The following is a 144,179-nucleotide window of genomic DNA, read 5'->3' as shown; positions in this document are numbered from 1 at the left end:
ATTTAAGCCATAATTATTTTTATTCATCTCTTCTATCATTTTAATAAGGTCATTCTCTGTTCCCTTCCAGATCAATATCAGGTCATCGATATATCTCTTAAAGAGCACAAGGTTTGCACCATAGCTACCCGATCCCAGAAACTCCTCTTCCCAGAAGCCCATAAATAGGTTCGCGTAGCTAGGTGCAAACCTTGTGCCCATAGCTGTTCCCTCTATTTGGAGATAAAATTTATCATCGAATGAAAAATAATTATTTTCAAGAATAAACTTTATGCTATTTAGAATAAAATCTCTATGTGTCGCTGGCATGTCTTTATCCTGTTTTAGGTAATGTTTGACTGCTTCAAGACCCTGTGTGTGGTTGATCACTGTATACAGTGATGTTACATCACATGTGACCATATACATGTCTTCTTCCCATTTTAAAGTGTTTAATATGTTTAATATCTGGGTGGAATCTCTTAGGTATGAATTTAATTTCACCACATATTTCTGCAGATAGCCTTCAACATATCTAGAAAGGTTTGATGATATAGAGTCGATCCCCGATATAATTGGCCTCCCAGGGGGATTGGTGAGGCTTTTATGAATTTTTGGTAGGAAGTAGAAGATCGGTATCCAGAAAAAACTTCTACTTAAAGAAGCAGAATTCATCTTTAAGTATAATACCCTATCACCAAAAGGATTGAACTCAGAACTAGATATATCGCCCTTTCTGTTAGATTAATACACTAGTTATATTTTCCTAAATCTTTAATAAATTAATTTTTTTCAAAAATTTTTATATTAAATTTTTTTTAAACCTTCACAAACACCCCCGGATCAGCACCCCAGCACTTTTTGCCCAAATAAAGTTTAAACACATAAAAACCTCACACAATAGTAAGTTTTGTGTAAAATAAAATTTCCCCCACATAAAATAATCCGTTAGATTTCTTACAATATATAAATAGCATAACACTAGCACGAATTATAAATAGATTTATAATGTACAAGTAGTATCACACAAGCACAAACTATAAATATAACCTACTCCTTTAACTAAAAAATTCCTTCCTGACATTTACCACTTTTGATTTATTAGTAATAATGTATCTATTATTATTACTTTTATTTTTATGTAGTTATATGATGTATGTAACAAATGACACTTTATGGAATTAGAAAGCCTTGTAAAAATTAAAAAATGTCCATAAGAAGGTGCGTCTAATAGTGCTGAAGAGAGTACATAGAAGAATTCCACCCTAAATAAAGAAGAAAACACATATGACAAAAATCAAGTTAAAACTCAACCAATAAGAAAAGGACTGTCCCTTTAAATGAAAGGTGCATAATGGTCTTAGGTCATTCTTGATAAAGCTCCTAAGGGAGTGAAACGCGTAGAAGTGAGAGGACCTTGCACCAGATTTCCACTACATTTTGACAACCCGGGTTGACCCTTTAAAGTTGGAACTGTTCCTGGTAACAGAACACCTGTCTGAACAAATATAACCTGCGTGCCTAAAGCACTAAGAGCAGGCTAACACAAGATAAGGGACTTGTCCTAAGGATCGCCAATATTGGCGACATCTATACCAAATTTGGAACTAACCGCTACAAGTGGTAACTACCTAAGAGTATCCCCGGAAAAGTGATTGACACCTGTGGGGCGGCTCCTGTGGACAACCGGGTGTGACGTCAGACGCCGGTTTCACAAGGCAAAGACAAGCCGCGGAAGAAACACAGCTCACCGCACGGCCTTAGGATACCAGAAAAAAGAGGTACGTTAACACTAGAAGATAACAAATATATGTGGGACGCTTGTACATATAAAAAAACGTTTTACTCTCTGGACTTAGACGCACTAAACAAGTTTCTCATAGCACCACAGTAAAGGAACTCCAGCTACTATATTTCTCCAAATGGAGAGGGACTTTCTTATATAAGAACACCACAGAGTTCACTCAATATTGTTTTTAGATACAAGGCTGCTACATTTTTTAACCTTTATTTCTCCAACATAGGTGTGTCCGGTCCACGGCGTCATCCTTACTTGTGGGATATTCTCTTCCCCAACAGGAAATGGCAAAGAGCCCAGCAAAGCTGGTCACATGATCCCTCCTAGGCTCCGCCTACCCCAGTCATTCTCTTTGCCGTTGTACAGGCAACATCTCCACGGAGATGGCTTAGAGTTTTTTAGTGTTTAACTGTAGTTTTTCATTATTCAATCAAGAGTTTGTTATTTTCAAATAGTGCTGGTACGTACTATTTACTCAGAAACAGAAAAGAGATGAAGAATTCTGTTTGTATGAGGAAAATGATTTTAGCAACCGTAACTAAAATCCATGGCTGTTCCACACAGGACTGTTGAGAGCAATTAACTTCAGTTGGGGGAACAGTTTGCAGTCTCTTGCTGCTTGAGGTATGACACATTCTAACAAGACGATGTAATGCTGGAAGCTGTCATTTTCCCTATGGGATCCGGTAAGCCATGTGTATTAAGATTGTAAATAAGGGCTTCACAAGGGCTTATTTAAACTGTAGACTTTTTTTGGGCTAAATCGATTGATATTAACACTTATTTAGCCTTGAGGAATCATTTATTCTGGGTATTTTGATTTAATAATATCGGCAGGCACTGTTTTAGACACCTTATTCTTTAGGGGCTTTCCCAAAGCATAGGCAGAGTCTCATTTTCGCGCCGGTGTTGCGCACTTGTTTTTGAGAGGCATGGCATGCAGTCGCATGTGAGAGGAGCTCTGATACTTATAAAAGACTTCTGAAGGCGTCATTTGGTATCGTATTCCCCTTTGGGTTTGGTTGGGTCTCAGCAAAGCAGATACCAGGGACTGTAAAGGGGTTTAAAGCTTAAAACGGCTCCGGTTCCGTTATTTTAAGGGTTAAAGCTTCCAAAATTGGTGTGCAATATTTTCAAGGCTTTAAGACGCTGTGGTGAAAATTTGGTGAATTTTGAACAATTCCTTCATGTTTTTTCGCAATTGCAGTAATAAAGTGTGTTCAGTTTAAAATTTAAAGTGACAGTAACGGTTTTATTTTAAAACGTTTTTTGTACTTTATGATCAAGTTTATGCCTGTTTAACATGTCTGAACTACCAGATAGACTGTGTTCTGAATGTGGGGAAGCCAGAATTCCTATTCATTTAAATAAATGTGATTTATGTGATAATGACAATGATGCCCAAGATGATTCCTCAAGTGAGGGGAGTAAGCATGGTACTGCATCATTCCCTCCTTCGTCTACACGAGTCTTGCCCACTCAGGAGGCCCCTAGTACATCTAGCGCGCCAATACTCCTTACTATGCAACAATTAACGGCTGTAATGGATAATTCTGTCAAAAACATTTTAGCCAAAATGAACCCTTGTCAGCGTAAGCGTGGCTGCTCTGTTTTAGTTACTGAAGAGCATGACGACGCTGATATTAATATCTCTGAAGGGCCCCTAACCCAATCTGAGGGGGCCAGGGAGGTTTTGTCTGAGGGAGAAATTACTGATTTAGGGAACATTTCTCAGCAGGCTGAATCTGATGTGATTACATTTAAATTTAAATTGGAACATCTCCGCATTTTGCTTAAGGAGGTATTATCCACTCTGGATGATTGTGAAAATTTAGTCATCCCAGAGAAACTATGTAAAATGGACAAGTTCCTAGAGGTGCCGGGGCTCCCAGAAGCTTTTCCTATACCTAAGCGGGTGGCGGACATTGTTAATAAAGAATGGGAAAGGCCCGGTATTCCTTTCGTCCCTCCCCCCATATTTAAAAAATTGTTTCCTATGGTCGACCCCAGAAAGGACTTATGGCAGTCAGTCCCCAAGGTCGAGGGAGCGGTTTCTACTTTAAACAAACGCACCACTATTCCCATAGAGGATAGTTGTGCTTTCAAAGATCCTATGGATAAAAAATTAGAAGGTTTGCTTAAAAAGATGTTTGTTCAGCAGGGTTACCTTCTACAACCCATTTCATGCATTGTCCCTGTCACTACAGCCGCATATTTCTGGTTTGATGAACTGCTTAAGGTGCTCGATAGTGACTCTCCTCCTTATGAGGAGATTATGGACAGAATCAATGCTCTCAAATTGGCTAATTCTTTCACTCTAGACGCCTCTTTGCAATTGGCTAAGTTAGCGGCTAAGAACTCTGGGTTTGCTATTGTGGCGCGCAGAGCGCTTTGGTTGAAATCTTGGTCGGCTGATGCGTCTTCCAAGAACAAGCTACTAAACATTCCTTTCAAGGGGAAAACGCTGTTTGGTCCTGACTTGAAAGAGATTATCTCTGATATCACTGGGGGTAAGGGCCACGCCCTTCCTCAGGATCGGCCCTTCAAGGCAAAAAATAGACCTAATTTTCGTCCCTTTCGTAAAAAACGGACCAGCCCAAGGTGCTACGTCCTCTAAGCAGAGGGTAATACTTCTCAGGCCAAGCCAGCTTGGAGACCAATGCAAGGCTGGAACAAGGGAAAGCAGGCCAAGAAACCTGCCACTGCTACCAAGACAGCATGAAATATTGGCCCCCGATCCGGGACCGGATCTGGTGGGGGGCAGACTCTCTCTCTTCGCTCAGGCTTGGGCAAGAGATGTTCTGGATCCTTGGGCGCTAGAAATAGTCTCCCAGGGTTATCTTCTGGAATTCAAGGGACTTCCCCCAAGGGGGAGGTTCCACAAGTCGCAGTTGTCTTCAGACCACATAAAAAGACAGGCGTTCTTACATTGTGTAGAAGACCTGTTAAAAATGGGAGTGATTCATCCTGTTCCATTAAGAGAACAAGGGATGGGGTTCTACTCCAATCTGTTCATAGTTCCCAAAAAAGAGGGAACGTTCAGACCAATCCTAGATCTCAAGATCTTAAACAAATTTCTCAAGGTTCCATCGTTCAAGATGGAAACCATTCGAACTATCCTTCCTTCCATCCAGGAAGGTCAATTTATGACCACGGTGGATTTAAAGGATGCGTATCTACATATTCCTATCCACAAGGAACATCATCGGTTCCTAAGGTTTGCATTCCTGGACAAACATTACCAGTTCGTGGCGCTTCCTTTCGGATTAGCCACTGCTCCAAGGATTTTCACAAAGGTACTAGGGTCCCTTCTAGCGGTGCTAAGACCAAGGGGCATTGCAGTAGTACCTTACCTGGACGACATTCTGATTCAAGCGTCGTCCCTTCCTCAAGCAAAGGCTCACACGGACATTGTCCTGGCCTTTCTCAGATCTCACGGCTGGAAAGTGAACGTGGAAAAGAGTTCTCTATTCCCGTCAACAAGGGTTCCCTTCTTGGGAACAATTATAGACTCCTTAGAAATGAGGATCTTTCTAACAGAGGCCAGAAAAACAAAGCTTCTGGAATCTTGTCGGATACTTCATTCCGTTCCTCTTCCTTCCATAGCTCAGTGCATGGAAGTGATCGGGTTGATGGTGGCGGCGATGGACATAGTTCCTTTTGCGCGCATTCATCTAAGACCATTACAACTGTGCATGCTCAGTCAGTGGAATGGGGACTATACAGACTTGTCTCCGAAGATACAAGTAAATCAGAGGACCAGAGACTCACTCCGTTGGTGGCTGTCCCTGGACAATCTGTCTCAAGGGATGATGTTCCACAGACCAGAGTGGGTCATTGTCACGACCGACGCCAGTCTGATAGGCTGGGGCGCGGTCTGGGGATCCCTGAAAGCTCAGGGTCTTTGGTCTCGGGAAGAATCTCTTCTACCGATAAATATTCTGGAACTGAGAGCGATATTCAATGCGCTCCAGGCCTGGCCCCAGCTGGCGAGGACCAGGTTCATACGGTTTCAATCAGACAACATGACGACTGTTGCGTACATCAACCATCAGGGGGGAACAAGGAGTTCCCTAGCGATGGAAGAAGTAACCAAAATTATTCTTTGGGCGGAGTCTCACTCCTGCCACCTGTCTGCTATCCACATCCCAGGAGTGGAAAATTGGGAAGCGGATTTTCTGAGTCGTCAGACATTGCATCCGGGGGAGTGGGAACTCCATCCGGAAATCTTTGCCCAAGTCACTCACCTGTGGGGCATTCCAGACATGGATCTGATGGCCTCTCGTCAGAACTTCAAAGTTCCTTGCTACGGGGCCAGATCCAGGGATCCCAAGGCGGCTCTAGTGGATGCACTAGTAGCACCTTGGACCTTCAAACTAGCTTATGTGTTCCCGCCATTTCCTCTCATCCCCAGGCTGATAGCCAGGATCAAGCAGGAGAGGGCGTCGGTGATCTTGATAGCTCCTGCGTGGCCACGCAGGACTTGGTATGTAGATCTGGTGAATATGTCATCGGCTCCACCTTGGAAGCTTCCTTTGAGACGAGACCTTCTTGTTCAGGGTCCGTTCGAACATCCGAATCTGGTTTCACTCCAGCTGACTGCTTGGAGATTGAACGCTTGATTTTATCGAAGCGAGGATTCTCAGATTCTGTGATCGATACTCTTGTTCAGGCCAGAAAGCCTGTGACTAGAAAGATTTACCACAAAATTTGGAAAAAATATATCTGTTGGTGTGAATCTAAAGGATTCCCTTGGGACAAGGTTAAGATTCCTAGGATTCTATCCTTCCTTCAAGAAGGATTGGAAAAAGGATTATCTGCAAGTTCCCTGAAGGGACAGATTTCTGCCTTGTCGGTATTACTTCACAAAAAGCTGGCAGCTGTGCCAGATGTTCAAGCCTTTGTTCAGGCTCTGGTTAGAATCAAGCCTGTTTACAAACCTTTGACTCCTCCTTGGAGTCTCAATTTAGTTCTTTCAGTTCTTCAGGGGGTTCCGTTTGAACCCTTACATTCCGTTGATATTAAGTTATTATCTTGGAAAGTTTTGTTTTTAGTTGCGATTTCTTCTGCTAGAAGAGTCTCAGAATTATCTGCTCTGCAGTGTTCTCCTCCTTATCTGGTGTTCCATGCAGATAAGGTGGTTTTACGTACTAAACCTGGTTTTCTTCCAAAAGTTGTTTCTAACAAAAACATTAACCAGGAGATTATCGTACCTTCTCTGTGTCCAAAACCAGTTTCAAAGAAGGAACGTTTGTTGCACAATTTGGATGTTGTTCGCGCTCTAAAATTCTATTTAGATGCTACAAAGGATTTTAGACAAACATCTTCCTTGTTTGTTGTTTATTCAGGTAAAAGGAGAGGTCAAAAAGCAACTTCTACCTCTCTCTCTTTTTGGATTAAAAGCATCATCAGATTGGCTTACGAGACTGCCGGACGGCAGCCTCCCGAAAGAATCACAGCTCATTCCACTAGGGCTGTGGCTTCCACATGGGCCTTCAAGAACGAGGCTTCTGTTGATCAGATATGTAGGGCAGCGACTTGGTCTTCACTGCACACTTTTACCAAATTTTACAAGTTTGATACTTTTGCTTCTTCTGAGGCTATTTTTGGGAGAAAGGTTTTGCAAGCCGTGGTGCCTTCCATTTAGGTGACCTGATTTGCTCACCCTTCATCCGTGTCCTAAAGCTTTGGTATTGGTTCCCACAAGTAAGGATGACGCCGTGGACCGGACACACCTATGTTGGAGAAAACAGAATTTATGTTTACCTGATAAATTTCTTTCTCCAACGGTGTGTCCGGTCCCACGGCCCGCCCTGGTTTTTTTAATCAGGTCTGATTTTTTATTTTCTTTAACTACAGTCACCACGGTACCATATGGTTTCTCCTATGCAAATATTCCTCCTTAACGTCGGTCGAATGACTGGGGTAGGCGGAGCCTAGGAGGGATCATGTGACCAGCTTTGCTGGGCTCTTTGCCATTTCCTGTTGGGGAAGAGAATATCCCACAAGTAAGGATGACGCCGTGGACCGGACACACCGTTGGAGAAAGAAATTTATCAGGTAAACATAAATTCTGTTTTTTAACATTGTTTAGATTGTCATAAAACTGATACATTTCTTATATCACACGGATTTTTTAAGATTGCACAACTTTGGTAATTTGTGATATGTTGGTTGGATCCCCAATATAATAGAGAGACGTCTCTAATAATTATTTTATATGTGTTTATATGGGAAATTTTAATCTTTATTAAAAATATTCAAAATGTATCCAGTGTGTTTAGAGTAAATAATTTCTTACACCCAATGCACCACTAATATTAATGCAATTATAGCAGATTAACACAAAACACTACCCCCTAAGATCTTCAGCTTTTAGCGCCCTTACTATCCACACTTTTCCAAGTTTATCACTGTTGCTTAGATTGAAGGATCTGAGCATACCCAGTAAGGTGTTTGATCTCCTCCCCCGACACTAGCGCACTATTTCACTCGCCCTTTCTAATACCGATTTGTTTCTCCCCTCATAGTTCTTTTGTTGGGAATACAGAGCTTGCATTTTGTGTGTTTTGTCAAGGTGTGAGGCTAGCAGTTGTCTGAGTTTTGTGATTTCGTCAAGTAAGTTCCTATTGACCGGGGAGTATTTGTAAGGTTAGAGAGGTTGTGTACTCTCGTTTGGCTTTATTAAGTTGGGCCTTGATGGCTATTAGCTCACCTCTATTAACACTCTTGTGTGTTTCCCAGAGGGTATGCGTTTGTCTCAGGCTGAGAGTTGTGGTCGAAATATTCTGTAAGGGAAGGCATCAGTTTGGGGGTCACGCCCGTTTCTGTCAGTAAGTGTTCGTCAAGCTTCCAAATAAAATCTCTGATAAGTTTAGAGGGCCAGGTCAATGTGCATATCATGTAGGCATGGTCGGACCATGTGATTGGGGAAATTGAAGCTGAGTTAAACAATGATAAACCTCCTACGTCAGTAAGCACGTAGTCAATTCTGGTATAAATCCCATGTGGGAATGAGTAGTATGTGTAATCTTTCGTTAGCGGGTGCAAAGTTCTCCATACATCCTGGACCACGATTTTCTCCAGAAGTGATTTGACTTTGGAGATCTGCGAGAGTGGTGTGGAGGAGTGTTGTGATGAACAGTCTAAACTGGGGTTGAGTGCTATATTCAGATCTCCACCTATTATGAGTGTGCCTTTCTGGTGGTCCAGTATTAAATTTTTTAATTTTTTTCATAAAGGAGTGTTGGGCGGTGTTGGGGGCATATATTAAGACCAAGGTTACAGGTCTTCTGTAAAGTAGGCCAGTTAGTAGGAGGTATCTGCCTTCTCTATCTCTAATTGTTTGTAAGGGCGTAAAGGGGACATTTTTCTTAACTAAGATTCCCACCCCATGCTTTTTGTTATTACAATGTGATGCCCAAAAACACGTGCCAAAGGTGCGTGTGAAAGTGGTGGGTTCTTTCCCCTTGCAAAAGTGGGTCTCCTGGAGGAAAACAAGGTCTGCCCTGTGTCTATGGAAATCTTTAGAGGCTGTCGTCCTTTTGGAGGGTATATTCAAGCCTTTTGCATTAACGGAGTATATGTTGATCTTGTTACCAGTACGGGATCGTGCTTCAGGGTTAGCCATTATCTGTATTTTGGGTGTAAAGTAAGCATCGTATAATTGATAAGATTTTCATTTGTAAGCCTAATGAAATGCGTGCCTGGGTGCAGGACGGACCGGGAGCGTCCATACATAGCCTAAACAACGGGCTATGCGGATTTAATTTAACAACAAAAAACACGAACATAACCTGGTAATAAAAAACATATAACAGTATAACAATGAAATTAGAAAAAAACGACATTAACAATCTGTTTAAGGGGGTAGCATATCTCAGCAAACACTGGGCTCCACAAAAAGAGCCTGGGGGGCTTGTGCATTATCATTGTTGGTTATACTCTTTATGCGGTTAGACATTTTAAAAGGGGCGCAAAACCACATTGGGTCCCCTGACTATCTGTTTCAACCTGGGATATTTGTTTGTACTCTTAAGTAGGGTTGGAGTTAAGGTACAAGTCAGTATTTCTAATCGAGTGTCTCGAGTTATCTGTATATAGTCAGGCTAGGTAAAGGGACTCTCTGCGATAGCATAAGGCATCAATGGGCAAGGGGGGGCTGCGCCGGCCCAGGTCCCTAGCGTATACTAGTGTGGCGCTCATGGTGCCTGGTTGAGTTTGAAAGGGTGTGTTAAATAGAGGAGTTGCGTTTGGCGTCCTCTAGCTATGTGAATATTTAGGGGAGGTATCTGAGCTCGTCTCAGAATTAACAGGTTGTCAGCTGTGATCTGGGTGAGGTTGTGTGGGATGTCAAGCGCTATAGCGGGATGGGACAGAATTATAAAACAAATTATTTGACTGTAACAGTATCAAATTCCCCAGTTCCCACCTCCCACCTGCATAGTGGGTATCTTATGTATCACAATTACTTACAAATATAGGGTATAATGAGGTAGCTTGGCACCTGCAATCCACACAGTACACAAAGGCCCTTCATGGACTAGCAGGCGCCCAGCAGTGAAAGGCATAGGGGAAGAAGGGGGAGGGGAAAATAAGAGGGAATAGGCATCACATAAACATTGACATTTACGGAACCATTGGACCTCGGTCAAGGCCAGTCCAGCACAAACCCCAAGTCCCAGCTCCTAATGGAGCAAACAACATTGCAGTATTATACTTATCAGCTCCAAGAAGTGATGTCCAGATATTTCTGCAATTGGCTTTTTGCATGGTGGTCAGGTGCCCACCACAATAGGCTGGTTTGGAGGGTTAGACCGAAGATAGCTCCAGCTTTTTCTTCTTGCTGACTTGAATCCATTGTGATCTTTGCGGCTTAGGGTCCGGCTGTCCGCTTCCGGAGGGTAGGTCAGGATCTTTAGGGGTTGGTTGAGGAAAGGGAATATTCAAACCTTTTGAAAAAGCTTCCAGATCATCAGGTTCCTTATAAACATGTGTCTTTCCATCTTGTTGGACTATGAGGCTAAAGGGAAATCCCCATCGGTATTTCACTCGCCTTTCTTGTAGAACTTGGGTGATGAAGCGTATTCCTCTTCTTCTTTCAATTGTTGATGGACTTATGTCCTGGAAAATTTGGATGCTGTAGGTCTGAAACTTAATCTCTCTCTGTAGGCGTACTTGTTTCCATATTTCCTCCTTTTCTAAGAAATGTGTAAACTTGACAATGATGTCCCTAGGTGGGTTAGGGGGTTTCGGCATGGGTCTCAGCGCCCTATGTGCGCGTTCCATTGACGAATCTGTGAGTTTGAGGGAGGGAACAATATACTCGAATAGCTGGAGCAAGTATGAGATGAGGGAGTCGTGAGTCGTTTCTTCAGGAACTCCTCTTATCCTCAGGTTTCTTCTGCGACCTCTATTATCGAGGTCTTCCACTTTGAGTTGAAGTGCTAGCAAAGTGAGGTCCTCTCTCACCAATTGATGATTAGAGTTAGACACCATGGGGTTAAGGGTGTCCTAGCCTTCTTCCAGGCATTCTATTCTTGTCCCAAGTTCACTGATATTCTTCTTTAGGGAGGACATCTCCGTTTTGATAAAGGATTTAAGATCTGCAAGATCAGATTTTGAGGGGAGTTGTGAGATGGTCCTCTGAATCAGGTTAAGCTGTTGTGACTGTGATGCAGAATCTGGTTCCAATGGTGTATGTGTATCTGCCAGTTGTGAGTCTTTAGCATTATCTAGGGTGTCATTCTCTGGTTTGTGGAAAAAAGAGGACATGGTGGCGGTAGATGTGGTGGAGGATTTCTTGTCCGCTTTAAGTTTCTGCCTAGATGCCATTGGAAAATTAAAGTTGTTCCCTTCCCCTCAATTAGGGTGGAAGACACTGAAGCCCTGTCAGCCCTTAGGTCTGGAGGTTAGCGTATCATCTGTTTGCTGGTTCAAGGTGAATTAAGTCCCACTGTTACCCGCTTGGGTCTGTGAAGGATCTAGGCCCTGGGGTGGCGCGCGGGCCTATGGCCTCCCTCCCTGAAGTGGCGTTGTGCAGATTGTGATTGTGTGTGCAACCGCTTTGGAGTTATTACCTTGGAGCCAACCTCTGGTGTCTGAAGGAGGTTTAAGTCTTGTGCCCCGAACAGGTCTCCGTGTGGGTCGAGAGGAGTGATGCGCGGCCTGGTTTACATGTGAGCACCGCTGCAGCGGGTTGTGAAGATAACGTCACGTGGGTTTCGTAATGGCGTGCGGCCGTATGCGGTGCCTCTCCCGGATGTCTGGCTTCGGGACGATTTTCACTGCCTCTCTCCACCGGCTGATGTGACTCCTGGCTGCCGAGGTATTTACCGGTCATGGGCCCATGCAAGGCACTTGAGGTTCTGGGCGCAGCCAGGCGGGTAAGTGTGGGTGCTACGTTGTGCGGTAAGGCACAGCTTTTTCCCTCCAGGCAGGGGTCCAAGATGTGGTAGCAGCCCGGTTCAAACGCCCATCGGATAGAGATTAGGCATAAGAGTCTCTAAGCAAGCGGCTGCCCGTCAGGTCTCCATAATGAGCCAGTGTGTGAGAATATGCTACGGAGCTATGTTAAAGTGCAGCCATGTTCCTGCACGGCTGCGCTACGCCCCTCCCATGTGTGTCATATAGATAACATTGTGCACACTCCCATGGAGTTATTTATGAGTCAGCACTGATTGGCTAAAATGCAAGTCTGTCAAAAGAACTGAAATAAGGGGCAATCTGCAGAGGCTTAGATAAAAGGTAATCACAGAGGTAAAAGGTATATTAATCTAACAGTGATGGTTATACCAAACTGGGGAATTTGTAATTAAGGGATTATCTATTTTGAACAATAGCAAGTAGACTGTCCGTTTTTGTATGGCTCCTTTTCATTTATATGGCTCTATTCTATTCAAACATTTTGCAGCGTGTATTTTGTATGTGGGGTTAGTGCGTGTCGGCTCTGTGAAATTACAACTGTCTGTGCTTGTCAGTTTGCCGTTTTTGGGTACAGCGGCTGATCATGATAGCGCCTGTAGGTTTTTCTGCTTTTTGGTGTTATGTTAGTGCCCTTTGGCCTTGTGGTTTTGTAATGCATTTTTGCTTGGAGGGCATAAGTTCAATGTTTGTAAGTGTTAATATTATGTCATCGGCATAAAGTGCACATTTGTGTTGTGGATTTTTACGCCTTCTATTTAGGAGTTTGCATGAATTTTGGAAGCTCATGCTTCAATCATGAAGCAAATAGGATTGGGAAAGGAGCAACCCTGATGGTACCAATTTTGTTCGGGAAGGGATCTGATAGTAAGCCGTTGACTTTCACTCTTGCTATTTGGTTATTAGGAGAAGATGCTTTCCTTAATATAAGGAGAGTCCACAGCTTCATTCCTTACTGTTGGGAAATACTAAACCTGGCCACCAGGAGGAGGCAAAGCCACCCCAGTCAAAGGCTTAAATACCTCTCCCACTTCCCCTATCCCCCAGTCATTCTTTGATTTTCATCACAGGAGGATGGCAGAGAAGTGTCAGAAGATGTCAGAGTTGTTCCTTAGGAGGGGTATCTGTTCATCGATATGGGAATGGAGTTTTAAGCAGTCTTGTCAGCTTCTCAGTGAGAGCATTGACGAAAGTTAGTCTGGAGATGCAGGAAGAGTCTTTCTGCGAACTCATCCAGACTGCCTGCTAACCGTTCTTTAAGCAATCAGTGTTGACGATTTAAACTGCCTGCTTTTCACTCAAGTCCATAGGGTCAATTTATTATTGTGCAAGCGGACATGATACAATGTAGCTTATCATGTCTGCTGCACATCGATAAATGCAGACGGCATACGCTGTTGGCATTTATCATTGCACCAGCAGTTCTTGTGAACTGCTTGTGCAATGCCACCCCCTGCAGATTTGCGGCCGCTAGCAGGGGTGTTAATCAACCCGATCGGGTTGATTTCTGTCCACTGCCTCAGAGCACGCGGACAGGTTATGGAGCAACGGTCTTAATTAACCTTAAATGTCAGGAGCTATGCTACAAGACTGTCACACTTGAGGGGCTGTGTTTCTGTTCCACAGCATGGGTTCTGGTAATTCAATCTTTACATATGTTGAAAACGCTGGAAGACAGGGTCACAGTGTGGCTCCTTTTATCTTAATAGAATCAGGGGTTAATATCTCCTGAGGGAGGTTATTGAACAGTGGGGCTTAAAGGACCAGTAAGCACAGTAGATTTGCATAATCAACAATTGCAAGATAACAAGACAATGCAATAGCACTTAGTCTGAACTTCAAATGAGCAGTAGATTTTTTTTCTGACAATTTTAAGTTATGTCTTTTTCCACTCCCCCTGTACCATGTGACAGCCATCATTCAATCACAAATGCATACACGTACCATGTGACAGCCATCAGCCATTCACAAATGCATACACACTTATTCTTGCACATGCTCAGTAGGAACTGGTGACTCATAAAGTTTAAATATAAAAAGACTGTGCACATTTAGTTAATGGAAGTAAATTGGAAAGTTATTTAAAATGGCATGCCCTATCTGAATAATGAAAGTTTAATTTTGATTGAGTGTCCCTCATGTGATGTTTTTGATTTTATATTGCTTTATGTGTGACATTTCATTTGGCTCATAGACTGTTTGTTAGATGGCTGGAACACAAAGGGTTTTACTTTTCACTTGCTTGTAGCTTGGCACGCTTTTTCTCATAGCAGGGACGTTCCTGCCTTCCGAACCACGTGACTGGGAGTGGTCACACTTTCATTTCCTCTTTCCTGACTGAGCTAGCTATCGGAGAGGACATTTCTTCTACAAGATATGACGAGTCCACGGATTTCATCCTTGTGGGATTTATCCTCCTGCTATATGTGAGATGTATAATATAGATCTAAATAAGAATAAATCTGTGTATGTGAGATGGATATTATATATATATATATAGATAACAATAAATCTGTGTATAAGTGAGATGTATAAAATAGATATAGATAAGAATAAATCTGTGTATTTGTGAGATGTATAATATAGGTAAGAATAAATCTGTGTATGTGAGATGGATATTATATATATAGATAACAATAAATCTGTGTATAAGTGAAATGTATAAAATAGATATAGATACGAATAAATCTGTGTATTTGTGAGATTTATAATATAGGTAAGAATAAATCTGTGTATATGTGAGATGTATAATACAAATATAAATGAGTAAATCAGTGTATATGAGAGATGTATAATACAGATATAAATAACAATAAATCTATGTATATGTGAGATGTATAATATAGATGTAAATAAGAATAAATCTGTGTATATGTGAGATGTATAATATAGATATAGAAAACAATAAATCTATGTATATGCGAGATTTATAATATAGATATAGATAAGAATACATCTGTGTATATGTGAGATGTATAATATAGATATAGATAACAATAAATCTGTGTATAAGTGAGATGTATAAAATAGATATAAATAACAATAAATCTATGTATATGTGAGATGTATAATATAGATATAAATAAGAATACATCTGTGTATATGTGAGATGTATAATATAGATATAAATAACAATAAATCTGTGCATATGTGAGATGTATAATATAGATATAAATAACAATAAATCTGTGCATATGTGAGATGTATAATATAGATATAGATAACAATAAATCTGTGTATAAGTGAGATGTATAAAATAGATATAAATAACAATAAATCTATGTATATGTGAGATGTATAATATAGATATAAATAAGAATAAATCTGTGTATATGTGAGATGTATAATATAGATATAAATAACAATAAATCTGTGCATATGTGAGATGTATAATATAGATATAAATAACAATAAATCTGTGCATATGTGAGATGTATAATATAGATATAAATAACAATAAATCTATGTATATGTGAGATGTATAATATAGATATAAATAACAATACATCTGTGTATATGTGAGATGTATAATATAGATATAAATAACAATAAATCTGTATATGTGAGATGTATAATATAGATATAAATAACAATAAATCTGTGCATATGTGAGATGTATAATATAGATATAAATAACAATAAATCTGTGCATATGTGAGATGTATAATATAGATATAAATAACAATAAATCTATGTATATCTGAGATGTATAATATAGATAAGAATAAATCTGTGTATATGTGAGATGTATAATATAGATATAGATAAGAATAAATCTATATGTGAGATGTATAATATAGATATAAATAACAATAAATCTGTGTATATGTGAGATGTATAATATAGATATAAATAACAATAAATCTGTGTATATGTAAGATGTATAATATAGATATAAATAACAATAAATCTATATGTGAGATGTATAATAAAGATATAAATAACAATAAATCTGTGTGTATGTGAGATGTATAATATAGATATAAAAAAGAATAAATCTGTGTATATGTGAGATGTATATTATAGATATAAATAACAATAACTCTGTGTATATGTGAGATGTATAATATAGATATAAATAACAATAAATCTATGTATATGTGAGATGTATAATATAGATATAAATAACAATAAATCTATGTATATGTCAGATGTATAATATAGATATAAATAAGAGTAAATCTGTGTATATGTGAGATGTATAATATAGATATAGATAACAATAAATCTGTGTATATGTGAGATGTATAGATATAAATAACAATAAATCTTTGTATGTGTGAGATGTAAAATATAGATATAAATAATAAATATGTGTATATGTGAGATGTATAATATAGATAAGAATAAATCTGTGTATATGTGAGATGTATAATATAGATATAAATAACAATAAATCTGTGTATATGTGAGATGTATAATATAGATATAAATAACAATAAATCTGTGTATATTTGAGATGTATAATATAGATATCGATAACAATAAATCTGTGTATGTGAGATGTATAATATAGATATAGATAACAATAAATCTGTGCATATGTGAGATGTATAATATAGATAACAATAAATCTGTGTATATGTGAGATGTATAATATAGATATAAATAACAATAAATCTGTGCATGTGAGAGATGTATAATATAGATATAAATAACAATAAATATGTGTATATGTGAGATGTATAATATAGATATAAATAACAATAAATCTGTGTATATGTGAGATGTATAATATAGATATAAATAACAATAATTCTGTGTATATGTGAGATGTAAAATATAGATATAAATAACAATAAATCTGTGTATATGTGAGATGTATAATATAGATATAGATAACAATAAATCTGTGTATATGTGAGATGTATAATATAGATATAGATAACAATAAATCTGTGTATATGTGAGATGTAGAATATAGATATAAATAACAATAAATCTATGTATATGTGAGATGTATAATATAGATATAAATAACAATAAATCTGTGTATATGTGAGATGTATAATATAGATATAAATAACAATAAATCTGTGTATATGTGATGTATAATATATAGATAAGAATAAATCTATGTATATGTGAGATGTATAATATAGATATAAATAACAATAATTCTGTGTATATGTGAGATGTATAATATAGATATAAATAAGAATAAATCTATGTATATGTGAGATGTATAATATAGATATAAATAACAATAATTCTGTGTATATGTGAGATGTATAATATAGATATAAATAACAATAATTCTGTGTATATGTGAGATGTATAATATAGATATAAATACGAATAAACCAGTGCATATGTGAGATGTATAATATAGATATAGATAAGAATAAATCTGTGTATATGTGAGATGTATAATATAGATATAAATAACAATAAATCTGTGTATATGTGAGATGTATAATATAGATATAAATAACAATAAATCTGTGTATATGTGAGATGTATAATATAGATATAGATAAGAATAAATCTATGTATATGTGAGATGTATAATATAGATATAAATAACAATAACTGTGCATATGTGAGATGTATAATATAGATATAAATAGCAATAACTGTGCATATGTCAAATGTATAATATAGATATAGATAACAATAAATCTGTGTATATGTGAGATGTATAATATAGATATAAATAACAATAAATCTATGTATATGTGATATGTATAATATAGATATAGATAACAATAAATCCGTGCATATGTGAGATGTATAATATAGATATAGATAACAATAAATCTGTGTATATGTGAGATGTATAATATAGATATAGATAACAATAAATCTGTGTATAAGTGAGATGTATAATATAGACATAAATAAGAGTAAATCTGTGTATATGTGAGATGTATAATATAGATATAAATAACAATAACTGTGCATATGTGAGATGTATAATATAGATATTGATAACAATAAATCTGTGTATATGTGAGATGTATAATATAGATATAAATACGAATAAATCTGTGTATATGTGAGATGTATAATATAGATATAAATACGAATAAATCTGTGTATATGTGAGATGTATAATATAGATATAGATACGAGTAAATCTGTATATGTGAGATGTATAATATAGATATAAATAACAATAAATCTATGTATATGTGAGATGTATAATATAGATATAAATAACAATAAATCTATGTATATGTCATATGTATAATATAGATATAAATAAGAGTAAATCTGTATATGTGAGATGTATAATATAGATATAGATAACAATAAATCTGTGTATATGTGAGATGTATAATATAGATATAAATAACAATAAATCTGTGTATATGTGAGATGTATAATATAGATATAGATAACAATAAATCTGTGTATATGTGAGATGTATAATATAGATATAAATAACAATAAATCTGTGTATATGTGAGATGTATAATATAGATATAGATAAGAATAAATCTGTGTATATGTGAGATGTATAATATAGATATAGATAACAATACATCTGTGTATATGTGAGATGTTATTTATATCTATATTATACATCTCACATATACACAGATTTATTGTTATCTATATCTATATCATACATCTCACATATACACAGATTTATTCTTATTTATACCTAAATTATACATAGATTTATTGTTATCTATATCTATATTATACATCTCACATATACAGATTTACTCGTATCTATATCTATATTATACATCTCACATATACAGATTTACTCGTATCTATATCTATATTATACATCTCACATATACAGATTTACTCGTATCTATATCTATATTATACATCTCACATATACACAGATTTATTGTTATTTATATCTATATTATACATCTCACATATACACAGATGTATTGTTATTTATATCTATATTATACATCTCACATATACACAGATGTATTGTTATTTATATCTATATTATACAATACATCTGTGTATATGTGAGATGTATAATATAGATATAAATAACAATACATCTGTGTATATGTGAGATGTATAATATAGATATAAATAACAATAAATCTGTGCATATGTGAGATGTATAATATAGATATAAATAACAATAAATCTGTGTATATGTGAGATGTATAATATAGATACGAGTAAATCTGTATATGTGAGATGTATAATATAGATATAGATACAAGTAAATCTGTATATGTGAGATGTATAATATAGATATAGATACGAGTAAATCTGTATATGTGAGATGTATAATATAGATATAGATAACAATAAATCTATGTATAATTTAGGTATAAATAAGAATAAATCTGTGTATATGTGAGATGTATGATATGGATATAGATAACAATAAATCTGTGTATATGTGAGATGTATAATATAGATATAAATAACAATAAATCTGTGCATATGTGAGATGTATAATATAGATATAAATAAGAATACATCTGTGTATATGTGAGATGTATAATATAGGTATAAATAAGAATAAATCTGTGTATATGTGAGATGTATATTATAGATATAAATAACAATAAATCTGTGTATATGTGAGATGTATAATATAGGTATAAATAAGAATAAATCTATGTATATGTGAGATGTAGAATATAGATATAGATAACAATAAATCTGCGTATATGTGAGATGTATGATATAGGTATAAATAACAATAAATCTATGTATACGTGAGATGTATAATATAGATATAAATAACAATAAATCTGTGTATATGTGAGATGTATAATATAGATATAAATAACAATAAATCTGTGTATATGTGAGATGTATAATATAGATATAAATAACAATAAATCTATGTATATGTGAGATGTATAATATAGATATAAATAACAATAAATCTGTGTATATGTGAGATGTATAATATAGGTATAAATAAGAATAAATCTGTGTATATGTGAGATGTATAATATAGGTATAAATAAGAATAAATCTGTGTATATGTGAGATGTATAATATAGATATAGATAACAATAAATCTGTGTATATGTGAGATGTATGATATAGATATAAATAACAATAAATCTGTGTATATGTGAGATGTATAATATAGATATAGATAACAATAACTCTGTGTATATGTGAGATGTATAATATAGATATAAATAAGAATAAATCTGTGTACAGGGAGTGCAGAATTATTAGGCAAGTTGTATTTTTGAGGATTAATTTTATTATTGAACAACAACCATGTTCTCAATGAACCCAAAAAACTCATTAATATCAAAGCTGAATAGTTTTGGAAGTAGTTTTTAGTTTGTTTTAGTTATAGCTATTTTAGGGGGATATCTGTGTGTGCAGGTGACTATTACTGTGCATAATTATTAGGCAACTTAACAAAAAACAAATATATACCCATTTCAATTATTTATTTTTACCAGTGAAACCAATATAACATCTCAACATTCACAAATATACATTTCTGACATTCAAAAACAAAACAAAAACAAATCAGTGACCAATATAGCCACCTTTCTTTGCAAGGACACTCAAAAGCCTGCCATCCATGGATTCTGTCAGTGTTTTGATCTGTTCACCATCAACATTGCGTGCAGCAGCAACCACAGCCTCCCAGACACTGTTCAGAGAGGTATACTGTTTTCCCTCCTTGTAAATCTCACATTTGATGATGGACCACAGGTTCTCAATGGGGTTCAGATCAGGTGAACAAGGAGGCCATGTCATTAGATTTTCTTCTTTTATACCCTTTCTTGCCAGCCACGCTGTGGAGTACTTGGACGCGTGTGATGGAGCATTGTCCTGCATGAAAATCATGTTTTTCTTGAAGGATGCAGACTTCTTCCTGTACCACTGCTTGAAGAAGGTGTCTTCCAGAAACTGGCATTCGGACTGGGAGTTGAGCTTGACTCCATCCTCAACCCGAAAAGGCCCCACAAGCTCATCTTTGATGATACCAGCCCAAACCAGTACTCCACCTCCACCTTGCTGGCGTCTGAGTCGGACTGGAGCTCTCTGCCCTTTACCAATCCAGCCACGGGCCCATCCATCTGGCCCATCAAGACTCACTCTCATTTCATCAGTCCATAAAACCTTAGAAAAATCAATCTTGAGATATTTCTTGGCCCAGTCTTGACGTTTCAGCTTGTGTGTCTTGTTCAGTGGTGGTCGTCTTTCAGCCTTTCTTACCTTGGCCATGTCTCTGAGTATTGCACACCTTGTGCTTTTGGGCACTCCAGTGATGTTGCAGCTCTGAAATATGGCCAAACTGGTGGCAAGTGGCATCTTGGCAGCTGCACGCTTGACTTTTCTCAATTCATGGGCAGTTATTTTGCGCCTTGGTTTTTCCACACGCTTCTTGCGACCCTGTTGACTATTTTGAATGAAACGCTTGATTGTTCGATGATCACACTTCAGAAGCTTTGCAATTTTAAGAGTGCTGCATCCCTCTGCAAGATATCTCACTATTTTTGACTTTTCTGAGCCTGTCAAGTCCTTCTTTTGACCCATTTTGCCAAAGGAAAGGAAGTTGCCTAATAATTATGCACACCTGATATAGGGTGTTTATGTAATTAGACCACACCCCTTCTCATTACAGAGATGCACATCACCTAATATGCTTAATTGGTAGTAGGCTTTCAAGCCTATACAGCTTGGAGTAAGACAACATGCATAAAGAGGATGATGTGGTAAAAATACTCATTTGCCTAATAATTCTGCACTCCCTGTATATGTGAGATGTATAATATAGATATAAATAACAATAAATCTGTGTATATGTGAGATGTATAATATAGATATAAATAACAATAAATCTGTGTATATGTGAGATGTATAATATAGATATAAATAACAATAAATCTGTGTATATGTGAGATGTATGATATAGATATAAATAACAATAAATCTGTGTATATGTGAGATGTATGATATAGATATAAATAACAATAAATCTGTGTATATGTGAGATGTATGATATAGATATAAATAACAATAAATCTGTGTATATGTGAGATGTATGATATAGATATAAATAACAATAACTGTGTATATGTGAGATGTATAATATAGATATAGATAACAATAAATCTGTGTATATGTGAGATGTATAATATAGATATAAATAAGAATAAATCTATGTATATGTGAGATGTATAATATAGATATAAATAAGAATACATCTGTGTATATGTGAGATGTATAATATAGATATAAATAACAATAAGTCTGTGTATATGTGAGATGTATAATATAGATATAAATAAGAATAAATCTATGTATATGTGAGATGTATAATATAGATATAAATAAGAATACATCTGTGTATATGTGAGATGTATGATATAGATATAAATAACAATAACTGTGTATATGTGAGATGTATAATATAGGTATAAATAAGAATACATCTGTGTATATGTGAGATGTATAATATAGATATAGATAACAATAAGTCTGTATATATGTGAGATGTATAATATAGATATAAATAACAATAAATCTGTGTATATGTGAGATGTATAATATAGATATAAATAAGAATAAATCTGTGTATATGTGAGATGTATAATATAGATATAAATAAGAATAAATCTGTGTATATGTGAGATGTATAATATAGATATAGATACGAGTAAATCTGCATATGTGAGATGTATAATATAGATATAAATAACAATAAATCTGTGTATATGTGAGATGTATGATATAGATATAACAATAAATCTGTGTATATGTGAGATGTATGATATAGATATAAATAACAATAACTGTGTATATGTGAGATGTATAATATAGATATAGATAACAATAAATCTGTGTATATGTGAGATGTATAATATAGATATAAATAAGAATAAATCTATGTATATGTGAGATGTATAATATAGATATAAATAAGAATACATCTGTGTATATGTGAGATGTATGATATAGATATAAATAACAATAACTGTATATGTGAGATGTATAATATAGGTATAAATAAGAATACATCTGTGTATATGTGAGATGTATAATATAGATATAGATAACAATAAGTCTGTATATATGTGAGATGTATAATATAGATATAAATAAGAATAAATCTGTGTATATGTGAGATGTATAATATAGATATAAATAAGAATAAATCTGTGTATATGTGAGATGTATAATATAGATATAAATACGAATAAATCTGTGTATATGTGAGATGTATAATATAGGTATAAATAAGAATACATCTGTGTATATGTGAGATGTATAATATAGATATAGATAACAATAAGTCTGTATATATGTGAGATGTATAATATAGATATAAATAAGAATAAATCTGTGTATATGTGAGATGTATAATATAGATATAAATAAGAATAAATCTGTGTATATGTGAGATGTATAATATAGGTATAAATAAGAATAAATCTGTGTATATGTGAGATGTATGATATAGATAAGGTGTATATCTTGAAACATATAAAATAAATTTGCAGACAATGAATACCCTGATGAACAAAAAGTCTGGAGAAGCAGCAACTTAAAAGCACAATTTTTTTTATTCGGTCTCATCTAATAACATGAACAGTTCACAGCTAACAAATGTGTCCTTTAGGGTTTAACAAAGCTTACGCGTTTCGGCAGTAGCGCCGTACTCATAGCGCTCTATCTTCCCTACTGCTAATGGGCTATTTAAAGAGGGTAAACACATTTCATTTGCCAAGGGGCACACATTAACATCTTGATTGTTGCTCTTAAAGATACATCACTGCAATAGCAGTTTAACCATTCATATCCCTGAAGTAATATACTTGTTCACATTAGATGTAACTGAAAGTACCTTGTTCTGTTAACATAGTGCACCTTATGCCACTAACATAGATGTCTTTTGTATTTAAGCCTTACATGGTGTGCATAAAGAATAACATCCTATTGCCATTTGTCCATTACATTTTAACACTCATACAGTTGCATTATAACATCAAATTAAAAGCATGAAATTGAAACATATAGTGTTATTTCTGAGTTATTACAAACTTGCATCTAGCCTTTTACTCCATTATTACTCCAGCAGTACTCCAACTATAAAGTGGGGGTATTAGGGAGAGATTGCCGCCAGCATATCACTCTCCATATTCTGCCCATAATTATTATTATTATTTCTGTAGGATAACAGCCTATAATTGTGTAAATCTGCAAAGAATGTGTGTCTACACAAAAAGGGTGGGCTTAGTGTCATACCCCTTCAATTCCCATATCCTATAGGGAGGGGGGACTCATTATTTCTATGTGCAATAATTCTCATGTTTGACCCTACACCCTTATACTTATGCAGAGATAAGTATTGAATCATACAAATCCTTTGATATTATAATTCTTTCTGAAGCAACAGCTCTAATAATCCTAATACCAAAAATAATTATCTATCTGGTCAGAGAACACTGTTAATCCTAAATTATTGCAATCTTGCACCTCATCTTTTTGTTCCATTATCACTGCAATATTACTCAGTGATGAGCCCATTAGATGTCACCCACAGCCATCAGTTAGATATGACTGTTAGAGTAATAAGGAGGAATTACTACCAGCATATCTATCTTGATACTTTATCCATACTTTTAATAGGTTGCCAACATATTGTTATACAAGTCTACAAAGAATTTGAAGATATTAGTACCTTTAAGAGCAACGATCAATTAAGATGTTAATGTGTACCCCTTGGCAAATGAAATGTGTTTACCCTCTTTAAATAGCCCATCAGCAGTAGGGAAGACAGAGCGCTATGAGTAGGGCGCTACTGCCGAAACGCGTAAGCTTTGTTAAAAGCTAAAGGGACCATTTGTTAGCTGTGAACTGTTCATGTTATTAGATGAAACGGAATAAAGAATTGTGCTTTTAAGTTGCTGCTTCTCCGGACTTCTTGTTCACAAGTACCTTGGTTGGAGCCATAGCAGCTCTAGAAGGTGGAATTTATTGTCATTGGAATTCCACCATTGGTTACCGGCTTATCACAGAGCGGATCTTTCATTGAATTTACCCCTGGAAGCCGGCCTACTTCTGCTTACGTCCCGTCATGTTATTAGATGGAACCGAATAAAGAATTGTGCTTTTAAGTTGCTGCTTCTCCGGACTTCTTGTTCACAAGTACCTTGGTTGGAGCCATAGCAGCTCTAGAAGGTGGACTTTATTCTCATTGGAATTCCACCATTGGTTACCTGCTTATCACAGAGCGGATCTTTCATTGAATTTACCCCTGGAAGCCGGCCTACTTCTGCTTACGTCCCGTCATGTTATTAGATGAAACCGAATAAAGAATTGTGCTTTTAAGTTGCTGCTTCTCCGGACTTCTTGTTCACAAGTACCTTGGTTGGAGCCATAGCAGCTCTAGAAGGTGGACTTTATTCTCATTGGAATTCCACCATTGGTTACCAGCTTATCACAGAGCGGATCTTTCATTGAATTTACCCCTGGAAGCCGGCCTACTTCTGCTTACGTCCCGTCATGTTATTAGATGAAACGGAATAAAGAATTGTGCTTTTAAGTTGCTCCTTCTCCGGACTTCTTGTTCACAAGTACCTTGGTTGGAGCCATAGCAGCTCTAGAAGGTGGACTTTATTGTCATTGGAATTCCACCATTGGTTACCTGCTTATCACAGAGCGGATCTTTCATTTACCCCTTACCCCCTGGAAGCCGGCCTACTTCTGCTTACGTCCCGTCATGTTATTAGATGAAACCGAATAAAGAATTGTGCTTTTAAGTTGCTGCTTCTCCGGACTTCTTGTTCACAAGTACCTTGGTTGGAGCCATAGCAGCTCTAGAAGGTGGACTTTATTGTCATTGGAATTCCACCATTGGTTACCAGCTTATCACAGAGCGGATCTTTCATTTACCCCTTACCCCTGGAAGCCGGCCTACTTCTGCTTACGTCCCGTCATGTTATTAGATGAAACCGAATAAAGAATTGTGCTTTTAAGTTGCTGCTTCTCCGGACTTCTTGTTCACAAGTACCTTGGTTGGAGCCATAGCAGCTCTAGAAGGTGGACTTTATTGTCATTGGAATTCCACCATTGGTTACCAGCTTATCACAGAGCGGATCTTTCATTTACCCCTTACCCCCTGGAAGCCGGCCTACTTCTGCTTACGTCCCGTCATGTTATTAGATGGAACCGAATAAAGAATTGTGCTTTTAAGTTGCTGCTTCTCCGGACTTCTTGTTCACAAGTACCTTGGTTGGAGTCCTAGCAGCTCTAGAAGGTGGACTTTATTGTCATTGGAATTCCGCCATTGGTTACCGGCTTATCACAGAGCGGATCTTTCATTTACCCCTTACCCCCTGGAAGCCGGCCTACTTCTGCTTACGTCCCGTCCTGTTATTAGATGAAACCGAATAAAGAATTGTGCTTTTAAGTTGCTCCTTCTCCGGATTCTTGTCACAAGTACTTTGGTTGGAGCCATAGCAGCTCTAGAAGGTGGACTTTATTGTCATTGGAATTCCACCATTGGTTACCGGCTTATCACAGAGCGGATCTTTCATTGAATTTACCCCTGGAAGCCGGCCTACTTCTGCTTACGTCCCGTCCTGTTATTAGATGAAACCGAATAAAGAATTGTGCTTTTAAGTTGCTGCTTCTCCGGACTTCTTGTCACAAGTACTTTGGTTGGAGCCATAGCAGCTCTAGAAGGTGGACTTTATTGTCATTGGAATTCCACCATTGGTTACCGGCTCATCACAGAGCGGATCTTTCATTTACCCCTGGAAGCCGGCCTACTTCTGCTTACGTCCCGTCCTGTTATTAGATGAAACCGAATAAAGAATTGTGCTTTTAAGTTGCTGCGTCTCCGGACTTCTTGTTCACAAGTACCTTGGTTGGAGCCATAGCAGCTCTAGAAGGTGGACTTTATTCTCATTGGAATTCCACCATTGGTTACCGGCTTATCACAGAGCGGATCTTTCATTTACCCCTTACCCCCTGGAAGCCGGCCTACTTCTGCTTACGTCCCGTCATGTTTGGAGCCAAGGAGTGTGGATGCATAGCGGTGTCCGAGCCGCTATTGAATCGAGCGGGAGGTTTGTGGGAGTGGTGTTACTCCAAGCCACTGACTACCGCAAAAGCCACCCAGAGCCAAGGAGAGGGGTCTCCCTAAAGGCGGGTTCACAGACAGATTTATAATGTGTGTAGTCAGTAATAGCTTAGCACGTGACAGATTTATAATGTGTGTAGTCAGTGATAGCACAGCACGTGACAGATTTATAATGTGTGTAGTCAGTGATAGCACAGCACGTGACAGATTTATAATGTGTGTAGTAAGTGATAGCACAGCACGTGACAGATTTATAATGTGTGTAGTAAGTGATAATAGCTTAGCACGTGACAGATTTATAATGTGTGTAGTCAGTAATAGCACAGCACGTGACAGATTTATAATGTGTGTAGTCAGTGATAGCACAGCACGTGACAGATTTATAATGTGTGTAGTCAGTGATAGCACAGCACGTGACAGATTTATAATGTGTGTAGTCAGTAATAGCTTAGCACGTGACAGATTTATAATGTGTGTAGTCAGTGATAGCACAGCACGTGACAGATTTATAATGTGTGTAGTCAGTGATAGCACAGCACGTGACAGATTTATAATGTGTGTAGTAAGTGATAGCACAGCACGTGACAGATTTATAATGTGTGTAGTAAGTGATAATAGCTTAGCACGTGACAGATTTATAATGTGTGTAGTCAGTAATAGCACAGCACGTGACAGATTTATAATGTGTGTAGTCAGTGATAGCACAGCACGTGACAGATTTATGTGTGTAGTCAGTGATAGCACAGCACGTGACAGATTTATGTGTGTAGTCAGTGATAGCACAGCACGTGACAGATTTATAATGTGTGTAGTCAGTGATAATAGCACAGCACGTGACAGATTTATAATGTGTGTAGTAAGTGATAGCACAGCACGTGACAGATTTATAATGTGTGTAGTAAGTGATAATAGCACAGCACGTGACAGATTTATAATGTGTGTAGTAAGTTATAATAGCACAGCACGTGACAGATTTAGAATGTGTGTAGTAAGTGATAGCACAGCACGTGACAGATTTAGAATGTGTGTAGTCAGTGATAATAGCACAGCACGTGACAGATTTATAATGTGTGTAGTCAGTGATAATAGCACAGCACGTGACAGATTTATAATGTGTGTAGTCAGTGATAATAGCACAGCATGTGACAGATTTATAATGTGTGTAGTCGGTGATAATAGCACAGCACGTGACAGATTTATAATGTGTGTAGTAAGTGATAATAGCACAGCACGTGACAGATTTATAATCTGTGTAGTCAGTAATAGCACAGCACGTGACAGATTTATAATGTGTGTAGTCAGTGATAGCACAGCACGTGACAGATTTATAATGTGTGTAGTCAGTGATAGCACAGCACGTGACAGATTTATAATGTGTGTAGTCAGTGATGATAGCACAGCACGTGACAGATTTATAATGTGTGTAGTCAGTAATAGCTTAGCACGTGACAGATTTATAATGTGTGTAGTAAGTGATAGCACAGCACGTGACAGATTTATGTGTGTAGTCAGTGATAATAGCACAGCACGTGACAGATTTATAATGTGTGTAGTCGGTGAAAATAGCACAGCACGTGACAGATTTATAATGTGTGTAGTAAGTGATAATAGCACAGCACGTGACAGATTTATAATGTGTGTAGTAAGTGATAGCACAGCACGTGACAGATTTATAATGTGTGTAGTCAGTAATAGCACAGCACGTGACAGATTTAGAATGTGTGTAGTCAGTGATAGCACAGCACGTGACAGATTTAGAATGTGTGTAGTCAGTGATAGCACAGCACGTGACAGATTTAGAATGTGTGTAGTCAGTGATAGCACAGCACGTGACAGATTTATAATGTGTGTAGTCAGTGATAGCACAGCACGTGACAGATTTATAATGTGTGTAGTCAGTGATAATAGCACAGCACGTGACAGATGTATAATGTGTGTAGTCAGTGATAATAGCACAGCATGTGACAGATTTTTAATCTGTGTATTAAGTGATAGCACAGCACGTGACAGATTTATATGTGTAGAAAGTGATAGCACAGCACGTGACAGATTTATAATGTGTGTAGTCAGTGATAGCACAGCATGTGACAGATTTATAATGTGTGTAGTCAGTGATAGCACAGCACGTGACAGATTTATAATGTGTGTAGTCAGTGATAATAGCACAGCACGTGACAGATTTATGTGTATAGTCAGTGATAATAGCACAGCACGTGACAGATTTATAATGTGTGTAGTAAGTGATAGCACAGCACGTGACAGATTTATGTGTGTAGTCAGTGATAATAGCACAGCACGTGACAGATTTATAATGTGTGTAGTCAGTGATAATAGCACAGCACGTGACAGATTTATAATGTGTGTAGTAAGTGATAGCACAGAACGTGACAGATTTATAATGTGTGTAGTAAGTGATAATAGCACAGCACGTGACAGATTTATAATGTGTGTAGTCAGTGATAATAGCACAGCACGTGACAGATTTATAATGTGTGTAGTCAGTGATAATAGCACAGCACGTGACAGATTTATAATGTGTGTAGTAAGTGATAGCACAGAACGTGACAGATTTATAATGTGTGTAGTCAGTGATAATAGCACAGCACGTGACAGATGTATAATGTGTGTAGTCAGTGATAGCACAGCACGTGACAGATTTATAATGTGTGTAGTCAGTGATAATAGCACAGCACGTGACAGATTTATAATGTGTGTAGTCAGTGATAATAGCACAGCACGTGACAGATTTATAATGTGTGTAGTAAGTGATAGCACAGCACGTGACAGATTTATGTGTGTAGTCAGTGATAATAGCACAGCACGTGACAGATTTATAATGTGTGTAGTCAGTGATAATAGCACAGCACGTGACAGATTTATAATGTGTGTAGTAAGTGATAGCACAGAACGTGACAGATTTATAATGTGTGTAGTCAGTGATAATAGCACAGCACGTGACAGATTTATAATGTGTGTAGTCAGTGATAATAGCACAGCACGTGACAGATTTATAATGTGTGTAGTCAGTGATAATAGCACAGCACGTGACAGATTTATAATGTGTGTAGTCAGTGATAGCACAGCACGTGACAGATTTATAATGTGTGTAGTAAGTGATAGCACAGCACGTGACAGATTTATAATGTGTGTAGTCAGTGATAATAGCACAGCACGTGACAGATTTATAATGTGTGTAGTCATTGATAACAGCACAGCACGTGACAGATTTATAATGTGTGAAGTCAGTGATAGCACAGCACGTGACAGATTTATAATGTGTGTAGTCAGTGATAGCACAGCACGTGACAGATTTATAATGTGTGTAGTAAGTGATAGCACAGCACGTGACAGATTTATAATGTGTGTAGTCAGTGATAATAGCACAGCACGTGACAGATTTATAATGTGTGTAGTCAGTGATAGCACAGCACGTGACAGATTTATAATGTGTGAAGTCAGTGATAGCACAGCACGTGACAGATTTATAATGTGTGAAGTCAGTGATAGCACAGAACGTGACAGATTTATAATGTGTGTAGTCAGTGATAGCACAGCACGTGACAGATTTATAATGTGTGTAGTCAGTGATAGCACAGCACGTGACAGATTTATAATGTGTGAAGTCAGTGATAGCACAGAACGTGACAGATTTATAATGTGTGTAGTAAGTGATAGCACAGCACGTGACAGATTTATAATGTGTGTAGTCAGTGGTGATAGCACAGCACGTGACAGATTTATAATGTGTGTAGTCAGTGATAATAGCACAGCACGTGACAGATTTATAATGTGTGTAGTCAGTGATAGCACAGCACATGACAGATTTATAATGTGTGTAGTTGGTGATAACTCAGCACGTGACAGATTTATAATGTGTGTAGTCAGTGATAGCACAGCACGTGACAGATTTATAATGTGTGTAGTTGGTGATAACTCAGCACGTGACAGATTTATAATCTGTGTAGTCAGTGATAATAGCACAGCACGTGACAGATTTATAATGTGTGTAGTCAGTGATAATAGCACAGCACGTGACAGATTTATAATGTGTGTAGTAAGTGATAGCACAGCACATGACAGATTTATAATGTGTGTAGTCAGTGATAGCACAGCACGTGACAGATTTATAATGTGTGTAGTCGGTGATAGCACAGCACATGACAGATTTATAATGTGTGTAGTCAGTGATAGCACAGCACATGACAGATTTATAATGTGTGTAGTTGGTGATAACTCAGCACGTGACAGATTTATAATGTGTGTAGTCAGTGATAGCACAGCACGTGACAGATTTATAATGTGTGTAGTTGGTGATAACTCAGCACGTGACAGATTTATAATCTGTGTAGTCAGTGATAATAGCACAGCACGTGACAGATTTATAATGTGTGTAGTCAGTGATAATAGCACAGCACGTGACAGATTTATAATGTGTGTAGTCAGTGATAATAGCACAGCACGTGACAGATTTATAATGTGTGTAGTCAGTGATAATAGCACAGCACGTGACAGATTTATAATGTGTGTAGTCAGTGATAATAGCACAGCACGTGACAGATTTATAATGTGTGTAGTCAGTGATAATAGCACAGCACGTGACAGATTTATAATGTGTGAAGTCAGTGATAGCACAGCACGTGACAGATTTATAATGTGTGTAGTCAGTGATAGCACAGCACGTGACAGATTTATAATGTGTGTAGTCATTGATAATAGCACAGCACGTGACAGATTTATAATGTGTGTAGTCAGTGATAACTCAGCACGTGACAGATTTATAATGTGTGTAGTCAGTGATAATAGCACAGCACGTGACAGATTTATAATGTGTGTAGTCAGTGATAGCACAGCACGTGACAGATTTATAATGTGTGTAGTCGGTGATAACTCAGCACGTGACAGATTTATAATGTGTGTAGTCAGTGATAATAGCGCAGCACGTGACAGATTTATAATGTGTGTAGTAAGTGATAGCACAGCACGTGACAGATTTATAATGTGTGTAGTCAGTGATAGCACAGCACGTGACAGATTTATAATGTGTGTAGTCATTGATAACAGCACAGCACGTGACAGATTTATAATGTGTGTAGTCAGTGATAGCACAGCACGTGACAGATTTATAATGTGTGTAGTCAGTGATAACAGCACAGCACGTGACAGATTTATAATGTGTGAAGTCAGTGATAATAGCACAGCACGTGACAGATTTATAATGTGTGTAGTCAGTGATAATAGCACAGCACGTGACAGATTTATAATGTGTGTAGTCAGTGATAACTCAGCACGTGACAGATTTATAATGTGTGTAGTCAGTGATAATAGCGCAGCACGTGACAGATTTATAATGTGTGTAGTAAGTGATAGCACAGCACGTGACAGATTTATAATGTGTGTAGTCAGTGATAGCACAGCACGTGACAGATTTATAATGTGTGTAGTCATTGATAACAGCACAGCACGTGACAGATTTATAATGTGTGTAGTCAGTGATAGCACAGCACGTGACAGATTTATAATGTGTGTAGTCAGTGATAACAGCACAGCACGTGACAGATTTATAATGTGTGAAGTCAGTGATAGCACAGCATGTGACAGATTTATAATGTGTATAGTCAGTGATAATAGCACAGCACGTGACAGATTTATTATGTGTAGTCGGTGATAATAGCACAGCACGTGACAGATTTATGTGTGTAGTCAGTGATAATAGCACAGCACGTGACAGATTTATGTGTGTAGTCGGTGATAGCACAGCACGTGCATTCTAATTAGAGCAGTCTGTCTCATTGTGTTTGCTGTGTACAGCTGTACCATCCTTATGACTTCAGTGATAATGCTACTAACTCACCCCATAATCACAGTCACTCCTCTATGGAAGAGCATATCTAGATAGATTTGGGAGTGTTTAGCACTATATGGCAGCAGTGTTATTGCAGAATGTATAGACAACGTGCACCACATGTTGCAGCCTTTTACCTGAAAGAAAACGTTTTGGTGTGTTGTGACATCACTGTGCCGCGCCAGCCAGTCATACACCTCATTTAATATGTGTTTATTCCAGTTGTTTCTTTTGTTTACATAACTTCACACGGCGTAGGGTGACATCACAAACCCTAGGAGCCAATTTAGTGAAAAAGAATTACCCATACGTTTTGGTTACCTTATTATACACGGCGTAGGGTGACGTCACAAACTTTAGGAGCCAATTCAGTGAAAAAGAATTACCCATACAACGTTTTGGTTACATTATACACAGCGTAGGGTGATGTCACAAACCTTGGGAGTCAGTTCAGTGTAGAAGAATTACCCATACAACGTTTTGGTTACATTATACACAGCGTAGGGTGATGTCACAAACCTTGGGAGTCAGTTCAGTGTAGAAGAATTACCCATACAACGTTTTGGTTACATTATTATACACAACATAGGGTGACATCACAAACCTTAGGAGCCAATTCAGTGAAAAAGAATCACACATAGGTTTTGGTTACATTATTATACACGACGTAGGGTGACATCACAAACCTTGGGAGTCAGTGAAGAAGAATTGGCCATACAACGTTTTGGATATACATTATTATACACAGCGTATGGTGATGTCACAAACCTTAGGAGCCAATTCAGTGAAAAAGAATTACCCATACAACGTTTTGGTTACATAATTTCACACCGCGTAGGGTGACGTCACAAACCCTAGGAGCCAATTCAGTGAAAAAGAATTACCCATACAACTTTTTGGTTACATTATTATACACGGCGTAGGGTGATGTCACAAACCTTAGGAGCCAATTCAGTGAAAAAGAATTACCCATACAACGTTTTGGTTACATGATTTCACACCGCGTAGGGTGACGTCACAAATCCTAGAACAGGGCTTGACAAACCCAGGTTGTCATTGGCTCCTAGAATTTTACTACTGGCTCCTACTTTTTTGTGTTATTTTTCATAGATATATTTACAAATACCACTGTCTGACTCCTAAAAATATGTCCGGCTCCTAAATATTCTTACTGGCTCCTAAATTTTAAACAGGTTTGTCGACCTCTGCCCTAGAAACCAATTCATTGAGAAAAAAAAATGATCGTCTATATTTAAAACCACCATTATCTTTCTAATGGTACTATGTAAACAAAGTATTAAAAAGGAGTTAACCTTTATCTGTAAGCAGTATTATGACGTAAATATTACCTAAATGACATAGATATTGTCCCCTATCCAAGTGTCCCATCTTACAGAATAAAATATACACACATTCTGAATCCTAAAATGTTCTGGTCCCAGGCAGTTTGTATAAAGGTTTTTGTTTGTACGTGTGTGTATAGTATTTACTGTGTGTGCAAACCTTTTGAAATGTAGTTCTTAATTACTGATATATACTGTGCATATATACCTTGTGAAGTGCTTAATTACTTATATATACTGTGCATATATACCTTGTGCAGTGCTTAATTACTGATATATACTGTGCATATATACCTTGTGCAGTGCTTAATTACTGATATATACTGTGCATATATACCTTGTGAAGTGCTTAATTACTTATATATACTGTGCATATATACCTTGTGCAGTGCTTAATTACTGATATATACTGTGCATATATGCCTTAAAGTGCTTAATTACTGATGTATACTGTGCATATATGCCTTGTGAAGTGCTTAATTACTGATATATACTGTGCATATATACCTTGTGCAGTGCTTAATTACTGATATATACTGTGCATATATACCTTGTGCAGTGCTTAATTACTGATATATACTGTGCATATATACCTTGTGCAGTGCTTAATTACTGATATATACTGTGCATATATACCTTGTGCGGTGCTTAATTACTGATATGCACTGTGCATATATACCTTGTGCAGTGCTTAATTACTGATATATAATGTGCATATATACCTTGTGCAGTGCTTAATAACTGATATATACTGTGCATATATACCTTGTGCAGTGCTTAATTACTGATATATACTGTGCATATATACCTTGTGCAGTGCTTAATTACTGATATATACTGTGCATATATACCTTGTGCAGTGCTTAATTACTGATATATACTGTGCATATATGCCTTGTGAAGTGCTTAATTACTGATATATACTGTGCATATATACCTTGTGCAGTGCTTAATTACTGATATATACTGTGCATATATGCATTGTGCAGTGCTTAATTACTGATATATACTGTGCATATATGCCTTGTGCAGTGCTTAATTACTGATATATACTGTGCATATATGCCTTGGGAAGTGCTTAATTACTGATGTATACTGTGCATATATACCTTTCGCAGTGCTTAATTACTGATATATACTGTGCATATATACCTTTCGCAGTGCTTAATTACTGATATATACTGTGCATATATACCTTTTGCAGTGCTTAATTACTGATATATACTGTGCATATATACCTTGTGCGGTGCTTAATTACTGATATATACTGTGCATATATACCTTGTGCGGTGCTTAATTACTGATATATACTGTGCATATATACCTTGTGCGGTGCTTAATTACTGATATATACTGGGCATATATACCTTGTGCGGTGCTTAATTACTGATATATACTGTGCATATATACCTTGTGCGGTGCTTAATTACTGATATATACTGTGCATATATATACCTTGTGCGGTGCTTAATTACTGATATATACTGTGCATATATACCTTGTGAAGTGCTTAATTACTTATATATACTGTGCATATATACCTTGTGCAGTGCTTAATTACTGATATATACTGTGCATATATGCCTTAAAGTGCTTAATTACTGATGTATACTGTGCATATATGCCTTGTGAAGTGCTTAATTACTGATATATACTGTGCATATATACCTTGTGCAGTGCTTAATTACTGATATATACTGTGCATATATACCTTGTGCAGTGCTTAATTACTGATATATACTGTGCATATATACCTTGTGCAGTGCTTAATTACTGATATATACTGTGCATATATACCTTGTGCGGTGCTTAATTACTGATATGCACTGTGCATATATACCTTGTGCAGTGCTTAATTACTGATATATAATGTGCATATATACCTTGTGCAGTGCTTAATAACTGATATATACTGTGCATATATACCTTGTGCAGTGCTTAATTACTGATATATACTGTGCATATATACCTTGTGCAGTGCTTAATTACTGATATATACTGTGCATATATACCTTGTGCAGTGCTTAATTACTGATATATACTGTGCATATATACCTTGTGCAGTGCTTAATTACTGATATATACTGTGCATATATGCCTTGTGAAGTGCTTAATTACTGATATATACTGTGCATATATACCTTGTGCAGTGCTTAATTACTGATATATACTGTGCATATATGCATTGTGCAGTGCTTAATTACTGATATATACTGTGCATATATGCCTTGTGCAGTGCTTAATTACTGATATATACTGTGCATATATGCCTTGGGAAGTGCTTAATTACTGATGTATACTGTGCATATATACCTTTCGCAGTGCTTAATTACTGATATATACTGTGCATATATACCTTTCGCAGTGCTTAATTACTGATATATACTGTGCATATATACCTTTTGCAGTGCTTAATTACTGATATATACTGTGCATATATACCTTGTGCGGTGCTTAATTACTGATATATACTGTGCATATATACCTTGTGCGGTGCTTAATTACTGATATATACTGTGCATATATACCTTGTGCGGTGCTTAATTACTGATATATACTGGGCATATATACCTTGTGCGGTGCTTAATTACTGATATATACTGTGCATATATACCTTGTGCGGTGCTTAATTACTGATATATACTGTGCATATATATACCTTGTGCGGTGCTTAATTACTGATATATACTGTGCATATATACCTTGTGAAGTGCTTAATTACTTATATATACTGTGCATATATACCTTGTGCAGTGCTTAATTACTGATATATACTGTGCATATATGCCTTAAAGTGCTTAATTACTGATGTATACTGTGCATATATGCCTTGTGAAGTGCTTAATTACTGATATATACTGTGCATATATACCTTGTGCAGTGCTTAATTACTGATATATACTGTGCATATATACCTTGTGCAGTGCTTAATTACTGATATATACTGTGCATATATACCTTGTGCAGTGCTTAATTACTGATATATACTGTGCATATATACCTTGTGCGGTGCTTAATTACTGATATGCACTGTGCATATATACCTTGTGCAGTGCTTAATTACTGATATATAATGTGCATATATACCTTGTGCAGTGCTTAATAACTGATATATACTGTGCATATATACCTTGTGCAGTGCTTAATTACTGATATATACTGTGCATATATACCTTGTGCAGTGCTTAATTACTGATATATACTGTGCATATATACCTTGTGCAGTGCTTAATTACTGATATATACTGTGCATATATGCCTTGTGAAGTGCTTAATTACTGATATATACTGTGCATATATACCTTGTGCAGTGCTTAATTACTGATATATACTGTGCATATATGCATTGTGCAGTGCTTAATTACTGATATATACTGTGCATATATGCCTTGTGCAGTGCTTAATTACTGATATATACTGTGCATATATGCCTTGGGAAGTGCTTAATTACTGATGTATACTGTGCATATATACCTTTCGCAGTGCTTAATTACTGATATATACTGTGCATATATACCTTTTGCAGTGCTTAATTACTGATATATACTGTGCATATATACCTTGTGCGGTGCTTAATTACTGATATATACTGTGCATATATACCTTGTGCGGTGCTTAATTACTGATATATACTGTGCATATATACCTTGTGCGGTGCTTAATTACTGATATATACTGGGCATATATACCTTGTGCGGTGCTTAATTACTGATATATACTGTGCATATATACCTTGTGCGGTGCTTAATTACTGATATATACTGTGCATATATATACCTTGTGCGGTGCTTAATTACTGATATATACTGTGCATATATACCTTGTGCGGTGCTTAATTACTGATATATACTGTGCATATATACCTTGTGCGGTGCTTAATTACTGATATATACTGTGCATATATACCTTGTGCGGTGCTTAATTACTGATATATACTGTGCATATATACCTTGTGCGGTGCTTAATTACTGATATATACTGTGCATATATACCTTGTGCGGTGCTTAATTACTGATATATACTGTGCATATATACCTTGTGCGGTGCTTAATTACTGATATATACTGGGCATATATACCTTGTGCGGTGCTAAATTACTGATATATACCGGGCATATATACCTTGTGCGGTGCTTAATTACTGATATATACTGTGCATATATACCTTGTGCGGTGCTTAATTACTGATATATACTGGGCATATATACCTTGTGCGGTGCTAAATTACTGATATATACTGGGCATATATACCTTGTGCGGTGCTTAATTACTGATATATACTGGGCATATATACCTTGTGCGGTGCTAAATTACTGATATATACCGGGCATATATACCTTGTGCGGTGCTTAATTACTGATATATACCGGGCATATATACCTTGTGCGGTGCTTAATTACTGATATATACTGTGCATATATACCTTGTGCGGTGCTTAATTACTGATATATACTGTGCATATATACCTTGTGCGGTGCTTAATTACTGATATATACTGTGCATATATACCTTGTGCGGTGCTTAATTACTGATATATACTGTGCATATATACCTTGTGCGGTGCTTAATTACTGATATATACTGGGCATATATACCTTGTGCGGTGCTTAATTACTGATATATACTGGGCATATATACCTTGTGCGGTGCTTAATTACTGATATATACTGTGCATATATACCTTGTGCGGTGCTTAATTACTGATATATACTGTGCATATATACCTTGTGCAGTGCTTAATTACTGATATATACTGGGCATATATACCTTGTGCAGTGCTTAATTACTGATATATACTGGGCATATATACCTTGTGCGGTGCTTAATTACTGATATATACTGGGCATATATACCTTGTGCAGTGCTTAATTACTGATATATACTGGGCATATATACCTTGTGCAGTGCTTAATTACTGATATATACTGGGCATATATACCTTGTGCAGTGCTTAATTACTGATATATACTGGGCATATATACCTTGTGCGGTGCTTAATTACTGATATATACTGGGCATATATACCTTGTGCAGTGCTTAATTACTGATATATGCTGTGCATATATACCTTGTGCGTTGCTTAATTACTGATATATACTGTGCATATATAGCTTGTGCGGTGCTTAATTACTGATATATACTGGGCATATATACCTTTTGCAGTGCTTAATTACTGATATATACTGTGCATATATAGCTTGTGCGGTGCTTAATTACTGATATATACTGGGCATATATACCTTTTGCAGTGCTTAATTACTGATATATACTGGGCATATATACCTTTTGCAGTGCTTAATTACTGATATATACTGGGCATATATATACACACACACACACACACACACACTATGGGCTCTATTATCAAGGTCTGGCGGACCTCGCTGAATACGGCGAGCAATACGCTCGTCGTATTCAGCATTGCACCAGCAGCTCACAAGAGCTGCTGGTGCAACGCCGCCCCCTGCAGACTCGCGGCTAATCGGCCGCCAGCAGGGAGGTGTTAATCAACCTGATCGTACTCAATCGGGTTGATTTCCGGCGATGTCTGTCCGCCTGCTCAGAGCAGGCAGACAGGTTATGAAGCAGCGGTCTTTGTGACCGCTGCTTCATAACTGCTGTTTCTGGCGAGCCTGCAGACTCGCAAGAAACACGGGCCGTCAAGCTCCTTTCGGAGCTTGATAAATATGGGCCTATATATCACCAGTGCCCCAAAGAAAAAGGGTTTTATCTTCTCTGTGTTCTAGACCGATAGAAATAAGCTTGTGCACTGTTTAAATGAGCAGTCAATACAGAAGATTTGCATAATAAACAAATGCATGATAAAAAGACAATGTCATAGCACTTAGGCCCATATTTATCAAGCTCCGTACGGTCTTCAGACTCTCCAGAAACAGCAGTTATGAAGCAGCGGTCACAAAGTCCGCTGCTCCATAACCTGTCCGCCTGCTCTGAGCAGGCGGACAGACATCGCCGAAATCAACCCGATCGGGTTGATTGACACCCCCTGCTGGTGGCCCATTGGCCGCGAGTCTGCAGGGGGCGGCGTTGCACCAGCAGCCCTTGTGAGCAGCTGGTGCAATGCTGAATACGGCGAGCGTATTGCTCGCCGTATTCAGCGAGGTCTGGCGGACCTGATCTGCACTGTCGGATCAGGTTCGCAAGACCTCTGATAAATAGAGGCCAAAGTCTGAACTTTAAATGAGTGGTAGTTATTTTTTTCTAACAAATTTCAAAGTTATGTTAAAGGGACAGTCAAGTCCACAAAAACCTTTCATGTTTCAAATAGGGCATGTCATTGTAAACAACTTTCCAATTTACTTGCATCACTAATTTTGCTTTGTTCTGTTGGTATTCTTAGTTGAAAGCTAAACCTAGGAAGGCTCATATGATTTCTAAGCCCTTGAAGGCCGCCTCTTATCACATGTTTTTATATTTGCTGTTCACAACAGTGGAGAGCTAGTTTATGAAAATCATATAGATATCATTGTGATCACGCCTAGGGATTGTTGCAGACACTGCACTAATTGGCTAAAATGAAAGTCAATAGATAATAAAGTCATGTGATCAGGGGGCTGTCAGAAGATACAAAGTAATCACAGAGGTAAAAAGTATATTAATATAACTGAGATAAGGAGCAATCTGCAGAGGGTTAGATACAGGGTAATCACAGAGGTTAAAAGTATATTAATATAACTGAGATAAGGAGCAATCTGCAGAGGGTTAGATACAGGGTAATCACATAGGTTAAAAGTATATTAATATAACTGAGATAAGGAGCAGTCTGCAGAGGCTTAGATACAAGGTAATCACAGAGGTTAAAAGTATATTAATATAACTGAGATAAGGAGCAATCTGCAGAGGGTTAGATACAGGGTAATCACAAAGGTAAAACGTATATTAATATAACTGAGATAAGGAGCAATCTGCAGAGGGTTAGATACAAGGTAATCACAGAGTTAAAAAGTATATTAATATATAAGGAGCAAACTACAGAGGCTTAGATACAAGGTAATCACAGAGGTAAAAATTATATTAATATAACTGAGATAAGGGTGCAGTGCGCAGAGGCTTAGATACAGGGTAATCACAGAGGTAAAAAGTATATTAATATAACTGAGATAAGGAGCGGTCTGCAGAGGCTTAGATACAGGGTAATCACAGAGGTAAAAAGTATATTAATATAACTGAGATGAGGAACAGTCTGCAGAGGCTTAGATACAGGGTAATCACAGAGGTAAAAAGTATATTAATATAACTGAGATAAGGAGCAGTCTGCAGAGGCTTAGATACAGGGTAATCACAGAGGTAAAAAGTATATTAATATAACTGAGATAAGGGGCAGTCTGCAGAGGCTTAGATACAAGGTAATCACAGAGGTAAAAAGTATATTAATATAACTGAGATAAGGGGCAGTCTGCAGAGGCTTAGATACGGAGTAATCACAGAGGTAAAAAGTATATTAATATAACTGAGATAAGGGGCAGTCTGTAGAGGCTTAGATACAAGGTAATCACAGAGGTAAAAAGTATATTAATATAACTGAGATAAGGAGCAGTCTGCAGAGGCTTAGATACAGGGTAATCACAGAGGTAAAAAGTATATTAATATAACTGAGATAAGGGGCAGTCTGTAGAGGCTTAGATACAGGGTAATCACAGAGGTAAAAAGTATATTAATATAACTGTGTTATGCAAAACTGGGGAAGGGGTAATAAAGGGATTATCTATTTTTTAAAACAACAAACATTCTGGTGTTGACTGTCCCTTTAATTTCCACTCCCCCTGTATCATGTGACAGTCATAATCCAATCACGAATGCATATAGATATATTCTGTAAATTCTTGCACATGTTCAGTAGGAGCTGCTACACAAAAAGTATAAATATAAAAAGACTGCACATTTTATTCTGTTAAATGGTTTGTTTCATTTCACAGCAGGATTGTGACTGACTTTATTAACTCTGACACTTTATTGTCCCTTTAAGTAATTTGTCACCAGATTGAGACTGGTTAATGTGCTTGGCAGTGATTCAGATTTGTGAAGCTGAAAGATTTCTCTAGTCATACTGGAAGCTGCTGGTGGAGGTGATTAGGTCCTGCAGGAAAGCTGTGGAAAGCTGCAGATGTCGATGCAACTGTGAGTAGGCATCCTCTGTAGCTGTGGGCTCTCCTTTCTTCCCGGTGCTTGCTGCCTGTGTGCATGGTAGCCTGTAAATCTTTTTTGGGGGAGGAGCAACATACTTAGATGGGAGCTTGTCTTGGCGGTGAGTCTTCTGGTGCCGAATAAGCCCAATTCGTTGCTTGAATCTGCGCCCACATTCTGTACATTCAAACTGCCTGAGGCCCTCATGATGTGACAGAGGAACTTCAGCAGAGTCATTGTGTTCTAAGCTAGTATGAAGATCATACTGCAAGGCATCTTCCTTAGGGTGGTGTTTTTTTTGGTGCTGGAGCAGGTTTTGCTTGCGTCTGAAGGTTTTGTCACACCTGAGGCAGATGAATGATGCTTGGTGGGCATGAAGTCTCTCGTGGACTTCTAGATTCAGTTTATATAAAAAGCTTTTGCAGCACATGGAGCAGGAGTAAGTCCTCTTTGGCCGAGGGGGGTCATTTTTCCTCAGCTCATCCAGAGTTTCCAAATCCTTATTCATACTGGTGGCACAATATTGATCCTCTTCAGCAAACTGAAGTACGCTACTATCTACACGACTCGTTTCCTCACATGGCTGCACAATAAATCGTCCCTCCCCAATGAATGCAAATTGGGAGTCAGTGGTCAACAGTGCTAGAGGGTAGACCCCCTCTTCCTGCAGTTCAGCAGATCCTTTGTCATTTCTGTCAGGTGAAGCTACCAACTCGCCCGTCATGGACTGCTTCACTTCACTCTCAGTGAAATAATCCTCGTCTGTCTCCTCTACTTTAATAATTCTCAGAAAATTGGTTTCTGTAAGAAGAAACAGAAGAGAATTACAGACAAAGGTCAGTTTATAGCAGAGGTTGTGTTATAACATAACTTTACTACCCAGAAAAATAATTGTTCTTTGCAATAAACCTGCTTGGGCTATTACAAATCTTTGCACTAGATTGATTTTAGTTGGAAATGTCACCCATGTTCCATAACAAAGAGAAACAGAGATGAAGCCTTTTGCTTTAACTAAAATTCTGAATCTGTGATAGTTGATATTGAAACTTGATATGCCATTTCCAGGGGTTGGTGACGGTGTGTGCATGGTGGCATTTTAAGAGGTTGATGACAGTCTGTGCTACTTGGCATTTCAGGGGCTTGGCAGGGTAGGTGCTAGGTGCCATTTCCAGGGGTTGGTGACGGTGTGTGCATGGTGGCATTTTAAGAGGTTGATGACAGTCTGTGCTACTTGGCATTTCAGGGGCTTGGCAGGGTAGGTGCTAGGTGCCATTTCCAGGGGTTGGTGACGGTGGGTGCATGGTGGCATTTTAAGAGGTTGATGACAGTCTGTGCTACTTGGCATTTCAGGGGCTTGGCAGGGTAGGTGCTAGGTGCCATTTCAAGGGGTTGGTGACGGTGGGTGCATGGTGGCATTTAAAGAGGTTGATGACAGTCAGTGCTACTTGGCATTTCAGGGGCTTGGCAGGGTAGGTGCTAGGTGCCATTTCAAGGGGTTGGTGACTGTGGGTGCATGGTGGCATTTTAAGAGGTTGATGACAGTCTGTGCTACTTGGCATTTCAGGGGCTTGGCAGGGTACGTGCTAGGTGCTATTTCAAGGGGTTGGTGACGGTGGGTGCATGGTGGCATTTAAAGAGGTTGATGACAGTCTGTGCTACTTGGCATTTCAGGGGCTTGGCAGGGTAGGTGCTAGGTGCCATTTCAAGGGGTTGGTGACGGTGGGTGCATGGTGGCATTTAAAGAGGTTGATGACAGTCTGTGCTACTTGGCATTTCAGGGGCTTGGCAGGGTAGGTGCTAGGTGCCATTTCAAGGGGTTGGTGACGGTGGGTGCATGGTGGCATTTAAAGAGGTTGATGACAGTCTGTGCTACTTAATAAGCAAACTTTAATTAGTAATTTAAATTTTAAAATACAGGCCTCTAAACCAAAATGTACCTAAAGTTAAACTAAGTCACAACTGTCCCCCTGTTTCCTGGCCGATAGCAGCTCCCTCGGCTTCAGGTGACAGGGACAACGGACTGCTAAAGTTAAAATCAAATCAACAAGATGCAACTAAGTGCACAAAAAATATATGAGCAGCAAACTAGTTTCGGCTATACTATCAGCCTTTCTCAATGCAATAGACAAACCGAGGCCCGGGTGCCACCCCTTTAAATAGCACTATGCAGGATTCATAAACCAATCATAGGTTGCTTAGGAAACACTCCTACTTCTGATCCAATCCCTATGTTTTTAGATGTTATTCAATACATTTGCATTGTTATTGGTTCATATGCAACATGTCACCCCTGTGATTAAATGTTTCTGTTGCGATCATATGTGTTGGATACTTTCAGATAGGTTCCTTATTCCCCGTATTGTGTGTCTCTATTCATAAGATCACAGATCATACGGTATGGTTATGGTTAATTGTGGCTTAGAAACACTTCCTTTCAAAAAGGTGCAGACATTATCAATTGTAGGATTAAAAGTCCTATTTTAAATAATCAATTCCGCTTATTATTTGGTAGATTCGTCTCTAAATAAGTTCTTTAAATGTGGCACGTAAGTAAGCAGATCCTATTGGTCTATCAGACACTCCCACTTTTTGGCGTTATCCAATACATATATAAAAAGGTGTGTATATATAGACAGAGCACTTGTTTAGCCGTGTATTTTGCAATGCCTCCATTTATTTGCGCTATATTGTTAAACATAATGTTATGGTTGCCAGCATGTTGCAATTAGATCTCTCAGCTGAAACGGACACTTGCGCGTGTTGTTAGGTGAAATTATCCCCTAGTTTAAACTGTTAGATGTGATGCAATTAGAGAGATCCTATTGGTCCAGTGGACACTCCCACCTCTAGCGTCATCCACTCAAAGTGCGAGGGTGTGCACACAGGCAAAGTGCCGACCCGCCCCATCTAGCAACAAACCAATTGGCACACGCATTGCTGTCCAATCATAATGTCATGACTACGGGTTAGCATCTCAATGTGCTATTTAAAGAGGTGGCACCCGGGCCTCGGTTTGTCTATTGCATTGAGAAAGGCTGATAGTATAGCCGAAAACTAGTTTGCCGCTCATATATTTTTTGTGCACTTAGTTGCATCTTGTTGATTTGATTTTAAATTTAGCAGTCCGTTGTCCCTGTCACCTGAAGCCGAGGGAGCTGCTATCGGTCAGGAAACAGGGGGACAGTTGTGACTTAGCTTAACTTTAGGTACGTTTTGGTTTAGAGGCCTGCTTGTTAAACCACCCTCTCTTTTGAGGTTATCTTACCTCTCCCTTTCTAATTTGTATATTCATTGGTGGGATAGCACCGGAAAACTTAACCGTTTCTATATATTCCAGTATACATACAACTAGTGCCAGTACTCTCCATTTTCTTTTTTATTAGTCTGTGCTACTTGGCATTTTAGGGGCTTGGCAGGGTAGGTGCTACGTGCCATTTCAAGCGGTTGGTGATGGTGGGTGCATGGTGGCATTTCTTTCCTAAGATTATGTGAGTCCACAGCTTCATCAATTACTGTTGGGAGTATCACTCCTGGCCAGCAGGAGAAGGCAAAGAGCACCACAGTCAAACTGTTAAGTATCACTTCCCTTCCCACAACCCCCAGTCATTCTCTTTGCCTTCGGTGCAAAGAGGAGGTGAAGTTTAGGTGTCTGAAGATTACACTTCAATAAAGATTTTATTATTTTGAAAGCCAGAGTAGGTTTGCTCTGATCTTTCCTTTCAAGTTTGGTTATAGCCGTACTCCACATTAGTCTCTTCAGTAGGGCAGTGGTGGCTTTAAAGCAGTTAGGAAAACGCAGCAAGGCCCACCTCACAAGTTCCTAACATATTTGCTGCCCATGGGGTAGAAAGCCAGAGTAGGTTTGCTCTGATCTTTTCTTTTTTTCTACAGGTCTCTGTGAGGAGTGGCTTCCTCTCATACCGGGTAGGTTATCCTCCTACCGGACGGCTAGATGCAGGAAAGTGCCATTTTTGTCTTCTAAGTATGGGAGGCTGTGAACTGTTAAGAGCCCTTCTTTTTCTTGGGACACAGTATATCCTAGCTAGGATGTTTATGATGGCAGTGTGCATTATTATTGTGAGATGGAAGAGAAACTGTTTCCTCTTTAGTGGTGAAAGGGGTTAATAGTTACATGAAGCTATTGTAAATATGCATATGTGTGATTGGTTTATATTTTTAAAGCTCTTGTGACTAGATTACTGATTTGTTTATGTGAACTCTGCTCTGGCAACCTTTTACAGGTCTAAATTAGCTATAGAATATTTTTCAATAGTCTCTACTGAATTCCCATAGTTGATCTGGAGACTACTAATTTAACAGAGTTCTTCTCACAAGAGGCTGTGGCTCCTAAACTTGACTCTAGTGAAGTTATTCAAGGGGCATCAATGCTAAAGTAAAACTCTGAGAAATAATAGCATTTCAATTTTAGCGGGACATTTTTTTAATTTAAGCTGCGCAAGTATGGCTTCGCCTTCCTGTCTCCGCCTCCTTCTTGTAGAATCGGAGCGGCACCATTTCTATCATTTTTCTGTGCGCTCACATGACCCTGGCTCCTTCACCAAATGAGAACAGAGTCGCGGGTAGGTATACAGGCTCGAACTGTTTGGAGACTGTATGTTTCCAGAGCCCACAATGTTCTTAGTACTTTGGTCATTACAGTAGATCGATAGCGATCTGTTAGGTGCTGGCTAATAGGAGCTTACACAAATGGCTGAGTCTCCCTGTTTAATTTATAAGATATATTGAATTATGTAGATACTTATTTTCTGTAAAATGCCCCAATATTGTCCATTTATAATGAGAGGAACTTTGTTTGTTTTGTTAATGACTGTTTTCAGGAGACCTCCTTGTACATTTTCTTAGTAAAGAATTTCCTTCACCTTAAGAAATTATTATTTTACTACAGGACAGTATTTTAGAACAGAGTTTTGTTCTTATGTATATTTAAATATTTCCTGTTTCTTTGCAGTCTATATACCCTTTAAAGTGACAGTGTTAATTCTTAAGTGTTTTTAATTTTAAAATTTTTGCAAACATAATTTACTAGCCTCATGTCTCTCTCAGGACGATGCTGTTTAGGAAATGCCCCAGCTTTCTCCTCAGAAGTCCCAAGCCCTTTTCTGGCGTCACATACAGTGCCTTACGGTTCCTCTCAATCTCCTAGAGGAGTTATTTTCTTGCAGAATTGTACACCGGTATCTTCTTGGTACCCTTTATGTTATCTGCTTTTCTTATACTTAAGGGAAATCGCAAAGGGATTATAGAGATCAGATAATAGGTTTCTGATCCACATTCTACTACTCAGGCTGCTCTCTTTCCTATGTTTAGTGAGCAGGATTCGCCGGTAGTTTGAGAGTGAAATCTCAGATTTGGACAGTATAATTCCTTCATCTGTTGCTGAGGGATAACCTTCAGATTTATGCCTGCATAGCTCGTGTATGGTTAAAGGAGGTTTTGGCTACTGTGGAGCGACTCCAATACGTTTGTCGTTGTCAACCCTACAAAATCTAGAAAAGTTGTGGAGAGTGGATTTTTCCTCTGAGTCCACGTTCTGGTGCTTCAGTAAAAGGGGTAAGACCTTGTTTGGTCCTGATCTGACAGGAATAGTTCTGATATATGGGTGGAAAAAGGGTTTTCTTTCATGTAATTAGCAAGAGTCCATGAGCTAGTGACGTATGGGATATACATTCCTACCAGGAGGGGCAAAGTTTCCAAACCTCAAAATGCCTATAAATACACCCCTCACCACACCCACAATTCAGTTTTACAAACTTTGCCTCCGATGGAGGTGGTGAAGTAAGTTTGTGCTAGATTCTACGTTGATATGCGCTCCGCAGCAAGTTGGAGCCCGGTTTTCCTCTCAGCGTGCAGTGAATGTCAGAGGGATGTGAGGAGAGTATTGCCTATTTGAATGCAGTGATCTCCTTCTACGGGGTCTATTTCATAGGTTCTCTGTTATCGGTCGTAGAGATTCATCTATTACCTCCCTTTTCAGATCGACGATATACTCTTATATATACCATTACCTCTGCTGATTCTCGTTTCAGTACTGGTTTGGCTTTCTACAAACATGTAGATGAGTGTCCTGGGGTAAGTAAATCTTATTTTCTGTGACACTCTAAGCTATGGTTGGGCACTTTGTTTATAAAGTTCTAAATATATGTATTCAAACATTTATTTGCCTTGACTCAGAATGTTCAACTTTCCTAATTTTTCAGACAGTCAGTTTCATATTTGGGATAATGCATTTTGAATTAATCATTTATTTCTTACCTTCAAAAATTTGACTCTTTTTTCCCTGTGGGCTGTTAGGCTCGCGGGGGCTGAAAATGCTTCATTTTATTGTGTCATTCTTGGCACGGACTTTTTTGGCGCAAAAATTCTTCCGTTTCCGGCGTCATACGTGTCGCCGGAAGTTGCATCATTTTTTTGACGTTATTTTGCGCCAAAGATGTCGGCGTTCCGGATGTGGCGTCATTTTTGGCGCCAAAAGCATTTAGGCGCCAAATAATGTGGGCGTCTGATTTGGCGCTAAAAAATATGGGCGTCGCTTTTGTCTCCACATTATTTAAGTCTCATTTTTTATTGCTTCTGGTTGCTAGAAGCTTGTTCTTTGGCATTTTTTCCCATTCCTGAAACTGTCATTTAAGGAATTTGATCAATTTTGCTTTATATGTTGTTTTTTCTCTTACATATTGCAAGATGTCTCACGTTGCATCTGAGTCAGAAGATACTACAGGAAAATCGCTGTCTAGTGCTGGATCTACCAAAGCTAAGTGTATCTGCTGTAAACTTTTGGTAGCTATTCCTCCAGCTGTTGTTTGTATTGATTGTCATGACAAACTTGTTAATGCAGATAATATTTCCTTTAGTAAAGTACCATTGCCTGTTGCAGTTCCTTCAACATCTAAGGTGCAGAATGTTCCTGATAACATAAGAGATTTTGTTTCTGAATCCATAAAGAAGGCTATGTCTGTTATTTCTCCTTCTAGTAAACGTAAAAAATCTTTTAAAACTTCTCTCCCTACAGATGAATTTTTAAATGAACATCATCATTCTGATTCTGATGACTCTTCTGGTTCAGAGGATTCTGTCTCAGAGGTTGATGCTGATAAATCTTCATATTTATTTAAAATGGAATTTATTTGTTCTTTACTTAAAGAAGTTCTAATTGCTTTAGAAATAGAGGATTCTGGTCCTCTTGATACTAATTCTAAACGTTTGGATAAGGTATTTAAATCTCCTGTGGTTATTCCAGAAGTTTTTCCTGTTCCTAATGCTATTTCTGCAGTAATTTCCAAAGAATGGGATAAATTGGGTAATTCATTTACTACTCCTAAACGTTTTAAGCAATTATATCCTGTGCCGTCTGACAGATTAGAATTTTGGGACAAAATCCCTAAAGTTGATGGGGCTATTTCTACCCTTGCTAAACGTACTACTATTCCTACGTCAGATGGTACTTCGTTTAAGGATCCTTTAGATAGGAAAATTGAATCCTTTCTAAGAAAAGCTTATCTGTGTTCAGGTAATCTTCTTAGACCTGCTATATCTTTGGCTGATGTTGCTGCAGCTTCAACTTTTTGGTTGGAAACTTTAGCGCAACAAGTAACACATCATGATTCTCATGATATTATTATTCTTCTTCAGCATGCTAATAATTTTATCTGTGATGCCATCTTTGATATTATCAGAGTTGATGTCAGGTTTATGTCTCTAGCTATTTTAGCTTGAAGAGCTTTATGGCTTAAGACTTGGAATGCTGATATGGCTTCTAAATCAACTCTACTTTCCATTTCTTTCCAGGGTAACAAATTTTCTTTCATGTAATTAGCAAGAGTCCATGAGCTAGTGACGTATGGGATATACATTCCTACCAGGAGGGGCAAAGTTTCCCAAACCTCAAAATGCCTATAAATACACCCCTCACCACACCCACAATTCAGTTTTACAAACTTTGCCTCCGATGGAGGTGGTGAAGTAAGTTTGTGCTAGATTCTACGTTGATATGCGCTCCGCAGCAAGTTGGAGCCCGGTTTTCCTCTCAGCGTGCAGTGAATGTCAGAGGGATGTGAGGAGAGTATTGCCTATTTGAATGCAGTGATCTCCTTCTAAGGGGTCTATTTCATAGGTTCTCTGTTATCGGTCGTAGAGATTCATCTCTTACCTCCCTTTTCAGATCGACGATATACTCTTATATATACCATTACCTCTGCTGATTCTCGTTTCAGTACTGGTTTGGCTATCTGCTATATGTAGATGAGTGTCCTGGGGTAAGTAAGTCTTATTTTCTGTGACACTCCTAGCTATGGTTGGGCACTTTGTTTATAAAGTTCTAAATATATGTATTCAAACATTTATTTGCCTTGACTCAGAATGTTCAACTTTCCTTATTTTCAGACAGTCAGTTTCATATTTGGGATAATGCATTTTAATTTAACATTTTTCTTACCTTAAAATTTGACTTTTTCCCTGTGGGCTGTTAGGCTCGCGGGGGCTGAAAATGCTTCATTTTATTGCGTCATTCTTGGCGCGGACTTTTTTGGCGCAAAAATTCTATTTCCGTTTCCGGCGTCATACGTGTCGCCGGAAGTTGCGTCATTTTTTGACGTTATTTTGCGCCAAAAATGTCGGCGTTCCGGATGTGGTGTCATTTTTGGCGCCAAAAAGCATTTAGGCGCCAAATAATGTGGGCGTTTTTATTTGGCGCGAAAAATATGGGCGTCACTTTTGTCTCCACATTATTTAAGTCTCATTTTTTATTGCTTCTGGTTGCTAGAAGCTTGTTCTTTGGCATTTTTTCCCATTCCTGAAACTGTCATTTAAGGAATTTGATCAATTTTTGCTTTATATATATGTTGTTTTTTCTCTTACATATTGCAAGATGTCTCACGTTGCATCTGAGTCAGAAGATACTACAGGAAAATCGCTGTCAAGTGCTGAATCTACCAAAGCTAAGTGTATCTGCTGTAAACTTTTGGTAGCTATTCCTCCAGCTGTTGTTTGTATTGATTGTCATGACAAACTTGTTAAAGCAGATAATATTTCCTTTAGTAAAGTACCATTGCCTGTTGCAGTTCCTTCAACATCTAAGGTGCAGAATGTTCCTGATAATATAAGAGATTTTGTTTCTGAATCCATAAAGAAGGCTATGTCTGTTATTTCTCCTTCTAGTAAACGTAAAAAATCTTTTAAAACTTCTCTCCCTACAGATGAATTTTTAACTGAACATCATCATTCTGATTCTGATGATTCCTCTGGTTCAGAGGATTCTGTCTCAGAGGTTGATGCTGATAAATCTTCATATTTATTTAAAATGGAATTTATTCGTTCTTTACTTAAAGAAGTACTAATTGCTTTAGAAATAGAGGATTCTGGTCCTCTTGATACTAATTCTAAACGTTTAGATAAGGTATTTAAAGCTCCTGTGGTTATTCCAGAAGTTTTTCCTGTTCCTAATGCTATTTCTGCAGTAATTTCCAAAGAATGGGATAATTTGGGTAATTCATTTACTCCTTCTAAACGTTTTAAGCAATTATATCCTGTGCCGTCTGACAGATTAGAATTTTGGGACAAGATCCCTAAAGTTGATGGGGCTATTTCTACCCTTGCTAAACGTACTACTATTCCTACGTCAGATGGTACTTCGTTTAAGGATCCTCTAGATAGGAAAATTGAGTCCTTTCTAAGAAAAGCTTATCTGTGTTCAGGTAATCTTCTTAGACCTGCTATATCTTTGGCTGATGTTGCTGCAGCTTCAACTTTTTGGTTGGAAACTTTAGCGCAACAAGTAACACATCGTGATTCTCATGATATTATTATTCTTCTTCAACATACTAATAATTTTATCTGTGATGCCATTTTTGATATTATCAGAGTTGATGTCAGGTTTATGTCTCTAGCTATTTTAGCTAGAAGAGCTTTATGGCTTAAAACTTGGAATGCTGATATGGCTTCTAAATCAACTTTACTTTCCATTTCTTTCCAGGGTAACAAATTATTTGGTTCTCAGTTGGATTCCATTATTTCAACTGTTACTGGTGGGAAAGGAACTTTTTTACCACAGGATAAAAAATCTAAAGGTAAAAACAGGGCTAATAATCGTTTTCGTTCCTTTCGTTTCAACAAAGAACAAAAGCCTGATCCTTCATCCTCAGGAGCAGTTTCAGTTTGGAGACCATCTCCAGTCTGGAATAAATCCAAGCCAGCTAGAAAGGCAAAGCCTGCTTCTAAGTCCACATGAAGGTGCGGCCCTCATTCCAGCTCAGCTGGTAGGGGGCAGGTTACGTTTTTTCAAGGAAATTTGGATCAATTCTGTTCACAATCTTTGGATTTAGAGCATTGTTTCAGAAGGGTACAGAATTGGTTTCAAGTTGAGACCTCCTGCAAAGAGATTTTTTCTTTCCCGTGTCCCAGTAAATCCAGTAAAAGCTCAAGCATTTCTGAAATGTGTTTCAGATCTAGAGTTGACTGGAGTAATTATGCCAGTTCCAGTTCCGGAACAGGGGATGGGGTTTTATTCAAATCTCTTCATTGTACCAAAGAAGGAGAATTCTTTCAGACCAGTTCTGGATCTAAAAATATTGAATCGTTATGTAAGGATACCAACGTTCAAGATGGTAACTGTAAGGACTATCTTACCTTTTGTTCAGCAAGGGAATTATATGTCCACAATAGATTTACAGGATGCATATCTGCATATTCCGATTCATTCAGATCATTATCAGTTCCTGAGATTCTCGTTTCTGGACAAGCATTACCAGTTTGTGGCTCTGCCGTTTGGCCTAGCTACAGCTCCAAGAATTTTTACAAAGGTTCTCGGTGCCCTGCTGTCTGTAATCAGAGAACAGGGTATTGTGGTATTTCCTTATTTGGACGATATCTTGGTACTTGCTCAGTCTTTACATTTAGCAGAATCTCATACGAATCGACTTGTGTTGTTTCTTCAAGATCATGGTTGGAGGATCAATTTACCAAAAAGTTCTTTGATTCCTCAGACAAGGGTAACCTTTCTGGGTTTCCAGATGGATTCAGTGTCCATGACTCTGTCTTTAACAGACAAGAGACGTCTAAAGTTGATTACAGCTTGTCGAAACCTTCAGTCACAATCATTCCCTTCGGTAGCCTTATGCATGGAAATTCTAGGTCTTATGACTGCTGCATCGGACGCGATCCCCTTTGCTCGTTTTCACATGCGACCTCTTCAGCTCTGTATGCTGAAGCAATGGTGCAAGGATTACACGAAGATATCTCAATTAATATCTTTAAAACCGATTGTTCGACACTCTCTAACATGGTGGACAGATCACCATCGTTTAATTCAGGGGGCTTCTTTTGTGCTTCCGACCTGGACTGTAATTTCAACAGATGCAAGTCTCACAGGTTGGGGAGCTGTGTGGGGATCTCTGACGGCACAAGGAGTTTGGGAATCTCAGGAGGTGAGATTACCGATCAATATTTTGGAACTCCGTGCAATTTTCAGAGCTCTTCAGTTTTGGCCTCTTCTGAAGAGAGAATCGTTCATTTGTTTTCAGACAGACAATGTCACAACTGTGGCATACATCAATCATCAAGGAGGGACTCACAGTCCTCTGGCTATGAAAGAAGTATCTCGAATTTTGGTTTGGGCGGAATCCAGCTCCTGTCTAATCTCTGCGGTTCATATCCCAGGTGTAGACAATTGGGAAGCGGATTATCTCAGTCGCCAAACATTGCATCCGGGCGAATGGTCTCTTCACCCAGAGGTATTTCTTCAGATTGTTCAAATGTGGGAACTTCCAGAAATAGATCTGATGGCGTCCCATCTAAACAAGAAACTTCCCAGGTATCTGTCCAGATCCCGGGATCCTCAGGCGGAGGCAGTGGATGCATTATCACTTCCTTGGAAGTATCATCCTGCCTATATCTTTCCGCCTCTAGTTCTTCTTCCAAGAGTAATCTCCAAGATTCTGAAGGAATGCTCGTTTGTTCTGCTGGTAGCTCCGGCATGGCCTCACAGGTTTTGGTATGCGGATCTTGTCCGGATGGCCTCTTGCCAACCGTGGACTCTTCCGTTAAGACCAGACCTTCTGTCACAAGGTCCTTTTTTCCATCAGGATCTGAAATCCTTAAATTTAAAGGTATGGAGATTGAACGCTTGATTCTTGGTCAAAGAGGTTTCTCTGACTCTGTGATTAATACTATGTTACAGGCTCGTAAATCTGTATCTCGAGAGATATATTATAGAGTCTGGAAGACTTATATTTCTTGGTGTCTTTCTCATCATTTTTCCTGGCATTCTTTTAGAATACCGAGAATTTTACAGTTCCTTCAGGATGGTTTAGATAAGGGTTTGTCCGCAAGTTCTTTGAAAGGACAAATCTCTGCTCTTTCTGTTCTTTTTCACAGAGAGATTGCTATTCTTCCTGATATTCATTGTTTTGTACAAGTTTTGGTTCGTATAAAACCTGTCATTAAGTCAATTTCTCCTCCTTGGAGTTTGAATCTGGTTCTGGGAGCTCTTCAAGCTCCTCCGTTTGAACCTATGCATTCATTGGACATTAAATTACTTTCTTGGAAAGTTTTGTTCCTTTTGGCCATCTCTTCTGCCAGAAGAGTTTCTGAATTATCTGCTCTTTCTTGTGAGTCTCCTTTTCTAATTTTTCATCAGGATAAGGCGGTGTTGCGAACTTCTTTTGAATTTTTACCTAAAGTTGTGAATTCCAACAACATTAGTAGAGAAATTGTGGTTCCTTCATTATGTCCTAATCCTAAGAATTCTAAGGAGAAATCGTTGCATTCTTTGGATGTTGTTAGAGCTTTGAAATATTATGTTGAAGCTACGAAATCTTTTCGTAAGACTTCTAGTCTATTTGTTATCTTTTCCGGTTCTAGAAAAGGCCAGAAAGCTTCTGCCATTTCTTTGGCATCTTGGTTGAAATCTTTAATTCATCTTGCCTATGTTGAGTCGGGTAAAACTCCGCCTCAGAGAATTACAGCTCATTCTACTAGGTCAGTTTCTACTTCCTGGGCGTTTAGGAATGAAGCTTCGGTTGACCAGATCTGCAAAGCAGCAACTTGGTCCTCTTTGCATACTTTTACTAAATTCTACCATTTTGATGTATTTTCTTCTTCTGAAGCAGTTTTTGGTAGAAAAGTACTTCAGGCAGCGGTTTCAGTTTGAATCTTCTGCTTATGTTTTTCGTTAAACTTTATTTTGGGTGTGGATTTTTTTCAGCAGGAATTGGCTGTCTTTATTTTATCCCTCCCTCTCTAGTGACTCTTGTGTGGAAAGATCCACATCTTGGGTAGTCATTATCCCATACGTCACTAGCTCATGGACTCTTGCTAATTACATGAAAGAAAACATAATTTATGTAAGAACTTACCTGATAAATTCATTTCTTTCATATTAGCAAGAGTCCATGAGGCCCGCCCTTTTTTGTGGTGGTTATGATTTTGTATAAAGCACAATTATTCCAATTCCTTATTTTATATGCTTTCGCACTTTTTTATCACCCCACTTCTTGGCTATTCGTTAAACTGAATTGTGGGTGTGGTGAGGGGTGTATTTATAGGCATTTTGAGGTTTGGGAAACTTTGCCCCTCCTGGTAGGAATGTATATCCCATACGTCACTAGCTCATGGACTCTTGCTAATATGAAAGAAATGAATTTATCAGGTAAGTTCTTACATAAATTGTTATTTGGTTCTCAGTTGGATTCTATTATTTCAACTGTTACTGGTGGGAAAGGAACTTTTTTACCACAGGATAAAAAATCTAAAGGTAAAAACAGGGCTAATAATCGTTTTCGTTCCTTTCGTTTCAACAAAGAACAAAAGTCTGATCCTTCATCCTCAGGAGCAGTTTCAGTTTGGAAACCATCTCCAATCTGGAATAAATCCAAGCCAGCCAGAAAGGCAAAGCCTGCTTCTAAGTCCACATGAAGGTGCGGCCCTCATTCCAGCTCAGCTGGTAGGGGGCAGGTTACGTTTTTTCAAAGAAATTTGGATCAATTCTGTTCACAATCTTTGGATTCAGAACATTGTTTCAGAAGGGTACAGAATTGGTTTCAAGATGAGACCTCCTGCAAAGAGATTTTTTCTTTCCCGTGTCCCAGTAAATCCAGTAAAAGCTCAAGCATTTCTGAATTGTGTTTCAGATCTAGAGTTGACTGGAGTAATTATGCCAGTTCCAGTTCAGGAACAGGGGATGGGGTTTTATTCAAATCTCTTCATTGTACCAAAGAAGGAGAATTCCTTCAGACCAGTTCTGGATCTAAAAATATTGAATCGTTATGTAAGGATACCAACGTTCAAGATGGTAACTGTAAGGACTATCTTGCCTTTTGTTCAGCAAGGGAATTATATGTCCACAATAGATTTACAGGATGCATATCTGCATATTCCGATTCATCCAGATCATTATCAGTTCCTGAGATTCTCTTTTCTGGACAAGCATTACCAGTTTGTGGCTCTGCCGTTTGGCCTAGCTACAGCTCCAAGAATTTTTACAAAGGTTCTCGGTGCCCTTCTGTCTGTAATCAGAGAACAGGGTATTGTGGTATTTCCTTATTTGGACGATATCTTGGTACTTGCTCAGTCTTTACATTTAGCAGAATTTCATACGAATCGTCTTGTGTTGTTTCTTCAAGATCATGGTTGAAGGATCAATTTACCAAAAAGTTCATTGATTCCTCAGACAAGGGTAACCTTTCTGGGTTTCCAGATAGATTCAGTGTCCATGACTCTGTCTTTAACAGACAAGAGACGTCTAAAACTGATTGCAGCTTGTCGAAACCTTCAGTCACAATCATTCCCTTCGGTAGCCTTATGCATGGAAATTCTAGGTCTTATGACTGCTGCATCGGACGCGATCCCCTTTGCTCGTTTTCACATGCGACCTCTTCAGCTCTGTATGCTGAATCAATGGTGCAAGGATTACACAAAGATATCTCAATTAATATCTTTAAAACCGATTGTTCGACACTCTCTAACGTGGTGGACAGATCACCATCGTTTAATTCAGGGGGCTTCTTTTGTGCTTCCGACCTGGACTGTAATTTCAACAGATGCAAGTCTCACAGGTTGGGGAGCTGTGTGGGGATCTCTGACGGCACAAGGAGTTTGGGAATCTCAGGAGGTGAGATTACCGATCAATATTTTGGAACTCCGTGCAATTTTCAGAGCTCTTCAGTTTTGGCCTCTTCTGAAGAGAGAATCGTTCATTTGTTTTCAGACAGACAATGTCACAACTGTGGCATACATCAATCATCAAGGAGGGACTCACAGTCCTCTGGCTATGAAAGAAGTATCTCAAATTTTGGTTTGGGCGGAATCCAGTTCCTGTCTAATCTCTGCGGTTCATATCCCAGGTGTAGACAATTGGGAAGCGGATTATCTCAGTCGCCAAACGTTGCATCCGGGCGAATGGTCTCTTCACCCAGAGGTATTTCTTCAGATTGTTCAAATGTGGGAACTTCCAGAAATAGATTTGATGGCGTCCCATCTAAACAAGAAACTTCCCAGGTATCTGTCCAGATCCCGGGATCCTCAGGCGGAAGCAGTGGATGCATTATCACTTCCTTGGCAGTATCATCCTGCCTATATCTTTCCGCCTCTAGTTCTTCTTCCAAGAGTAATCTCCAAGATTCTGAAGGAATGCTTGTTTGTTCTGCTGGTAGCTCCGGCATGGCCTCACAGGTTTTGGTATGCGGATCTTGTCCGGATGGCCTCTTGCCAACCGTGGACTCTTCCGTTAAGACCAGACCTTCTGTCACAAGGTCCTTTTTTCCATCAGGATCTGAAATCCTTAAATTTAAAGGTATGGAGATTGAACGCTTGATTCTTGGTCAAAGAGGTTTCTCTGACTCTGTGATTAATACTATGTTACAGGCTCGTAAATCTGTATCTAGAGAGATATATTATAGAGTCTGGAAGACTTATATTTCTTGGTGTATTTCTCATCATTTTTCTTGGCATTCTTTTAGAATACCGAGAATTTTACAGTTTCTTCAGGATGGTTTAGATAAAGGTTTGTCCGCAAGTTCCTTGAAAGGACAAATCTCTGCTCTTTCTGTTCTTTTTCACAGAAACATTGCTATTCTTCCTGATATTCATTGTTTTGTACAAGCTTTGGTTCGTATAAAACCTGTCATTAAGTCAATTTCTCCTCCTTGGAGTTTGAATTTGGTTCTGGGGGCTCTTCAAGCTCCTCCGTTTGAACCTATGCATTCATTGGACATTAAATTACTTTCTTGGAAAGTTTTGTTCCTTTTGGCCATCTCTTCTGCCAGAAGAGTTTCTGAATTATCTGCTCTTTCTTGTGAGTCTCCTTTTCTGATTTTTCATCAGGATAAGGCGGTGTTGCGAACTTCTTTTAAATTTTTACCTAAAGTTGTGAATTCCAACAACATTAGTAGAGAAATTGTGGTTCCTTCATTATGTCCTAATCCTAAGAATTCTAAGGAGAAATCGTTGCATTCTTTGGATGTTGTTAGAGCTTTGAAATATTATGTTGAAGCTACTAAATCTTTCCGAAAGACTTCTAGTCTATTTGTTATCTTTTCCGGTTCTAGAAAAGGCCAGAAAGCTTCTGCCATTTCTTTGGCATCTTGGTTGAAATCTTTAATTCATCTTGCCTATGTTGAGTCGGGTAAAACTCCGCCTCAGAGAATTACAGCTCATTCTACTAGGTCAGTTTCTACTTCCTGGGCGTTTAGGAATGAAGCTTTGGTTGATCAGATTTGCAAAGCAGCAACTTGGTCCTCTTTGCATACTTTTACTAAATTCTACCATTTTGATGTATTTTCTTCTTCTGAAGCAGTTTTTGGTAGAAAAGTACTTCAGGCAGCGGTTTCAGTTTGAATCTTCTGCTTATGTTTTTCGTTAAACTTTATTTTGGGTGTGGATTATTTTCAGCAGGAATTGGCTGTCTTTATTTTATCCCTCCCTCTCTAGTGACTCTTGTGTGGAAAGATCCACATCTTGGGTAATCATTATCCCATACGTCACTAGCTCATGGACTCTTGCTAATTACATGAAAGAAAACATAATTTATGTAAGAACTTACCTGATAAATTCATTTCTTTCATATTAGCAAGAGTCCATGAGGCCCGCCCTTTTTTTGTGGTGGTTATGATTTTGTATAAAGCACAATTATTCCAATTCCTTATTTTATATGCTTTCGCACTTTTTTATCACCCCACTTCTTGGCTATTCGTTAAACTGAATTGTGGGTGTGGTGAGGGGTGTATTTATAAGCATTTTGAGGTTTGGGAAACTTTGCCCCTCCTGGTAGGAATGTATATCCCATACGTCACTAGCTCATGGACTCTTGCTAATATGAAAGAAATGAATTTATCAGGTAAGTTCTTACATAAATTATGTTTTTTCTACCACAAGACAAGATGAATAGACCTAAAGGATTTTGTCCAATCCGGATTTGGGGGATTGAATCTCTCTGTCTTCAAACATGGATATGAGATGTCCCAGATGGGCTGTGGACATAGTACCTCAGGGTTACTACATAGTAGTTTCCCTCCCTGAGGCATGTCCCACCTCTCAATTTTATCTGCAGGTCAGATAACTATGAGGCATTTTTGTAGTGCGTTTTGGGACTTCTCTTCCCTGTGAATAGTTCCAGTTCCTGTACGGGAACAAGGTCTGAATTTTATTCATTCCCGAAAGAGGGAATTTTTCATCTTATAGTACACCTAAAGTGTCTCAACACGTTGTCATAGGGTACCATTTTTCAAATTGAAACCAGTGGTTCCATTCTTCTTTTGGTCTAGGAGGGTCATTTCATGGTGACCTTAGACCTGGGGGGCGTGTATTTTCAAGTTCCTGAGTTTTGCCTTTCTGTCTAATTCTTTCAGTTTGTGACTCTTCCTTTGGCCTTGCCATGGCTCTCAGAGGGGGCTATATTGAGCCATCTTTTCAACAAGCAAACTCTCAAACTCTCATTCAGAGATCTTGTTGTCTTCCTTCATTCCCTCAGATGGAAGTGAATCTAAAAATGAGTTCCATTGTTCCAGCTACAGGTGTAGTTTTTAGGGACCATATTAGTTTTTCCTATCACTGAAAATATTTTTGACAGAGGTCTGAAAATAGAGGATTCTTCCTCTTGCCTCTTTCGGCACTCTACTATTTGGCCCTTCAGTAGATCCATGTATGGAGGCAATTGATTTGATGGTTGCTTCATTGAACATCATCCCTTGCTCGATTCCAACTGAGAGTCTGCTGTTATGCATGTTCAGATAATGAACCAGTGATCTTGTGGCTCTATCTTGGAGGATAGATCTAGATCTGTCGACATGAGATTCTTCTCTGTGGATCAGGAAGGGGAATTAGTGGTAGAGCGCTTGCTTAACTTGCGAGAGGTAGCGGGATCATTGTCCGTATTCTCCAGTTTCTTTTTGGTTTTCTAAGTAGCATCTGTCTCTGGGCACATGCTTTCAGAGACCTTCCTGAGTAATAGTGACCAGGGTCGCTAGACTGTTGGGTTGGTGACTATGGACCTGGGAGGAGTCTGCTCTCCCCCTAACCATTTTGGAGTTAAGATCGATCTTCAATGCTTTCATGGCTTGGCCTCAGTTGTCTTAACTGTTTTTTCAGGTTCTAGATGAACAATTTCATCTCAGTGGTTACATTAACCACCTGGGAGGAACCTGGAGTTCCTTTGCCATGATTGGCGTGGATTGTTCGGTGGGCGGATGCTCACATTCGTTTTTTATCCTCTATTCAAATTTCAGGATACCGGGAGCAGACTTTTTGAGCAGTCAGAATTTTCATCTCAGGGAGTGGGCGCTTCTCTCAGAGGTGTTCTCCAGGTTAACCCTAAAATGGGGGGTGCTGGAGTTGGAAATGGCAGTATGCCAAGCTTCCAATTTGTATTAAAGGTCAAGGAATCAGTAGGCTGCTCTGTTAAATATATGAGTGAAAAAATATAGATAGGAGCGCTAAAAGCTAAAGGTGCTAAATGTATTGATGTGATATTTATTAGAAAAAGAAATAAACAAAATAGATGTATGTCTAAAGAAACATAGATTTATTCACATTAGGTGATATAAAATTGTAAAAACGGACGTCTCCGTAAATAAAAACAATTTCTACAATAAAGTTGCCATCATTTGATATAAGAAAAGACTTGCAATATAAAGTTCAGTCCAAATCCGCACTTAACTTTTAAATCGGGAGTTGGTTTGTTAGCAAGGCAGGGGCTTACCCAAACGAGTGCACAGTCAGTCTGCTCCGTGATTCGTTGTACGGCCGTAATGACGTCACTATTGGGGGCGCTGTCTTGAAAACACTTACTGATTGGTGTAAATGCGATGTTAGTAGGTTACACTGTTTCTTGGCTTCTTTTGCTCCAATGCAGCGTTAAAATGAAGAGAATGATCCTGCACTTAGTGCCAAATAACACGCAGGATAACCAATCCAAAAGTGTGGTATCAAGTGGTGTCCAGAGTTGACCCGTTACAGGTCTAGTGGCAAGTTGGAAATGGCTAACAGTGTTAGCAGGTAGCTTTGGTTTATCCCAAATCCAAGAACGTAGTAGGAGTAATGTCCAGAAATGACCCGTTACGGTCTAGTGGTAAAATCAGAAATGGCTAACAGTGTTAGCGGTATGGCTCACTTTTAAATGGCAAGTGTTAGCTTAGGTGTCGTTGCAGTACATCAACGCGTTTCTCCCTCTGCAGGGCTTTTTCAAGATGACTGGTCTGCAACAGGTGTATCTTCTTTTAATGGTGTAGCTTGCTTCCCATTGGTCAAATTTTACCTGGGAGATTGAAGCTAAGGCGGTCTTTGATTTTAAGGTAGTCATATTTTTAAAGGTGGTATTGGCAACAATAGGTTAAGGCAACTAATATATAAAAATATATATATATACATACAATCTTAGGGAGATTTACAATTGGTATTCCCACTCCCTAAAAAGGTTTCTTAATTAAAACAAAATATTTGTATATAGAACATAGAAAAAAGAGAGAAAAAAAAGAGTAACAGAGTCAGAAAAAAGAAAAGAATGCAAACAAGGGGGAGAGTCAAAAATTATATATAATAGGAGAGAGTATCAATAGAACCTGCTAAATAATATGGTGTCATGTTTATTTGTGCAGACTAATTTTTAGTCAAATAAAAAAGGAGAAATGTCTAACTCAGAGTTCAGACCGGCAGGGAACAAGGTGTTGTATTTATAAATCAATTCTGCTTCTTTGATTTTTAGAGTTTTCTCTATATTGCCTCCCCTCCAGTTTTGTTTCACCTGTATTATTCCCCAATAACTCAAATCTTTGGTATTTCCTTTGTGTATTGATTTGAAATGCTTATATAGGTTGGTGTCTACCATTCCTTTCTCAATGCATAATAAATGCTCCCTGATCCTATCTCTGATCATTCGTTTGGTCTCCCCAAAATATATCAGATTGCATGTGCACCTCAAAATGTAGATTACTCCTTTTGTGGTACATCTAATACAGTCCTTAATCGTAATTTCTTTATTTGATTTTGGGATATGTATTATTTTTCTCTTATCACTATGCTTGCAAGCCTTGCAAGAATAGCAGGGAAAAAAACCTGATATTGTCCCTCCTTGTAGATCTTTCTGTGTAAGGGTCAGTTTTTTAGTTGTTCTTGTACGTGTGCTAGGTGCAAGTAGTGTTTTGAAATTTCTAGTTTTTCTAAAAATCAGTCTTGGTTTCTGTGGGAGTGAGTCTCCAACTATAGGGTCAGCTTTTAATATGGGCCAGTGTTTGTTGAGAATTTTTCGCATAATTCTATGATCTTCATTGTATTCAGTTATGAATGGGACATTAATTATTTCAGAGTCATTATTGGTGGGTTTTTGTTTGTATGAGAGGAGGCTCTTTCTGTCTGTGTTCCTTGCTCTTACCACAGCTTTATTTATGACCTCATCATCATAGCCTCTATCTTTGAATTTATCAATCAGGGATTCTATTTGATTCTCAAAGTCTGAGATCCTGGAGCAGTTCTTCCTTACTCTTAAGCTTTGGCCCACTGGAATGTTATCTATCCATTGCTGAAGATGACAGCTTTGTGAATGAATAAAGTTGTTACAGTTTACCTCTTTGAAATGTGTCTTAGTCTCTAAATTGCTGTTTATTACCATTATTTCTAAATCTAGAAAAACTACCTTATCTTTACTATGGTTAAATGTAAAATTAAGCCCTTTGTCATTCGAATTTATATCAGAAAATAGTTTCAACAGCTCAGATTCGGACCCCTTCCATATAGATGACGTATTATTAATATGGAAGGGGTCCGAATCTGAGCTGTTGAAACTATTTTCTGATATAAATTCGAATGACAAAGGGCTTAATTTTACATTTAACCATAGTAAAGATAAGGTAGTTTTTCTAGATTTAGAAATAATGGTAATAAACAGCAATTTAGAGACTAAGACACATTTCAAAGAGGTAAACTGTAACAACTTTATTCATTCACAAAGCTGTCATCTTCAGCAATGGATAGATAACATTCCATTGGGCCAAAGCTTAAGAGTAAGGAAGAACTGCTCCAGGATCTCAGACTTTGAGAATCAAATAGAATCCCTGATTGATAAATTCAAAGATAGAGGCTATGATGATGAGGTCATAAATAAAGCTGTGGTAAGAGCAAGGAACACAGACAGAAAGAGCCTCCTCTCATACAAACAAAAACCCACCAATAATGACTCTGAAATAATTAATGTCCCATTCATAACTGAATACAATGAAGATCATAGAATTATGCAAAAAATTCTTAACAAACACTGGCCCATATTAAAAGCTGACCCTATAGTTGGAGACTCACTCCCACAGAAACCAAGACTGATTTTTAGAAAAACTAGAAATTTCAAAACACTACTTGCACCTAGCACACGTACAAGAACAACTAAAAAACTGACCCTTACACAGAAAGATCTACAAGGAGGGACAATATCAGGTTTTTTTCCCTGCTATTCTTGCAAGGCTTGCAAGCATAGTGATAAGAGAAAAATAATACATATCCCAAAATCAAATAAAGAAATTACGATTAAGGACTGTATTAGATGTACCACAAAAGGAGTAATCTACATTTTGAGGTGCACATGCAATCTGATATATTTTGGGGAGACCAAACGAATGATCAGAGATAGGATCAGGGAGCATTTATTATGCATTGAGAAAGGAATGGTAGACACCAACCTATATAAGCATTTCAAATCAATACACAAAGGAAATACCAAAGATTTGAGTTATTGGGGAATAATACAGGTGAAACAAAACTGGAGGGGAGGCAATATAGAGAAAACTCTAAAAATCAAAGAAGCAGAATTGATTTATAAATACAACACCTTGTTCCCTGCCGGTCTGAACTCTGAGTTAGACATTTCTCCTTTTTTATTTGACTAAAAATTAGTCTGCACAAATAAACATGACACCATATTATTTAGCAGGTTCTATTGATACTCTCTCCTATTATATATAATTTTTGACTCTCCCCCTTGTTTGCATTCTTTTCTTTTTTCTGACTCTGTTACTCTTTTTTTTCTCTCTTTTTTCTATGTTCTATATACAAATATTTTGTTTTAATTAAGAAACCTTTTTAGGGAGTGGGAATACCAATTGTAAATCTCCCTAAGATTGTATGTATATATATATATATATTTTTATATATTAGTTGCCTTAACCTATTGTTGCCAATACCACCTTTAAAAATATGACTACCTTAAAATCAAAGACCGCCTTAGCTTCAATCTCCCAGGTAAAATTTGACCAATGGGAAGCAAGCTACACCATTAAAAGAAGATACACCTGTTGCAGACCAGTCATCTTGAAAAAGCCCTGCAGAGGGAGAAACGCGTTGATGTACTGCAACTACACCTAAGCTAACACTTGCCATTTAAAAGTGAGCCATACCGCTAACACTGTTAGCCATTTCTGATTTTACCACTAGACCGTAACGGGTCATTTCTGGACATTACTCCTACTACGTTCTTGGATTTGGGATAAACCAAAGCTACCTGCTAACACTGTTAGCCATTTCCAACTTGCCACTAGACCTGTAACGGGTCAACTCTGGACACCACTTGATACCACACTTTTGGATTGGTTATCCTGCGTGCTATTTGGCACTAAGTGCAGGATCATTCTCTTCATTTTAACGCTGCATTGGAGCAAAAGAAGCCAAGAAACAGTGTAACCTACTAACATCGCATTTACACCAATCAGTAAGTGTTTTCAAGACAGCGCCCCCAATAGTGACGTCATTACGGCCGTACAACGAATCACGGAGCAGACTGACTGTGCACTCGTTTGGGTAAGCCCCTGCCTTGCTAACAAACCAACTCCCGATTTAAAAGTTAAGTGCGGATTTGGACTGAACTTTATATTGCAAGTCTTTTCTTATATCAAATGATGGCAACTTTATTGTAGAAATTGTTTTTATTTACGGAGACGTCCGTTTTTACAATTTTATATCACCTAATGTGAATAAATCTATGTTTCTTTAGACATACATCTATTTTGTTTATTTCTTTTTCTAATAAATATCACATCAATACATTTAGCACCTTTAGCTTTTAGCGCTCCTATCTATATTTTTTCACTCATATGTTCATTTCTGCTACCTAGTTGGGGACCCATAGGTATTTTTAGGAGTTTGGTGTATCTTCCTGCGCTCTCTAGTACTATTCTCATACTACTTGCTCTGTTAAATACCCTGGCGGTTCCTGGGAAATTCCGTCTGAGATCCTGTTCCTTAGGTTGTTCTCCTTCGACAGGTCATTGCTCGTTTGAGTGAGCATCGGTATTTGAATAGTTCCTGTCACAGGATATAGTATACTGACCTAGCAGAGATGTTATTCTTCCACCTTGGTGGTTTTTCTTGAGGAAGGACCTTCTAATTCAGGGTCCATTCTTTCATCCAATTTTTGTTTCTCTGAAATTTTCTGCTTGGAGTTTGAATGCTTAGTTCTGTCTATGCATGGTTTTTCTGTATCTGTCTTTGAGACCATGATTCAGGCTCGCTAGCCTGTTTCTGGTGACTTTTGCATAAGGTATGGTGTAAATTCCTGATTAGTGTGAATTCCATGACTACTCTTGGAAGTAAGGTCAGGATTCCTAGGGGTTTTGTCCTTTCTCCAGGAAGGACTGGAGGATGGTTGGTCAGTCAGTTCTCTGAAGTTTCAGATTTCTCCGTCATCTTTTTCTACACAAGTGTCTGGGGGCTGTGCCAGACGTGTGCTCTTTTTGCCAGACCCTGGTTAGTATCAGGCCTGTGTATAAGTCTGTTGATCCTCTTGGAGTTTTTACCTTGTTTTAAGGTTTTGCAGCAGACTCAGTTTGACCTATAGTTTTCCATAGATTTTTAAAAGATTTTATCTTGGAAGTTTCTCCTTTTTTGCTATATCTTCTGTTCGGAGAGTTTATGTACTCTCGACTTTGCAGTGTGATTCACTTTATCTTATTTCAGATAAAGCAGTTTTTTATTCTAAGTGGAAATATTGTTTGGGAATTTGTTGCGCCCTCTCTGTGTCTTCTTGCTTATATCTTGAGGAATGTGTGTGCTTAATTTTATTCTTCTGTTTTGTTTGTTTTCTCTGTACCAGAAAACTACTACTTCTCTTTTCTCTAGATGAGAAGTTTAATCTTTGCTTTTCAGACTACGGGGCTGCAGTCTCCTGAGAGAGCTATGCCTCATTACTCGAGGGCTGTCTATTTTCCTTGGGCTTTTAAAAATGAAGTTTCTGTGTAACAGATTTGCAAGGCGGCAACTTGGTCTTCCTTGCACACTTTTTCCAACTTTTATAAATTTGATATTTTTGCTTTGGCTGAGGATTTTTTCTTTTGGGAGCAAGGTTTTTCAAGCGATGGTGCCTTCTGTTTCGGTCTGCCTGTCTTGTCCCTCCCTTTTCATCGGTATCCTCTAGCTTGGGTATTGATTCCCAACAGTAATTGATGAAGCCGTGGACTCACCGTATCTTAGGAAAGAAAAGAAAATGTATGCTTTCCTGATAAATTTCTTTCTTTACGGATACGGTGAGTCCATGGCCCCACTCTTTATTTTAAGACAGTTGTTTTTGACTAAACCTCAGGTACCTTTTACACCTTGTGTTACTTTGTTTTTTCTCCATTTTCCTTAGGTCGAATGACTGGGGGTTGTGGGAAGGGAAGTGATACTTAACAGTTTGACTCTTCCTGCTGACCAGGAGTGATATTCCCAACAGTAATTGCTGAAGCCGTGGACTCACCATATCCGGAAATAAATTTATCAGGTAAGCATAAATTTTCTTTTTTACCTTTTAACGCCGTTAGGACGTTGTATTCCGTCCGAATTTTGTTGGGCTTTAGCGCTGAAGGACGGAATACAATGTCCTAAGTTCTTGGCATTCCTGAAGCCACTGGCGCTTCCCTGATGGGATTGCGGTCTGGAGGGCGTTCCTAGCATCATAGGGACGCCCCCCTGATGCAATCCCATCATCTGATGTAGACACGTTAACCCCAGCACGGAAGGGTTAAGAGGTTGATGACAGTCTGTGCTACTTGGCATTTCAGGAACTTGGCAGGGTAGGTGCTAGGTGCCATTTCAAGGGGTTGGTGATGGTGGGTGCATGGTGGCATTTTAAGAGGTTGAGGACAGTCTGTGCTACTTGGCATTTCAGGGGCTTGGCAGGGTACGTGCTAGGTGCCATTTCAAGGGGTTGGTGACGGTGGGTGCGCGGTGGCATTTTAAGAGGTTGATGACAGTCTGTGCTACTTGGCATTTCAGGAACTTGGCAGGGTAGGTGCTAGGTGCCATTTCAAGGGGTTGGTGACGGTGGGTGCATGGTGGCATTTTAAGAGGTTGATGACAGTCTGTGCTACTTGGCATTTCAGGAACTTGGCAGGGTACGTGCTAGGTGCTATTTCAAGGGGTTGGTGATGGTGGGTGCATGGTGGCATTTTAAGAGGTTGAGGACAGTCTGTGCTACTTGGCATTTCAGGAACTTGGCAGGGTAGGTGCTAGGTGCCATTTCAAGGGGTTGGTGACGGTGGGTGCGCGGTGGCATTTTAAGAGGTTGATGACAGTCTGTGCTACTTGGCATTTCAGGGACTTGGCAGGGTAGGTGCTATGTGCCATTTCAAGGGGTTCGTGATGGTGGATGCATGGTGGCATTTTAAGAGGTTGATGACAGTCTGTGCTACTTGGCATTTCAGGAACTTGGCAGGGTACGTGCTAGGTGCTATTTCAAGGGGTTGGTGATGGTGGGTGCATGGTGGCATTTTAAGAGGTTGAGGACAGTCTGTGCTACTTGGCATTTCAGGAACTTGGCAGGGTAGGTGCTAGGTGCCATTTCAAGGGGTTGGTGACGGTGGGTGCGCGGTGGCATTTTAAGAGGTTGATGACAGTCTGTGCTACTTGGCATTTCAGGGACTTGGCAGGGTAGGTGCTATGTGCCATTTCAAGGGGTTGGTGATGGTGGATGCATGGTGGCATTTTAAGAGGTTGATGACAGTCTGTGCTACTTGGCATTTCAGGGACTTGGCAGGGTAGGTGCTATGTGCCATTTCAAGGGGTTGGTGACGGTGGTTGCATGGTGGCATTTTAAGAGGTTGATGACAGTCTGTGCTACTTGGCATTTCAGGAACTTGGCAGGGTACGTGCTAGGTGCTATTTCAAGGGGTTGGTGACGGTGTGTGCATGGTGGAATTTTAAGAGGTTGATGACAGTCTGTGCTACTTGGCATTTCAGGAACTTGGCAGGGTACGTGCTAGGTGCTATTTCAAGGGGATGGTGACGGTGTGTGCATGGTGGCATTTTAAGAGGTTGATGACAGTCTGTGCTACTTGGCATTTCAGGGGCTTGGCAGGGTAGGTGCTAGGTGCCATTTCAAGGGGTTGGTGATGGTGGATGCATGGTGGCATTTTAAGAGGTTGATGACAGTCTGTGCTACTTGGCATTTCAGGGACTTGGCAGGGTACGTGCTAGGTGCCATTTCAAGGGGTTGGTGACGGTGGTTGCATGGTGGCATTTTAAGAGGTTGATGACAGTCTGTGCTACTTGGCATTTCAGGAACTTGGCAGGGTACGTGCTAGGTGCTATTTCAAGGGGTTGGTGACGGTGTGTGCATGGTGGCATTTTAAGAGGTTGATGACAGTCTGTGCTACTTGGCATTTCAGGGGCTTGGCAGGGTAGGTGCTAGGTACCATTTCAAGGAGTTGGTGAGGTGGTTTGCTAGTTGGCATTTCAAAGGGGTTGGCAAATAAAGTTAAACAGTTCCTTTCCTCTTCTTTACATTTTACTTTCATTACTCTTAGTAGATCTAGAACGAGGGTTATAGTCTTTTAAAATGAGATCAATTAGAGGAATGAAGAGTGCAGCAAGAGGTTATGATGTAGACAGGGGTTTACTCTTGGGGTTTTTTGACTAATGATGGATTTTCGAGACTCCTCCCAGAGCTGTGATTTCTGAACATGGTTTTAGGAACGTGAAACTGATTTTTTTTCCTTTCATGAATAAGATAGAGCACAGATACAAAACAACAACTTTCCAATTTACTTCTATTATCAGTTTTACTTCATTCTCTTTGTTGTGCTGAACACATCAATAAGCCAATAACATGTAATTTCTTTGCAGCCACCAATCAGCAGCTATCTCCTAAGCCTACCTAAATATGCTCTCAAACAAAGGATTCCCAGAGAACTAAGCAAGATAGATAATAGAAGTAAATTAGGAAGCTTTTTAAAATCGTATGCCCTCACTGTCCCCAGGTCTCTCTAACAAGCCAGATTTTCAGGATTACGTTGAATGAATGAGAGCAGGTAAAATAATCATGTTTACTGATCAGCTAATTATTTCAGCTCTTCTTCTGATATCCTTAAAATCTGGCCTGTTAGGGAGGCCTGATGATAGGTTTGAAAACCAGTGACCTAGCTGAATCATGAAGGAAAAAAATTGTATTTGATGTCCCTTTAAAGATGGAGGGGGGCACAATGTGAGGGGACTTAAAGTGAATGTAAATTTTGATGCTAAATTGCCCGGTTTTAAAAATTTGATTAAAAACAGGGGCACTTTAATTCATCAAAATTTACATTTCACTCTTGTGAACAAATCTTACCTTTTACTCTTGGCAGCAGCTCCACCCGTTGCAAAGCCTCTTCCTGGGTCTAAAATGAGGAATCCGGCTTCCTCCAATCACAGCTTCGAATCAGACTTTCATTCCCCTGGGGGGGAAGCCGTGATTGGAGGATGACCTATCAATCATTTCTGACATCAGAAATGGCTTGCGACGACCGGGGGACGCTGGAGGTGCTGTCAAGAATAAATGGTAAGTTTTTTTTTTCACAACAGGAGTGAAATGTAAATTTTGATGAATTAAAGTGCCCCTGTTTATAATCAAATGTTTAAAAACCGGGCACTTTAGCATCAAAATTGATATTCCCTTTCACTTTAACTCTGATATAAAAATAACGGCACTAACACAGTACAAAAAACTTAGGGCTAATATTATATATCTCCAAGAAACTCATTTTATATTGTCACATATACCTAAATATGGGTCTAGGGAGTACCCACCACACTTCCACGCAACCTCAAATACCAAAACAAGAGGTGTATCCATACTGATTCCCTCATCCCTACATTTTGTACACAGAGACACAATAAAAGATAAGGAAGGTTAATTTATAGTTGTACATGGTCACATCCAAGATACAGAGGTTTTACTATGCAACATATATGCACCAAATGAACAACAAGAGGGTTTTCTCTTGTAAAGGTGTATCCAGTCCACGGTTTCATCCATTACTTGTGGGATATTCTCCTTCCCAACAGGAAGCTGCAAGAGGACACCCACAGCAGAGCTGTCTATATATCTCCTCCCCTAACTGCCACCCCCAGTCATTCTCTTGCAGCTCTCGACAAGAAAGGAAGTATCAAGGTGACTTAGTGTAGTTTTTACCTTCAATCAAAAGTTTATTTCTCTTGTTAAGTGTATCCAGTCCACGGATCATCCATTACTTCTGGGATATTCTCCTTCCCAACAGGAAGTTGCAAGAGGATCACCCACAGCAGAGCTGCTATATAGCTCCTCCCCTCACTGCCATATCCAGTCATTCTCTTGCAACTCTCAACAAAGATGGAGGTAGTAAGAGGAGAGTGGTGTATTATAGTTAGTTTTTTAACTTCAATCAAAAGTTTGTTATTTTTAAATGGTACCGGAGTGTACTATTTTATCTCAGGCAGCATTATAAGAAGATTCTGCCTGCGGTTTCTATGATCTTAGCAGAAGTAACTAAGATCCACTGCCGTTCTCACATATTCTGAGGAGTGAGGTAACTTCAGAGGGGGAATGGCGTGCAGGTTATCCTGCAATAAGGTATGTGCAGTTAACATATTTCTAGGGATGGAATTTGCTAGAAAAATGCTGCTGATACCGGATTAATGTAAGTTAAGCCTAAATACAGTGATTTAATAGCGACTGGTATCAGGCTTATTACCAGAGATACATACTCTTATAAAAGTGCAATATAAAACGTTTGCTGGCATGTTTAATCGTTTTTATATATGCTTGGTGATAAAACTGATTGGGGCCTAGTTTTTTTCCACATGGCTGGCTTGATTTTTGCCTAGAAACAGTTTCCTGAGGCTTTCCACTGTTGTTATATGAGTGGGAGGGGCCTATTTTAGCGTTTTTCTGCACTGCTAAAATTACAGACAGAGACACTCAGCTTCCCTCTGCATGATACAGGACATCTCTGAAGGGCTCAAAAGGCTTCAAAAGTCGTGTTTGAGGAGGGTAACAACCACAGTAGACCTGTGGCAGTTGTGACTAGTTTTAAAAACCTTTTTTTTTTTTCCATTTATTATTCCGTTTTTGGTATTAAGGGGTTAATCATCCATTTGCAAGTGGGTGCAATGCTCTGCTAACTTGTTACATACACTGTAAAAAATTTGTTGGTGTAACTGCCTTTTTTCACTGTTATTTCAAATTTTGACAAAATTTGTTTTTCTTAAAGGCACAGTAACGTTTTTTATATTGCTTGTTAACTTCTAAAGTGTTTTCCAAGCTTGCTAGTCTCATTGCTAGTCTGTACAAACATGTCTGACACAGAGGATACTACTTGTTCATTATGTTTAAAAGCCATGGTGGAGCCCCATAGGAGAATGTGTACTAAATGTATTGATTTCACCTTAAACAGTAAAGATCAGTCCGCTCAAGGGACGCACGCTAATATGGCGCCAAGTACATCAGGGACGCCCATAGCGATTACTTTGCAGGACATGGCTGCGATCATGGATAATACCCTGTCAGCGGTATTAGCCAGATTGCCTGAATTAAGAGGCAAGCGCGATAGCTCTGGGGTAAGACGAGATACAGAGCGCGTAGATGCTGTAATAGCCATGTCTGATACTGCGTCACAATATGCAGAACCTGAGGACGGAGAGCTTCAGTCTGTGGGTAACATCTCTGACTCAGGGAAACCTGATTCTGAGATTTCTAATTTTAAATTTAAACTTGAGAACCTCCGTGTATTGCTTGGGGAGGTGTTAGCTGCTCTGAATGACTGTGACACAATTGCAGTGCCAGAGAAATTGTGTAGACTGGATAAATACTATGCAGTGCCGGTGTGTACTGATGTTTTTCCAATACCTAAAAGGTTTACAGAAATTATTAGTAAAGAGTGGGATAGACCCGGTGTGCCGTTTTCCCCCCCTCCTATATTTAGAAAAATGTTTCCCATAGACGCCACTACACGGGACTTATGGCAGACGGTCCCTAAGGTGGAGGGAGCAGTTTCTATTTTAGCAAAGCGTACCACCATCCCGGTTGAGGACAGTTGTGCTTTTTCAGATCCAATGGATAAAAAATTAGAGGGTTACCTTAAGAAAATGTTTATTCAACAAGGTTTTATTTTACAGCCCCTTGCATGCATTGCGCCTGTCACTGCTGCGGCGGCATTCTGGTTTGAAGAGCTAGCTAACTCATTTGTTTCTGATGCCATTGTTCATTTGACTAAACTAACGGCTAAGAATTCCGGATTCGCCATCCAGGCGCGTAGGGCGCTATGGCTTAAATCCTGGTCAGCTGACGTGACTTCAATGTCTAAATTACTCAACATTCCTTTCAAGGGGCAGACCTTATTCGGGCCTGGTTTGAAAGAAATTATTGCTGACATTACTGGAGGTAAGGGTCATACCCTTCCTCAGGACAGGGCCAAATCAAGGGCCAAACAGTCTAATTTTCGTGCCTTTCGAAATTTAAAGGCAGGTTCAGCATCAACTTCCTCTGCTTCAAAACAAGAGGGATCTTTTGCTCAATCCAAGCAGGCCTGGAAATCTAACCAGTCCTGGAACAAGGGCAAGCAGGCCAGAAAGCCTGCTGCTGCCTCCAAGACAGCATGAAGGAACGGCCCCCTATCCGGCAACGGATCTAGTAGGGTGCAGACTTTCTTTCTTCGCCCAGGCGTGGGCAAGAGATGTTCAGGATCCCTGGGCGTTGGAGATCATATCTCAGGGATATCTTCTGGACTTCAAAGCTTCTCCTCCACAGGGGAGATTTCACCTTTCAAGATTATCTGCAAACCAGATGAAGAAAGAGGCATTCCTACGCTGCGTGCAAGACCTCCTAGTAATGGGAGTGATCCATCCAGTTCCGCAGACGGAACAAGGACAGGGTTTTTATTCAAATCTGTTTGTGGTTCCCAAAAAAGAGGGAACCTTCAGACCAATTTTGGATCTAAAGATCTTAAACAAATTCCTCAGAGTTCCATCATTCAAGATGGAAACTATTCGAACCATCTTACCCATGATCCAAGAGGGTCAGTACATGACCACAGTGGACTTAAAGGATGCCTACCTTCACATTCCGATTCACAAGAATCATCATCGGTTCCTGAGATTTGCCTTTCTAGACAGGCATTACCAATTTGTAGCTCTTCCCTTCGGGTTGGCTACAGCCCCAAGAATATTTACAAAGGTTCTGGGCTCTCTTCTGGCGGTTCTAAGACCGCGAGGCATAGCGGTGACTCCTTATCTAGACGACATCCTGATACAGGCGTCAAGCTTTCAAATTGCCAAGTCTCATACAGAGATAGTTCTGGCATTTCTGAGGTTGCATGGGTGGAAAGTGAACGAAGAAAAGAGTTCTCTATCTCCTCTCACAAGGGATTCCTTCCTAGGGACTCTTATAGATTCTGTAGAAATGAAAATTTACCTGACGGAGTCCAGGTTATCAAAACTTCTAAATGCTTGCCGTGTTCTTCACTTCACTCCGCGCCCTGCGGTGGCTCAGTGCATGGAGGTAATCGGCTTAATGGTAGCGGCAATGGACATAGTGCCATTTGCGCTCCTGCATCTCAGACCGCTGCAATTATGCATGCTCAGTCAGTGGAATGGGGATTACACAGATTTGTCCCCTCTACTAAATCTGGATCAGGAAACCAGAGATTCTCTTCTCTGGTGGTTATCTCGGGTCCACCTGTCCAAGGGTATGACCTTTCGCAGACCAGATTGGACGATTGTAACAACAGATGCCAGCCTTCTAGGTTGGGGTGCAGTCTGGAACTCCCTGAAGGCTCAGGGATCGTGGACTCAGGAGGAGAAACTCCTCCCAATAAATATTCTGGAGTTAAGAGCAATATTCAATGCTCTTCTAGCTTGGCCTCGGTTAGCAACCCTGAGGTTCATCAGATTTCAGTCGGACAACATCACAACTGTGGCTTACATCAACCATCAAGGGGGAACGAGGAGTTCCCTAGCGATGTTAGAAGTCTCCAAGATAATTCGCTGGGCAGAGTCTCACTCTTGTCACCTATCCGCAATCCATATCCCAGGTGTAGAGAACTGGGAGGCGGATTTTCTAAGTCGTCAGACTTTTCATCCGGGGAAGTGGGAACTCCATCCGGAGGTGTTTGCTCAATTGGTTCATCGTTGGGGCAAACCAGAACTGGATCTCATGGCGTCTCGCCAGAACGCCAAGCTTCCTTGTTACGGATCCAGTTCCAGGGACCCAGAAGCGACGTTGATAGATGCTCTAGCAGCTCCTTGGTTCTTCAACCTGGCTTATGTGTTTCCACCGTTTCCTCTGCTCCCTCGACTGATTGCCAAAATCAGACAGGAGAGGGCATCGGTGATTCTAATAGCGCCTGCGTGGCCACGCAGGACCTGGTTTGCAGACCTAGTGGACATGTCATCCTTTCCACCATGGACTCTGCCTCTGAGACAAGACCTTCTCATACAAGGTCCTTTCAATCATCCGAATCTAGTTTCTCTGAGACTGACTGCATGGAGATTGAACGCTTGATTCTATCAAAGCGTGGCTTCTCCGAGTCAGTCATTGATACCTTAATACAGGCACGAAAGCCTGTCACCAGGAAAATCTATCACAAGATATGGCGTAAATATCTTCATTGGTGTGAATCCAAGAATTACTCATGGAGTAGGGTTAGGATTCCTAGGATATTGTCCTTCCTCCAAGAGGGTTTGGACACAGGATTATCAGCTAGTTCTTTAAAGGGACAGATTTCTGCTCTGTCTATTCTTTTACTCAAGCGTCTGGCAGAAGTTCCAGACGTTCAGGCATTTTGTCAGGCTTTAGTTAGAATTAAGCCTGTGTTTAAACCTGTTGCTCCTCCATGGAGCTTAAACTTGGTTCTTAAAGTTCTCCAAGGGGTTCCGTTTGAACCCCTTCATTCTATTGATATCAAACTTCTATCATGGAAAGTTCTTTTTCTGATGGCTATTTCCTCGGCTCGAAGAGTCTCTGAGTTATCTGCCTTACATTGTGATTCTCCTTATCTGATCTTTCATTCAGATAAAGTAGTTCTACGTACAAAACCTGGGTTTTTACCCAAGGTGGTTTCTAACAAGAATATCAATCAAGAGATTGTTGTTCCATTATTATGTCCTAATCCTTCTTCAAAGAAGGAACGTCTTTTGCATAATCTAGACGTAGTCCATGCCTTGAAGTTTTACTTACAAGCTACTAAAGATTTTCGTCAAACATCTAACCTGTTTGTTGTTTACTCTGGACAGAGGAGAGGTCAAAAGGCCTCGGCATCCTCTCTTTCTTTTTGGCTTCGGAGTATAATCCGTTTAGCCTATGAGACTGCTGGACAGCAGCCCCCTGAAAGGATTTCAGCTCATTCCACTAGAGCTGTGGCTTCCACCTGGGCCTTTAAAAATGAGGCTTCTGTTGAACAGATTTGCAAGGCTGCGACTTGGTCTTCGCTTCATACCTTTTCCAAATTTTCCAAATTTGATACTTTTGCTTCTTCGGAGGCTGTTTTTGGGAGAAAGGTTCTACAGGCAGTGGTTCCTTCCGTTTAAGTTCCTGCCTTGTCCCTCCCATGATCCGTGTACTTTAGCTTTGGTATTGGTATCCCACAAGTAATGGATGATCCGTGGACTGGATACACTTAACAAGAGCAAACATAATTTATGCTTACCTGATAAATTTATTTCTCTTGTAGTCTATCCAGTCCACGGCCCGCCCTGTCCTTTTAAGGCAGGTCTAAATTTTTATTAAACTACAGTCACCACTGCACACTATGGTTTCTCCTTTCTCGGCTTGTTTCGGTCGAATGACTGGATATGGCAGTGAGGGGAGGAGCTATATTGCAGCTCTGCTGTGGGTGATCCTCTTGCAACTTCCTGTTGGGAAGGAGAATATCCCACAAGTAATGGATGATCCGTGGACTGGATACACTACAAGAGAAATAAATTTATCAGGTAAGCATAAATTATGTTTTTTAAACGGTACCGGCGTTGTACTGTTTTACTCTCAGGCAGAAATTGGAAGAATTCTGCCTGAAGGTTGTTGATCTTAGCGGTTTGTAACTAAGGTCCATTGCTGTTCTCACACATAACTGAAGAGTATGGAAAGAAAACTTCAGTTGGGGGGACGGTCTGCAGATTGCCTGCTTTGAGGTATGTTCAGTATATTTTTTTCTAGAGAGATAAGGTCTAGAAAATGCTGACAGTGCCTGGTATATTTGAGGTAAGCCTGATACAGTGATTTAACAGCAACTGGGATCATGCTTGCAAAAAAGGGGTAATCATGTTAATACCTATATTACTTAGTGTAAAAACGTTTGCATGTTTTATAGTAAAAACGTTTTTTTATAGTAAAAACGTGATAAATCTTTATTTGGGGCCTCGTTTTCCACATGGCTGTTATTTTACTCCTAGGAGTAGTTTTTTAAGGCCCTCTGACTTTGAGTGCATGGTGGGAGGGGCCTATTTTTGCGCAGTTAATATACAGACTGAGACATCCAGCTTCCCTAAAGGAGTCCTCTGGCATCTAGGACCACTATAGAGGGTGTTTTTCCTGCAAAGATCGTGTTTAAGGGCAGGTAGGGCCACAGCAGAGCTGTGGCAGTGTGTTTAACTGTTTTTTTAACGGTTTTTCCGTTTTTCTAATCCGTTTTGGGGCCTAAGGAGTTAATCATCCATTTGCAAGTGGGTGCAATGCTGCTTTAGTCTCTTATACACACTGTAAAAATTTCGTAGAGTTTACTACTTTTTATCACTGTTTTGCAGTTTATGGGGTAGTTTTTTTTCTCTTAAAGGCACAGTACCGTTTTTGTTTAATTGCTTTTTCACATTTATTAAAGTGTTTTCCAAGCTTGCTGGTCTCATTACTAGTCTGTTAAACATGTCTGACATAGAGGAAACTCCTTGTTCATTATGTTTAGAAGCCATTGTGGAACCCCCTCTTAGAATGTGTGCCAAATGCACTGACCTTTATAAGTTATAAAGACCATATTATGGGTTTTAAGGATTTATCACCAGAGGTTTCTCAGACTGACAAAAGGGAGGTTAAACCACCTAGCTCTCCCAATGTGTCAGAACCTATATCTCCCACGCAAGAGACGCCAAGTACATATGGCACTTCCAATGCGTTTACCTTACAAGACATGGCGGCAGTTATGAATCATACCCTCACAGAGGTATTATCCAAACTGCCAGGGTTACAAGGAAAGCGAGACAGCTCTGGGGCTAGAACAAATACAGGGCTTTCTGACACTTTAGTAGCTATGTCTGATACACCCTCACAATGTACAGAAGCTGAAGCAGGAGAGCTATCTGTGGGTGACATTTCTGATTCAAGGAAGGCGTTACTTCAATCTGACTCTGAAATGACAGCATTTAAATTTAAGCTTGAACACCTCCGCTTGTTGCTCAGGGAGGTTTTAGCAACTCTGGATGACTGTGACACCATTGTAGTCCCAGAGAAATTGTGTAAAATGGACAAATACTTTGCACTGCCTGTTTACACTGATGTTTTTCCAATCCCTAAGAGGTTTTCAGAAATTATTACGAAGGAATGGGATAGACCAGGTGTACCGTTCTCTCCCCCTCCTGCGTTTAAAAAGATGTTTCCCATAGATGCCGCTACACGGGACTCGTGGCAGACGGTCCCTAAGGTGGAGGGAGCATTATCTACCCTAGCTAAGCGTACAACTATCCCCGTCGAGGACAGTGGTGCTTTCCTAGATCCAATGGATAAAAAATTAGAGGGTTTCCTTAAGAAAATCTTTATACAACAAGGTTTTATTCTCCAGCCTCTTGCATGCATTGCCCCAGTCACTGCTGCAGCGGCTTTCTGGTTCGAGTCTCTTGAAGAGGCTCTACAGGTGGAGACCCCGTTGGATGATATCCTAGACAGGCTTAAAGCTCTTTAGTTAGCCAATTCAATTATTTCTGACGCCGTTTTTCATTTAACTAAGCTAACGGCTAAGAATTCAGGTTTTGCCATTCAGGCGCGTAGGGCGCTATGGCTTAAATCCTGGTCAGCTGACGTTACTTCAAAGTCTAAGCTTCTCAACATCCCCTTCAAAGGGCAGACCTTATTTGGGCCTGGACTGAAGGAGATCATTTCTGATATTACTGGAGGGAAAGGCCACGCCCTTCCCCAGGATAGGTCCAACAAATTAAGGACCAAATAGACTAATTTTCGTTCCTTTCGGAACTTCAAGAGTGGCGCAGCTTCAACTTCCTCTACTGCAAAACAAGAAGGAATTTCTCTTGTAAGGTGTGTCCAGTCCACGGATCATCCATTACTTGTGGGATATTCTCCTTCCCAACAGGAAGTTGCAAGAGGATCACCCACAGCAGAGCTGCTATATAGCTCCTCCCCTAACTGCCATATCTAGTCATTCTCTTGCAACTCTCAACAAGCATGGAGGTAGTAAGAGGAAAGTGGTGAAATGTAGCTGTTATCGTGCTTCAATCAAAAGTTTGTTATTTTTAAATGGTACCGTAGTTGTACTATTTTGTCCCAGGCAGAAAAATAGAAGAATCTGCCTGTGATTTCTATGATCTTAGCAGGTTGTAACTAAGATCCATTGCTGTTCTCACACATGACTGAAGAGAGAGGTAACTTCAGCGGGGGAATGGCGTGCAGGTTATCCTGCTATGAGGTATGTGCAGTTAAGATTTTTTCTAGAAGATGTGAATGCTAGAAAATGCTGCTGATACCAAATTTATGTAAGGTAAGCCTGAATACAGTGATTTAATAGCGACTGGTATCATGCTTACTTTCTGAGGTAATACTCTTTTATATTTACAATATAAAACGTTTGCTGGCATGTTTAAACCTTTTTATATATACTTTGGTGATAAAACTTTATTGGGGCCTAGTTTTTTCCACATGGCTGGCTTAAATTTGCCTAGAAACAGTTTCCTGAGGCTTTTCACTGTTACTATGAGTGGGAGGGGCTTAATTTAGAGCTTTTTTGCGCAGTAACTTTTACAGACTGAGACATCCAGCTTCCTCCAGGAGCACAAGAGTTTCCTTCCTAGGGACTCTGATAGATTCTGTAGAAATGAAGATTTACCTGACGGAGACCAGGTTATCAAAACTTCCTGCCGTGTTCTTTATTCCATTCCTCGCCCTTCGGTGGCTCAGTGCATGGAAGTAATCGGCTTAATGGTAGCAGCAATGGACATAGTGCCGTTTGCACGCCTACATCTCAGACCGCTGCAACTCTGCATGCTCAGTCAGTGGAATGGGGATTAAACAGCGACAATGAGGTTCATCAGATTTCAGTCGGACAAAATCACGACTGTGGCTTACATCAACCATCAAGGGGGAACAAGGAGTTCCCTGGTAATGATAGAAGTCTCAAAGATAATTCACTGGGCAGAGATTCACTCTTGTCACCTATCAGCCATCCATATCCCAGGTGTAGAGAACTGGGAGGCGGATTTTTCATCCGGGGGAGTGGGAACTCCATCCGGAGGTGTTTGCACAATTGATTCATCGTTGGGGCAAACCAGAACTAGATCTCATGGCATCTCGCCAGAACGCCAAGCTTCCTTGTTACGGATCCAGGTCCAGGGATCCCAAGGCGATGCTGATAGATGCTCTAGCAGCGCCTTGGTCCTTCAACCTGGCTTATGTGTTTCCACCGTTTCCTCTGCTCCCTCGTCTGATTGACAAAATCAAGCAGGAGAGAGCATCGGTGATCTTGATAGCGCCTGCGTGGCCACGCAGGACTTGGTATGCAGATCTGGTGGACATGTCATTCTTTCCACCATGGACTCTGCCGTTGAGACAGGACCTTCTACTTCAAGGTCCTTTCAACCATCCAAATCTAATTTCTCTGAGGCTGACTGCCTGGAGATTGAACGCTTGATTTTATCAAAGCGTGGTTTCTCCGAGTCAGTCATTGATACCTTAATTCAGGCACGAAAGCCTGTCACCAGGAAAATCTATCATAAGATATGGCGTAAATATCTTTATTGGTGTGAATCCAAGGGCTACTCATGGAGTAAGGTCAGGATTCCCAAGATATTATCTTTTCTCCAAGAAGGATTGGAGAAAGGATTGTCAGCTAGTTCCTTAAAGGGACAGATTTCTGAGCTGTCTATTCTTTTGCACAAGCGTCTGGCGGATGTTCCAGATGTTCAGGCATTTTGTCAGGCTTTAGTTAGAATCAAGCCTGTGTTTAAACCTTTTGCTCCACCTTGGAGTTTAAATTTGGTTCTTAAAGTTCTTCAGGGGGTTCCGTTTGAACCTCTTCATTCCATAGATATCAAACTTTTATCTTGGAAAGTTCTTTTTTTGGTGGCTATTTCCTCGGCTCGTAGAGTTTCCGAGTTATCTGCCTTACAATGTGATTCTCCTTATCTGATCTTCCATGCAGATAAGGTAGTTCTGCGTACCAAACCTGGGTTTTTACCTAAGGTGGTATCTAATAAGAATATCAATCAGGAGATTGTTGTTCCATCATTGTGTCCTAATCCTTCTTCAAAGAAGGAACGTCTATTACACAATCTTGACGTGGTTCGTGCTTTAAAGTATTATTTACAAGCTACTAAAGATTTTCGTCAAACATCTGCTTTGTTTGTTGTCTATTCTGAACAGAGGAGAGGCCAAAAGGCTTCGGCAACCTCTCTTTCGTTTTGGCTAAGAAGTATAATCCGCTTAGCTTATGAGACTGCTGGCCAGCAGCCTCCTGAAAGGATTACAGCTCATTCTACTAGAGCTGTGGCTTCCACATGGGCCTTTAAAAATGAGGCTTCTGTTGAACAGATTTGTAAGGCGGCGACTTGGTCTTCGCTTCATACCTTTTCAAAATTCTATAAATTTGATACTTTTGCTTCTTCGGAGGCTATTTTTGGGAGAAAGGTTTTACAGGCAGTGGTACCTTCCATTTAAGTACCTGCCTTGTCCCTCCCTTCATCCGTGTACTTTAGCTTTGGTATTGGTATCCCACAAGTAATGGATGATCCGTGGACTGGATACACCTTACAAGAGAAAACATAATTTATGCTTACCTGATAAATTTATTTCTCTTGTGGTGTATCCAGTCCACAGCCCACCCTGTCATTTTAAGGCAGGTATTTTTTAATTTTAAACTACAGTCACCACTGCACCCTATGGTTTCTCCTTTCTCTGCTTGTTTTCGGTCGAATGACTGGATATGGCAGTTAGGGGAGGAGCTATATAGCAGCTCTGCTGTGGGTGATCCTCTTGCAACTTCCTGTTGAGAAGGAGAATATCCCACAAGTAATGGATGATCCGTGGACTGGATACACCACAAGAGAAATAAATTTATCAGGTAAGCATAAATTATGTTTTTTGCCCAGTCCAAGCAAGTCTGGAGACCTAATCAGGCTTGGAGCAAGGGAAAGCAGGCCAAAAAAACCTGCTGCTGCCTCTAAGACAGCATGAAGGAGTAGCCCCCGATCCGGGACCGGATCTAGTTGGGGGCAGACTTTCTCTCTTCGCCCAGGCTTGGGCATGAGACGTCCAGGATCTCTGGGCTCTGGAGATTGTTTCCCAGGGATATCTTCTGGATTTCAAAGCCTCATCCCCAAAAGGGAGATTTCATCTCTCACAATTATCTGCAAACCAGATAAAGAGAGAGGCATTCTTACGTTGTGTTCAAGCCCTTCTGGTCATGGGAGTGATCCACCCAGTTCCAAGGGAGGAACAGGGGCAAGGATTCTATTCAAATCTGTTTATAGTTCCCAAAAAAGAGGGGACCTTCAGACCAATCTTGGATCTCAAGATCCTAATCAAATTTCTCAGGGTCCCATCCTTCAAGATGGAGACTATTCTAACCATGCTACCTTTGATCCAGGAGGGTCAATATATGACTACCGTGGACTTAAAGGATGCTTATCTCCACATTCCGATACACAGAGATCATCATCGGTTTCTCAGGTTTGCCTTCCTAGACTGGCATTACCAGTTTGTGGCTCTTCCCTTCGGGTTAGCCACGGCACCAAGAATCTTTACGAAGGTTCTAGGGTCCCTACTGGCGGTTCTAAGGCCATGGGGCATAGCGGTGGCCCCTTACCTAGACGACATTCTGATACAGGCGTCGACTTTTCAAATCGCCAAGTCCCATACGGACATTGTTCTGGCCTTTCTGAGGTCTCACGGGTGGAAGGTGAACGAAGAAAAGAGTTCTCTCTCCCCTCTCACAAGAGTTTCCTTCCTAGGAACTCTGATAGATTCAGTAGAAATGAAGATTTTTCTGACAGAGGTCAGGTTGTCAAAGCTTCTAACTTCTTGCTGTGCTCTTTATTCCACTTCTCAGCCGTCAGTGGCTCAGTGTATGGAAGTAATCGGCTTATTGGTAGCGGCAATGGACATAGTTCCGTTTGCCCGCCTACATCTCAGACCACTGCAATTTTGCATGCTCAATCAGTGGAATGGGGATTACACAGTTTTGTCCCCTATGCTAAATCTGGATCAAGAGACCAGAGATTCTATTCTCTGGTGGCTATCTTGGGTCCATCTGTCCAGGGGAATGAGCTTCCGCAGGTCAGAATGGACTATAGTGACGACAGATGCCAGCCTTCTGGGCTGGGGCGCAGTCTGGAACTCCCTGAAGGCTCAGGGTTCGTGGACTCAGGAGGAAATCCTCCTTCCGATAAACATTCTGGCACTTAGAGCGATATTCAATGCTCTTGAGGCTTGGCCTCAGCTAGCTGCGGTCAGGTTCATCAGATTTCAGTCAGACAACATCACAACTGTAGCCTATATAAACCATCAGGGAGGTACAAAGAGCCCCCTGGCGATGTTGGAGGTTTCAAAGATAATTCTATGGGCAGAGTGTTCACTCTTGCCATCTCTCAGCTATCCATATCCCAGGAGTAGAGAACTGGGAGGCGGATTTTTTAAGTCGGCAGACTTTTCATCTGGGGGAGTGGGAACTCCATCTGGAGGTATTTGCCCAGTTGATTCATTTATGGGACAAACCAGAACTGGATCTCATGGCGTCTCGTCAGAACGCCAAGCTTCTTTGTTACGGGTCCAGGTCCAGGGATCCCAAGGCAGCGCTGATAGATGCTCTAGCAGCGCCCTGGTCCTTCAACCTGGCTTATGTGTTTCCACCGTTTCCTCTGCTCCATTGTCTGATTGCCAAGATCAAGCAGGAGAGAGCTTCTGTGATTTTGATAGCTTGGTATGCAGATCTGGTGGACATGTCATCCTTTCCACCATGGACTCTGCCGCTGAGACAGGACCTTCTACTTCAAGGTCCTTTCAAACATCCAAATCTAATTTCTCTGCTTCTGACTGCTTGGAGATTGAACGCTTGATTCTATCAAAGCGTGGTTTTTCCGAGTCGGTCATTGATACCTTAATTCAGGCTCGAAAGCCTGTCACCAGGAAAATCTATCATAAGATATGGTGTAAATATCTTCTTTGGTGTGAATCCAAAGGTTACTCATAAAGTAAAGTCAGGATTCCTAGAATCTTATCCTTTCTCCAGGAGGGATTGGAGAAAGGATTGTCTGCTAGTTCCTTAAAGGGACAGATTTCTGCTCTGTCTATTCTTTTGCACAAACGTCTGGCTGAGGTCCAGACGTTCAGACGTTTTGTCAGGCTTTAGTTAGAATTAAGCCTGTGTTTAAAACTGTTGCTCCGCCATGGAGTTTAAATTTAGTTCTTAAGGTTCTTCAAGGGGTTCCGTTTGAACCTCTGCATTCCATAGATATTAAACTTTTATCTTGGAAAGTTCTGTTTCTAGTAGCTATCTCCTCGGCTCTGAGAGTTTCGGAGTTATCTGCTTTACAGTGTGATTCCCCTTATCTAATTTTCCATTCAGATAAGGTAGTTTTGCGTACCAAACCTGGGTTTCTTCCTAAGGTAGTATCTAATAAGAACATCAATCAGGAGATTGTTGTTCCTTCATTATGTCCTAATCCTTCCTCAAAGAAAGAACGTCTTTTGCACAATCTTGATGTGGTTCATGCTTTAAAGTTTTATTTACAAGCTACAAAGGATTTTCATCAAACATCTGCTTTGTTTGTTGTCTACTCTGGACAGAGGAGAGGCCAAAAGGCTTCGGCAACTTCTTTCTTTTTTGCTAAGAAGTATTATACGCTTAGTTTATGAGACTGCTGGCCAGCAGCTTCCTGAAAGAATTACAGCTCATTCCACTAGAGCGGTAGCTTCCACATGGGCTTTTAAAAATGAGGCCTCTGTTGAACAGATTTGTAAGGCGGCGACTTGGTCTTCGCTTCATACTTTTTCTAAATTCTACAAATTCAATACTTTTGCTTCTTTGAAGGCTATTTTTGGGAGAAAGGTCTTACAGGCAGTGGTGCCTTCCGTTTTAAGGGCCTGCCTTGTCCCTCCCTTCATCCGTGTCCTAAAGCTTTGGTATTGGTATCCCACAAGTAATGGATGAACCCATGGACTGGATACACCTTTACAAGAGAAAACAAAATTTATGCTTACCTGATAAATTTATTTCTCTTGTGGTGTATCCAGTTCACGGCCCACTCTCTCATTTTAAGTCAGGTGTTTTTTCTTTTTAAACTACAGTCACCACTGCACCCTATAGTTTCTCCTTTTTTCTTGCTTGTCTTCGGTCGAATGACTGGGGGTGGCAGTTAGGAGAGGAGCTATATAGACAGCTCTGCTGTGGGTGTCCTCTTGCAGCTTCCTGTTGGGAAGGAGAATATCCCACAAGTAATGGATGAACCCGTGGACTGGATACACCACAAGAGAAATAAATTTATCAGGTAAGCATAAATTTTGGTTTTTTTAGACATATATCTAACTTGCTCACAAATTAAAACAAGAATTATCCTAGCAGGAGATTTTAATATAGATCTAGTGCCACTGAGAAAAACTACAACAACTGATATGACAAAGAAAAAAACACGACAAGAGTATAGCTAAAAAAAAAAATTCAATGAAATGCTATCGCCCCATGGTTTATAAGATGCATGGATGACACTATATGGTGACATGACAAACACTACACACTATTCATCAGCACATGACTGTTATACTAAGATTGACTATATATTTATCAGTCAAATATTGCATTCAACCTTACATTCGGCCACCATACATGCTTGTGTGTGGTCGGATCATTCTATCACACAACTTCAAATGAGTCCTATTTCAGAATCGGGAAGAATTAAAATGTGGTCATTTTGGGGGCGTGGCCAAGATTCGGCCATGACAAGTCGCAAAATAGGACGCTCTTGGTATCCTTATACTAATCTATTGAATATATATTTGATACCTTGACATCCAACCTTCAAATTATAAGATTCAGCTATCATACTATTAGATGTTCCCAAAGATGTCAATCTCATCTCATTGGAACCCCCGGAAGCTGATTTGCCCAACATTGAACTCAGACTGAGGCCTCTGCTCATGATCTCAAACCCCCCTAAGGTTACCTGGGCTAATCGGCTCTTACTCTGCCGAGGTGAATGACAACTCCATTATTCAAGATTTAAGCTCCCAGACCTGAAACTAAAAAGGATGGATATGGAGATTGTGGACGCACCCGTATGGATGCCTATTTCAGTACACTCCTTCACTGCATATCCCTAGACCGGGAAGATGTTGTAGTCACCCCAGAGTGCGATCTTAGGAATTCACCTATCTCCGTTACCTGCCCGCAGGAGACCCTTCCGCATCATTCCTTAAATGATGGCCCACCTAAAATGGCGGTGCGGCCTACCAGCGCAGACTCTCACAATGGCACCCTTCCTAGCCCAGTGTCCCGAACCAAGCCTCCAGACTAAAAAGAAGGGAGGCATTCTGCTCGAAAGAGCTGTGCAGGGATTTGAACCTGTGGCTCTGTGCTTACTACTCCTGTTTGCTTGTATGTTGAGCCACAACCAGTTCTAGCAGATTAGCTTCAAATGCAATAGCATGCAACTTAAAAGATCTGTTAAATGAGTATTTGTCTTACTTTTAATTACACCCGTGCAAAACACAGGTGCTCTCAATTTTGGATTTACTCAGAACCAATCCTGTGCAAAACCTCCCTATTTAAGGCTGGCTGTTAGGCTGCATATTGCCTTCACATTGTTTCTGTTTTGTCACAAGCCAGAACCTGTTTCCTGTACTTCAGTACATTTTTGGAGGAAGACTTCACCTTTGCACCTGTTTACAAGTTTGTTCCCTGCCTTGTGCAAATCCTGCACTTCAGTTATTACCAGGACAAAGACTTTGCCTTTAAACCTGCTACCTGTTTACAAGTTTGTTCCCTGCCTTGTGCAAATCCTGCACTTCAGTTATTACCAGGAGAAAGACTTTGGCATCTATTTATCAAAGCGTCGACTTTCTTGCATTTGCCGGCACCAATACGCTCGCCTAAGATCGCCTAACATCGCTGCCGCAGACCTGAATACTTTCTCCATAATTATCAAAAAAAGTTGTCAAAAAGCCGCGCACCAAGTACTGTGCAATGAGCAGCGGACTGTTAACTAACAGTCATCGATCTCGCTGCTCTTCGGCTTTTTTACAGCTTTCTTGGTAACCTGTCACTAAACACCCACACTATACTATACTGTTTACCCCCTATACCGCGGCTCCCGGACCCCGCCGCAACTAAATACAATTATTAACCCCTAAACCGCCGCTCCCGGAGCCCACCGCCACCTACATTATACTTAATAACCCGTAATCTTCCGCCCCCTACACCGCCGCAACCTACATTATATTTATTAACCCCTAATCTGCCCCCCGTACACCGCCGCCACCTACCTACATTTATTAACCCCTAATCTGCCGCCCCAACGTCGCTGACACTATATTAAGTTTATTAACCACTTAACCTAAGTCTAACCCTAACACCCCCTAACTTAAATATAATTTAAATATATCTAAATAAATATTCCTATCATTAACTACATGATTCCTATTTAAAACTAAATACTTACCTATAAAATAAACCCTAAGCTAGCTACAATATAACTAATAGTTACATTGTAGATAGCTTAGGGTTTATTTTTATTTTACAGGCAACTTTGCATTTATTTTAACTAGGTACAATAGTTATTAACTATTTAATAACTTCCTAGTTAAAATAAATACAAATATACCTAAAAAAATAAAAACCTAACCTATGTTACAATTACACCTAACACTACACTATAATTAAATTAATTCCCTAAAATAAATACAATTAAATACAATTAAAAAAATATCTAAAGTACAAAAAACAAACGCTAAATTACAGAAAATCATAAAATAATTACAAGATTTTTAAACTAATTACACCTAATCTAATCCCCCTAACAAAATAAAAAAGCCCCCCCAAAATAAAAAAGCCCTACCCTACACTAAATTACAAACAGCTCTTAAAAGGGCCTTTTTGCGGGGCATTGCCCCAAAGTAATCAGCTTTTACCTGTAAAAAAAAAAAAATTACAACCCCCCCAACATTAAAACCCACCACCCACACACCCAATCCCCCCCTTAAAAAGCCTAACACTAACCCCTTGAAGATCACCCTACCTTGAGAAGTCTTCACCCAACCGGGCCGAAGTCCTCCACGAAGCTGGCAGAAGTCTTCATCCAGACGGCATCTTTTATCTTCATCCATCCGGCGCGGAGCGGCTCTATCTTAAAGACATCCGACGCGGAGCATCCTCTTCTTTCGACGTCGTCTTGCTGAATGAATGACCCTTTAAATGACGTCATCCAAGATGGCGTCCCTTGAATTCCGATTGGCTGATAGAATTCTATCAGCCAATCGGAATTAAGGTAGGAAAAATCCTAATGGCTGATGCAATCAGCCAATAGGATTGAAGTTCAATCCTATTGGCTGATCCAATCAGCCAGTTGGATTGAGCTCGCATTCTATTGGCCGATTGGAACAGTCAATAGAATGCGAGCTCAATCCTATTGGTTGATTGCATCAGCCAATAGGATTTTTCTTACCTTAATTCCGATTGGCTGATAGAATTCTATCAGCCAATCGGAATTCAAGGGACGCCATCTTGGATGACGTCATTTAAAGGAACATTCATTCAGCAAGAAGACGTCAAAAGAAGAGGATGCTCCGCGTCAGATGTCTTGAAGATGGAGCCGCTTCGCGCCGGATGGATGAAGATAGAAGATGCCGCCTGGATGAAGACTTCTGCCAGTCTGGAGGACCACTTCTGCTGGCTTTGTGGAGGACTTCGGCCCGGTTGGGTGAAGACTTCTCAAGGTAGGGTGATCTTCAAGGGGTTAGTGTTAGGTTTTTTAAGGGGGGATTGGGTGGGTTTTAGAGTAGGGTTGGTTGTGTGGGTGGTGGGTTTTATTGTTGGGGGGATTGTAATTTTTTTTTTTTACAGGTAAAAGAGCTGATTACTTTGGGGCAATTCCTCGCAAAAGGCCCTTTTAAGGGCTATTTGTAATTTAGTGTAGGGTAGGGCTTTTTTTATTTTGGGGGGGGGGGTTATTTTGTTAGGGGGATTAGATTAGGTGTAATTAGTTTAAAAATCTTGCAATTATTTTATTATTTTTCTGTAATTTAGTGTTTGTTTTTTGTACTTTAGATTTTTTTTTTTATTGTATTTAGTTTAGGGAATTAATTTAATTATAGTGTAGTGTTAGGTGTAATTGTAACGTAGGTTAGGTTTTATTTTACAGGTATATTTGTATTTATTTTAACTAGGAAGTTATTAAATAGTTAATAACTATTTAATAACTATTGTACTTAGTTAAAATAAATACAAAGTTGCCTGTAAAATAAAAACAAACCCTAAGCTAACTACAATGTAACTATTAGTTATATTGTAGCTAGCTTAGGGTTTATTTTATAGGTAAGTATTTAGTTTTAAATAGGAATCATGTAGTTAATGATAAATATAATTTAAATATATCTAAATAAATATTCCTAAGTTAGGGGGTGTTAGGGTTAGGGTTAGGCTTAGGTTTAGTGGTTAATAAATTTAATATAGTATCGGCGACGTTGGGGGCGGCAGATTAGGGATTAATAAATGTAGGTAGGTGGTGGCGGTGTACGGGGGGGGCAGATTAGGTGTTAATAAATATAATGTAGGTGGCGGCTGTGTAGGAGGCGGAATATTAGGGGTTAATAAGTATAATGTAGGTGGCGGTGGGCTCTAGGAGCAGTGGTTTAGGGGTTAATAAGTTTATTTAGTTGCGGCGGGGTCCGGGAGCGGCGGGATAGGGGTTAATAACTTTTATTTAGGTGGCGTTGGCACGGCAGATTAGGGGTTAATAAGTATAAAGTAGGTGGCGGCAGTGTAGGGGGGCAGATTATGGGTGTTTAGACTCGGGGTACATGTTAGGGTGTTAGGTGTAAACATTCCCATAGGAATCAATGGGATATCGGGCAGGAGCGAACATAAGCTTTCGCTGCTTTCCGAATCCCATTGATTCCTATGGCATCCACCGCCTCCAGGGCGGCGGATTGAAAATCAGGTACGCTGGGCCGGAGTAGTGCCAAGCGTACCTGGTAGATATTTGATAACTTCCAAAAGTAGTCAGATTGTGCCGAACTTGCGTTCGGAACATCTGTAGTTATGTAAGCATCGATCTGTGTCTGACTGAGTCCAGCGGATCGTATGTTACGTCACCAAATTCTACTTTTGCCGGTTTGTAGGGTTTGATAACTAAGGCGAATCAGGCTTGCCACAAATACGCTGCGTAATTCCAGCGTATTTGCGGTTGACGGCTTGATAAATAGATGCCTTTACCTTTAAACCTATTTACAAGGTTGTTTCCTGCTTTGTGCTGCAATTCCTGCATTCAGTTATTACCAGGAGAAAGACTTTACCTTTAAACCTGTTTACAAGGTTGTTTCCTGCTTTGTGCAAATCCTGCACTTCAGTTATTACCAGGAGACTTTCCTTTTGAATCTGGATCTCTGCTTACTTGTTTTTTCCTTTCCATTCCTGGCATATGTGGACATAACATACCTGAATAGTATATATTTAAATTACCCTGCAAGAGTATTTTGTTATTTAAATAAATCTGATATCTTTTCAATCTTTATGGCTTCTACTAATCTTCATTTAAAGCAACTGTTCCAGACAATGAGGCTTTCACAAAATATCCTGAGACCGAACAAGACAGCCAGAGAGCTATCCTGATCCTATCCCTGACATCGCTGCTGTTGCCCCGGGCCTTGCTCCAAAGCGGTCGATCGGGGCGGGGCTTGAGGCTGACATTCGTTACCATATCTTCATCCAGCAACATATCCACCATCGCTCTCTATGGATCTGCTACTTTAACTCTAGTGCATGTAGTTTCAACAAGGTCCTCTGCTAACCCAGTGAAAATGGAAGGCTTCATTAGAGGAGTGGGTCACAGGACCGTATGTACCGCTTTCTTCCCTATAGCGAACGGATCAAGGTCTCCACACTTTACAACTTGCTGGCCCCTGGGCGAGTTCCTCTCTGATCTCCTTGGCAAGTATATGACAAGAACTGGTATCGGCTAAATCTCCAAATTGTGACTGGGAAATTGTACACTGCGTACACAATAGTCTTCACCTTGCTGGGGGCCGTGTAACACTTATTTCTGGTATTTTCTTTTCACCGTATACTACTACTAATGTTATTTGTACACTGCGTACACAATAGTCTTCACCTTGCTGAGGCTGTGTAACACTTATTTCTGGGTATTTTCTTTTCACCGTATACTACTACTAATGTTATTTGTACACTGTGTACACAATAGTCTTCACCTTGCTGAGGCTGTGTAACACTTATTTCTGGGTATTTTCTTTTCATTGTATACTACTACTAATGTTATTTGTACACTGCGTGCACAATAGTCTTCACCTTGCTGGGGGCCATGTAACACTTATTTCTGGGTATTTTCTTCTCACTGATCTCACTGTATACTACTACTTATATTATTTGTACACTGCGTACACAATAGTCTTCACCTTGCTGGGCCGTGTAGCACTTATCTCTGCGTATTTTCTTCTCACTGTATACTACTACTAATGTTATTTGTACACTGCGTGCACAATAGTTTTCACCTTGCTGGGAGCCGTGTAACACTTATTTCTGGGTATTTTCTTTTAATGGTATACTACTACTACTGTTATTTGTACACTGCGAACACAATAGTCTTCAGCTTGCTGGGGGCTGTGTAACATTTATTTCTGGTATTTTCTTTTCATCGTATACTAATGTTATTTGTACACTGGGTACACAATAATCTTCACCTTGCTGGGGGCTGTGTAACACTTATTTCTGGGTATTTTCTTTTCACCATATACTGCTACTAATGTTATTTGTACATTGCGTACACAATAGTCTTCACCTTGCTGGGAGCCGTGTAACACTTATTTCTGGGTATTTTCTTTTCACCGTATACTACTACTAATGTTATTTGTACACTGCGAACACAATAGTCTTCAGCTTGCTGGGGGCTGTGTAACACTTATTTCTGGTATTTTCTTTTCATCGTATACTAATGTTATTTGTACACTGCGTACACAATAGTCTTCACCTTGCTGAGGCTGTGTAACACTTATTTCTGGGTATTTTCTTTTCACCGTATACTACTACTAATGTTATTTGTACACTGCGTACACAATAGTCTTCACCTTGCTGGGAGCCGTGTAACACTTATTTCTGGGTATTTTCTTTTAATCGAATACTACTACTAATGTTATTTGTACACTTTGTACACAATAGTCTTCACCTTGCTGGGGGCTGTGTAACACTTATTTCTGGGTATTTTCTTTTTATCGTATACTACTACTACTGTTATTTTTACACTGCGTACACAGAAGTCTTCACCTTGCTGGGGGCTGTGTAACACTTATTTCTGAGTATTTTCTTTTCATTGTATACTAATGTTATTTGTACACTGCGTACACAATAGTCTTCACCTTGCTGGGGCCGTGTAACACTTACTTATTTCTGGGTATTTTCTTTTCAACAAACAAGATCTGATTAAATATTTACATGGGTTGGTCCACCAAAAGCAGCAATAGGAAAAAAGGAATGTGAAGATACTCACCATCACTTACCCTCACTTACCAGAAAGTGAAGAGCTCTTAATATAGATGTTGCGCATTTCTAAGGCGATCGTTGTGTTATCTTGTTGTCATGGCAACTATGTGAGTAGGAGGCAGCAGTGGGCAGGAGCTTACATCCGTAATATCCTTCATATACTCCAAAGCAGAGGGTTTATTGGGAGTTAGAATAACATTATTAAGTGAACGGTAGATGCTCAATTGTATCTAGTATAAGTAGAGTATTTTCATTAGTCTATTTATGTGACCGGACAATGGGTACATGTGGCAACCGAGTGCTGGCGACACTGTATTGGTCTGAAGCTAAAAGGCCAGATGTATCCTATGGGCATATACCCTGATGCTACCCTAGGGGGAAACGTGTCTGCTAAATGCCACATTTGACAATGGCAGTAGAGTTGCTAGGAAAGGCAGAATCTCTAATCATGCACCCAAGTGAAATGTACAAAGAAGATGGAGGGGGAGTTAGACATATCAAGGAAAAGCGGTCATCTTCATGATGGTTTTGTGTCATAGAGAAGCCACAGGAGGGGGAGGTATTTGTTCTTGTACCCGTGCATCACAACAAGCTGCGGACACAAGGGCTTGTCAATATAACAATAAATGGACTTTATGACACAACGTAACCCTACGTTATAATAGAAGACCGTAAATGGCAATATGATAAAAGTCGGTCAGTATGGAATGCCAGTCTTGGACATTTGAAGCCCACCAGTGGTAAATTGTGATAGCGGCGGCGGTGTGGGCTTGCAGTCTTTGTTCTCCTCAGGGAAACAAAGCATGAACAGATGTTGACAGCTTTGGTATAGAGGGTATCTTTTTGTGATTCAACGATAGGCAGCTCACTTTTTCCTCCTCATCTAGTCTCCAACTGATGTGAAGCAATGTGACTGATCCAACGACACAATAGAGAGTGGGCATTGTTTGTAAGGCCAATTGTGTCAGTGCTGCTGACAGCGTCACCATCCCTGACGTATATAAAGTGTCAAAATAAGTTCAGCACACTGCAACACAAACCACTGGGCCACTTGGTTAAAAAAGTTCAAAATTTATTGTTTCCATTAAAAACAATAAAGTATGCACTGAAGGAACACATATAAAACAAAGAGTATCTATAGTGAGCAGGAGAGGCTGAGACTCCAACGCAGATGCGTTTCATTCTCATGCGCACTCTTTTTGTGAAAGCTGTTGTAGATGCCCCACATACACAAAGCACTTAATTTGGGCCTTTACCCTCAGATGATGTATTAATCATCAGTTAAAAATGTCGGTTTGACATTTAGGAAGAATATTGTGGCCACAGATAGGAATGGAAAAAGGTTTAGTAACTGAGGAAGTCTAGAACTTGCCTAAGTAAAGTTATTTGCTGGCTAACCCAATAGCTCAGAAGCAAGTAGTTATAGTGAAATGCATTCCTTAGGAAGGCCGCTAATTTTAAAACCAGGGCCAGACCGCTAACAGTAGTAATAGGCTTCCTTCCACATTGAACTAGTTTCCATGATCTGTAGCAGCCATGATAGCTTTAGAAGCTGCCAGAATGAAAATATACAAGTTCCTCCCCATGAGATAGGGTAATCCATGAGATCTTCATCTGTAATATTGTAGCCTTAAACGTATGTCACTGAGCACTGTGGCACAGCCTAAATAAGGGCCTCATCTTGATTTTAAGATTTAATAAGTCAGCCTTTAAGGGGGGGGGTCAAATGCATAAAGTGTGAGCTACAATAGCATTTTGTGGCAAACAGCCTATGGATTAAAGTGTAACAAAGGCTGAAAACCCTGCCAGAGGTCACAGTATATGGATGTTACAAGCACCATAAAGTCTATTAGGTGAGATCTCTTACCCAGTAAGCTACTCACCAACTGTTGCCTGATGCTTTGTAAAAAAAACAAGGGGACACAAGCAGATGGCGCAAGGGGCCGCACTGAGCATGCATGATGACCACACCCTGTCCAGAGGTTTTGCTTCAGATAGATAAGTTAATTTCTTGTGGTCAGTAAGAATGAGCACTGGCACGCTAGTACCCTCGAGAAGATGCCTCCATTCCTTGAGTGCCAAAATTATGGCCAGTAATTCCCTGTCACCAATTTCATATTTGTACTCCGCTGGAGACAATTTCTTAGAGAAGAAACCACACGGATGCAAGGAACTGTCAGGAGTAGGATGTTGAGACAAGAGGGCACCTACTCCATTCTCAGACGCATCGACCTCAAGAACGAAAGGCAGGACAGGGTTAGGATGAGCCAGAACTGGATCGGCAGCAAAGGCAGTCTTAAGACTATCAAAGGCCTTAATGGCAGTAGGTGACCAATGGAGTGGATCATTCTCTTTACGGGTCATGTCTGTGATAGGTTTGATCATGGAAGAAAAGTTTTTAATAAACTTTCTATAGTAATTGGCGAACCCCAAAAAACATTGAATAGACCAAAGACCAACTGGGCGAGGCCACTGCAAAACTGCAGATAACTTGTCAGGATCCATGGAGAACCCTGCAACGGAGATAACATAATCTAGGAAGGTTACTTGAGTCTGATGGAACTCACATTTCTCGAGTTTACAAAACAGGCCGTTCTCACGTAATCTCTGAAGAACCCATGTAACATCAGACCGATAAGCCTCAAGTGTGGGTGAGTGTATGAGGATGTCGTCTAAGTACACCACAACACACTGTTGCAACATATCTCGTAGGACATCATTAATAAATTCCTGGAAAACAGCAGGAGCATTACATAGGCCAAAGGGCATTACAAGATACTCATAATGCCCGCTCCTGGTGTTAAATGCTGTTTTCCATTCGTGGCCCTCCTTGATCCTAACGAGATTGTACGCCCCTCTCAAATCAAGTTTATTAAAGACCGTAGCTCCCTTGAGGCAGTCATAGAGTTCTCTAATGAGCGGAATAGGGTAAGCATTCTTAATGGTAAAACGATTAAGACCCCTATAATCGATGCATGGTCTTAATTCGCCACCCTTTTTCTTCACAAAGAAGAAGCCAGCCCCTGCAGGAGAGCAGGATTTGCGGATGATCCCCTGCAACAGAGCATCGGCAACATACTCCTCCATAGCACAATTCTCTGCAACATACAGAGGGTAAACCCGGCCCCGAGAAGGAATGGCTCCGGGTTGCAGGTCTATGGCACAATCGTAAGACCGGTGAGGAGGCAACGTACCACCACGCACCTTGTCAAAAATGTCTAGGAACTCTCGGTACTCCTCTGGCAATTGAGATACTGAACACGTGCACAAGACTTTAACTGGTTTCAGAAGTGGAAATACATTACGGAGACCACGACATAATTTCGGACCTGCGCCAGTCAAGACTGGGATTGTGCTTTTGGAGCCAGGGATAACCCAGAATAACCGGAAAATGCAGAGAATTTACCACCTGGAACTGGAGGGTTTCAAAATGGAGAGCCCCAACAGCCATGGATAACGGAGAAGTTTCGTGAGTAACGAGTGCGGGCTGCAGGGGCCTGCCATCAATGGCCTCAATAGCAAGCGGAACGGACCGAGGCAAAACAGGAATGGAGTGCTTTGATACAAAAGCACTGTCAATGAAATAGCCCGGAGCACCGGAGTCAACAAGCCTGAGTGACTATGGAGGAGTCCACCCAGGAAAGGACAACCGTGACCAAAGGTTTCTCCTTTAGCGGTTCCGGGGACGAGGATAAACCACCAAAGGTCTGCCCCCGACAGGACCTTAGGTGTGAGCGTTTCCTGGCCGTGTAGGACAAGACTTCAAAAGGTGGCCCTGTAACCCACAATAGAGGCAGAGCCCCTCCCTCCTCCTAAAGGCCCTCTCCGCCGTGGAGAGACGAGTGAATCCCAACTGCATCGGCTCAGCAGGAATTGGTGACTCGGGACCAGGAGGCATGGGAGGAGAGGCAGGCATGGGTGGGAACGAACACGTAGGAGACAACGGAACAGGAGGCTTCCGCAAATGCTCCTTGAAAGAGGGCCACTCACTTAGTCTGATGTCAATTAGGATCAAAAAAGACACCAATGCCTCGAGATCTTCTGGTAAATCTCTGGCAGCAACTTAGTCTTTAATAGCATCAGGGAGCCCATGTAAGAAGGCGGCAACAAGGGCTTCATTGTTCCAACCTACCTCTGTGGCAAGTGTACGGAACTCAATGTCATACTGAGTAACAGATCTTGTACCTTGCTGAATGGACATGAGTCATTTAGCAGCAGAGGAGGAGCGAGTCTGAACATCAAATACCTTTCAAAAGGAGGCCACAAATTCAGGGTAATTTGAAATTACAGGTTTATTAGTCTCCCACAAGGGATTATCCCAAGCAAGAGCTGTGTCAGAGTAACGAGATGAGAAATCCCACCTTAGCGCTGTCAGAGGGAAACGCCTGAGGTAACATCTCAAAGTAAATGCCCACCTGGTTCAAAAACCCTCTGCACTGATTAGGATCGGCTCCATATCGCTGAGGTAGAGGTGCAGAACCGGACATGCTCCTGGTAGGACTAGGTGCAGCAGCGGAAACAGGAGCAGCCATAACTTACGGGACACTTTGATCCAAATGTGCAGTGCGAGTCAGCAGGGTTTGCAGGGCTAGTGCAAATTGATCAAAACGGTGATCCTGTTCATCCATCCTGGAAATTATGGCAGGTAAAGGTGGATTATTAGCACCATCAGGATTCATGGCCCTTGCGTAATGTCAGGGTACCAGGAATCAGACTGAGACGAGAAGTGCAAAAATAATCACACCTTTATTAATAGCAAAAAATAATAAAAAGTCTACAAGTCAAATAACAAGCCAGGAATCAAAACCAGAACTGGTAGTCAGACGAGCCGAGTCAGAGCCAAAGCAAATAGTCAGATGAGCCGAGTCAGGAGCCAAAGCGAGTAGTCAGACAAGCCGGAATCAGGAACAAGGAGAACAGCAGAGTCAGGAACAAGCCAGGGATCAGGAACCAGGAGGGATGTCAGACAGCCAGGAAATACACAGGAGCTCTCACAAACAGATCTGAGACAACGCAAGGGCAAAGCATACTGCACAGAGGCCCTTTTAAATAATAAGTGATGACATCACAATTCTGAGACTGCATCCTGTCTCACATGGATGATGTACACTAGTCTGGCCAAAAAAATGAAGTGCAGGAAATGAGCAGCATCACACAGTATGCACCAGAGTTAGCAAGAGAGGTGAGTAAAATTGGCTGCCAGCAGCACATGGCAAACAAGGCAGGGAAAAAACCCTGACACCTCCATGAAGACATCACGAAGCTGGTGGATGTTAGACACCTTGCGCTCCCCCACCTTCTGTTTGAGGATGCCCCACCGATGCTCAATAGGGTTTAGGTCTGGAGACATGCTTGGCCAGTCCATCACCATTACCCTCAGCTTCTTTAGCAAGGCAGTGGTTGTCTTGGAAGTGTGTTTGGGGTCGTTATCATGTTGGAATACTGCCCTGCAGCCCAGTCTCTGAAGTGGATCATTCTCTGCTTTAGTATGTCACAGTACATGTTGGCATTCATGGTTCCCTCAATGAACTGTAGCTCCCCAGTCCCGGCAGCACTCATGTAGGGCCAGACCATGACACTCCCACCACCATGCTTGACTGTAGGCAAGACACACTTGTCTTTGTACTCCTCACCTGGTTGCCGCCACACACGCTTGACACCATCTGAACCAAATAAGTTTATCTTGGTCTCATCGGACCACAGGACATGGTTCCAGTAATCCATGTCCTTAGTCTGCTTGTCTTCAGCAAACTGTTTGCGGGCTTTCTTGTGCATCATCTTTAGAAGAGGCTTCCTTCTGGGACGACAGTCATGCAGACCAATTTGATGGAGTGTACGGCGTATGGTCTGAGCACTGACAGGCTGACCCTCCACCCCTTCATCCTCTGCAGCAATGCTGGCAGCACTCTTACGTCTATTTCCCAAAGACAACCTCTGGATATGACGCTGAGCATGTGCACCCAACTTCTTTGGTCGACCATGGGAGGCCCGTTCTGAGTGGAACCTGTTCTGTGAAACTGCAGTATGGTCCTGCCCACCGTGCTGCAGCTCAGTTTCAGGGTCTTGGCAATCTTCTTATAGCCTAGGCCAACTTTATGTAGAGCAACAATTCTTTTTTTTTAGATCCTCAGAGTTCTTTGCCATGAGGTGCCATGTTGAACTTCCAGTGACCAATATGAGAGAGTGTGAGAGCGATAACACCCAATTTAACCCACCTGCTCCCCATTCACACCTGAGACCTTGTAACACTAACGAGTCACATGACACGGGAGAGGGAAAATGGCTAATTGGGCACAATTTGGACATTTCCAATTAGGGGTGTACTCACTTTTGTTGCCAACAGTTTAGACATTAATGGCTGTGTGTTGAGTTTTTTTGAGGGGACTGCAAATCTACACTGTTATACAGGCTGTACACTCACTACTTTACATTGTAGCAAAGTATAATTTCTTCAGTGTTGCCAAATGAAAAGATATAATAAAATATTTACAAACATGTGAGGGGTGTACTTACTTTTGTGAGATACTGTAATTCGGGGTGTTATTAAATTGCACAAATTGCCCCTGCAAAGTTGGTAACCACTATTATAGGCTCTATTTATCAATCATTTGGGGAATTCTCCTTTCTGTTCTCCTATCAGTTCTCCACAGCTCTCCTTAGGAGAGGCGCACATGTGCGCCCATTTTTATCATAAAAAAGTTGTTTTTTCTCCATGGGAGACCTGGGGAGAACTAATGATAAATTTCTCCAGTCGGATTAGTATCTTCTCCTTATTTATCACTAAAAATAAGCAACTATTCTCCATGTCAATCATATATAAACCAATAGAAATCTTTATACAGCCTTCCTAGTAGCTTTAACGCCCCTCTTCAGCAAACTTTCATATAAGAAAATAGATCTACATTTTCATTGTTTCAGTGCTTCAATTTTAGCTTTTTTATCTTATTTTTATGCCCCAATAGATATCATTTTTGTGCTCTTTTATAGATTATTTTGGCGCTCCATTATATATTTTTTTCACTCCATCATAAATTATTATTGCGCTGCAATAACTATTATTTATTGTGCTTTGTTATAGATAACTTTTGCACCTTGTAGAGCCCTTTGTTTGTGTGTAACTGCTTCTACAACTGGTAGAGAATAGATTTCTAATGCTGTTCTCCACTTTAGCTATGGAGAACTTTAAGGTAGGAACTTACAGGAGAACTTTCAGTCCTCCACAGGAGAATATCAATGATAAATTTGTAACTAGGAAAATTATGAGGAGAACTATATGAAATACGACTAAAAAGATCTAATTTTACCCTTTTTTGGAGAACATGTTCTGCAAGGAGAGTTAGAACAGAGTAGGAGAATTTTACAGTCGAACTTGCCCAATTTTAGGAGTATTTTTGAATGATAAATAAGAGAATTATTTCTCATGAGAACTTTTAGGAGAAAATATAGGAGAATTGAAATGATAAATAGAGCCCATTATATTGAGTTACATTAACAGAATGATATAGAGGTTTCAAAATGTTTGTGTCTAAACACATAAAACACTTTGCGGGTACACTACTGAAATAATAATAATAATATTTATAATAATAATAAGGATAATATTCACAACAGCTCTTTACATTATACCTGTTATGATTGGTATTTGTGTAAATGACACAAACTAGTGATACACTATTGCTGTAAATGAGCAATAGAAGAAAGCTGGTTACTGCGTGTAGTATTGTATGTATGTGAGAAGATGTATATTTGTTTAGTGAGTAAAACACAGCATGTGATATGACGCACATTTCCTCATTTCAATAACATCCGATCACAATGATTTACTATAAAGCAATGTATAGAATCACTCAGCTTAACCTCCTATAAAGAAAAAAACACTCACCTGTGAAGTCATCTGCACATGTCTCACCATCTGACTCATAAGCATCAGGATCTCTCTGCAGGGAAATGTGTTCCTCTCCACAATCTTTTATTATGAATTTAATGGTATCATCCTCAGTGCTCTGCCCAAACATTGCCTCTATATGTTGCTCTTTTGCACTCTCTTCGATTTTTTTCACTGCACTCTCACTAATTTGAGTTCCTTTTGTATTGTGGCTATGGAGCTCAGTCCCTGGGCTGACAGTAATTACAGATGTTCTTGTGCTCTTGTTAGTGTAGGCTCCCTCTAAACTCTGGTTAACAAAGCTCTCCTGTACACTTTCAGGGCTTCTTGATTCTCCTTGTCTAGGGCTAGTAAAACTTTTGTTGAGTAGCTCATGAGTTTGTGATTCACTTTTATTATGGCTATTGAAGCTCTCACTGGGTTGTCCATAAGTGTGAGATTCACCATGTCTGTGGCTATTGAAGCTCTCACTGGGTTGTCCGTGAGTGTGAGATTCACCATGTCTATGGCTATTGAAGCTCTCACTGGGTTGTCCATGAGTGTGAGATTCACCATGTCTGTGGATATTGAAGCTCTCACTGGGTTGTCCGTGAGTGTGAGATTCACCATGTCTATGGCTATTGAAGCTCTCACTGGGTTGTCCATGAGTGTGAGATTCACCATGTCTATGGCTATTGAAGCTCTCACTGGGTTGTCCATGAGTGTGAGATTCACTATGGCTATTGAAGCTCTCACTGGGTTGTCCATGAGTGTGAGATTCACCATGTCTATGGCTATTGAAGTTCTCACTAGGTTGCCCATGAGCTTCAGATTCTGCCAAACTGTGGACAGCAAAGCCCTTCCCTGTCCTTCCATAACGTTGGCTTATCAAACGGTCTGTATTATGTGTACTTTCTCCACAAATAAACATCTCCCCTATGTGTTTGTGAGTTATTTGTGGTTCCTCATGAGAATGGATAAGACAGGTGTGCTTGTGATTTTGGGTTACATCTTCTGTCCAACTAATGTAACTCTCATATGTTTGAGATTCCTCTTCTCTGGGGCTAAAAAAATACCCCTCTTCGCAGGTATAAATTGCAGATGAGATTTCATTACTGCATTGATTCTTTCTGTTGTCATAATCTTCCAGACTATTGAATTCACTGAAATCCACTACCGCGCCACCTTTTTCCAATATTCCAGGCTTTACCATTATGTAACCTGTATAACGAGAAGAAAATCCATTTAGTATGTACTTACACTACATATAACTAGCCAGAGGTTGTGACACGGTGTGTGTATAGTGCTCTAGCCTATGTGTGACCAGCCAGAAGTAATGACACAACCTTTGTATAGCACTCTACCTTATTGATAACAGCCGGAGATGGTGGCAGGGCCTGTATTTAGTGCTCTATCTACTGGCAAGCTGTACAGTTCGGGGCCAAGCAGACCTCTATAAATATAACCACGTTGGTCATCTGGGAGCCATATACTGAATAAGCGGCCATTATGTTGAGACACGTTGCACAACTCCATTAGCCCTTGGAAAACTTATTTTAGGTATATAATGCTCAGTAAGCATAGAAGTTGAAAAATAAATTATCCTTTTCATTGAGATAACCTTTGGCAACGTAACTGTAATCGCTACTGTTCTACTCCAACCCCAGCTCAGTCCTTTGTCCTAAATGTGATAACCAATAATAACTGATCTGATCATTCTTAAAAGGAGACCACAACACATAAGCCTGATGAGATGGCAACTTATAGACCATGTTGGTGAAAAGCAGGCCACAACATAAGCCTGATGAGATTGCAAACTATAGATCATGTTGGTGAAAAGCAGGCCACAACATAATCCTGAAGAGATGGCAAACTATAGACCATGTTGGTGAAAAGCAGGCCACAACATAAACCTGATGAGATGGCAAACTATAGACCATGTTGGTGAAAAGCAGGCCGCAACATAAGCCTGATGAAATGGCAACCTATAGATCATGTTGGTGAAAAGCAGGCCACACCATAAGCCTGATGAGATGGCAACTTATAGACCATGTTTGTGAAAAACGGGCCACAACATAAGCCTGATGAGATGGCAACTTATAGACCATGTTGGTGAAAAGCAGACCACAACATAAGCCTGATAAGATGGCAACGTATAGACCATGTTGGTGAAAAGCAGGCTACAACATAAGCCTGATGAGATGGCAGGCAACTTATAGACCACGTTGGTTAAAAGCAGGCCGCAACATAAGCCTGAGATGGCAACCTATAGACCATGTTGCTGAAAAGCAAGCTACAACATAAGCCTGATGAGATGGCAAATTATAGACCACGTTGGTTAAAAGCAGGCCACAACATAAGCCTGATGAGATGGCAACTTATAGACCATGTTGGTGAAAAGCAGGCTACAACATAAGCCTGATGAGATGGCAACGTATAGACCACGGTTAAAAGCAGGCCACAACATAAGCCTGATGAGATGGCAACTTATAGACCATGTTGGTGAAAAGCAGGCTACAACATAAGCCTGATGAGATGGCAACTTATAGACCATGTTAGTGAAAAGCAGGCCACAACATAAGCCTGATGAGATGGCAACGTATAGACCATGTTGGTAAAAAGCAGGCTACAACATAAGCCTGATGAGATGGCAACTTATAGACCATGTTGGTAAAAAGCAGGCTACAACATAATCCTGATGAGATGGCAACTTATAGACCATGTTGGTGAAAAGCAGGCTACAACATAAGCCTGATGAGATGGCAAATTATAGACCATATTGGTTAAAAGCAGGCCACAACATAAGCCTGATGAAATGGCAACTTATAGACCATGTTGGTGAAAAGCAGGCCACAACATAAGCCTGATGAGATGGCAACTTATAGACCATGTTGGTGAAAAGTAGGCCACAACATAAGCCTGACTGATGAGATGGCAACTTATAGACCATGTTGGTGAAATGCAGGCTACAACATAAGCCTGATGAGATGGCAACCTGTAGACCATGTTGGTGAAAAGCAGGCTACACCATAAGCCTGATGAGATGGCAACTTATAGACCATGTTGGTGGAAAGCAGGCTACAACATAAGCCAGATGAGATGGCAACTTATAGACCATGTTGGTGAAAAGCAGGCCACAACATAAGCCAGATGAGAAGGCAATATATAGACCATGTTGGTGAAAAGCAGGCCACAACATAAGCCTGATGAGATGGCAACTTATAGACCATATTGGTTAAAAGCAGGCTACAACATAAGCCTGATGAAATGGCAAATTATAGACCATGTTGGTGAAAAGCAGGCTACAACATAAGCCTGATGAGATGGCAACTTATAGACCATGTTGGTGAAAAGCAGGCCACAACATAAGCCTGATGAGATGGCAACTTATAGACAATGTTGGTGAAAAGCAGGCTACACCATAAGCCTGATGAGATGGCAACTTATAGACCATGTTGGTGGAAAGCAGGCTACAACATAAGCCAGATGAGATGGCAACTTATAGAATATGTTTGTGAAAAGCAGGCCACAACATAAGCCTGATGAGATGGCAACTTATAGACCATGTTGGTGAAAAACAGTCCACAACATAAGCCTGATGAGATGGCAACCTATAGACCATGTTGGTGAAATGCAGGCCACAACATAAGCCTGATGAGATGGCAACTTATAGACCATGTTGGTGAAAAGCAGGCTACAACATAAGCCTGACTGATGAGATCACAACTTATAGACCATGTTGGTGAAAAGCAGACCACAACATAAGCCTGACGAGATGGCAACTTATAGACCATGTTGGTGAAAAGCAGGCCACAACATAAGCCTGATGAGATGGCAACTTATAGACCATGTTGGTGAAAAGCAGGCTACAACATAAGCCAGATGAGATGGAAACTTATAGACCATGTTGGTGAAAAGCAGGCCACAACATAAGCCAGATGAGATGGCAACCTGTAGACCATGTTGGTGAAAAGCAGGCCACAACATAAGCCAGATGAGATGGCAACTTATAGACCATGTTGGTGAAAAGCAGGCCACAACATAAGCCAGATGAGATGGCAACCTGTAGACCATGTTGGTGAAAAGCAGGCCACAACATAAGCCTGACGAGATGGCAACTTATAGACCATGTTGGTGAAAAGCAGACCACAACATAAGCCTGATGAGATGGCAACTTATAGACCATGATGGTGAAAAGCAGGCTACAACATAACCTTGATGAGATGGCAACTTATAGACCATGTTGGTGAAAAGCAGGCCACAACATAAGCCGGATGAGATGGCAACTTATAGACCATGTTGGTGAAAAGCAGGCTACAACATAAGCCTGATGAGAAGATGGCAACTTATAGACCATGTTGGTGAAAAGCAGCCACAGCATAAGCCTGACTGATGAGATGGCAACTTATAGACCATGTTGGTGAAAAGCAGACCACAACATAAGCCTGATGAGATGGCAACTTATAGACCATGTTGGTGAAAAGCAGGCCACAACATAAGCCTGATGAGATGGCAACTTATAGACCATGTTGGTGAAAAGCAGGCCACAACATAAGCCAGATGAGATGGCAAATTATAGACCATGTTGGTGAAAAGCAGGCCGCAACATAACCCTGATGAGATGGCAACCTATAGACCATGTTGGTGAAAAGCAGGCCACAACATAAGCCTGATGAGATGGCAACCTATAGACCATGTTGGTGAAAAGCAGCCACAACATAAGCCTGATAAGATGGCAACTTATAGACCATGTTGGTGAAAAGCAGACCACAACATAAGCCTGATAAGATGGCAACTTATAGACCATGTTGGTGAAAAGCAGGCTACAACATAAGCCTGATGAGATGGCAAATTATAGACCATGTTGGTGAAAAGCAGGCCACAACATAAGCCTAACTGATGAGATGGCAACTTATAGACCATGTTGGTGAAAAGCAGGCTACAACATAAGCCTGATGAGATGGCAACTTATAGACCATGTTGGTGAAAAGCAGGCTACAACATAAGCCTGATGAGATGGCAACCTATAGACCATGTTGGTGAAAAGCAGGCTACAACATAAGCCTGATGAGATGGCAACGTATAGACCATGTTGGTAAAAAGCAGGCTACAACATAAGCCTGATGAGATGGCAAATTATAGACCATGTTGGTGAAAAGCAGGTTACAACATAAGCCTGATGAAATGGCAACCTATAGACCATGTTATTAAATTAAGGGGCAGTGGTGATAGAAAATACTCAAGCAAAAAGTAACATACTGGATATACCATTTAGACAGTCTGCATCTCAAAGGTCTAAACAGGGAGATAGATGTTTCTGTCTTTATGGTATTCGTGTAACAATATAACCATAAGATACCCTCTGTGAATCTTGCTAGTGATTGTTTGCTATTCATGTATATTAGAACATGTTTGACTATACTTATGTTTTTAAATGGTTAATGGCCATAGTTAACAGATGATTGTAATGGGCTATTTTGGCCACTAGATGGCGTATAATGATTACATGTACTATTTTAGTAACATCTGTGCTAATTAAACGTTAATGAGTTAGCCAATAGAAGGTAGGTGGAGATGAACTTATGTTTTATGCATGATTAAGGCCTGTGAGGCTGAAACGTTGCATGTTTTGCTCCTAATAAAGGAATAATCTTATGGATAATTCAGTGGTGCTGTGGAATCTTTTATCACCTTTGTTATCATTCTTAAAAGGACATTCTGGTCCAATTTTAAATACACAAACATATTTTCAATATACATGTATTGGCAAAAATGCTTCTAGTAAAAGTTATCACTGTTTTAGTGTTAGCACGTGCATGTGAACTAGATATTCTCAGTGCACCCGCATTTTAAATACTGCAGCTGCACAAAGTGCTAGTGGGGCTTGTATCATGTCAGCAATTAAAGAAATGAGTCATTAGCAGATGATTCAAGCACATAAGCTCTCTGAGAAAGTTTTGTGTTTAAAATGCTGGTGCACGGGGCACACATAAATATATTTTTGAAACAGCCATATCTTTTATTAGAAGCCTTTTCGCTAATACGTGTTTCTTTCATGTAAGTGGCAAGAGTCCATGAGCTAGTGACGTATGGGATATACATTCCTACCTGGAGGGGGCAAAGTTTCCCAAACCTCAGAATGCCTATAAATACACCCCTCACCTCACTCATACCTCAGTTTTACAGACTTTGCCTTTGTTGGAGGTGGTGAAGTAAGTTTGTGCTTGATTTCTTCAGTGAAAGGCGCTTCTAAGCAATCTGAAGCCCAATTCCTCTCACAGTACAGTGTTTGTCTGAGGGATGTGAGGGAGTATTGCCTGATGCTGCTATGTTGTCACCTATGGGAAATCTATTCTAAGGCTCTCTGTAAATCGGTCGTGGGGATTCATCTGCTGCCTCCCTTTACAGATCAACATTATACTCCTCTACCATTACCTCTGCTGATTTAGCGGTCTGCTATATACTCCTCTACCATTACCTCTGCTGATTTAGCGGTCTGCTATATACTCTTGTACCATTACCTCTGCTGATTTGTTTCAGTACTGGTTTAGCTGTCTGCTATATACTCTTGTACTATTGCCTCTGCTGATATGTTTCAGTACTGGTTTAGCTGTCTGCTATATACTCTTGTACCATTACCTCTGCTGATATGTTTCAGTACTGGTTTAGCTATCTGCTATATACTCTTGTACCATTACCTCTGCTGATATGTTTCAGTACTGGTTTAGCTGTCTGCTATATACTCTTGTACCATTACCTCTGCTGATATGTTTCAGTACTGGTTTAGCTGTCTGCTATATACACTTGTACCATTACCTCTGCTGATTTGTTTCAGTACTGGTTTAGCTGTCTGCTATATACTCTTGTACCATTACCTCTGCTGATACGTTTCACTACTGGTTTAGCTATCTGCTATATACTCTTGTACCATTACCTCTGCTGATACGTTTCACTACTGGTTTAGCTATCTGCTATATACTCTTGTACTATTGCCTCTGCTGATACGTTTCAGTACTGGTTTAGCTGTCTGCTATATACTCTTGTACCATTACCTCTGCTGATATGTTTCAGTACTGGTTTAGCTGTCTGCTATATACTCCTCTACCATTACCTCTGCTGATTTGTTTCAGTACTGGTTTAGCTGTCTGCTATATACTCTTGTACTATTGCCTCTGCTGATTTGTTTCAGTACTGGTTTAGCTGTCTGCTATATACTCTTGTACCATTACCTCTGCTGATATGTTTCAGTACTGGTTTAGCTGTCTGCTATATACTCTTGTACCATTACCTCTGCTGATTTGTTTCAGTACTGGTTTAGCTGTCTGCTATATACTCTTGTACTATTGCCTCTGCTGATACGTTTCAGTACTGGTTTAGCTGTCTGCTATATACTCTTGTACCATTACCTCTGCTGATATGTTTCAGTACTGGTTTAGCTGTCTGCTATATACTCTTGTACCATTACCTCTGCTGATATGTTTCAGTACTGGTTTAGCTGTCTGCTATATACTCTTGTACCATTACCTCTGCTGATATGTTTCAGTACTGGTTTAGCTGTCTGCTATATACTCTTGTACCATTACCTCTGCTGATATGTTTCAGTACTGGTTTAGCTGTCTGCTATATACTCTTGTACCATTACCTCTGCTGATATGTTTCAGTACTGGTTTAGCTGTCTGCTATATACTCTTGTACCATTACCTCTGCTGATATGTTTCAGTACTGGTTTAGCTGTCTGCTATATACTCTTGTACCATTACCTCTGCTGATACGTTTCAGTACTGGTTTAGCTGTCTGCTATATACTCTTGTACCATTACCTCTGCTGATATGTTTCAGTACTGGTTTAGCTGTCTGCTATATACTCTTGTACCATTACCTCTGCTGATATGTTTCAGTACTGGTTTAGCTGTCTGCTATATACTCCTCTACCATTACCTCTGCTGATATGTTTCACTACTGGTTTAGCTGTCTGCTATATACTCCTCTACCATTACCTCTGCTGATATGTTTCAGTACTGGTTTAGCTGTCTGCTATATACTCCTCTACCATTACCTCTGCTGATACGTTTCAGTACTGGTTTAGCTGTCTGCTATATACTCCTTTACCATTACCTCTGCTGATACGTTTCAGTACTGGTTTAGCTCTCTGCTATATACTCCTCTACCATTACCTCTGCTGATACGTTTCAGTACTGATTTAGCTGTCTGCTATATACTCTTGTACCATTACCTCTGCTGATATGTTTCAGTACTGATTTAGCTGTCTGCTATATACTCTTGTACCATTACCTCTGCTGATATGTTTCAGTACTGGTTTAGCTGTCTGCTATATACTCCTCTACCATTACCTCTGCTGATACGTTTCAGTACTGGTTTAGCTGTCTGCTATATACTCCTCTACCATTACCTCTGCTGATACGTTTCAGTACTGATTTAGCTGTCTGCTATATACTCTTGTACCATTACCTCTGCTGATACGTTTCAGTACTGATTTAGCTGTCTGCTATATACTCTTGTACCATTACCTCTGCTGATATGTTTCAGTACTGGTTTAGCTGTCTGCTATATACTCCTCTACCATTACCTCTGCTGATACGTTTCAGTACTGGTTTAGCTGTCTGCTATATACTCCTGTACCATTACCTCTGCTGATACGTTTCAGTACTGGTTTAGCTGTCTGCTATATACTCTTGTACCATTACCTCTGCTGATATGTTTCGGTACTGGTTTAGCTGTCTGCTATATACTCTTGTACCATTACCTCTGCTGATATGTTTCAGTACTGGTTTAGCTTTCTGCTATATACTCCTCTTCCATTACCTCTGCTGATACGTTTCAGTACTGGTTTAGCTGTCTGCTATATACTCTTGTACCATTACCTCTGCTGATATGTTTCAGTACTGGTTTAGCTGTCTGCTATATACTCTTGTACCATTACCTCTGCTGATATGTTTCAGTAATGATTTAGCTGTCTGCTATATACTCTTGTACCATTACCTCTGCTGATATGTTTCAGTACTAGTTTAGCTGTCTGCTATATACTCTTGTACCATTACCTCTGCTGATACGTTTCAGTACTGGTTTAGCTGTCTGCTATATACTCCTCTACCATGCCCAACATTGTCTATAAGTTGCCATCTCATCAGGCTTATGTTGTGGCCTGCTTTTCACCAACATGGTCTATAAGTTGCCATCTCATCAGGCTTATGTTGTAGCCTGCTTTTCACCAACATGGTCTATAATTTGCCATTTCATCAGGCTTATGTTGTAGCCTGCTTTTCACCAATATGGTCTATAAATTGCCATCTCATCAGGCTTATGTTGTGGCCTGCTTTTCACCAACATGGTCTATATATTGCCTTCTCATCTGGCTTATGTTGTGGCCTGCTTTTCACCAACATGGTCTATAAGTTGCCATCTCATCTGGCTTATGTTGTAGCCTGCTTTCCACCAACATGGTCTATAAGTTGCCATCTCATCAGGCTTATGGTGTAGCCTGCTTTTCACCAACATTGTCTATAAGTTGCCATCTCATCAGGCTTATGTTGTGGCCTGCTTTTCACCAACATGGTCTATAAGTTGCCATCTCATCAGGCTTATGTTGTAGCCTGCTTTTCACCAACATGGTCTATAATTTGCCATTTCATCAGGCTTATGTTGTAGCCTGCTTTTCACCAATATGGTCTATAAGTTGCCATCTCATCAGGCTTATGTTGTGGCCTGCTTTTCACCAACATGGTCTATATATTGCCTTCTCATCTGGCTTATGTTGTGGCCTGCTTTTCACCAACATGGTCTATAAGTTGCCATCTCATCTGGCTTATGTTGTAGCCTGCTTTCCACCAACATGGTCTATAAGTTGCCATCTCATCAGGCTTATGGTGTAGCCTGCTTTTCACCAACATGGTCTACAGGTTGCCATCTCATCAGGCTTATGTTGTAGCCTGCATTTCACCAACATGGTCTATAAGTTGCCATCTCATCAGGCTTATGTTGTAGCCTGCTTTTCACCAACATGGTCTATAAGTTGCCATCTCATCAGTTAGGCTTATGTTGTGGCCTGCTTTTCACCAACATGGTCTATAATTTGCCATCTCATCAGGCTTATGTTGTAGCCTGCTTTTCACCAACATGGTCTATAAGTTGCCATCTTATCAGGCTTATGTTGTGGTCTGCTTTTCACCAACATGGTCTATAAGTTGCCATCTTATCAGGCTTATGTTGTGGCTGCTTTTCACCAACATGGTCTATAGGTTGCCATCTCATCAGGCTTATGTTGTGGCCTGCTTTTCACCAACATGGTCTATAGGTTGCCATCTCATCAGGCTTATGTTGCGGCCTGCTTTTCACCAACATGGTCTATAATTTGCCATCTCATCTGGCTTATGTTGTGGCCTGCTTTTCACCAACATGGTCTATAAGTTGCCATCTCATCAGGCTTATGTTGTGGCCTGCTTTTGTCTGAGGAATCACAAATGAAACTCTTTTGTAAATTGATCCTCCAACCATGTCTTTGAAGAAACGGCACAAGTTGTTTCGTATGAGATTCTGCTAAATGAAAAGATTGAGCTAGTACCAAGATATTGTCCAAATAAGGAAACACAATACCCTGCTTTCTGATTAGAGATAGAAGGGCACGAGAACCTTTGAAAAGATTCTCTGAGCTTTCGCTAGACCAAATGGTTTAGCTGTCTGCTATATACTCTTGTACTATTGCCTCTGCTGATACGTTTCAGTACTGGTTTAGCTGTCTGCTATATACTCTTGTACCATTACCTCTGCTGATATGTTTCAGTACTGGTTTAGCTGTCTGCTATATACTCTTGTACCATTACCTCTGCTGATATGTTTCAGTACTGGTTTAGCTGTCTGCTATATACTCTTGTACCATTACCTCTGCTGATATGTTTCAGTACTGGTTTAGCTGTCTGCTATATACTTTTGTACCATTACCTCTGCTGATACGTTTCAGTACTGATTTGGCTGTCTGCTATATACTCTTGTACCATTACCTCTGCTGATATGTTTCAGTACTGGTTTAGCTGTCTGCTATATACTCTTGTACCATTACCTCTGCTGATACGTTTCAGTACTGGTTTAGCTGTCTGCTATATACTCTTGTACCATTACCTCTGCTGATATGTTTCAGTACTGGTTTAGCTGTCTGCTATATACTCTTGTACCATTACCTCTGCTGATATGTTTCAGTACTGGTTTAGCTGTCTGCTATATACTCTTGTACCATTACCTCTGCTGATATGTTTCAGTACTGGTTTAGCTGTCTGCTATATACTCTTGTACCATTACCTCTGCTGATATGTTTCAGTACTGGTTTAGCTGTCTGCTATATACTCTTGTACCATTACCTCTGCTGATATGTTTCAGTACTGGTTTAGCTGTCTGCTATATACTCTTGTACCATTACCTCTGCTGATACGTTTCAGTACTGGTTTAGCTGTCTGCTATATACTCTTGTACCATTAACTCTGCTGATATGTTTCAGTACTGGTTTAGCTGTCTGCTATATACTCTTGTACCATTACCTCTGCTGATATGTTTCAGTACTGGTTTAGCTGTCTGCTATATACTCCTCTACCATTACCTCTGCTGATATGTTTCACTACTGGTTTAGCTGTCTGCTATATACTCCTCTACCATTACCTCTGCTGATATGTTTCAGTACTGGTTTAGCTGTCTGCTATATACTCCTCTACCATTACCTCTGCTGATACGTTTCAGTACTGGTTTAGCTGTCTGCTATATACTCCTTTACCATTACCTCTGCTGATACGTTTCAGTACTGGTTTAGCTGTCTGCTATATACTCCTTTACCATTACCTCTGCTGATACGTTTCAGTACTGGTTTAGCTCTCTGCTATATACTCTTGTACCATTACCTCTGCTGATATGTTTCAGTACTGGTTTAGCTGTCTGCTATATACTCCTCTACCATTATCTCTGCTGATACGTTTCAGTACTGGTTTAGCTGTCTGCTATATACTCTTGTACCATTACCTCTGCTGATACGTTTCAGTACTGGTTTAGCTGTCTGCTATATACTCCTCTACCATTACCTCTGCTGATACGTTTCAGTACTGATTTAGCTGTCTGCTATATACTCTTGTACCATTACCTCTGCTGATATGTTTCAGTACTGATTTAGCTGTCTGCTATATACTCTTGTACCATTACCTCTGCTGATATGTTTCAGTACTGGTTTAGCTGTCTGCTATATACTCCTCTACCATTACCTCTGCTGATACGTTTCAGTACTGGTTTAGCTGTCTGCTATATACTCCTCTACCATTACCTCTGCTGATACGTTTCAGTACTGATTTAGCTGTCTGCTATATACTCTTGTACCATTACCTCTGCTGATACGTTTCAGTACTGATTTAGCTGTCTGCTATATACTCTTGTACCATTACCTCTGCTGATATGTTTCAGTACTGGTTTAGCTGTCTGCTATATACTCCTCTACCATTACCTCTGCTGATACGTTTCAGTACTGGTTTAGCTGTCTGCTATATACTCCTGTACCATTACCTCTGCTGATACGTTTCAGTACTGGTTTAGCTGTCTGCGATATACACTTGTACCATTACCTCTGCTGATATGTTTCGGTACTGGTTTTGCTGTCTGCTATATACTCTTGTACCATTACCTCTGCTGATATGTTTCAGTACTGGTTTAGCTTTCTGCTATATACTCCTCTACCATTACCTCTGCTGATACGTTTCAGTACTGGTTTAGCTGTCTGCTATATACTCTTGTACCATTACCTCTGCTGATATGTTTCAGTACTGGTTTAGCTGTCTGCTATATACTCTTGTACCATTACCTCTGCTGATATGTTTCAGCACTGGTTTAGCTGTCTGCTATATACTCTTGTACCATAACCTCTGCTGATACGTTTCAGTACTGGTTTAGCTGTCTGCTATATACTCTTGTACCATTACCTCTGCTGATACGTTTCAGTACTGGTTTAGCTGTCTGCTATATACTCTTGTACCATTACCTCTGCTGATATGTTTCAGTACTGGTTTAGCTGTGCTATATACTCTTGTACCATTACCTCTGCTGATACGTTTCAGTACTGGTTTAGCTGTCTGCTATATACTCTTGTACCATTACCTCTGCTGATATGTTTCAGTACTGGTTTAGCTGTGCTATATACTCTTGTACCATTACCTCTGCTGATATGTTTCAGTACTAGTTTAGCTGTCTGCTATATACTCTTGTACCATTATCACTGCTGATACGTTTCAGTACTGGTTTAGCTGTCTGCTATATACTCTTGTACCATTACCTCTGCTGATATGTTTCAGTACTGGTTTAGCTGTCTGCTATATACTCTTGTACCATTACCTCTGCTGATATGTTTCAGTAATGATTTAGCTGTCTGCTATATACTCTTGTACCATTACCTCTGCTGATATGTTTCAGTACTAGTTTAGCTGTCTGCTATATACTCTTGTACCATTACCTCTGCTGATACGTTTCAGTACTGGTTTAGCTGTCTGCTATATACTCTTGTACCATTACCTCTGCTGATACGTTTCAGTACTGGTTTAGCTGTCTGCTATATACTCTTGTACCATTACCTCTGCTGATATGTTTCAGTACTGGTTTAGCTGTCTGCTATATACTCTTGTACCATTACCTCTGCTGATATGTTTCAGTACTGGTTTAGCTGTCTGCTATATACTCTTGTACCATTACCTCTGCTGATATGTTTCAGTACTGGTTTAGCTGTCTGCTATATACTCTTGTACCATTACCTCTGCTGATATGTTTCAGTACTGGTTTAGCTGTCTGCTATATACTTTTGTACCATTACCTCTGCTGATACGTTTCAGTACTGGTTTAGCTGTCTGCTATATACTCCTCTACCATTACCTCTGCTGATACGTTTCAGTACTGGTTTAGCTGTCTGCTATATACTCCTCTACCATTACCTCTGCTGATACGTTTCAGTACTGATTTAGCTGTCTGCTATATACTCTTGTACCATTACCTCTGCTGATACGTTTCAGTACTGATTTAGCTGTCTGCTATATACTCTTGTACCATTACCTCTGCTGATATGTTTCAGTACTGGTTTAGCTGTCTGCTATATACTCCTCTACCATTACCTCTGCTGATACGTTTCAGTACTGGTTTAGCTGTCTGCTATATACTCCTGTACCATTACCTCTGCTGATACGTTTCAGTACTGGTTTAGCTGTCTGCGATATACACTTGTACCATTACCTCTGCTGATATGTTTCGGTACTGGTTTAGCTGTCTGCTATATACTCTTGTACCATTACCTCTGCTGATATGTTTCAGTACTGGTTTAGCTTTCTGCTATATACTCCTCTACCATTACCTCTGCTGATACGTTTCAGTACTGGTTTAGCTGTCTGCTATATACTCTTGTACCATTACCTCTGCTGATATGTTTCAGTACTGGTTTAGCTGTGCTATATACTCTTGTACCATTACCTCTGCTGATACGTTTCAGTACTGGTTTAGCTGTCTGCTATATACTCTTGTACCATTACCTCTGCTGATATGTTTCAGTACTGGTTTAGCTGTGCTATATACTCTTGTACCATTACCTCTGCTGATATGTTTCAGTACTAGTTTAGCTGTCTGCTATATACTCTTGTACCATTATCACTGCTGATACGTTTCAGTACTGGTTTAGCTGTCTGCTATATACTCTTGTACCATTACCTCTGCTGATATGTTTCAGTACTGGTTTAGCTGTCTGCTATATACTCTTGTACCATTACCTCTGCTGATATGTTTCAGTAATGATTTAGCTGTCTGCTATATACTCTTGTACCATTACCTCTGCTGATATGTTTCAGTACTAGTTTAGCTGTCTGCTATATACTCTTGTACCATTACCTCTGCTGATACGTTTCAGTACTGGTTTAGCTGTCTGCTATATACTCCTCTACCATTACCTCTGCTGATACGTTTCAGTACTGGTTTAGCTGTCTGCTATATACTCTTGTACCATTACCTCTGCTGATACGTTTCAGTACTGGTTTAGCTGTCTGCTATATACTCTTGTACCATTACCTCTGCTGATATGTTTCAGTACTGGTTTAGCTGTCTGCTATATACTCTTGTACCATTACCTCTGCTGATACGTTTCAGTACTGGTTTAGCTGTCTGCTATATACTCTTGTACCATTACCTCTGCTGATATGTTTCAGTACTGGTTTAGCTGTGCTATATACTCTTGTACCATTACCTCTGCTGATATGTTTCAGTACTGGTTTAGCTGTCTGCTATATACTTTTGTACCATTACCTCTGCTGATACGTTTCAGTACTGATTTGGCTGTCTGCTATATACTCTTGTACCATTACCTCTGCTGATATGTTTCAGTACTGGTTTAGCTGTCTGCTATATACTCTTGTACCATTACCTCTGCTGATACGTTTCAGTACTGGTTTAGCTGTCTGCTATATACTCTTGTACCATTACCTCTGCTGATATGTTTCAGTACTGGTTTAGCTGTCTGCTATATACTCTTGTACCATTACCTCTGCTGATATGTTTCAGTACTGGTTTAGCTGTCTGCTATTTACTCTTGTACCATTACCTCTGCTGATATGTTTCAGTACTGGTTTGGCTGTCTGCTATATGTGGATGGGTGTCTTCAGGTAAGTATATATTATTTTTTAAGACACTCTCAGCTATGTTTGGCACTATATATTATAAAGTTTTAATATATATTGCATATATTTGCCATGAGTCAGGTCTATGTTTGTTTATTTCCATTTGCAGTCTAACAGTTTCAGCATGGAAAATTATGTTTGGGAGAAATTTAGTGTATTTTTTACTTACCTAAGGTTTCAGTTAGTTGTAACTTTGGTCTGTTTTTTCTCATTTTCGCAGGCAAATTGGGCTTGCGATGACGCAAAATACTTCTATTTATTGCATAATTTTTGTTGCAAATTTTTTTGGCGTGAAGGTTGCGTTTGTTGTGATACGAATCACGTCATTTCTTGCGTCTTTGTTGACGCAATTTTTTTTGGCGCGAAGTTGCGCCTGTTATGACGCGAATTGTGTAATTTCCCGTTAACCTTGGCGCCAAAAGTTTTTTCTCAGCATTTGCGTCATCTTTGTTTTGTAGAATTTTTGGCTCCAAAAATGTTGTTATATTAAGTCTCTCCCTCTTTTGCTCTCTGCTTTCATTTGTTACAGAGGGCTATGTTATTTGCTTTTGTTTTTCATACAAGCATTTTTTTCCCATTCTCGAACCTGCTATTTTGAGGAAATTGGATATTTTGTTTAAATGTTATTTTTTCTCTTTTGTTACATTTTTCAAGATGTCTCAAACTGATGCTGCCTCTGATGTTACTGTAGGAACCAAGTTGCCTGAAAACAAATCTACCAAAGCTAAGTGTGTATGTTGTAAATTATCTTCCATCTTCAGCTCAAGTATGTGGCACTTGTATGAGAAATTATTTCATGCTGATAATGTTTCTATAAATACAAATAAACCTTCACAGTCTAATGTACATGATATTCCTGTAGATATAAAAGATTATATTGCTGCAGCCATAGAGAAGGCTAGGACCTCTATTTATCAAAGTCTGGCAGACCTGATCCGACAGTGCGGATCAGGTCCGCCAGACCTCACTGAATACGGAGCATTGCACCAGTACTCGATCGGGTTGAATTGCTGCGATGTCTGTCCACCTGCTCAGAGCAGGCAGACAGGTTATTGAGCAGCGGTCTTTAGACCGCTGCTTCATAACTGCTGTTTCTGGCGAGTCTGAAGACTCGCCAGAAACACTGGCCGTCAAGCTCCTTTCGGAGCTTGATAGATAGGCCCCTATGACTGCTATTCCGCCTTCAAATAAACGTAAAAGGTCTCTGTAACGGTATAGCCCGGATATCGAGGGTTAATACCAGATGAAAGATGCCCTTAAAGGGACAGTCTACACCAGAATTGTTATTGTTTTAAAAGATAGATAATCCCTTTATTACCCATTCCCCAGTTTTGCATAACCAACACAGTTATATTAATAGACTTTTAACCTCTGTGATTATCTTGTATCTAAGCCTCTGCAAATTGCCCCTTTTTTCAGTTCTTTTGACAGACTTGCAGTCTAGCCAATCAGTGCCTGCTCCCAGATAACTTCTCGTGCACAAGCACAGTGTTATCTATATAAAATACGTGAACTAACACCCTCTAGTGGTGAAAAACTGTTAAAATGCAATCTGAAAGAGGTGGGCTTCAAGGTCTAAGAAATTAGCATATGAACCTCCTAGGTTAAGCTTTCAACTAAGAATACCAAGAGAACAAAGCAAAATTGGTGATAAAAGTAAATTGGAAAATTGTTTAAAATTACATGCTCTATCTGAATCATGAAAGTTTATTTTGGCCTAGACTGTCCCTTTAATACGGGAATAGCAACACACGAACCCAGTTAATACACTGAACAGGGAAAATACACGAAATCCTTCTCTCCTGGAACAGGCAAACTAATAATTCAAAGTAGCACTTCCCCCCCCAAACACGAGACCAAGCTCCGTCTTGAGGGTAAAACAGGAATCTCTTTATTGAGGGCTACATGCCCGGTATTTAAGCAGGTCTCCCACCTGGTGGACAAGTATAGTACATTAGCCATTCGCAGTGGCTCAGGCATAAATGCTCCCCTTGGTACCAGTGAACCCCTCCTCCCTATCCTGGACATAATTGGGAAGAAATCCAACTATCTCCATGGCTAGAGGAAAACGCCCTTTTACAGGATACAATAAAGATACATTGCATAAACAATTAAACAATCAAACACAAGAAAACAGTTGTCTATTCACAGATAAAACAGATTAACATATCAAGTTAATTAACTGGGGAAGAACGTTTACTCAGACAATCTGATGTTGGGCAGTCTAGTTAACATATCACACAGGAACACAATCAGTTTACCCAAACAGACTCCTGAGACACAATCAGATTAGAAATGAAAATAAAATACATCTTATTACAGAATATAATAATAGCTCTTATTATGGCTCCTTTATGCCCACTTGGTTTATAGAGTCACAATTGCTCCCACAACGGGCACTCACACCCTGTACCCATCCTGTATTTATGGATACAGGGTGACATGGACATTAGACAGAGTTATGAAAGTACCTGGGGTGTCCAGCATATAAAATTCCACATTTCCATGTAGTCTCTGGGTATCCTTAAGCCCATGTACCTCCAGCCCAAAGAATGTTCCATAACAGGCCCTCCAATGCACAGTGGCGAGATTGGTCTCGTCACAGTCTCTTCCTACTTCTCATAATTCTGATGAAGTTTGTATTGACCAATAGTATACTGAAGTATTGTCTGCTGATGAGGACTTATTTGGCTTAGAGGATCCTACTTCAGACTCTGAAATTGATAAATCAACCTTTCTTTTTAAGATGGAATATATCTGTTCTTTGTTAAAGGAAGTATTGTTTACTTTGGGTATTGACAAATCTAGTCCTCTTGATAACAAGAATAGCAAACGTTTGAATTCTGTTTTTAAAACTTCTGAGGTTACTCCTGAAGTTTTTCCTACTCCAGATGCTATCTCTAATATGATTACTAAGGAATGGTCTAAGCCTGGTACTTCTTTTAATCCTTCTTCTAGGTTTAAAAAATTGTATCCTTTACCTGTGTCTAATTTAGAGCTTTGGGAGAAAGTCCCTAAAGTTGATGGCGCTATTTCTACTCTTGCCAAGCGTACTACTATTCCTATGGAAGATAGTACTTCTTTTAAAGATCCCTTAGACAGGAAGATTGAATCTTATCTTAGGAAGGCATATTTACATACTGGCTATATTCTTAGAACTGCTATTTCTATAGCTGATGTTGCTGCTGCTTCAACTTTTTGGTTGGACAATTTAGCAGAGCAGCTATTGGATACTGATTTGTCTAACATTGTTGTTTTACTTCAACATGCTAATCATTTCATTTGTGATGCTATATTTGATATTATTAAGATTTATATTAAATTTATGTATTTAGCTATTATATCTAGAAGAGCTTTATTGCTTATATCATGGAATGCAGATATGTCTAATTCTAGATTACTATCATCTTTTCAAGGTAATAATTTTTTTGGTTCTCAATTGGATTATATTATCTCCACTATCACTGGGCTTAAGTGAGTTTTTCTGCGCCATGATAAGAAATCTAAGGGTAAATTTAAAGCTCCCAATCGTTTTCATTCCCCTAAGGCCTCTGGTTCCAATTGGAGACCATCAACAAATTGGAAATAGTCCAAGCCTTATAAGAAACCAAATACAGCCCCTAAGACTGCATGGAGGTGTGGCCCTCAATCCAGTTCAACTGGTGGGGTGCAGACTAAAATTATTTCAAGACATTTGGGAGGATTCTGTCTAAAATCAGTGGATTCAGGATATTGTTTCTCAGGGATATCAAATAGGTTTCAGAATAAGACCTCCCATGGGAAGATTCTTTCTTTCCCATGTTCCAACAAACCCTGTGAAGGCTCAGGCTTTTCTGAAGTGTGTTTCAGACCTAGAGCTTTCAGGGGTGATTGTTCCAGTTCCTCTACAGGAACAGGGTTTGGATTTTTATTCAAATCTGTTCATTGTACCAAAGAAGGAAGATTAATTCAGACCAATTCTGGGTCTGAAAACTTTAAATCGTTTTGTAAGAGTCCCAACTTTTAAGATGGTGACTATAAGGACTATTTTACCTTTTGTTCAGCAAGGTCATTTCATGTCCACAATAGACTTACAGGACGCTTATCTTTATATTCCGATTCACCTAGACCACTATCGGTTTCTGAGATTCTCTTTTCTAGACAAGCATTACCAATTTGTTGCTCTTCCATTTGGTCTAGCGAAAGCTCAGAGAATCTTTTCAAAGGTTCTCGTGCCCTTCTATCTCTAATCAGAAAGCAGGGTATTGTGTTTCCTTATTTGGACAATATCTTGGTACTAGCTCAATCTTTTCATTTAGCAGAATCTCATACGAAACAACTTGTGCCGTTTCTTCAAAGACATGGTTGGAGGATCAATTTACAAAAGAGTTTCATTTGTGATTCCTCAGACAAAGGTCACCTTTTTAGGTTTCCAGATAGATTCAGTGTCCGTAACTCTTTCTTTGACAGAAAAGAGACAAATGAAGTTAGTGTTAGCTTGTCTAAACCTTCAGTCTCTATCATTCCCTTCAGTGGCTATGTGCATGGAAGTTTTAGGTCTCATAATTGCAGCATCGGACGTGATCCCCTTTGCTCATTTTCATATGAGATCTCTTCAGCTTTGCATGTTGCACCAATGGTGCAGGGATTATACTCAGATATCACAGTTGATATACTTAAGTCCCAAAATTTGACAATCTCTGTCTTTGTGGTTAAACCATCACTTTATTATTCAAGGGGCCTCCTTTGTTCTTCCTTCCTGGACTGTGATCACAACAGATGCAAGTTTTACAGGTTGGGGAGCTGTCTGGGGGTCTCTAACAGCACAAGGGGTTTGGGAACCTCAGGAGGCGAGGTTACCAATCAATATTTTAAAACTCTGTGCTATTTTCAGAGCTTGGCCTCTATTGAAGAGAGAATTTTATATTCAATTTCAGACAGACAATATCACTACAGTGGCATATGTCAATCATCAAGTGGGGACTCGCAGTCCTTCAGCAATGAACAAAGTATCTCTGATACTTTCTTGGGCGGAATCCAACTCTTGTCAAATTTCTGTGATTCATATCCCAGGAGTAGACCATTGGGAAGCAGATTATCTCAGTCATCAGACTTTACATCTGGAAGAGTGGGCTTTCCATCCAGATGGGTTTTTTCAATTGGTACAGATGTGGGGTCCCCCAGAAATAGATCTGATGGCCTCGCGTCTGAACAAGAAGCTTCCAAGATATCTTTCCAGGTCCAAGGATCCTCAGGCGGAGATGGTAGATGATCTAGCAGTTTCTTGGTTTTACCAACCTGCTTACATTTTTCCGCCTCTGGTTCTTCTTCCAAAGATGATGTCCAAGATCATAATGGAACAATCTTATGTGTTTCTGGCCTCTCAGGTTTTGGTATGTGGACCTTGTCAAGATGTCCAGTTGCCAACCTTGGCCACTTCCTTTAGTGCCAGACCTTCTGTCTCAAGGGCCATTTTTCCATCAGGATCTCAAATCTCTAAATTTGATGGCATGGAAATTGAACGCTTAGTGCTTAGTCATGAAGGTTTCTCTGACTCAGTGATTAGCACTATGATACAGGCTCGTAAGTCTGTTTCCAGGAAGATTTATCATTGGGTTTGGAAGACCTGTATTTCTTGGTGTTCCTCTCATAATTATTCTTGGCATTCTTTCAGAATCCCTAGGATTTTAGTTTCTTCAGGATGGTTTGGATAAAGGTTTGTCTGCAAATACTTTGAAAGGACAAATTTCTGCTCTTTCTGTCTTATTTCATAGAAAGATTGCTAAACTTCTTGATATTCACTCTTTTGTTCAGGCGTTGATTCGTATTAAACCTATTATTAAGTCTATTTCTCCTCCTTGGAATCTCAACTTGGTTTTGAAAAATTTGGAGGCTCCTCCTTTTGAACCTAGGCATTCTTTGGCTATTAAACTACTTTCTTGGAAAGTGTTATTTCTTTTAGCTATCTCTTCTGCTAGAAGAGTTTCTGAGTTGTCTGCTCTCTCTTGTGAGTCTCCGTATCTGATTTTCCATCAAGATAAAGCTGTTTTGCGGACTTCTTTTAAATGCCTAAAGTTGTGAATTCTTACAACATCAATAGGGAAATTGTTGTTCCTTCTTTATATCCTAATCCTAAGAATACTCTTGAAAGGTCTTTATATTCTTTGGATGTGGTAAGAGCTTTGAAATATTATGCTTAGGCTACTAAAGATTTCAGAAAGACTTCTAGTCTATTTGTTATTTTATCTAGCTCTAAGAAAGGTCAGAAAGCCTCTGCCATTTCTTTTGATTCACAAAGCTTCTCCGCCTCTGAGAATTACAGCTCATTCTACTAGATCAGTTGCCACTTCTTGGGCTTTTAAGAATGAAGTTTCAGTTGATCAAATTTGCAAAGCAGCAACTTGGTCTTCTCTGCATACTTTTTCTAAATTTTACCATTTGATGTGTTTGCTTCTTTGGATGCAGCCTTTGGTAGAAAGGTTCTTCAGGCAGTTGTCTTAATTTGATTCTAATGCCTTTGTTTTGAGTTTTTCTGAAATTTTTAAGAAAACTTAATTATTTTTTGGGATTTAATTTCTCATGGACTTCCACATCTTGGGTATTATATCCCATACATCACTAGCTCATGGACTCTTGAGACTTACATGAAAGAAAACATAATTTATGTAAGAACTTACATGATAAATTCATTTCTTTCATAGTGGCAATAGTCCATGAGACCCACCCTTTTTGTGGTTATGATTTTTCTGTATAAAGCACATTATTTTTTCCAGTTCCTCTTTTTTTGTATGCTTTTTACTCCTTTTTTACACCACACGTCTTGGCTATTCATTAAACTGAGGTATGAGTGAGGTGTATTTATAGGCATTTTGAGGTTTGGGAAACTTTGCCCCCTCCAGGTAGGAATTTATATCCCATACATCACTAGCTCATGGACTCTTGTCACTATGAAAGAAATTAATTTATCAGGTAAGTTCTTACATAAATTATGTTATATTACAAAATGCTTCTATTCAAAACAGAAATGCATCCATTTGGTTTCCAATTTTAGCTGGGATGTTCCTTTAAGTAACCGTGACCTCACCTGCAATAGTTACCAAGAATAGCCGACCTGATCCTTCTCATCTTAAGTAACCGTGACCTTCCCCTGCAATAGTTACCAAGAAGAGCCAACCTGATCCTTCTCATCTTAAGTAACCGTGACCCCCCTGCAATAGTTACCACAAGAGCCAACCTGATCCTTCTCATCTTAAGTAACCGTGACCTCCCCTGCAATAGTTACCACAAGAGCCAACCTGATCCTTCTCATCTTAAGTAACCGTGACCTCCCTGCAATAGTTACCACAAGGGTCAACCTGATCCTTCTCATCTTAAGTAACCGTGACCTCCCCTGCAATAGTTACCACAAGAGCCAACCTGATCCTTCTCATCTTAAGTAACCGTGACCTCCCCTGCAATAGTTACCACAAGAGCCAACCTGATCCTTCTCATCTTAAGTAACCGGGTCCCCCCCTGCAATAGTTACCAAGAAGAGCCAACCTGATCCTTCTCATCTTAAGTAACCGGGTCCCCCCCTGCAATAGTTACCAAGAAGAGCCAACCTGATCCTTCTCATCTTAAGTAACCGGGTCCCCCCCTGCAATAGTTACCAAGAAGTGCCAACCTGATCCTTCTCATCTTAAAGTGAAAATGAATCCTAGCCATTTTTACATGACGTGACGTTTTCACCTCTTAGCCAATAGCCGTGCGGTAAATTCGGCTCCCATGGGCGCCAAGCCGGATTTACCGCATGGCTATTGGCTAAGAGGTGAAAACGTCACCTCTTAGCAAAAATTTTTTTTAGCCGTGGGGTGCTGTAGCAGCTAAAAACGGTGATCGATTGAATCAAAGGAGCTTTCTACATGAAGTATCTTATACTTCATGAATGAAAGTGCCCTTTATTTGTTTCAATAGTAAACCCTAGTGTTTATATAATGCTAGGATTGACTTTCACTTTAAGTAACCGTGACCCCCCTGCAATAGTTACCACAAGGGCCAACCTGATCCTTCTCATCTTAAGTAACCGTGACCTCCCCTGCAATAGTTACCACAAGATCCAACCTGATCCTTCTCATCTTAAGTAACCGTGACCTCCCCTGCAATAGTTACCACAAGGGCCAACCTGATCCTTCTCATCTTAAGTAACCGTGACCTCCCCTGCAGTAGTTACCACAAGGGCCAACCTGATCCTTCTCATCTTAAGTAACCGTGACCCCCCTGCAATAGTTACCACAAGGGCCAACCTGATCCTTCTCATCTTAAGTAACCGTGACCTCACCTGCAATAGTTACCACAAGAGCCAACCTGATCCTTCTCATCTTAAGTAACCGTGACCCCCCTGCAATAGTTACCACAAGGGCCAACCTGATCCTTCTCATCTTAGTAACCGTGACCCCCCTGCAATAGTTACCAAAAGAGCCAACCTGATCCTTCTCATCTTAAGTAACCGTGACCTCCCCTGCAATAGTTACCACAAGGGCCAACCTGATCCTTCTCATCTTAAGTAGCCGTGACCCCCCTGCAATAGTTACCACAAGGGCCAACCTGATCCTTCTCATCTTAAGTAACCGTGACCCCCTGCAATAGTTACCACAAGGGCCAACCTGATCCTTCTCATCTTAAGTAACCGTGACCTCACCTGCAATAGTTACCACAAGAGCCAACCTGATCCTTCTCATCTTAAGTAACCGTGACCTCCCCTGCAATAGCTACCACAAGGGCCAACCTGATCCTTCTCATCTTAAGTAACCGTGACCTCCCCTGCAGTAGTTACCACAAGAGCCAACCTGATCCTTCTCATCTTAAGTAACCGTGACCTCCCCTGCAATAGTTACCACAAGGGCCAACCTGATCCTTCTCATCTTAAGTAACCGTGACCTCCCTGCAATAGTTACCACAAGAGCCAACCTGATCCTTCTCATCTTAAGTAACCGTGACCTCTTCTGCAATAGTTACCACAAGAGCCAACCTGATCCTTCTCATCTTAAGTAACCGTGACCTCCCCTGCAATAGTTACCACAAGGGCCAACCTGATCCTTCTCATCTTAAGTAACCGTGACCTCCCCTGCAATACTTACCACAAGGGCCAACCTGATCCTTCTCATCTTAAGTAACCGTGAGCCCCCTGCAATAGTTACCACAAGAGCCAACCTGATCCTTCTCATCTTAAGTAACCGTGACCCCCTACAATAGTTACTACAAGAGCCAATCTGATCCTTCTCATCTTAAGTAACCGTGACCTCACCTGCAATAGTTACCACAAGAGCCAACTTGATCCTTCTCATCTTAAGTAACCGTGACCCCCCTGCAATAGTTACCACAAGGGCCAACCTGATCCTTCTCATCTTAAGTAACCGTGACCTCCCCTGCAATACTTACCACAAGGGCCAACCTGATCCTTCTCATCTTAAGTAACCGTGAGCCCCCTGCAATAGTTACCACAAGAGCCAACCTGATCCTTCTCATCTTAAGTAACCGTGACCCCCTACAATAGTTACTACAAGAGCCAATCTGATCCTTCTCATCTTAAGTAACCGTGACCTCACCTGCAATAGTTACCACAAGAGCCAACTTGATCCTTCTCATCTTAAGTAACCGTGACCCCCCTGCAATAGTTACCACAAGGGCCAACCTGATCCTTCTCATCTTAAGTAACCGTGACCTCACCTGCAATAGTTACCACAAGAGCCAACTTGATCCTTCTCATCTTAATTAACTGTGACCCCCCTGCAATAGTTACCACAAGGGCCAACCTGATCCTTCTCATCTTAAGTAACCGTGACCCCCCTGCAATAGTTACCACAAGGGCCAACCTGATCCTTCTCATCTTAAGTAACCGTGACCCCCCTGCAATAGTTACCACAAGTGCCAACCTGATCCTTCTCATCTTAAAGTGAAAATGAATCCTAGCCATTTTTACATGACGTGACGTTTTCACCTCTTAGCCAATAGCCGTGCGGTAAATTCGGCTCCCATGGGCGCCAAGCCGGATTTACCGCATGGCTATTGGCTAAGAGGTGAAAACGTCACCTCTTAGCAAAAAATTTTTTTAGCCGTGGGGTGCTGTAGCAGCTAAAAACGGTGATCGATTGAATCAAAGGAGCTTTCTACATGAAGTATCTTATACTTCATGAATGAAAGTGCCCTTTATTTGTTTCAATAGTAAACCCTAGTGTTTATATAATGCTAGGATTGACTTTCACTTTAAGTAACCGTGACCCCCCTGCAATAGTTACCACAAGGGCCAACCTGATCCTTCTCATCTTAAGTAACCGTGACCTCCCCTGCAATAGTTACCACAAGATCCAACCTGATCCTTCTCATCTTAAGTAACCGTGACCTCCCCTGCAATAGTTACCACAAGGGCCAACCTGATCCTTCTCATCTTAAGTAACCGTGACCTCCCCTGCAGTAGTTACCACAAGGGCCAACCTGATCCTTCTCATCTTAAGTAACCGTGACCCCCCTGCAATAGTTACCACAAGGGCCAACCTGATCCTTCTCATCTTAAGTAACCGTGACCTCACCTGCAATAGTTACCACAAGAGCCAACCTGATCCTTCTCATCTTAAGTAACCGTGACCCCCCTGCAATAGTTACCACAAGGGCCAACCTGATCCTTCTCATCTTAGTAACCGTGACCCCCCTGCAATAGTTACCAAAAGAGCCAACCTGATCCTTCTCATCTTAAGTAACCGTGACCTCCCCTGCAATAGTTACCACAAGGGCCAACCTGATCCTTCTCATCTTAAGTAGCCGTGACCCCCCTGCAATAGTTACCACAAGGGCCAACCTGATCCTTCTCATCTTAAGTAACCGTGACCCCCTGCAATAGTTACCACAAGGGCCAACCTGATCCTTCTCATCTTAAGTAACCGTGACCTCACCTGCAATAGTTACCACAAGAGCCAACCTGATCCTTCTCATCTTAAGTAACCGTGACCTCCCCTGCAATAGCTACCACAAGGGCCAACCTGATCCTTCTCATCTTAAGTAACCGTGACCTCCCCTGCAGTAGTTACCACAAGAGCCAACCTGATCCTTCTCATCTTAAGTAACCGTGACCTCCCCTGCAATAGTTACCACAAGGGCCAACCTGATCCTTCTCATCTTAAGTAACCGTGACCTCCCTGCAATAGTTACCACAAGAGCCAACCTGATCCTTCTCATCTTAAGTAACCGTGACCTCTTCTGCAATAGTTACCACAAGAGCCAACCTGATCCTTCTCATCTTAAGTAACCGTGACCTCCCCTGCAATAGTTACCACAAGGGCCAACCTGATCCTTCTCATCTTAAGTAACCGTGACCTCCCCTGCAATACTTACCACAAGGGCCAACCTGATCCTTCTCATCTTAAGTAACCGTGAGCCCCCTGCAATAGTTACCACAAGAGCCAACCTGATCCTTCTCATCTTAAGTAACCGTGACCCCCTACAATAGTTACTACAAGAGCCAATCTGATCCTTCTCATCTTAAGTAACCGTGACCTCACCTGCAATAGTTACCACAAGAGCCAACTTGATCCTTCTCATCTTAAGTAACCGTGACCCCCCTGCAATAGTTACCACAAGGGCCAACCTGATCCTTCTCATCTTAAGTAACCGTGACCTCCCCTGCAATACTTACCACAAGGGCCAACCTGATCCTTCTCATCTTAAGTAACCGTGAGCCCCCTGCAATAGTTACCACAAGAGCCAACCTGATCCTTCTCATCTTAAGTAACCGTGACCCCCTACAATAGTTACTACAAGAGCCAATCTGATCCTTCTCATCTTAAGTAACCGTGACCTCACCTGCAATAGTTACCACAAGAGCCAACTTGATCCTTCTCATCTTAAGTAACCGTGACCCCCCTGCAATAGTTACCACAAGGGCCAACCTGATCCTTCTCATCTTAAGTAACCGTGACCTCACCTGCAATAGTTACCACAAGAGCCAACTTGATCCTTCTCATCTTAATTAACTGTGACCCCCCTGCAATAGTTACCACAAGGGCCAACCTGATCCTTCTCATCTTAAGTAACCGTGACCCCCCTGCAATAGTTACCACAAGGGCCAACCTGATCCTTCTCATCTTAAGTAACCGTGACCCCCCTACAATAGTTACCACAAGAGCCAACCTGATCCTTCTCATCTTAAGTAACCGTGACCCCCCTGCAATAGTTACCACAAGAGCCAACCTGATCCTTCTCATCTTAAGTAACCGTGACCCCCTACAATAGTTACCACAAGAGCCAACCTGATCCTTCTCATCTTAAGTAACCGTGACCCCCCTGCAATAGTTACACACTAAAAACAGCCCCTACATTACTCTAAGGTAACCCACAAGATGGTTACATTTGTGAGCCTTCAGTAACGTCCTCTTCCAAATGATCTTCTAAGTATTGGTTTTGATGTAAGTTGTTCTGTTTATAAAGAATATAGAAATGTGCTTAATCATGAACCAATCTGCATTCCTTATGAAGTGACAGTAAACTCACCTCTCTATAAACCAGATCTGGAATGTTAGTGATAATGTAAGTTGTTCTGTTTATAAAGAATATAGAAATGTGCTTAATCATGAACCAATCTGCATTCCTTATGAAGTGACAGTAAACTCACCTCTCTATAAACCAGATCTGGAATGTTAGTGATAATGTAAGTTGTTCTGTTTATAAAGAATATAGAAATGTGCTTAATCATGAACCAATCTGCATTCCTTATGAAGTGACAGTAAATTCACCTCTCTATAAACCAGATCTGGAATGTTAGTGATAATGTAAGTTGTTCTGTTTATAAAGAATATAGAAATGTGCTTAATCATGAACCAATCTGCATTCCTTATGAAGTGACAGTAAATTCACCTCTCTATAAACCAGATCTGGAATGTTAGTGATAATGTAAGTTGTTCTGTTTATAAAGAATATAGAAATGTGCTTAATCATGAACCAATCTGCATTCCTTATGAAGTGACAGTAAACTCACCTCTCTATAAAACCAGATCTGGAATGTTAGTGATAATGTAAGTTGTTCTGTTTATAAAGAATATAGAAATGTGCTTAATCATGAACCAATCTGCATTCCTTATGAAGTGACAGTAAATTCACCTCTCTATAAAACCAGATCTGGAATGTTAGTGATAATGTAAGTTGTTCTGTTTATAAAGAATATAGAAATGTGCTTAATCATGAACCAATCTGCATTCCTTATGAAGTGACAGTAAACTCACCTCTCTATAAACCAGATCTGGAATGTTAGTGATAATTTGCATGGACTTCATCAAATGTAATGAAGACTTGAAGAACAGTTCAAACCGTTGGCTCACAAAGACTTTTTAAGTGAGTGGGTGGAGCGCAGGGTATTGGTTTTTCATCCCATCTTTATTATAACTGATGAATTAAACTTCATTGAGAAAGGGGCAGGAGCCCTGAAATGTTGCTCTTGCCAATAAAGGTCTTTTACCTGAGTGCCGCTTTTGTTTTCTTCACGTTATGCACTGAGACCCAATGAGCGGGCACCGGACATTTTGCTACAGTCTTTACAAAAATGATTATTTGTGCTGATCCCGGCCGGTCAATACAGTACATATGCATAATAAACAAATGCATGATAAGAAGACAATGCAATAGCACTTAGTCTGAACTTCAAATCAGTAGTAGATTTGTTTTAAATAAATTGTAAAATTATGTCTATTTCCACTCCCCCTGTACCATGTGACAGCCATCAGCCAATCACACATGCATTCATGTACCATGTGACAGCCATCACCCAATCACAAATACATATATGCTGTGAATTCTTGCACATGCTCAGTAGGAGTTGGTGACTCACTGTTACAGAAGCATTAGTTATTTTGTTGTGAAGAGCTTATTTCCCAGCAGCAATGCCTGAACCAGCAAGCCAGCGCCTAAGAAGGGCTCCAAGAAAACCGTAACAAGTATCATTTCATAAAGAGTTAACTCTTTTTTTTCAGCTTTTAGAAACTATTGTCTAATCACCTCTGGAGCCAGACTGCTAATTGATAAGATGAACTTGTAAACTTGTTATCTTAAGTACTGTAATCCTATTGTGGCCTGTCAAAGGACAGTGCTCTCTATCTAAATGTGTGATGGGGGATTTTGTGCTTCCCCCCCCTCTCCCCCTGGGAGTGCCCTGTGTGCATGTAACCTTAATAAAAAGCAGGCTGGGCATCCCAGTCCTGAGTTCTTGTTTGACCCTCAATCGCAGCGTTGACTCGTTTTTGTGGGCAGAAGGGTATCCTAGCTGTACTACAGCTAAGGGAGATTATTCTATATTTGCGAGACTCATATAGAATACTATGGAAAGCAGCTTCTCCCCTCTTTAGCAATAGGGATCCAGGCTACTAAGCGGTCCATCTCTCAGCGAGACTAAGGGTAACCGTAACATTTGGCGGCAGCGGCGGGATTTTCCTGGATTTCCTAGGAGAGGTACAGAACGGATGGAGAGCGCTTACGAAAAATTGAAGCGTACAACCCTAAAGGATTTACTTGAAAGCAGAGGGGGGTACGCCAGCAGAGGAGAGAGCTGATCGCAGAATTGAACGAACTGGATCAGAGCTTCACAATGGCGGAAACACCGACCACGATTAGTGATGAAAAAACCAGGATTGTTCGGGAAAGGCTCTCATTATACGGGACGAACCCCTCCATGGAATTGGTACAGCAGTTGATGGCGGAGGCGGACGAGGATATACGAGAGACTCGAGCCCACGAACTCAACCTAGCGAACGCACACCGCAATGCTGTAGCCCCGCAGGTAATCATCCCTGTCGAAAATGCTGGGAGGCCCAAGATACCCTATACGGCATTTCGACCCTTTCTAGAGAGCGAGACAGGGATTGATGAATATTTGGCGGACTTCGAAAGGCAATGTGCCCTGCACCAGATTCCCAACAGAGAGTGGCCCACGATATTGTCTGGGAAACTATCCGGGCGAGCCCTGGAAGCCTTTCGTACTCTGGGTGCTAAGGAAGTGACACAGTATGAGCTAGTTAAGGAGACACTGTTGCGACGGTACGCTGTAACTCCGGACACGTATCGCCGACAGTTTCGGGGCACGGAAAAGAAGCCTAACGATACCCATATGGAATGGGCGCACCGAATGCGGAGAGCGGCAAATCACTGGCTGAGCGGAAGTAAAGCGGTGACTGGGGAGGAAATTTTACAATTGTTTCTCTTAGAACATTTTTATAATGGCATGGAACAGCAAGGGAAGGAATGGCTGCGAGACAGGCGGCCTTCTACCTTAGAAGAAGCAGCCAAATTGGCCGATGAACATTATGACTCCCGTCTTCACAAACCCATGAACTACCGAGCTCCAGCACGGGTCGAACTCAGAGAGGTTTACCGTGCACCCCCTCGTGCTGAATTCCGAGCCCCGGTGCCCACAGGGCCCGTCCGACACTCAGGACCACCCAATAACAGCTCTGAGCGTCACAGACCGACTTGCCACCGATGCAAGCAACCAGGGCATTTCATGGCTAGCTGCCCCCTTAATACGCACCAGACACCCAGGAATTACAATTACCCCTCTGGGTCCTATCGTCCGGCCCGGGCCCTCTGTGTTAACCAAGAGGCCCCTATGGAGGGATATGTGGGGCCGCTTCACGAGGCAGACCCTGTATATGCTGCCTCAGATAACCGCCAGCACCATCGGCAGAGGGTATGGCTCGAGGGGCGATCTACCGAGGGATTGCGAGACACAGGGGCTACTATCACGCTGGTACAGAGTCATTTGGTGCCAGAGCACAAGCGATCCGGACAGACTGTGGCCGTTAGAGTGGCGGGGGGGGATGTGTACAAAATTCCAACAGCTAAAGTGCATCTTGATTGGGGAGCGGGAAAGGGGGCTGTGAACGTGGGCCTAATGGATAATTTACCTGCCGAAGTACTACTGGGCAACGATTTGGGCCCCATGACTTCTGCCTATGCTCCAGTATGCAACAACGAGGCGGACCCAGTGACTACACGGGCCCAAGCCCGGACAGAGCGAGAGCTCTCACCAGTGCGGGAGACACAGGTAAGACCTACCCCGACCTTGCCTGACAGGTTAGGCCCCATACCCTGGGACACCCCAGATGCTTTCGAGGCAGAGTCTAAGACTGACCCGACCTTACAAAAGTACCGGGAACGAGCAGAGACCGGAGGGGGCGGGGCAGATAACGAAACATTCTTATGGGAAAAAGGGAAACTATACCGCTGGACAGAGAAAAGGGGACAGCGTAGGCGACAGCTGGTAGTGCCCCACAAATACCGTCAAGAAATCCTCAAAATAGGCCACGACATCCCCTTAGCAGGCCACCTAGCCGTAACCCGTACCCTACACCGCATTACTCACACGTTCTTTTGGCCAGGGGTGCACGCTGACGTTAGAACTTACTGTAACACCTGCGATGTGTGTCAACGAGTAGGAAGGCGAGGCGATCACCCTAAAGCCCAGCTAGTAAATATGCCCATTGTAGAGGAACCCTTCAGCCGGGTTGCTATTGACCTAGTGGGACCACTGGCTACCCCTAGTCCCTCCGGTAAGCGCTACATTCTTACCGTAGTGGACTACGCTACCAGGTACCCAGAGGCTGTCGCCCTATCCAACATACAAGCGGATACAGTAGCGAATGCACTAGTACAGGTGTTCTCCCGGGTAGGATTTCCAAAAGAAATCCTATCCGACCGAGGCACCCAATTTACGGCTGAATTAACCCAACAACTCTGGCAGGTTTGCAAAATTAAGTCCCTCCTGAGCTCCCCATACCACCCCCAGACGAACGGGCTGTGTGAGAGGTTCAATGGGACCCTCAAGCAAATGCTCAAGACGTTCACTCAGGAATACCGAGACTGGGAACGCTTCCTGCCGCACCTCCTATTTGCTTATCGGGAGGTGCCCCAGGAAACGACAGGGTTCTCTCCCTTCGAGTTGCTCTACGGAAGAAAGGTACGGGGACCCCTAAACCTGATCCGGGAGCACTGGGAGGGAGAGATGGAGGCTGACGGTGTCCCCATTGTGCCATACGTGCTGGAACTCAGGGACCGAATGGAGCAATTAGCCAAATCCGTGCGGGCTAATCTCCAGTTGGCCCAGAGAAGACAGAAAGTATGGTACGATCGGGGGGCCCGAAAGAGAATCTTCACCATAGGACAAAAGGTGTTAGTACTTAAGCCGGTGAAGACAGACAAATTGCAGGCGTCCTGGCAGGGTCCCTACCAGATCGTAGAGAAAAGGGGAGACACCACTTATGTGATAGCTAGCTGCCATGACAACAATCTTAGAAAGACATTCCATGTAAACATGCTCAAGGAATATTTTGAGCGACCAGAGAACGTGACGGCCGTATGTTGTTCCCCTCAGGAAGACCCAGACAGTTTACCCATTCCAGACCTATTAGAAAAGAGTCTCCCCACAGGTATAGTGGCGCAGGTTCAGATAGGGGACCGACTTAGCCCCACTGAAAGGGAGCAGCTCAACCAACTCCTCCAGTCCAAACACCTCACCTTCTCCCCGAAGCCAGGGTACACTACTTTAACCACCCACCAGGTAGATACTCCGGGACAAGCTCCCTTGCGCCAGGCTCCGTACCGAATCCCCGAAGCAGTTAGGACAGGAATGAAGAAGGAGATCGATGAGATGCTCCAGCTCAGGGTAATTGAGCCCTCCGATAGTCCATGGGCCTCCCCAGTTGTCTTGGTGCCCAAGAAAGATGGGACCACCCGGTTCTGTGTAGACTATCGGAGGCTCAATGAAAATACCGTGACGGACGCTTACCCTATGCCCAGGGTAGACGAGCTACTCGATCGTATAGCCAGGGGAAATTACCTGACCACTATTGACCTCTGCAAAGGTTACTGGCAGATTCCCCTGGCCCCGGAGGCTATCCCCAAGTCGGCATTCGTCACCCCATTCGGCTTATATCAGTTTAGGGTAATGCCGTTTGGGATGAAGAATGCCCCAGCTACATTCCAGCGCTTGGTGGATAGGCTCCTGGATGGCTTCCAGAGTTTTGCTTGCGCCTACCTGGACGACATAGCGATCCACAGTGAGTCCTGGGAGGACCACTTAGCTCATGTGGGAATGGTTCTGGATCAGATCCGGGCTGCTGGCCTGACTCTGAAGCCAGAAAAATGCCACTTTGGGATGGCCGAGGTACAGTACCTGGGTCACCGGGTGGGGTGTGGAAAGCAGCGACCAGAGCCGGCCAAAATAGAAGCTGTCGCCAATTGGCCCACCCCCATCACTAAGACTCAGGTCCTAGCCTTCCTGGGCACGGCAGGGTACTATAGACGGTTCGTACCAGACTACAGCACACTTGCCAAACCCCTGACTGACTTGACCAAGAAGAACTTACCTCGACAGGTCCTGTGGTCTCCCCACTGTGAAACGGCTTTCCAGGCTCTCAAAAATGCTCTAATTAACGCTCCTGTCTTGGCGGCCCCAGCCCTTAACAAACGTTTTATCGTCCATACAGACGCTTCCATGTTCGGGCTGGGAGCTGTCCTCAGCCAAGTAGGCGAAGATGGAGGGGAGCATCCAGTTGCCTACATCAGCCGGAAGCTCCTGCCCCGCGAAGTCAGCTATGCAGCGGTCGAAAAGGAGTGTTTGGCTTTGGTGTGGGCATTAAAGAAATTGACTCCCTATTTATATGGTCAGGAGTTCACTCTGGTCACCGACCATAACCCGTTGGTGTGGCTGAACCGGGTCTCTGGAGATAACGGCAGGCTATTACGTTGGAGCTTATCGTTGCAACCCTTCAATTTCACCATTACTTACAGACCTGGGAAACAGAATGGCAACGCCGACGGGTTGTCCAGACAAACAGACCTCAGCCCCGCATAACCAGCGGTCTGGACAGCCTTAGTCTGCCCCGAAAAGGGGTCAGACCGTGTCTGCCAGAGTGTTCCACAGAAAGGGAGCACTGTTACAGAAGCATTAGTTATTTTGTTGTGAAGAGCTTATTTCCCAGCAGCAATGCCTGAACCAGCAAGCCAGCGCCTAAGAAGGGCTCCAAGAAAACCGTAACAAGTATCATTTCATAAAGAGTTAACTCTTTTTTTTCAGCTTTTAGAAACTATTGCCTAAATACACATTTTTGCTAGCCTCAGCTCTAAGTTTAGGGATAACCAATCCCATTGTCTAATCACCTCTGGAGCCAGACTGCTAATTGATAAGATGAACTTGTAAACTTGTTATCTTAAGTACTATAATCCTATTGTGGCCTGTCAAAGGACAGTGCTCTCTATCTAAATGTGTGATGGGGGATTTTGTGCTTCCCCCCCCTCTCCCCCTGGGAGTGCCCTGTGTGCATGTAACCTTAATAAAAAGCAGGCTGGGCATCCCAGTCCTGAGTTCTTGTTTGACCCTCAATCGCAGCGTTGACTCGTTTTTGTGGGCAGAAGGGTATCCTAGCTGTACTACAGCTAAGGGAGATTATTCTATATTTGCGAGACTCATATAGAATACTATGGAAAGCAGCTTCTCCCCTCTTTAGCAATAGGGATCCAGGCTACTAAGCGGTCCATCTCTCAGCGAGACTAAGGGTAACCGTAACACTCACAAACTGTAAATATAAATAGACTGTGCACATTTAGTTAACGGAAGTAAATTGGAAAGTTGTTTAAGTCATGAAGTCATGAAGTTTAATTTTGACTTGAGTGTCCCTTTAAACTCCATCTAAAATCTCCCTCACATTCCGGATCTGTTTATACAAAGGGGAAATTTACCATCACTTTAGCGCGATGAACCAAACAAGACTCCGCTTGGGGGATTTATTTTCTGTATGTAAGAGGAGTTACTGCTGATAACTGGGGTCACACATTTCTGTATGTAAGAGGGGTTACTACTGATAACTGGGGTCACACATTTCTGTATGTAAGAGGGGTTACTGCTGATAACTGGGGTCACACATTTCTGTATGTGAGAGGGGTTACTGCTGATAACTGGGGTCACACATTTCTGTATGTAAGAGGGGTTACTGCTGATAACTGGGGTCACACATTTCTGTATGTAAGAGGGGTTACTGCTGATAACTGGGGTCACACATTTCTGTATGTAAGAGGGGTTACTGCTGATAACTGGGGTCACACATTTCTGTATGTAAGAGGGGTTACTGCTGATAACTGGGGTCACACATTTCTGTATGTGAGAGGGGTTACTGCTGATAACGGGGGTCACGCATTTCTGTATGTAAGAGGGATTACTGCTGATAACGGGGGTCACACATTTCTGTATGTAAGAGGGGTTACTGCTGATAACTGGGGTCACACATTTCTGTATGTAAGAGGGGTTACTGCTGATAACTGGGGTCACACATTTCTGTATGTAAGAGGGGTTACTGCTGATAACTGGGGTCACACATTTCTGTATGTAAGAGGGGTTACTGCTGATAACTGGGGTCACACATTTCTGTATGTAAGAGGGGTTACTGCTGATAACTGGGGTCACACATTTCTGTATGTAAGAGGAGTTACTGCTGATAACTGGGGTCACACATTTCTGTATGTAAGAGGGGTTACTGCTGATAACTGGGGTCACACATTTCTGTATGTAAGAGGGGTTACTGCTGATAACTGGGGTCACACATTTCTGTATGTAAGAGGGGTTACTGCTGATAACTGGGGTCACACATTTCTGTATGTAAGAGGAGTTACTGCTGATAACTGGGGTCACACATTTCTGTATGTAAGAGGAGTTACTGCTGATAACTGGGGTCACACATTTCTGTATGTAAGAGGAGTTACTACTGATAACTGGGGTCACACATTTCTGTATGTAAGAGGGGTTACTGCTGATAACTGGGGTCACACATTTCTGTATGTAAGAGGGGTTACTGCTGATAACTGGGGTCACACATTTCTGTATGTAAGAGGAGTTACTACTGATAACTGGGGTCACACATTTCTGTATGTAAGAGGGGTTACTGCTGATAACGGGGGTCACACATTTCTGTATGTAAGAGGAGTTACTGCTGATAACTGGGGTCACACATTTCTGTATGTAAGAGGGGTTACTGCTGATAACTGGGGTCACACATTTCTGTATGTAAGAGGGGTTACTGCTGATAACTGGGGTCACACATTTCTGTATGTAAGAGGGGTTACTACTGATAACTGGGGTCACACATTTCTGTATGTAAGAGGGGTTACTGCTGATAACTGGGGTCACACATTTCTGTATGTAAGAGGGGTTACTGCTGATAACTGGGGTCACACATTTCTGTATGTAAGAGGGGTTACTGCTGATAACTGGGGTCACACATTTCTGTATGTAAGAGGGGTTACTGCTGATAACTGGGGTCACACATTTCTGTATTTAAGAGGGGTTACTGCTGATAACTGGGGTCACACATTTCTGTATGTAAGAGGGGTTACTGCTGATAACTGGGGTCACACATTTCTGTATGTAAGAGGAGTTACTGCTGATAACTGGTGTCACACATTTCTGTATGTAAGAGGAGTTACTACTGATAACTGGGGTCACACATTTCTGTATGTAAGAGGAGTTACTGCTGATAACTGGGGTCACACATTTCTGTATGTAAGAGGGGTTACTGCTGATAACTGGGGTCACACATTTCTGTATGTAAGAGGGGTTACTACTGATAACTGGGGTCACACATTTCTGTATGTAAGAGGAGTTACTGCTGATAACTGGGGTCACACATTTCTGTATGTAAGAGGGGTTATTGCTGATAACTGGGGTCACACATTTCTGTATGTAAGAGGGGTTACTACTGATAACTGGGGTCACACATTTCTGTATGTAAGAGGGGTTACTACTGATAACTGGGGTCACACATTTCTGTATGTAAGAGGAGTTACTGCTGATAACGGGGGTCACACATTTCTGTATGTAAGAGGAGTTACTGCTGATAACTGGGGTCACACATTTCTGTATGTAAGAGGGGTTACTGCTGATAACTGGGGTCACACATTTCTGTATGTAAGAGGGGTTACTGCTGATAACTGGGGTCACACATTTCTGTATGTAAGAGGGGTTACTGCTGATAACTGGGGTCACACATTTCTGTATGTAAGAGGGGTTACTGCTGATAACTGGGGTCACACATTTCTGTATGTGAGAGGGGTTACTGCTGATAACTGGGGTCACACATTTCTGTATGTGAGAGGGGTTACTGCTGATAACTGGGGTCACACATTTCTGTATGTGAGAGGGGTTACTGCTGATAACTGGGGTCACACATTTCTGTATGTAAGAGGGGTTACTGCTGATAACTGGGGTCACACATTTCTGTATGTAAGAGGGGTTACTGCTGATAACTGGGGTCACACATTTCTGTATGTAATAGGGGTTACTGCTGATAACTGGGGTCACACATTTCTGTATGTAATAGGGGTTACTGCTGATAACTGGGGTCACACATTTCTGTATGTAATAGGGGTTACTGCTGATAACTGGGGTCACACATTTCTGTATGTGAGAGGGGTTACTGCTGATAACTGGGGTCACACATTTCTGTATGTGAGAGGGGTTACTGCTGATAACTGGGGTCACACATTTCTGTATGTGAGAGGGGTTACTGCTGATAACTGAGGTCACACATTTCTGTATGTGAGAGGGGTTACTGCTGATAACTGGGGTCACACATTTCTGTATGTGAGAGGGGTTACTGCTGATAACTGGGGTCACACATTTCTGTATGTGAGAGGGGTTACTACTGATAACTGGGGTCACACATTTCTGTATGTAAGAGGGGTTACTGCTGATAACTGGGGTCACACATTTCTGTATGTAAGAGGGGTTACTGCTGATAACTGGGGTCACACATTTCTGTATGTAAGAGGGGTTACTGCTGATAACTGGGGTCACACATTTCTGTATGTGAGAGGGGTTACTGCTGATAACGGGGGTCACGCATTTCTGTATGTAAGAGGGATTACTGCTGATAACGGGGGTCACGCATTTCTGTATGTAAGAGGGGTTACTGCTGATAACTGGGGTCACACATTTCTGTATGTAAGAGGGGTTACTGCTGATAACTGGGGTCACACATTTCTGTATGTAAGAGGGGTTACTGCTGATAACTGGGGTCACACATTTCTGTATGTAAGAGGGGTTACTGCTGATAACTGGGGTCACACATTTCTGTATGTAAGAGGGGTTACTGCTGATAACTGGGGTCACAAATTTCTGTATGTAAGAGGGGTTACTGCTGATAACTGGGGTCACACATTTCTGTATGTAAGAGGGGTTACTGCTGATAACTGGGGTCACACATTTCTGTATGTAAGAGGAGTTACTGCTGATAACTGGGGTCACACATTTCTGTATGTAAGAGGGGTTACTGCTGATAACTGGGGTCACACATTTCTGTATGTAAGAGGGGTTACTGCTGATAACTGGGGTCACACATTTCTGTATGTAAGAGGAGTTACTGCTGATAACTGGGGTCACACATTTCTGTATGTAAGAGGGGTTACTGCTGATAACTGGGGTCACACATTTCTGTATGTAAGAGGAGTTACTGCTGATAACTGGGGTCACACATTTCTGTATGTAAGAGGAGTTACTACTGATAACTGGGGTCACACATTTCTGTATGTAAGAGGAGTTACTGCTGATAACTGGGGTCACACATTTCTGTATGTAAGAGGGGTTACTGCTGATAACTGGGGTCACACATTTCTGTATGTAAGAGGGGTTACTACTGATAACTGGGGTCACACATTTCTGTATGTAAGAGGAGTTACTGCTGATAACTGGGGTCACACATTTCTGTATGTGAGAGGGGTTACTGCTGATAACTGGGGTCACACATTTCTGTATGTAAGAGGGGTTACTGCTGATAACTGGGGTCACACATTTCTGTATGTAAGAGGGGTTACTGCTGATAACTGGGGTCACACATTTCTGTATGTAAGAGGGGTTACTGCTGATAACTGGGGTCACACATTTCTGTATGTAAGAGGGGTTACTGCTGATAACTGGGGTCACACATTTCTGTATGTAAGAGGGGTTACTGCTGATAACTGGGGTCACACATTTCTGTATGTAAGAGGGGTTACTGCTGATAACTGGGGTCACACATTTCTGTATGTAAGAGGAGTTACTGCTGATAACTGGGGTCACACATTTCTGTATGTAAGAGGAGTTACTGCTGATAACTGGGGTCACACATTTCTGTATGTAAGAGGAGTTACTGCTGATAACTGGGGTCACACATTTCTGTATGTAAGAGGAGTTACTGCTGATAACTGGGGTCACACATTTCTGTATGTAAGAGGGGTTACTGCTGATAACTGGGGTCACACATTTCTGTATGTAAGAGGGGTTACTGCTGATAACTGGGGTCACACATTTCTGTATGTAAGAGGGGCACACATTTCTGTATGTAAGAGGGGTTACTGCTGATAACTGGGGTCACACATTTCTGTATGTAAGAGGGGTTACTGCTGATAACTGGGGTCACACATTTCTGTATGTGAGAGGGGTTACTGCTGATAACTGGGGTCACACATTTCTGTATGTGAGAGGGGTTACTGCTGATAACTGGGGTCACACATTTCTGTATGTGAGAGGGGTTACTGCTGATAACTGGGGTCACACATTTCTGTATGTAAGAGGGGTTACTGCTGATAACTGGGGTCACACATTTCTGTATGTAAGAGGGGTTACTGCTGATAACTGGGGTCACACATTTCTGTATGTAAGAGGGGTTACTGCTGATAACTGGGGTCACACATTTCTGTATGTAATAGGGGTTACTGCTGATAACTGGGGTCACACATTTCTGTATGTAATAGGGGTTACTGCTGATAACTGGGGTCACACATTTCTGTATGTAATAGGGGTTACTGCTGATAACTGGGGTCACACATTTCTGTATGTGAGAGGGGTTACTGCTGATAACTGGGGTCACACATTTCTGTATGTGAGAGGGGTTACTGCTGATAACTGGGGTCACACATTTCTGTATGTGAGAGGGGTTACTGCTGATAACTGGGGTCACACATTTCTGTATGTGAGAGGGGTTACTGCTGATAACTGAGGTCACACATTTCTGTATGTGAGAGGGGTTACTGCTGATAACTGGGGTCACACATTTCTGTATGTGAGAGGGGTTACTACTGATAACTGGGGTCACACATTTCTGTATGTGAGAGGGGTTACTACTGATAACTGGGGTCACACATTTCTGTATGTGAGAGGGGTTACTGCTGATAACTGGGGTCACACATTTCTGTATGTAAGAGGGGTTACTGCTGATAACTGGGGTCACACATTTCTGTATGTGAGAGGAGTTACTGCTAACTGGGGTCACACATTTCTGTATGTAAGAGGGGTTACTGCTGATAACTGGGGTCACACATTTCTGTATGTAAGAGGGGTTACTGCTGATAACTGGGGTCACACATTTCTGTATGTAAGAGGGGTTACTGCTGATAACTGGGGTCACACATTTCTGTATGTAAGAGGGGTTACTGCTGATAACTGGGGTCACACATTTCTGTATGTAAGAGGGGTTACTGCTGATAACTGGGGTCACACATTTCTGTATGTAAGAGGGGTTACTGCTGATAACTGGGGTCACACATTTCTGTATGTAAGAGGGGTTACTGCTGATAACTGGGGTCACACATTTCTGTATGTAAGAGGGGTTACTGCTGATAACTGGGGTCACACATTTCTGTATGTAAGAGGGGTTACTGCTGATAACTGGGGTCACACATTTCTGTATGTAAGAGGGGTTACTGCTGATAACTGGGGTCACACATTTCTGTATGTAAGAGGGGTTACTGCTGATAACTGGGGTCACACATTTCTGTATGTAAGAGGGGTTACTGCTGATAACTGGGGTCACACATTTCTGTATGTAAGAGGGGTTACTGCTGATAACTGGGGTCACACATTTCTGTATGTAAGAGGGGTTACTGCTGATAACTGGGGTCACACATTTCTGTATGTAAGAGGGGTTACTGCTGATAACTGGGGTCACACATTTCTGTATGTAAGAGGGGTTACTGCTGATAACTGGGGTCACACATTTCTGTATGTAAGAGGGGTTACTGCTGATAACTGGGGTCACACATTTCTGTATGTAAGAGGGGTTACTGCTGATAACTGGGGTCACACATTTCTGTATGTAAGAGGGGTTACTGCTGATAACTGGGGTCACACATTTCTGTATGTAAGAGGGGTTACTGCTGATAACTGGGGTCACACATTTCTGTATGTAAGAGGGGTTACTGCTGATAACTGGGGTCACACATTTCTGTATGTAAGAGGGGTTACTGCTGATAACTGGGGTCACACATTTCTGTATGTAAGAGGGGTTACTGCTGATAACTGGGGTCACACATTTCTGTATGTAAGAGGAGTTACTGCTGATAACTGGGGTCACACATTTCTGTATGTAAGAGGGGTTACTGCTGATAACTGGGGTCACACATTTCTGTATGTAAGAGGGGTTACTGCTGATAACTGGGGTCACACATTTCTGTATGTAAGAGGGGTTACTGCTGATAACTGGGGTCACACATTTCTGTATGTAAGAGGGGTTACTGCTGATAACTGGGGTCACACATTTCTGTATGTAAGAGGGGTTACTACTGATAACTGGGGTCACACATTTCTGTAAGCACTTAAAGAGACATGAAAGCAAATATCAAGAGAATCAAGCAAATTGGATAAAAGCAGTAAATTAGATGATTAAAATCACATGCTCTATTTGAATCATAAAATAAACATTTCATGTCCCTTTAAATGATAAAGTCTGGTGTGTATCTGTATGGTTTTTACTATGATCATATCTGTATACAACTCACCTAGGGAGGTCACCAATTCTATAGTGTCCTGCATGACAGTCACGTACAGATCTTGTTGCCATCCAGCCAACTGCTGCCATTCCTCCTCAGAGAATGAGAGAGACATATCACACAGGGTATCCAAAGCCTGGGGCAAAGAGAGACAGAGATAAATGAGGAGAGGCAGACAGAGAGTGATTGAAAGAGATACACAGAGAGTGAGGGAAAGAGATACACAGACAGTGAGGGAAAGAGATACACAGACAGTGAGGGAAAGAGATACACAGACAGTGAGGGAAAGAGATACACAGACAGTGAGGGAGACAGACACACAAAGAGATAGAGGAGGGGAGGCAGACAGAGAGTGAGGGAAAGACAGACACACACAGAGATAGAGGAGGGGAGGCAGACAGAGAGTGAGGGAAAGACAGACGCACACAGAGATATAGGAGGAGAGGCAGACAGAGAGTGAGGGAAAGACAGACACACACAGAGATAGAGGAGGGGAGGCAGACAGAATGAGAGAAAGACAGACGCACACAGAGATAGAGGAGGGGAGGCAGACAGAGAGTGAGAGAAAGACAGACGCACACAGAGATAGAGGAGGGGAGGCAGACAGAGAGTGAGAGAAAGACATACGCACACAGAGATAGAGGAGGGGAGGCAGACAGAGTGAGG

The 144,179-nt window shown here is 40.7% G+C and overlaps 1 protein-coding gene across 1 annotated transcript; it reads right to left on the bottom strand.

Annotated features, from left to right (window-relative positions):
• Positions 1–42,390: 42,390 nt before the first annotated feature.
• On the bottom strand, positions 42,391–101,221 carry LOC128659174 (zinc finger protein 585A-like). The gene is made up of 2 exons (XM_053712860.1): positions 101,069–101,221; positions 42,391–43,336 (listed from the first exon to the last, which is right to left on the bottom strand). The coding sequence occupies exons 1-2, from the start codon at positions 101,199–101,201 to the stop codon at positions 42,450–42,452; spliced, it is 1,020 nt and encodes a 339-aa protein (XP_053568835.1). The 5' UTR covers positions 101,202–101,221; the 3' UTR covers positions 42,391–42,449.
• Positions 101,222–144,179: the final 42,958 nt, after the last annotated feature.

Source organism: Bombina bombina, chromosome 5 (assembly GCF_027579735.1).
Source record: "Bombina bombina isolate aBomBom1 chromosome 5, aBomBom1.pri, whole genome shotgun sequence".
Taxonomy (NCBI): Eukaryota; Metazoa; Chordata; class Amphibia; order Anura; family Bombinatoridae; genus Bombina; species Bombina bombina.
The sequence above is the reverse complement of the archived record's forward strand: the minus strand, read 5'-3'. Positions and strand labels throughout refer to the sequence as shown.

What these genes read in the sequence shown, in the direction of transcription:
- LOC128659174 (XM_053712860.1), bottom strand. Translation starts at nt 101,201, where the DNA reads ATGTTTGGGCAGAGCACTGAGGATGATACCATTAAATTCATAATAAAA. An exon ending in ATGTGCAGATGACTTCACAG is followed by an intron (nt 43,337 to 101,068) that starts GTGAGTGTTTTT and finishes TTCTTCTTACAG; the next exon opens with AAACCAATTTTCTGAGAATT.